The sequence below is a fragment of the Agelaius tricolor genome, unplaced genomic scaffold, assembly GCF_023055355.1.
Source record: "Agelaius tricolor isolate 1412-34295 unplaced genomic scaffold, bAgeTri1.0.p SCAF_4, whole genome shotgun sequence".
NCBI lineage: Eukaryota > Metazoa > Chordata > Aves > Passeriformes > Icteridae > Agelaius > Agelaius tricolor.
This window is the reverse complement of record NW_027269264.1, coordinates 52,541,534-52,685,712: the sequence shown is the minus strand read 5'-3', so window position 1 is coordinate 52,685,712 and position 144,179 is coordinate 52,541,534. Positions and strand designations below refer to the sequence as shown.

The window sequence follows — 144,179 nt, the reverse complement described above, 5'->3', positions numbered from 1 at the left end:
AGCCGATGATTTTAAGTGTTTGACACAACTTGTCTCTAAAGTCCCAAGCATGCAAATCCAAGCCTGAAGTATGCTGAGCACTGCTAAGGACCCTGTGGCCTTGTTTAATCATTGCACAGTGAATCTGGTAATAGCAGGTGTGCTATCTGCAGTAAAAAGTGAGGCCATGTACGCCACCTTCTATATTGAGGAGCAAGCATGGACCTTGAGCTCCCTGGCACCTTTATTCTCTGTAAAGTGCCTAGAAAAAGGGTCTGCAGTGAGCACTGTCCAGGAGCCTGTGCTTCCTTGTAAGAAATATTTACAAGGTCAGTCATCAAAACGTGTCTTGAACAATCTTTAATGTTCCTTCTTCCAGTGTTTTGTCTTGGATTAGTTTTGTTTTGGATTGGAAAGAAAAATAAGTAAGAAAAAGGAATCAAAGGAAATGCACATAAAAGCACATGCACGCATACATATACACACTGAGAAATTGTTATATAAAATGACCAAGGAAAATCAAGAAAAATAATTATTGCAGCTGATGAAGCAGAAACCCCATTATGGCTAGATGCTAGTTCACAGTGTAGGGTCCTGGAGGTTGAGAGCTAAATGTATTTTTCAGCATCTTTAGCACAATTTATTAAATTAAGTTTTAAAATGAACCACATTTCTACCCGCTCTATATTTTCCCTCCTCCTTGCTCTCTGCTTAGGACATTTAAGAGTCTGTTTATCACTCTTGTTTTGCTTCCTCTCATTTTCAGGCCTGATGCTGGAGTATGAAACTCTCTTGCATTTATGTTGGAAATTTTATTCATATAGATATCAATCCTTATACTTGGGTGCAAGGTGGGGAGAGAAAAACATCTGGAATATCTTTTGGTGTCTTCTGATGGAAGCCTGAGGTGCCTCAACCCAGAACCAAATCAAAGCTTGATGATGAAGTAATGTCTCCTGTTAAATCAATGGTACCATTGAAGCAGGAATGATTTCCACAAATCAAATATCTTTCTAAAGTGGAAATCTAAGGGGTAAAATGGTAAATGCACTTTAAATCTGTATGCATGTTGCTGGCATTCATCTTTTCCCAGAAGGAGTTTCCAGCACTGGAGCTGCTGAATATATAAGTTTCAGAGGCAGTCTGAAGTAAATCTGTTATGGCCTTTTCTCAGATGTAATCCTTTGACCATGCAGTGGGGTAATCCCCAAACCCTTTGGATACAGCTAGTGAGTCTGTACTGAAATTGTGCTGCAGGTATCTTTCAAAAAGAAAAAAAAAATATTCAAAATCTTGAAGCATATGGCACACATTTTTAGGATAATTTTTTACTTGAGTTTCATCTTTCTTCTTTTGAACTTATTGTAAGCTAAAACCCAGTTTTAATTCCCATGAGATCTTAGTCTCCTGTCTCCTGAATTTTAACTCAAGTAATTCTCTTTTTCATTCCTGCACATTGATACTGGCTCTGTTTGCAAAGACAGGTTCACTTTCACTGTCAGTCTCTAATTTGCATGGAAATAATTAAAAAACATCTTCATCTTTTAGGTGAAGAAAGAAATGGGAAGAAGTAAAGTGAAAACATCAAAAGTGGCAGTTGCAAAATGGAACATGGAAGCCATAACACCCATCACAGAGGTACTTGCTATGGATACACAGCACCACAGCACTGGAAGACATGCCTAATTCCTTGTCTTTTCTGGCAATTGTGCACAGTACTTCAAAATGACTCACAATATCAAAAAAAAGAAAACTCATTATGAAGAAAACAATGTCGGCCTTTGGATTTCTGAGAAGGAATTGCAAGAAAGGAAATGAGGAAAAAGGGCAAAGCCAGAAATGCATATCAATTCCTTTCTCTGTTTATAAAGTATGAGAATTAATTCAGGATGTAGTTACTGATGTGGGTTTTAACACAGTGTCTGTTCACGTATGCATAGTATGAGTAGCTCCAAGTATAACCTGGTTGAAGAGCAATTTAATTAATAACACTTAAACTATAAGCTTTCATTTATAGTAAGGCCCTCTGGGGCTTATTTCTTTGCATCACTGCTGGAATAAAAAGGAGACTTAAAACTTGTGTAAATTACTTTACATGTAAGGTATACAAAGTGACATGTACAGCAGTTTCACACAAATTCATTTCTGTGTGCATCTGTGGAGGGAAGGAGCTTTTGAGGGATGTCCCTATGAAGAACAGCTGTATGATTAACAGATTTTTAAGGATATGTTTTCTTGATTTAATTTTCCCCCCTTTGTATAAAGAAGAACATGGCAAGATTATCTTTCACAGTTATTAGTAAAGATATATTTATACAGATGCTTCTCTAAATTATGAATTCAATCATCATCCCACAGATAAATGGTGAGTCATAAAGGCACATGTTGATTTAATATCTGAGAATAAGATTTTTGAGTCAAAGGACTGTATCACATTAGAAGTGTTGGGCTAGAAATGGTTAGGCTTTGAAACTTAATACTATAGCAAATAAATCTGGCAATATGTTTTAAAATAGAGAAGAGAGGAAAAAAAATAAATTGCAGCCATGAAAGTATCATCAGAGTATTTTTTGACCAAATTGCTGCATATTTCAAAGGTATATTATCAAGGTAGTTTTCCTTTTGAGGGTAAAATGAATAACTTGGTTATCAGTCTAATAAAGAATGTTTTACTGCATGTGAACATATATGCTTTAGATAAAAATCAACAAACACCACCAATTTGAAAAGCTCTGAATTTGTTTTTAAAGGTTAAAAGGTGCAAGAACCACCAGGTTGCAATTAAAAATTTTAATTATAAAATATGTTTTAAGGTAAATCATATTAAAACAAAGAACAAAAGGTGGCTTTTTCCTCCCAGAGTGAAATGTACGCAATCTCTTTAGAGATGTGGCTTCCCACATTTAGGGCCAAGATTCAGAACAAGATGACAATACATTTGCATTTGAAATTTCCTTCATGCAAAGTTCTGAAAGCAAACACATCCATGAGGATAACATCCAAGCTGTGCAATTGGAAGTAGGACATGTAAACAACGCTGAAACTGTTAGCTGTGGCTGTCCCACACAAATACAAATGTAAGGAACTGTGCCATATGTAAAGACAGCACCATACCCATAAGGCTATCTCTTTTTCTAATCTCCCTCTTTAACTGAGATGCAGGCTAACTCCCGAACCACAACCCAGACTGTTTTCTTTACTGCCTCACCTCCAGATTTGTTAATCCATAGGTGCTTCACTAATCACCCTTTGAGTTCCTTGTATGCCCAGACGTAGATGCTAAATGGTGGGTGACATCCCCCTATGTGCAACTTCACTGCAGCGCAGCCTAAATTTACAGGCACAAGCCATCAAGAAATTCCTCAGTGAGAGTCAGGATTCAGCCCTGACCTAGAGGTGTTTTGCCCCCTCCTCTGAGTCACGGTCCTCTTACTGGAGTGTCTGGAGGCTGATCTGCACGGTGTGAAAGCAATGGAATTAGCATCCGCCTTTCAAGGACACAGAATGGCAAACGGAGGTTGTGGCAGGGCTTCAAAGAAACAGCTCTGATGGGAAAGGCTAATGCTCCATGTGCACTGAGTGAATCATGCTGTGAGGGAAAACCATCTCTTGCGTAGCCAGTGTGGTCAGGGAGGAGCCACAATAGATGGACCAAAAGCCTGTGATGGCTTTCAAAGGCAATTTCCTTTCATCATCTCCATTTCATATTTATGGAGCTCTAGGTACTTTGGATTAATGAGATACTAAGGATATCCATGAGGCGAGTTCTAAGCTAGCCACGTAAATTAGCTGGGTTGGGTTCTGCTGCAATAGAACAGGAGCCAAACAGCATCTGTTTTCTGCTTGGTTTTTCTCCCTCTCAAAGAAGAGCTCCTATCAAGAAGTGTCCAGTCTTGTAGATCTCATAGGGTGGAAAGTCACTATGTATGTGAAATTTTTCTGATTCTACCAAGTAATTCCTGGTCCACCCGTGGACTGGGGAGCTAAACTTAGCTGCTAATAGATGCATTTCAGTGATAGAAACTTGGGAAATTGTTTTGGGTTTTGGGGATTTTGTTTTCAACAGAAGTACTGAAAATATTTTGAAGACCTTTTTCTGAAATGGCACCAATTTTCAAGATTCAAGGGCTGCAGTGATTCTAGGCCCAATTTCTAAGGAATTAAACCTCTAAATATGTTGATGAAACTCCTGTAATCTCCAGGATACATTATGTTGTAGCATTTTATAATCTGTTGTGTGAAAAAGAATATTTGTGTAGTCATGATCATATTTTTAGGAAGCTTCTCACTTAAAAATCACATTTTTCAGTGGTCTTGCTCTATGAATAGTCATTTTTGAGTGAAAAAGACAGTAATATTTTCTCTTAAGACACAGCAGATTTATTTTTTAAAATTTCAGTAAATTTTCCTTTGCTTTTACATTTCCATTCGTAGCGAATTCATAGTGAAAGGCAATGACCATAGCTGCCTTTAAAATACGAAGAAAAGGTAATAGTTGATGAAGACTGAAAAATAAAGCAAAAAAATATCTGATTCCAAATAAACAGGATACCTGAAAACCAGCTATGAGAGGTTTATTGTCTGTTCAGTATGGAGAAATATCTCTTAGTCTTAGTTTTATTCAGAGTTTGGCTTACCTTGATTCAACATAATAAGTAAAACGACACATTTGCTTTTCAAGGAACATTAGAAATTGTTCTAGAAAGGTCTTATTAGTTCTGCTTTTTCAGCTCTCAACAGTGTGACATTATGAACAATGATAGGCTTCACAGACTTAGTAAAATGTGTTATTGTCCTTGCTGACAAGCCCTGGCAAGATGCTGTGTGTGTTTTTACAGAGCACAATGTCAAAACTTTCTTATACAAAGCTCGAGGACCTGTACAGAATGAGCTACAGCAGGCAGAGATTAGCAAATTCCCACCGTAGCTGTTTACAGATTTGCAACTTGTGTATTCACTTGTGGGGCGTCACGGTTGTATACTGAGCATCCATAAATCACAGAGCTCCCCGGCCTTGCTATGAAAATATGACAATTCTGCTCGGCACCTGCTCCACCCTCTATTTCTGTCACCTGCCAGAATGACAGCGGGCTATAAATGTCTCCATGTGCTGAAGTCTCAGCTCTGATTCCGTGGAATTAAATGACCTTGGCCAAGATGATATTTTTGATGTGGAGAGCTTATCCCATTCTTCATGCAAAAGAAGCAGGGCTCTTAACTTGAGTGACAGAAGTCAAATCTTCTTCAGGAGAAAAAAAAAAAAAAAACCAAAAAAAAACCCCCTAAAACAAACCAAACAAAAAGCATTGACTTTATTTTAATATTTCTTCTTCAATACGCTGAAGTTTTACCAGGTAATTGCCCGACACAAATATTTATGAATGTCAGACCACGGAGTTTTATAGCATTTGCTCAGAGAATAACATCATTTAATGAATTCTACCATGCACATGGGACTCGGGTCTTTAATGAATAGGTCACTGTGATTTCTAGAGATGGCTGTCACTTTGAGATATGAGAATCATTTCTCTTTAGTGAAGAGGAGCTTGGATATGTGCATATTTAGGGGTTCTTTTTTGCACAACTTTAGACCTCTCAAAAATGATGCAGAGCTGGGGCTAAGATTTAGGAGGTTTCAGGTGTTGTATCACTGAGATCCCCAAAGATAAGGAGAGTACACACACACAATTTAAAATAAAAGCAAAAATACCCCCAATTCCTCTGAAAAAACAGTTATTTCTGTTGCTCTAAGTTCTGAAGCATCAGTTATGTAGTAGTGGATTTTGTTTTGTTTTTTTTTGTCATGGCTCATGGATGATTACTCATTTCACAGGCTTCACCCTTTGCTAAAATTTAATGTATAAATACAACCAGGCTACCATATAATAAAACCATTTAAATGTAGTTAAATCTTTTGCCTCAGAGCATTCTTTAAAGTCCCGTATAGAAGAACTTGACCTTTATGTTCCAACAATAGATTCATACACAGAGAGTAAACCACAAATTACCGTCCAAAAATTAACCTTAAAAAAATCAACTTTATATCAAAAGTGAAAAGTGGTCTTACCTTCTTTGGCACAGACAAAAAATGAGTTTTGATAGTTTTGATACCAGAGAATATTGATATAATTCTCTTAACCAAGCAGTGGAGGAGGCAGAACCTTTCTCTCCATGCTCATCCATGACTCTCTCCTTGCAAAAAAGAAAAAGGACTTCTATTCCCATGTTAACCACCCTTTTTTAAATTATTATTATTATTTTACAGGAAAAAAAAAACACACTAAAAAGGATAACGTAATATATAAAAGCATTTCTCAAATCTAATTTAATAGGCTTCTTGAACTACTAAAAGTAGTGCTTTTATAGAACAGAGGAACAGATGTATTTTCTAAGAAAAGGAAGAGTTTCTTTGCGTACAATGGAAATGAAATTGGCATTATAATCTGCAGAATAGACTGTTTTAGTATTAAAAAAAAGATAAGCTTTATAACATATGGGGCATCACAGGATGAAGAAAAGAAATAAGCAATATCAAGGATTTTGAAGTTAGCATGAAAGCAAAATTCTGGCTTTTTTACCCACTTATTTTTAATTAAGATCTCCCTATTCCTGCTGAATTAAAGGTACTGCAATATAACTGCAACACAGACAAAACTTATATCTGTTGTCTAAAATTCAAATAGTTCAAGTTCAGCCTCTTGCAGGGTAAATTTGAAACAAGAGGTGATTTCACATTCAAGGACTTTATTCCAGAAACATCATCTCTATCCCTCACCAGAAGGGTCCTCGCAAAAATTCAGGTCTTCTCCAACCTAAATAATTCTCTGATTCTGTGATTCTGTGACTCTTACCATCTTTTATTCATTTTGAGGCTTTCATCTTTGCACTCTGCACACTTGCACCTATTTTAAGGTGATTGACCTGTGACAGAAAGTTCTATTGCCTGACCCTGCTGTATGATATTAAAATTGCAAATGCTTCTCTATGATTTTCCTTTCTAAAAGAAAAGCTTATCTAACATGTGCAAAATTTGTCTCAAGAACATCTACAGTGCTTTTACATTAATTTTCCAATTTCTAGCCTAGTTTGCCTTTTGATATTATTTGGAAAATTAATGGGAAGTTTTAATCAAGGGGTTTGTAGTTATGTAAAATATGTCTCAAGTTTGGAGCCAGCTAATTATATATATATTTTTTTAATGCAACAAGTTTATAGAATTTGACTATTATATCTTATTGTGATTTTATAACAATTTAGGTATTTGTATTAAACATGTTGCTTATTGTGAGGCTACTCCACTATTTCTTCAATTGTTATTTAATGGATCCTATATCAGTTTTAAGAACCTCTGATTTATGTACTTCAAATAGTTGTTTAGTCAGATAAATTGTCTTTGTAGCTTGTCCAGGTAAATCAAATAATGGGGGAAAAAACCCAAAAAATGAAACAAATCAAACAATACATAAAGTTATTGGAAAAAAAAAAAATTGAAATTGTGAAAAAAAAATCAGAAATTAATATTTATACTTTTGTAATTAAGTCCTCTTAATTTAGCGATCAGTGGAAAATGTGTGATGGCAACAAAACAGAAAATACTAACTTACCTGTGGATTTCTAGTAAGGAAATAACTGTGAAAAAGACCAATTACTTCAGTCCCAACATGCTTGCTTTACAGTTAACACAAACAGCAGAAAAACAGCAAGTTATTGCCAAACAGAGCTGGAACAGCCAACTTTGTCCTGAAATAATTTGTTCATTGCTGTTCGTTAGTCCCATGTAAATCTTGCAGTGACCTATAGCAGATTTTCTAATATTATGAGTCCTTTAATGGTCAACATGATCAGTAACACTGCTGAGGACTTGTGTTCCTGGGTGTCAATGTGCTTTATGGGTTTGACTACAATAAGGCCACATCCTTTCATTTCTACACAGGAAGGAGTAGATTGTAGCGAATTCCGTGGGTGACTCAGTGCACTAAATCACTCCCTTTCCCATGAAGAATACTATTCAGCTTCTGCCTCCTCTCAGGAAACAACTCACATTTTGTAGAAGAGCTTTTTATTCAAATAAACACCAAACTATAAACCGGCTTTCCAAAAAGGATGCTCTCTTAAAGTGGCAGTGACATCCTGTGCCTTAATCCACTCCCCTGACTCAAGCAATAAAGGGACAAATGAAATCAGTGACTGTTGAGAAATAACCATGTTCAGTTCAACTGGATACACACACACTCTTCACTTGAACAAATCTATCCTTTAGGAAAGTAGCCTTTAAAGTTACAGTGCCAGTCTGCCAATTGTAAAACAAAACAGCCAGAAAAAACCCAGAAAAAAACAAACAAACAAACAAAAAACTTTTAAAACATAAGACTAGAGAATAAATAATAGATAACATTGACAGTTGATCAGCTGATATACCAATGCTTGTCAGATGCATTTCTGTTCTCAAACCCCATGATAATATTCTATGGTAATGGCTCTAAATACTATTGGAAGCCACATTATTATAGCTACTGCTGTGGAATACTGCAGTGTTTGTTTATAATAAGAGTTAAGTCTAAACTTCCCTCAAGTGTGTTTATGTTTCCAAAAGCTGATCAATAGTTGCTTTACTTACTCTATTGAGTTTCAGCACATTAATTAATGTATCCCTCAGTTATCATAACAGACTTCATCACTGGATCAAAGAGAGGAGTTTGAAATTGGTTTTGTTAACAATGAAGTAATTTTTCCCTTTTTTCTTATGACCTTACCCAAGGAGGTCAGAAGTGTAACATCCAGATCAGAACAGTAGTTTTATAAATGCATATGGACCAGGCAAAAAGCTATCTTGATCTTTGCTTTACATTTCATATTAATAGATAAAATCAGAATCTTTTAAAATGGTCCAATCCAGGGAGAATAAAGTCTCTTGATTAAAATTAACTTCTCTAAATATTTTTATTAAAAAATTGCATGGTGTGCAGCTACTGTTTTAGTACTGACAACACTAAAAACATACATCAGTCAGAAATTTAATGCTTGTATGGTTTAGTTCAACACATTGATGATTCCTAACATTTCCATTTCCTGAATTATTGTTTTATGAATTAAAAACACTTTTTCTTGGCTACACAGATATAATGTGACAGCAGAAGTCACTACTACAGGTTTATGAACTGGGATATAGTTGTAAATCAATATTGAAAATCATGGCAGTTTGCCACATTAATTTGAGAGCCAGACAGGAGTTGCTGTTTCTTAAAGCAGTTCATGCCTTGATTTCAAGAAGAAAAAAAAAAAAAATTAAAAAAAAGAAAATCTGGTCTCTTTCATGAGCCGTATTGGCACTTGATTGTCTGGCAGTAGCTGATGTTGGGGATATTTAATTCAGACACATGTTGCCAGAGTCCCTATGGGGCAGCTGTAGCCAGAGGAGAATTGGAGGAATGCTGTTTATTTTACAGACCTCTCCTTTTAGCAGTGTGTTAGCATGTCCTTCTCCATCTTTTCACATGGGAACTGCCAGGGCTGGCTACAGAGAGTCAGAATTGCTGGAAAGAACCATCAGCTGCAATGAAATCAGAGGTTCCTGCTATAGGCAGGTGCTACCAGATTTTCATCCTGAATGCAATTGATCTGCTGATTGTTATCACAGGCAAATCAAATTATTGAAATGGAAACTATGGTAGAACCGCATCTCTGTAAACTTATTATGTTGAATGACTCCATACACAAACTTGAAAATCTAGGGTGTTCTGCAAGTTTCAGTTAACTGGATTTCCCTCTACCCATTTTTAGCATATTTAGGGTATAAAAATGCTAATTTTCACACTCCTGTGCATCATGTAGAGAAAATGAGAAGATGCAGTTCTCAGATGAAGCACCCAAACAGGCTATTACCTTTTAAGAAATCTTTGTAAAACCACTTCTAATTTTTCCTTTTGGTGTCTCTGTTTTTAACTGTCTTGCTAGGCAAAACAAACCAAAGCTAAACTTACAAATAAAGTTTATTTTTTAGTAAGTTTCTGTGTAAGTGAAAACCTCTGTTTCAAAAGATTCCTTTCAGATACCAAGACAGTACTCCAATCCACTGTTTCTCTTTTTCTTGTGGTATGCAGCCTCCATTAGGATGCCTCATCTACTCACAGAATCATTGAGTTTACCACCTATGATTCCTTACTCAAATATGACAGAAGTTTGCTGAATTTCCACTGCTCCTACTTTTCCTGTTGTGGATCTTCTGAAAAATCCCGATTACTACTATTAATACTAATTTGAATTAGTAGAAAAGCTTTTAAGAAAGTATTCAACTCCAATATAATTCCTGAAGGTCCAAGTTCCAGAACATCTACACTTTCCACTTTAGAAATGAGTTTGAAACACCAATTTCTATCAGACCACTGTCCAAAACAGACGAGAAACACTGCAAACAATGTTTTCTAAAATAGATTGCTGAAACATTCTTATAAAAAAGGCTCACATTTCCTTTTCAATGGCAAAATTGTCTGTAGGAGACAAGGTAAGTATCAAGGTTAAATTTGCTGTGTTCTCCTTTGTTCAACACTGACGTGGGCACATTGTCTGTACCTAATGAAAAGCTAGGAAAACAGCTGCCTTTGTGGTGTCCCTGTAAGTGAGGTTGCCATTTTTATCTAATCTGGATCGATCCAGGATCAAAGCCTTCCCTTACTGGAATCTGGAATTTGCCCCTCACTGGAACCTGGAATTTGCTTTGAGAGAAATAGACTTCCCTTTTGCCAAAATAATGCAATTTTTATATTATTTAAAAAAATATAATATAATGCAGCTCTACTGCATTTCAAAACCTTCACATATCAACATTCTAAAAAACCCCAAACAATAGAAGACAAAGCTCTGAATGTCTAATGTGTCATTATAATGAATGTCATTAACTACAAATTAAACAGCATGCAGTACATCCTGATTTTTCTCCTCTGAATCACAAGAACTGAAAAATTAACGATGGCTGTTTTGTTCCTCTTTTCCTTTGTGTTTCTTAGCGTTTTCTAACTGTTTTTCTCTTTGGTAAGTCACGGTTATTTCCGTAATACAAAAGATATTTAACTAAGGAGAGTCCACAGCTCTGAACAGAGCATACAGCTGAATGTCACTCAATAATAAAACAAGATTAACCTAAGGAGCTGCATTTATCTGTTTAGCCATGTGACTGAGAATTAGTTTATTCCCAAATGGAATGGGTACATGACAGTATTGCCATACTGACTTGAAAGCTTGGACAATGAAGGTTTAATTGCTTTCAGTGTTATAAAATGCAACTTATAAACAGAAATTAGTGTATTTTGAACATATGAAAAAAATAAACATTTACTTTAAAGGCCATTGCAATTTTTCTGCATATATGGACTTTTCTTAGCATACAGAAAAGACAATGAATCTGTATAAAGCTATCTTATTTTTCTCATTTTTGGGACTAAACTAAAGGAATATATTTCTACAAAAGGAAAATCATGATTTGAGACACAACTTGTCCAAATCCTGAACCCAGTATTTGCTACAAATCCAGGCTGCTGTTTCTACATGTAACTCTGTTGCCTTTGTTCTGTTGTGGTTAAATATATATATAAGAGCTATATTTACGTTTGATAAATTAATACCAAATAGTTTTCACAAGCAAACCTAAGCACACTGATTTTCTATTACTCTGCTCTTTTGCCATAACAACGTAAGAATAGCTGTAATGAGTCAAATGACAGATCAATTTAGTGCATTATCTCTCTCTGAAAATTGCATTACAGGATGCCCTGGGAAGAAGGCTGGTCCTAGGAACATCCCAGATATATTTGAGAAAGAGATGATGATTTGACCTACTCTCCCTTATCCACCTAACTTTTTTCCATAGCAAAAATAACTGTGATGCCATGGCATAGACAGGAAGCTTTGCTCCATCCCGCCAACTCCCAGGCAGAATAAAAACAGGACTAAGTATGCAATGCAATGCCATGTGCTGCATCCATCCCCAGTGAAGACAACTACTATGTAGTTTTGAATTGTTAGTTTGAGAAACAAACTTGTGTCTCTTCACTGTTTTCCTGTATCTTTCCTAGGATATGTTGGAGGGAAAAAAAAAAAAGAAAGAAAGAAAAAATAGAAAAATTTAAATAAAGGCTGAAAAAGGAAGGACTGCACAGCTGCATGATATGATGGCCTCACCACCATAGCATGGATATCATGATCACCTAGGTTTTGGGCTGAAGAATTGATGATGGGCTGCACAAATTCAGTAGCAATCATTACCCTGGACATGCGGCATCATGCCTTGAAGGCTTTAAATGAGTTAATTCTCTCCATGCTTCTATATTCAAACCATCAAGGAATAATGAAATAAATAATTGGAAAAAACAAACAAACAAACAAAAAACAAATCCTCTCTCCTTTTAAAGCATATGTTTCTGGAATCTGTGTTTGCCATCCAAGTCATGTCTCATGAATAAGTCATAGGGATACCATAAGATGTTTGCCACCCAGATTGTGCATTACACAGCTAGATCTTAAATTTCCTTGTCACCTCTGCAATTTTTGCTGTATAAACTTTCTTATATCTAGAGCTCAATTCTTTGTGTAAAGGTTTTTACAACCAGGTTAATTTATGTGTAGCTTAGTGGGATAGGTGGTACTACCAGTGAATTATTTGGAAAAAGGCTGCTTTAAAAGAAACCCTTCCAAAAATTCTGTCACATCTCCTCTTATTTATGAGACTATTCTCATAACTTTTAAATGGCTCATGTTAGACAGAATAAATTGCCCCTTACTCCAGCAAAAGTTTCCTGAAGATTCAGAGATTTTTTTTTTCTTGGTACTCTAACATGCTTCCAGCATGTGTTTAGGGAAATTATACCCTATCAGTGGAAAGCTCAGCTCTCTGTCCACAGACATCAAAACCACTGGTCACTGATTTCTAAAGATGCCTTTTAAACACCAGGGCAAAGCCAGTGCTAATGGCTCTAGGGGATGGTCCTGTTTGGGTGTATTGCCAGAAAGTCTTAAATACCAACACAAGCCATGACAGCGAGAAGAACAGACCTTTCATGTGCACCCTTCCAGGTCTGTCTGTCCTGGAAAGACTGGAAAAAACCCCCATACAGCTGGGAAAGCTCCAGGGAGCCCAGGTGGAGGAGAGCCATACAGACATCAGTGAGAAAGGCAGAAACATCATCCTTTTTCTTCTATTAGGGATTATTCAGCTCCTTTGTGTGGCTATTGACATTGTAGTACTCCCTGCTTTTTCTGCTTAAGGTTTGGTCTAAAGTTTGGCAAACTGCTATGGAGTTTAATGGCATAGGAATGAACTCCGCTCAAGAGAAGCCTTGGGGCCAGGAGTGGCAAGAGCCCCATGGCAACTTTGTGTGCATACAGAACCACAACTACAAGCACTTCCTCAGTCCCCTCAGTAACATTTTATGACATTTTTACCCCAAGTTGGCACCTCGGTTGTTAATTCTACTTTCTCATATAAAAGCATGCAAACAACAGATTTTTTTTTTCCTGAAATCCTCCCACACAGAGCATGCTTAGACTTTACACTCCTTTTAAAGTATTGTTCATCCAACTCACTTTGAACTTTAAAGCTTTTTACAGAGATAACAGGATCTACAGTGTGAGATCAAGCTTAGAAATCACAGCTTGAAATGCCCATCCAGGGGAAGTCATGCAGAAAATGAAACATATCTGGCAGAACAAGACTATGGTCGGAGTGACAACACAAAGTCAACGAAAAGGGCAATGAGGAGAACCCCAGACAGGAAAAGGCTCCCTGGTGTTACTGAGAAAAAAGAAGGTAAAAATGTGGAGAAAATGAAGAGTTAAAACTCACCTAGCAAGGCTGAGATTGAAGTGCGTAAAAAATTCCACCTCCCCCCTCTTCCCACAAAAGGTCATCCTGTGTGGAAACATTTTCTTGTCTCTGCGTCTCTGCTTTTACTTTGGGCTTTATCTGGGGAAATTTTGTCTAAGTGCAAGTGTGTCTTTTTCAAAATTTTCAGACTCAGCTAAGGAAAGAAGAAGGGAGGGAGGGAGCGAGGGATGAAGTGGTGGAAGGAAGGAAGTGAAGGAAGTGGAGGTGAGAAGGAGAAGGAGGAGAAGAAGGAGAAGGAGAAGGAGAAGGAGAAGGAGAAGAAGAAGGAGAAGGAGAAGGAGAAGGAGAAGGAGAAGGAGAAGGAGAAGGAGAAGGAGAAGGAGAAGGAGAAGGAGAAGGAGAAGGAGAAGGAGAAGGAGAAGGAGAAGGAGAAGGAGAAGGAGAAGGAAAAGGAGAAGGAGAAGGAAAGGGGAAGGAAAGGGGAAAGAAAGGGGAAGGGAAGGGGAAAGGGAAGGGGAAAGGGTAGGGAAGGGAAGTTCTGGGAAGTTCTGGGAAGTTCTGGGAAGGGAAGAGAAGGGAAGGGAAGGGAAGGGAAGGGAAGGGAAGGGAAGGGAAGGGAAGGGAAGGGAAGGGAAGGGAAGGGAAAGGAAGGGAAAGATTATGTTCATGGCTGGAGTTGTACATGAAACTGAGACTAGATCCAACTGGAATATAAGAATATAGCAGTTCCCCCTGTATGACTGAGAGGATTCAGGGAGCTCTAATAGGCAAGAAGGACAACTTTTCCCTCATTTAATTATTCTTTTGAAAGCACCAATCCCGACTAATGTTAGAACTAATTCTTGCTGTGCTTTTATGTAATGAACATCTTTGACCATAACTTATGTCGCGTTTCAAAGCAGTTTGGATGCCTTGTTGTTTGGATACCATTTATGCTTAATGAAAAAAAAAAAAAAGAAAATATTATAAGGTTTTTTGTTGTTGTTGTTTTTTAACTCACAGTTTTTCCCTCCATATTCACATCTAATACACAAAATAAACATAGGTAATGTGAAATGTAGGGAACTGAACTCCATTGATGCCAGCTAACTTTTAGCCTTTGATTATTATTTTTTTTTACAAATCATATTTTAGCAGTTTAATACCATTGTTAATAAATCCAATAAATCTATTAACCTATATACAATTAATCTAAAATCAATTAATCCAAACAGGATTTTTCTGCATTAATTGAGAGGGGGATACTAATGGTGGTTCTTTACTGAGCTCAAATAAATAATTTTCAGGCAACCTTTAAGTTACTGAAAGTGCAGAGAAGAAAAGATTAGATTTAAAAAAAGAACCTTTTTTTCCTTGAGGGAGATTTTCTGCCCTTAAGTGAGGAAATTGCACAGAATAGCACTGAGTCATTATAAAAGAGACCTTTCTGCACATCCAGCAGGACAGATAGAAACATATGGCTTTAGAGCACTGTGAAAGCAACTAAATATCTAAATTGTTCTTGTAAGTTACCAAGGAAAAAAAAGAGAAAAACCTGAGAATTATGTCTCAAAATAGAATTCTGATTTTTTATGCTATATAACATATAATTTCACAGCTTTCACTCTTTCTAAAATTGACTGAGTTCTTTTCCACATATATATATATGTAATAATTTTAAAATAGTATATTTGAGTATGTTTTTATCTTTATTGATATTGATTTATAAATGTGAAGCTGTGTGTAGATATAAAGACAAAAATGTGTTCTTTGTGAGTGTGGGAATGTGCATGTCTATACATATGTAGAGATTTGCATTTTTGGGGGTTTTTTAAAAGTTTCATACAAATATGGCAAAGGCATAGGCTTGCATGAAACTTTAAAAAATAATTAAAAAAAAAATCCCGCTTCCATTATTACTTTGTCTATTTCAGTCTTCCTGGCATATGTTCCTGTCGTCTGCCTGCATTGCCACTTATAAACACTAAGACAGAGAGACAGATTCTTAAAAAAACTCCAAAAACCTAGGACATCTCGTTTATTTCAGTTTAATTATTTCATTTAAAAAAATCATTAAAAATGACATTGTCCCCTAATTTTTGCTCTATGCAGCAGCTGCTATTGTCAAGCTGTTGTCTTTGTTACAGCATCTTTGTGAGAGAGAGCCTGCAAAATCCCCATGTTTGAGGATTTTCTTTGTTTATTTGTTTTTAAATATGACAGCTTTCTTTTAGTTTGAGACAGACTTTAATGGAAGCAACCTCTCCCTTCAACCCTTATTTCTCTTTTAAAAGTTCCACTCCTCCAGAAAAATGGAGCCAGACTCTCAGCTGGAGAACCTGCAATAGCTTTGTGCAATTTACACCAATTAAACCTGTGGGGTATGGAAATAATATCAACAGTCTCTGTATGGATTATATAGAATGCTGCTCTAAAAGAGCAAGGGATAGGATGGTAATAAACATATAAACAATACCTGATCTACTTTTTCTTCAGTTTAGACCTCTTTGGCATGTATTTTTGCAAGGATGTTTCCAAAACATAGGGAAAAGGATGGTTTCTAATTTTATTTTTTTTTTTAATCTCTTTTTCAAGATAGGGGCCGGAAAGTGAGAAAGGAAGATAATCCAGCTAAACCAGACAGCACAGGACTTTGTGCTGGAAAGTTCCCATTTTGTGTGTTCATACACCTGAGTTTTGTGGACAATACAGCAACAGCAGAAACCTAGTATCAATTTTCCATTATATGAATATTTATTGGTGATTATTCTATCTAATTTTTTCTGATAATGAACATAAGTGAATATCTGATTTTCAGATGTTAAAGTTTTATGGCGATTTTTGTGTTTGTCTGAGCACTGGTGCACAGGGTAGCACATTTTAGGGCTTCTACATTTGTGTGACCCCAAATCCAAATCCCATTGTCACATCTTCTGCTTACAAAAAAAAAAAAAATGGGCTGCACTTCTATGTGGAAAACAGAATCTTTGTACTTCTTTATATACTGGTCCAGATGAATGCATCACAAATATAAACAATTTGAATTTTTAATGTGGATGTGTTTTTTTTCCCACCTGAGATTTGAAAGGTCCCATGAAAAAATTACTCTTTGCATTGTAGATAGACAAGTCCAAGGATAGCAACACTCAATCTCATGAACTAGAACTATAATTAAATGAGATCAATCATCTATTTCACTCTAGATTCTTTCAACACCCTTTCTTCAGCCTGAATTCTGTAATTGATCTATGTTTCATTTCATGGTAAAATGTGAATAGTTCTGAGAAACCTATATAAATACCTTGCAAAAAACAAAGCACAAAAAAAATATTTTCTGAAAACACATCAGTTGCTGAAAATGGCTCTCTGCATGATCCCAAAGCCAGTTTATACTGACATAATTGGGTGGGAATACAAAAATAGTTAAAAAGATGGAAGGAGAAATTGAACTCTGATTGCATTTAATTTCTTAATTTACAAATTTTTGGTCTTAGGACATGCACTTCCATTGGTTGAAACTTTCTGGACTTCCTTTTTTATACCAACTAGATCTTCTTCAACTGGAAAACAAGAGAACTAATATTCTAATATTTATTTGTTGTATAAATTAACACCAGAGTGAATTTTTCAGTGGTACAATTCAGTGGTACAAAAAAAATAAGCTTTTATATATTGAATACAAGTAAATTTTAAATGTGTCCTTCATGAGATCCATCCAAAGTTTCTGCTAGAAGCTATGAAATCTGCTTACAGTGTTTTCGGAAGTTCAGTTTCCTTCTTTTTGTAGGAAAGAGAAACGTTTAACTGACTTTCATAACTTAATTTTCACTCCCAAATATGAGGTTAATTTTACCCTGGACATGAATTTATAAGTTCAAATCTTGCTGTACCCACAGTGATAGAAGCTAAGAACACTGTAATAAGCCAAACACATCTCTGCATGTGTTATCTGTGTATGGATATACATGCTTTTATCATATTTAACAAGATAGCTGAATGGGAAATCTATGTATCCCTTTATTTTTGATGCCTTGGGTCTCAACAAAAAGCTAATTCGTATCCATTATGTATACAGCAAATCAACTCCTATTTACAAGAACACATATATATTAATCATGTTGCATGATAGAGTGATTCCCAAGAATATAATCTTTTTATATATATAATCTGTAATGGGTAGCTCAGTTTACAGCTGATGTTTAATTAGGAACTTGCAGTTGCAATAAACTTTTTTTTTATTGCACTCAGCCAAGGTACAGTATAATGAAATGTAAGTGACCCAAACTAAATGGAAGCACTGAAGTAGATAATGTGGCAATATATCAAGTAAAATACACTGATTCTGCAGTCAGTTCATGCCCTAATGGCAGAAAAAGGGTTTGAAAGCCACTTTAACCATAAGTAGTGTGTTTATGTATTATTCACAGTAGAAAATAATTGCAAAATGTCAACATTTCATTTTCCTCTTAAGAATTTCTTTTGATTAGTGACCTAATTAACCATTAAAAAGGGAAAAAGAAGTATGTATTTTTTATTTTTAAACCGTGAATATGAGAAGCAGGAGTGTTGCTTACTAGAAAGTAATTTATGATCTCCAAATGTCAGAGTCAACATTAGTAGTCTTTAAGTGATCAGAAATAAAATAAATAAAACAGTCGACTGTCTTTATAGAGTGTTATTCTTCATTATGTATGCATGTACGTATGTATTTATTATTGTTGGTGACATTTCTTATTAACGTGAGATAAGAAATGCTAATATTTCAACAACTGTCTGATTAACTTTCTTTCTTTCTTTCTTTCTTTCTTTCTTTCTTTTCTTTCTTTCTTTCTTTCTTTCTTTCTTCCTTTCTTCCTTCCTTCCTTCCTTCCTTCCTTTCTTTCTTTCTTTCTTTCTTTCTTTCTTTCTTTCTTTCTTTCTTTCTTTCTTTCTTTCTTTCTTTCTTTCTTTCTTTCTTTCTTTCTTTCTTTCTTTCCTTTTTCTTCTGCATTTTCCTGAAAGTCTTCAAATTGCATGGAAGAAGTAGTGGAGAAAAAGCAGCCATCATCTGCCTATACCAGTGTCACCCATTCTCAGCTATCACAGACCCCACTCCCTGCTCCCTCTTTCACAGCGCTATTACAATATCCACAATGAACCAAGGCTGGATTTAGGACCTAGTTCTTTCACCAAATGATAAATGGGGACAAAGAATTACAGATGTTCACTAGTTTCTTTAATATGATTATCAGCTATCTGCAGGTGGCTCTCCTTAATTTAACATGTTAGTAGACATTTTTATTATTGTCATTATTCTTTACATGTTTGTGTAACAGTCCCTAAGAGGGTATGCTTTGGACTATGACTGCCCTTTTCTAGACTCCATGCAAATACAGAACACCCAAAGATATTCCCTGCTGTGGAGCATCCACAAAATGAGACCAAACTCACTGAGTAAGGAAAATGACAGTGACATTAGAGATTGTTCTGGGAAATATATCTGCATCTAGCTGCTGAATATGATGCCACATATATAAACCCTCACAACTACTTCTTAGAGATGTTTAAATTTCTTAAGAATTAATGAAATTGATTAATGACCAAAACCCCATCTCTGTGTATGAGCAGAATTATACTAAGTGTGAACAGGTCTGCATTGAAACTTGTGAGGATTCCCACTTCTCACGATTTGTGCCTGTTCTGAAAAGAAATCTTGTATCAAAACTATTAGCATAAACCTTCCTCAATGCACTCCTGACAGATTACATGTTCTTATTAGAAAATTTCCTGGCATATATGGTCCTGAGAGGCAGATCTCTGTTCTGTTAAACTACAGAGAATTATTTTATCCTGATGATCCGTTTTTCCTGAATACTTGTTTTTTTATACAGCTTTTAGATTGTTGTCTAAGTGACATTTTAAAAAATGTACTCTTGAGCAGAATATCCAAAACAGACTGAGTAGAGAAAATTTTTTTAAAGAGTTAATATTTAGAGTTTGGCTTAGTGGTGAACTCACCTGAGTCTCTGATGAATTTTCTCACTTCCAACACTCCCATTTTTTTGGTGACCATTTTTTGCTCAGCCTTAGTGAAATTATCTGGCTATCGAATTCAAGCTGGAGCTTTCACTGAATTTAATAGGTTTCATATCAAGAAGCAGTCTTGTTCAACATCACTTAAGAAGTCCATGGATCAACCAATACCTAAAATATTTTCTCCTGGTGATATTTTTTTCAGAGCTAGAAATGAAATTCCAGATACATGTTTATTCATTATTTAGTTCATATGAATCCACAGTTTGTGGGTTGTGGTCTTTTGAGAAGCTTACACTTGAGATTTCTGGTAGGCTTCACCATATGCCACATATGTAGTAAAAATAGCATCCCTTCTGCCATCATGAAAACATTGTTGTGTGGAGAAGTCAGTGCACTCTTGGCTTGTCCATGCATATAAGATAAAATAGAAATTTTTTATATTGTATATTTATATTTTATATCTATATTATATATCCAGAAACAAAATAAACACAATTTCATCTTATCATATTTGGGTTTTGATTAAAATGAAATAAACAGATAAAAAATAGTGAACAAAACCTCTAAAAGTAAACTTACTGGTTTGTCATGTCCCCATGATAAAGGAGGCACAGATGCCCAGAAAAATAAAATTAGTTTATTAAAAAACTGGAAAAACATTTCCACTTCATACTTTTTAACTCCTGGAGAGCTCAAAATAACCCTTCACAGGCCCTGCTCTGAACTATAGCAAAAACAAATATGCATATCTGCCCTGGGTCTGGCTGGGATAGACTTCATTTGCTGCCTATTCATATCATGGCTGAGCACCTGCCCACCCAGGGGAAGTAGTGGATGAATTCCTTGTTTTGCTTTGCTTGTATGCGCCGCTTTTTGCCCTACCTCTTAACTGTCTTCATCTCAACCCACAAGATTCCTGACTTTCACTCTTCCCATTCTCTGCCCCAAGCCCTTCACAGGGGGAGTGAGAGCAGCTGCGTGGCACTGAGTTGTCAGCTGGGGTTAAATCGTGACCACATCCATCCAAATTTTGCAACATACTGCACTAACAGGCCATTAGTGAAACAAACTGCTGAAGAGGTAAAGAATATCAGTTTAAACCTTAATCCTCAGGCCTATGTTTACGTGTAAACCTTGTTTTTGGTGCAGGGTGTGAAGGAGTAAATGGTGATTTGCTATGATTCATTTAATAAAACAAGCCAAGCTAACCTGAACATGTGTTTACATACACAGCTATTAAAGAATCAATAATCTAAACATGGTTTGTAGATGTTTGTACAACAGAAATCTTGGATTGTCAGATAACTTTAAATATTTCAACTGTTTGTTCTTCCTCCAAGGCAAATGGGGAGGAATCCAGGAGTGTAAAAGAATCTTACCTAAATTATGCAAATCTTATCAGTAGCTTCTATATAAAAAAAAACTATTGAATCACATAACCTTGCAATATAGGGAGGACCTTAGGTCACTTATTTCCTTAGATTGTTTAGGCCAATGAATTCTTATTCAAATAATGTACATGTTATTATTAAACGTCTGGTTTATATATAAGAATTTCTTAATGTTTTTAGATAAGTTTTCTTTCCTGAAGTGCCTCAGGGGAAAAGGAGAAATTCCTACAGAATCATAGAATCATTTAGTTGTAAAAGACCTTTAAGGTCATCAAGGCCCAACAGAAAACTAAAGCTTCCAAGCCCACCACCAAATTTTGTCCCTAAGCAGCACATCTGCACATTTCAGATACTTCCAGGATTGTGATTGCACCACTTTCCTGGACAGCCTGTTCCAATGCTAAACAAACATTTTGGTGAAAAAAAAATTCCTAAAATCCAATCTAAACCTTTCCTGGTACAACTTGAAGCTGTTTCCAGTCATCGTATCCCTTGCTATTTGGAAAAAGAGTCTGAATACCATCTTGCTGCAACCTCCTGTGTCAGGGAGATGTAGAGAACAAGAAGGAGCCCTCGAGCATCTTTTTGTCCAGGCTGAGACCCCCCCTGCTCCTTCAGCTGCTCCTCATCAGACTTGTGCTCTAGACCCTTCACAAGCTTCATTACTTTTCTTTGTAAATACTCCATCCCCTCAAAGTATCGAGTAGCAGAGATTGATACAGGTGATATTAAGAATAAAGAGACATTTTTTTTTTAGTTTAAAGATAAGCAGACATAAGGGCAATGCCATGTAAAATTTCTTCTAAAACATGCACACATCCATACCTATCTCTATATTTGCTACCCTAGAAAGACTTTCCTGTGCCATAATGCAGTGTCTCCTGAGTTGTAGGAGTGTCTTTATATGCCTAAAGAACCTTGGAAACTGAATCACTGAAATAGTATGCCTGGACATACTTGGGGAGGGAGGACAAAAAAGAAAAATAATTGTGCCTGATGCATTAGAGGTATCCGAAGAAAAATGTCAGCTGTTTATTCGATGAATGTAATTTAAGGACACATTTTGTCCTGCTCCAGCACAGGCATCCCACAGGGCTGCAGCCTCCACTTTGCATCCCCCTTCTCCAGCACAGGGTCCTCCATGGGCTGCAAGGAAATCTCTCTTCTCCTGTGGATCTCCGTGGGCTGCAAGGGCCCAGCTGCCTTACAGATTTTTTTTTTTTCCCCCCTTTTTTCCCCCTTTTTCTTTTCACCCAGAGGTGCTTCCAGCATGATGATTATGGGCTTGGCCTTGGACAATGTCTGATCCATCTTGGAGCTGACTGACATTGCCTGCATCAGACATGGGGGAAGTTTCTTGTAGCTCCTCACAAAATTCACCCCTCTAGTCCCACACCACTCCCTAAACCCTGACACACAAACCTCATACAGGCATAAACAGATGAAAAGATCTTAGGATATAAGCCAGATATAGGATAATATAAGGATATATTCCAGATCCATGGAGGGCATAACCAACTCACAGGATGTGGATCTAGCACAACAGAGGTGCTCTCAAATGAGAGTGTGAATTGCTCCTTATATTAAAAGCAAATTTCGGGTTTGTCTCCCCCCTTTCTGAAAAAAACAAAAACAACTTATTCTATGTATGTCAGGCATAAACCAACTTGGCAGTCTGGGGAGACTCCCAGGAAATAATAAGGGCAGAAAGACATGCGGCAACCTGAGTTTGGAAAGTAAAGACTGGAAGAAGGGTGATAGGAAATTATGGCTTAAAATAAAGAATTCTTAGATTATAGGGTGATATCCGGAGTGATAGAAGAGATTTAAACAGAACCTTTAAGTATCTTTTCAATGAAGTACAGTGTTTGACAGAAACCAGAATATTTCATGCAGGTTTCTTGATTTTTAGAAATCTTTTGCTGGGGAAAGTCTGTGAGGTTCAAGCTAGCTAGTTAGACCTGACAAGAGAAAGAGAGAGAATGAAAAAGAGAAAATAAGAGTGATGAAGACCTAGAAATACTTGCAAGATTTTTATTTTTTATTTAGAAAAACACAGAGACATCAGAAATTTATTGCAAATGAACACTGTTTTCCCTTATATAACTTTTAACTCACTTTGAAAGATCTCTCTTTGAGAGATCTTTGAAAAAAGATCTCTCTCACTTTATAGAAAAATTAAATTTTGCTCTCCCTTTTGTATATTTATTTTAGATAATTCATTGATGCAATGTTCAAGAGGGTCTCCGAATGCAAAACTGGCTTCTCTTTAGGTCTCTCATAGATTCATAGATCTAATGATCAGAGAAGATCATTCCAACCTTTGAGTCTGATCTCATGCAGAACACTACCATAGGTTTTTCTCAAATCAATTTCTGACACAAATCCAGAAGCGTTGCTTGAATGAGAGTGTTATCTTCAGAAACAAAACAAAACTGAGTTTTAAACACAACTCTAAAAATGTGCACTTTTTATTTTTCAAAACAGCTTTTTTCCAACGCATTTTTTTGTCCTAATAAAACAAAATATGTCTTCTTAATGTAGAACTATTTAATATGTTTCAACTGTGCAGTACTGAGATGGCTAATTCATCTCATCCAGAACTTTTGAAATGTATGGAACACAAAAGAGATCATTAGTAAAAGAACCATAAGTGGTTACTTCTCTAAAGCTCAGGTTCTTTACAGTTTTGTTACACTGAGAGATGCCTGTAGAGAACAAAGCTTTCCAAAATTTCCCTGCAACACTTTTAAGACAATGGGCCTCTACAGTAAACCTGAGCTGTCAGCCAGGAACCAGTGGACCGTTTCAAGTGCTTTGCTTCCATTCTGCCTCAGCTGCTCAAAAATGCACACTGCCGAGCAGTCCTGTGTGCTTCCAGCACACAAAGACAAAAAAAAAAAAAAAAAAAACAAACAAAACAAAACAAAAAAACCCAAAAAAGTTATATGCTTAGTCACGAGATGGGAGAAAAATATTATGCCCTGCTGATCGTTCCACTGGAACTGCTCAGAGCCTGTAATTTCAGTACTTAAATTTTACACAAAACTTATATACAAACTTTGGCCAGCCAGCAATGTTTCTAGACTAATTATTTGTCCTCAGTTTCTGAGGACTTACCTGGAAGGGGGAAATTCCAAAAGAAGACACCAGTCACTGAAACAAGTGTTACAGAGGCAAGTGCTGTGACTTCCCAACACATGCTTGACATGAGAAAGATCCTCAATTTGCTGTTTAACCACTCAGGTCTGATAGAAGCAACTGGGAAATTTTCATCCCAGAAAATTGGTCAGGATATTCAGAAGGCTGAAGAACTGGACAAGAATTTGCAGCAGTAGTCTTTAAGTAGAATAGAAATATGAAGAGGAACAAATGCCTATTTAATGCCCTGCTCAGACAGGTTAGTCAAGAAATAGTCTAAGCCCAGGCCTTTTGTAGTGCTATTTGCTAATGTTCAGGAATAAATAGTGACAGGGTTTCAGAAATGCATTTTCTTTGACCTTATGTAAAGCCAATTTGCTAAGCTGAGTAGTTCTTTTGGTATTTATTAGTGCCTCTTTTATTTCAATTTTATGCTGTGTAGAAAGCAAATGACAGTACAAGTGAGTCAGAGCTGTTCAGGTGGAAAAGCAATGAAGGAATGAAAAGAAGAAAAAGCCACCTCAGTAGAGGTATCATAAAAGACAGGATTTGGTTTTTCCTTCTCAGTCATTGTTTTTTCTGAAGGTCATAATTCCTGTGTCAACCTACAAGTCCTTTGACATATGAAGAGGGAGAGCAAGACAAAACTTTTATGAAGTTTCAAATAACAGACATTTCCTCTGATGGAGGACACTTTTGACTCAAAACAAGGACAAACTTTCAAGTCAGAGACAACTTCAGAGTTGAATAAGGTTGTTCAGGGTCATATCCAGTCACATTTCGAATATCTCTGAAGATGGAGATTCTATGGCTTATCTTGACAACCTCTTCCAGTGTTGAGGTAACTCCTTGATTTAAACATTTCCAGTGATGAAAAATCCAACATAACCCTTGACATGTCATTCCCACACATTGTTCATTACATTTCCTGCTAAACCTTAGTTTTATTTATAGTTCAAATTTCTCTACCTTCAACTTACACACACTCAATCTTATTTTTATTTTGTCTGCTAAACTCTTTTATTCAAATTCTTTTTCTTACATTTATAAGACATTTATTTATAACCTATGGTTGTGTCTTCCCTATTTATAAGCCAAATAGATCAGGTACCTTGAACATCTCATGACGAGGCATATTTAATCCATTTGTCATCTGTAAAGCTTTTCTCTGAAATCTATCTTGGTTTTGCACGTTGTTTAAAAGTTGGCCATGAAAAGTGGATATGCTATTCAAGCAAGAATTGTAACTATTTCAAATAAGGGTACACAATGGTTTTTAGCTTTTAAGTCAAGTGCTTCTTAATTTCAGTTTTAGAGGCCAAATACAATTCTTTTCAGAGGCTGAACCTGCTAGATGACAAATACCAACAAAAAGGGCTGATCAATTCCCTAGACTCATTCTATGTACATTGTACTTTTCAAGAACACATTTGACTTTTTATGCAGTAGGGGGTACTTGTCATTGCATTTTGCAATCTGGCTTTCAATATGATGGATCAAAAATTCATACAAGGTCACTATAACAACAACAACAATAATAAATTTCATCAATGTATAAATCAGGGACCTCTGCAGTGAAGTAGTGACATTCAGTACACAGAGAAGCGATTTCAGGAACATTCTCTAAATTTCATAAGCTTGTGATTAGAGCAAGGGACCCTGAGCAGTCCTTTGAGATTCCAGGGAAAGGACTGGCACAACAAACTGCAGTCAAGTCAGCGGTTACTCTTTTAATACAAAGGCACATAACTTTCTGAGCAAAGTTCACTGATGTTCACAGTCATTTCTGGGTGCTGATTTGTAATCTCAAACTGAATTAAGCACAACTGACAGGCTGATAGTTAACCCAGGGCTAGCAGAGACAAGATGCTAACGTGGTTCTGCAGCCAGTTCCTTTGGATCTGTGGCCTGATGACACAAGGATGTGCCAGTATTCCCCTGTGCCAGGCAAGCAAATATGCATAATTTCCAGGGTCTGGGCTATTTTCTTTGTTTTTTACTGTACCACATTCAAGATTGATTTAGTATTACCAAATAATCTTGTACTATAGAGCAGAGACACCTTCTAACCTGAATCTCATCTGAAAACTATCCACAATTACCTCTGAATTAAAATATTATTTGCAGAAAAAAGAAGGGATGCCCAATGGATTAAAATCTTTCTTTTGTCAGGAAACCCAGGTCCTGAAGGTATGTTTGAAAAGTGGACATGTATTTTCAGTTTTTTTTCTCAAGCCCCATCTGAGATATTTGAAGGGTCAAATTTTCTTTACTGCTGCCTGTGTCCACTTCTTATAAACTCCACCCCAAGCCTGGAGAGCCCAGCAGTGCAGAAAATTGAGCCTCAACCAGACTCTGAAGAGCTGACGTAATCAGGCCACCAGCTCCTTTTTAAACAAGGCTTAGCAATGACCCATAAAAGGAGATCCCTTGTCTTTGAAATACAGCCTCAGCAAATTCTCCATCAATTAAAATGCATTAAAAGAAAAATTTTGTTTAAAAAAAAAAGTGTGGCTTTATATTTTTTTTCCTTCCAGAATGACTGTAGCATACAGAGAAAACTTTTTCTAATTTGGAAAGCTTAACCCTGATTTCTTGCTTATACCCTTTCCTGAAACATATACATACTTGAATTTAATTGGGTTCCAGACAGTTCAATACAGCAGATAAATTTCTTCTTGCAAAGTATTGCTTGCTGACATTTTTTTTTTAGTAGCAAAGCAGTGAGAAAGTTTATGTACAGAAAGTTTAAGGGAATGTGACTGTTGGACACAATAAAAGCTCAGTTTAGTTCATACACTCTTTTACACAGGTTGCTATTTATTTGAAAAGCTTCTAGCATTCTGTAGACAAAAAGAAGGTCATAAAATCCCTTCCTTCTGAAAACCATCCAGTTTAAGATTTTCTGTATGAGAGAAGCAAAAATCTTCCACACCTCTACCTAATCTTCCCCAGAGGACAAATGTATTGTTATTTCAAACCTGTTAGTGGGGACTTTCAGTGCAGATGGGGAGTGCTGGGAGACAGTCAGCCTGGCTACACATAGCCTCTTTCCTCAGCCAAAATAAACACTCTTGACCCTGAGAACACCCCACAGTGGACAGAGTGTGAAAGGGGCCTGATATAATCCAATCTCTATTACTGAACAGTTCTTAGAGATGTATGTATTTTTGATTCTTGAGAACTACCAACATGTCTGGAATTGGAGTTTAGCATACGGCTACAAAAATCTGCAACAGCAGCTGCGTTAATAAATTGTTTTTTAAATCTTGACATATGTGTATAGATTTATTTTCTACTAAACAGTTCAACAGATTTCCATGAGCTAGTCCGTAATTCAGAATACTGGAGAGTAGTTCCATATAGTGTATTGTATATTCTATACGTAATGTCAAGAAATGAATCCAAATCACAGTCTTCCAGAGAAGCTATAGTTGAAATCCATATTTTTTTTTTTTTTTTGGAAGAGTCTATTTATGATCAGTTAGACTGATTTGCAGACACACTAAAGCAAAAATTTTGCGTATATCTTTATGTTGAACTAGAAACCTCTCTATAAAAAGTCCTCTCATTTTTGATGCTGCTAGCTCTTGGTAGCTCAGGCATAGCTTAATTCACTCCAGCAGAGTTACATTCTCTTATGCAAGCAGCAAATTTGGTCCACCAGCTGCAAGATCAGCTGTAATGTATCAGCATCCTTTATCTAAAAGATTTGTTGGCTGGATGTTTATGCTGGGAAAAAAATAATTAGAAAAGATGTCTATATGATTAATCTTTAGTTCATTTTATGAAATGAGGCAAATTATCAATCATTTTAATTTAAAAATAAACAAATATTGAGTATCTTTTCTTGTAAATGTGTTATTTTTCTGTGAGAATTGCTGAGCATGGAGTATTAAATATTATATTGAAGTTCCATAGTCTATCACTTTCAAAATAGATGATCTTAGTAGAAACAACTCTTAAAATATGTGAATCTATGAATTCATTATGCAATTTTGCATCAAAAGCATATACAGCTACCGTCACTTTTGATTTATCATCAGTGTTGGGGCTTTGTTCTTTCTGTTTGTTTAAAAGCTCATGGAATCATGAGAATCTCTGAAAAGTTCACCCTTCACAAACAAAATTTGCTCTGGACTAAAGATTAGCAAAGTGGGGCAAATCTATATTGCACAAGCTCAGGAACCACACACACCAAAACTGCTGCCCATAACTGTCCATTGCACAGGCTGGTTTCTAACAAGATTGTTGTAAAAGTGAATATTTCTCAGAAGGGGCAGAATTTTGAGTCCAGCACTCTGCCTACACATCTGTTCACATGAAGTGAATGAGACTTTATCACTGTTTTGCAGCATAAAAACCTTTTATCAAACTTGTTTGGCAGGTTATCAGGCAAGAGAGGAGGAAAGAAACCAGTAGAACAGAACTATTCATACTTCTTTAATGTAGAAAAACAAACAAACAAACAACCTGAAGAATGACAATTCTCTGACAGAATTTTTGGAATTATTCATAATTTTGGAAAGACACAATTTTTCAGGAGTAAACATAAATAACTTCACCAATGTCACAGTCTACATTGCTGTTTGTACACCACTTTTTTTTTTTTTTTTCCTTTTCTCCCCAAGGGTATTCTGCCTCGATTGTGTTACATACAGTTTTACAAAAAACCCTGTAAAACCTAACAAAGCATGATAAACTTGCTACAGGATTTTCAAAACCAATATATATTGCAAGGATGCAATTTTCTGCAAAGTTCTGTATAATGGCTTAACAATTCCACAGAAATATGTCCTTCTTTACCGCATTATGCTGTTTCTCAGAATATCTTTTATATAACTCTACTCTTGTCCTCCTTTTAAATCCTGTTGTGCCAGAACAAAATAAAAGAAGATTACATTTATATGCCACCTTACATCTGGATAAGTCAAAAATCATGTTAGGAGTTACCTAGCACCATGAATGTAACCCTATCTGGTGTGAAGGATGTGCAGGATCACCTTGTATGAAAGTGCGCTGATAAATACCCTGCCCATGCCAGTGAACAGAGGCAGCTTTAGATAAAGAAGATTATACTAACACTGCATTTGGCAAGATGTCCTTCAGGCTCTGTGGAAGCCAAAACAAGAAAGAATGAGTTACACCAAAAAAAAAACCACCATTCAGGAACTATTTGGGTGTGATGGATTCTGCCCTGGGGTAGGACAGAGAGAAGATTACTTGGTGCAATTGTTTGCTGCTTCAGTTTCATGCAGTAATTGAACATGGAATGAGACAGATATTTGCAAAATAGGATGGCCAGGACAGATTTGCAATGAAAAGTCTGTCCATACTACTGTTTAGCCAGGATAAAAGACAGGTTCCATGTGTGCTCCGGAATCGTCTGGCCTGGCTTTGATCCTGAAAAAAGAACTAGTCAGGCTGTGTCTATAACAGCATTTAACTTGATATGAAGACTGCAATGTTGAAATTCCTCTTTTTATCACTCCCGTGGACCCATCTCCAGTTTGGTGTCTCCAAGCAGTTCAGAGCACATGGATTAGATTTCTTTAGGGAGGAAAAAAAATAAAACAAAACAAAACAAAAACAACAATGAACACACACACAAAACCCCCAGCAAAGACAAAAAAACCCAAGAATATGCAGAATCTATACGCATCAACCTTAAATAACAGTAGTTCAATCCACAGGATACAACTGGTCCTGGAGTGATAGAATAGCTCATAATACATATGGCCATATGGCCACCACTCCAACTGTTTTTCCTCAGAGATATACTCCTATTGCACTACTTTTAATGCAAATAAAGCTTCTGGAAAGTTTCTGTATAGTCTAATGGCCATTTGATTCAAAGGAGTATAGAGCTGAAATGCAATAGATCCTCAGGCAGGATAATAGGCCTGTTCCTCTGGATTCAAAATTAGTGCAATGCAGTGATCAAGGACCTTGGAGGAAGCAGAATGTGACTACATAAATTGCATTTATTTCCTTGGCCTTGGCAGGAGCTGATCTGCCAGATATTTGTATTTCAACCTCCAAATAAGTGTTAAAGAAAAAAAGACTCATTATTAACGATGTAGCCTACTAGTCAGAGCTCAAAGTAATTGTACTCCTTTTAGAATAAGCATATTTTAATTACAGAAAATTGGAATTAATGTTATATATTTTTGCAAGGAGTTTTTATTAGACATGCTGCACAGCTTTTAAAGCAGCACAAAATAAATATTGCTATGCTACAGTATTTTTTCTAACTATGCAGAATCCTAATGAATCATTATATTTTGTGATAACCGATCAGTGGTTTACAATTATGACTTCTTTTTCCTATTTTTTTTAATTATGATTATTTTTTTTTACCATTAGTCTTTCAAAAATCTCAATGAACTACCTGTCACTGGTATTGAATAAATTATAGAAATTATCCAATATGAAACTGTATCATCAGTGGTTATCTGTGGTTATATCTTGGTCACACATTATTTAACAACCCTAAATCATTGCCTGCTGTGAATTTTAACAGATATTGAGTTTTTAAACTATTTGTTTCTCCCTTCCCTTCCCTTCCCTTCCCTTCCCTTCCCTTCCCTTCCCTTCCCTTCCCTTCCCTTCCCTTCCCTTCCCTTCCCTTCCCTTCCCTCTCCTCTTTTGGAACTTTCCAGAACTTCCCTTTCCAGAACTTCCTCTTTTCTTTTCTTTTTATTTTTCCTCCTCCTTTCTTCTGTCTACTTTTCTTTCTTTTTTACTTTTCTCTCTTTCTTTTTAAAATATTTTTCCCCTCCCTTTTTTTTTTTCTTTTTTCTTCATCAAACCCACCTGTGAGGCTCTGCTGGTTGCACTTTTTCTAGATAAAGCATTAACATTCAGTGTCTGTATCTGGAGTTGTCAATTTCAAAGGCAGGAGAGATTTTACAGGGCCAGCTCCCGCCTCTTGCTTCTTTTCTCTTGTTTTTCTGAAACTGTGATTCATAAGGGAGTTTCAGCTAATAAAGTTTATGATATTTTCAGCATTTTATTGCCCCAGCAGCAGGCCAGCATCTCCTTGTGTCATGAGCTGTACAAATCTCTTACAACCTGAGTACAAATTAACCGGCTTGTTCCCTGACCTTATTGGTGTTCTTAAGCTGGACAAGGAAAAACAAAATAAGTGAAAAAGTCCTGATTAGATCATTTCTGTCCACAAGATCGAAACTTTCACACGGGTTACATATAGTGTAGATTCAGGCTGACCCTGTCAGAGGAGTTCATGCCATAAACTAAGGGAATGTACAGACAACAGGAAAATAAAGTGAATATTGCCAGCAGGAACATTTGCCTAAGCCACAAAAAGTTGCGTGGCTCACCAATTTCAAGTTTTACTCAATGCCTTCAATATGAATGCTTGAGTTTAATGGCTCTTACCAGGCAGTGACTTGTGGATAGTCTTTGGCATTTTAGCAAAATAATTCTGCCATATTTTTGTGATCCCCCTCGTGATATTCGCAGCCCCAGCCCAAGATGAGAAAGCATTAAGCATGAGAATTAGTTCTGGCCAACTTTGCCATGCTGTAACTATTCAGTCAAAGAAATACTGAGAACTACCAAAAACAGTGTTGCACACATTGCCAGATATTTCTTTTTCTAACAAAATCAAACTGAGAATGCAAACAAAAGGCTTCACACTGGTTAGGTTTTCTGGGTTGTTGTTTTTTGCTGTTGGGTTTTTTTAAAGGTTTTCTTTTTACTTTTCTTTTTTTAAGTCCTCATGAAAGGGAGTGATAGCTGAGTCATACACAGTAGGCAGCTGAGTATTCTAAAGATAGGAAATGCAATTGTTCAAATATATATTAGTTACCTTTCTATCCCTGACAAAAAACCCCTGTAATTTTACATTAATATACATTATTAAATATAATACAGACATTTAACATCTGAAATGAAGCCACAAGCTTCCCAAAGCAGCTAAGCCTAAGTTCCTACTATATTTTCCAGGATGTTCAGATTCGTTCACAGTGGGGAAAAAAGGAAGAACAAAGAAATTGCAATTTTGTTCTATTGGGACCTACATTGAGAGTTTCAGCTTTTGAACTTTTACAGCTAAAACCAGGCATGTATATGAGAACTTTCATTTTTGTACAGCCTTGTGACAATAGATACGGGCTTACTTTGCTTTATGTTACTTGTCTAGAAAGCAGTAACATTCCCTAAGCCAGCTCATTGGCAACTCTCTATAGTCAGTGAAAAAACCAAAAAAACTCAGAATGGGGTTTTTCCCATCAGAATTCATGTGACTAAGGTAACATATATATCACTTTCTGGATGTAGCTTCTCTTTTCAACGAACACTACCCAGAGAATCTTAAAGAAAAAAACTAAAGCAGGTTTAAAGCTGAGGAAGAGAAATCCTACCCTTTCCAAGTGTATTTTAATGCTTAAAATTATGCAGCTTTTTCAAAATATTATTTATTCAATAATAAATTAATAAGTTCAGAAATCAGTGAAATACTAAAATAAAATATTTCCCTAGCTCTAATTCTTTCTTCATAATATTTATGCAGCAGAAGGAAAGCAGGGAGAACACAGAACAACCCACATGTTTTGACAGATGAAGTGTGTCCCTAATAGGAAAACTCCTACTAATGCACTACAGTTATTGTAGTAAAAGAAGATCCCCATGTCAGCATTACGGACTGGAATAAGTGATAAGTAATGCAGATACATGAAGTAAAAAAATGGATCCTGTCCCAGGGAATTAAAAAATTATCAACAGACATCCATTTAGACATTAAAAAGAAAGCTGAAGTTGACTTTGATTGACACAGAAGAAGTACTGTATGTGTATGATGGATGGATACCACCTCTGCAAGGATCAGATGGATGTAACACACCAGATGTAGCAAATAGACTGATACAGCTATTAGGAAGGACCAAGAGGTACAGATAGACAACTAATTAAAGTAGATGGAAAGCCAGATAGTCAAAAGAAGAATAAGGATGTGACAAACAGACAGGTAGCTTGAAGGGACTTGGGCATAACACTTCATATCACCGGTTTATCTTTATCTGTCAGGTAGTATCCCATCTTTAAAGAAAGGACAGCTATTCCCCTTTTGTTCAGTACAGCTCATCTAGATCATCTGTTAATACAAACCTTGAATCAAACCTTCATGCTCAGCTCTGACAAAATTACTGCAAGCATGACTTTGGCCCAGTTATGCAGAGTTCAAAATCAGAACAAAGCGTTTTGCACAAGCATGACACCAGGTGAGCCCAAGTGATGATGATGAGGAAGGACAAAAAAGACAGAACACGGCGAGCCCCCGTATTTGTTGTTCAATTAAGTATTCATTTCACAGTAATATTTTCTTCTTTAAATAATTCTGGGCATTTTTATACCTTTAAGCTCAATAGTTTTCTGCATTAACTTGATATGCATATCAAAATGTGCACTATTTCTTATATTGGTAGATAGGGCAGGTTTGCCATTAACATTTATGCATTTAAGTTTCATAGTCATGTGCTTGGAATACATTTCTCCTTCAAGATTTGTACGGCTTTCAGCTGTAATTTATTGCTGGGTATATTAGGTACACTGAGTCCTTCTGATTCACAGCTTTCTAATCGGCTATTTAGAGTTTACACCAAGCAGAAAATCAATGTATTCAATATGTAGTAGCTCACTCGTTAACTCTAGTCATTTGCTTAAAGAGTAATGTTGAGCTGATAATTGAAATATGGTCTAAATCATGCATTTTAATTTAAAATAAAAAAAATCCTTTAAATATTATTAATTTAATCCTTTTTTCCTCTCTCCTCTTTCCCCCTCTAAAGGACAAATTTATTTCAGTCCCTGCTTTGGGATCCTAAATCCATGCTGACTAGGATTTCAGAATAATAACATTTTTTATTTCATACAGCATCCTACAGAAATCTTGAAACACTTTGTAAATATTCTTTTTGAAAAATTGCCACTTCTGGGGTATGAATTATAGCATTTAGAAGCATACAGGATTATCTTGCAGCATTTCAGCCCCAGATATAAAGAATATTTGATCCAAGTGAAGAGTAGAGGTTATGTTTATAAAAGGCTGATTGTGCAAAAAGATTTGGTTAAGCTTCCAGGGGGTACAGAGTTATTTTATTTCTTGGTTGATTGGGATATTTTTGTTGGTTGTTTTGATTTAGGATTGCACTTTTTTTAGGGGAAGGGGAAGGGGGAAAGGGGAAGGGGAAAAGGGGAAAGGGAAGGGGAAGGGGAAGGGAAGGAGGGGAAGGGGAAGGGGAAGGGGAAGGGAAGGGAAGGGAAGGGAAAGGGAAGGGAAAGGGAAGGGAAGGGAAGGGAAGAGGAAGGAAGAAGTGGTGGAAGGAAAGGAAGTGGAGGAAGTGGAGGTGAGAAGGAGAAGGAGGAGAAAGGGAAGGAGAAGGAGAAGGAGGAAGGAGAAGGAGAAGGAAGGAGAAGGGAAGGAAAGGAAAGGAAAGGAAAGGAAAGGAAAGGAAAGGAAAAGGAAAGGAAAGGAAAGGAAAGGAAGAAAGGAAAGGAAAGGGAAAGGAAAGAAGGAAAGGAAAAGAAAGGAAAGGAAAGGAAAGGAAAGGAAAGAAAGAAGGAAAGGAAAGGAAAGGAAAGGAAAGGAAAGGAAAGGAAAGGAAAGGAAAGGAAAGGAAAGAAAGGAAAGGAAAGGAAAGGAAAGAGGGGAAAATATGTCCTTAAAGAGGAAACAATATTAAAACATCTAATTCAGACTGCTTCTGTTTTTCTTAGTTTTTTTAGTGTATAATATTACAGCCATATATGAGCTCTTGAGTCAGGAGTAGAGTCAACTGCAGGACTGGGTTCTGATGTGATACAAACTGGCACACATTCTTTGAAGTTGAATGAACAATACTGTTTTGCAGAAAATCAGCAGCTGAAATTGTTTTGTTCAGGCTTGTTGCCTCCAGTTATGCAGAAAAAACTGTTCATTTCAGATGCTAAAACCAGGGATTTGGGAACCAATTAAAAGGTAAAAGTCTAGTTACAGACAGTCAGATAAGGAAATTGGATTTATTTTTCGTATAAAATAAAAGGAAACAAATATGTAGAATCAGGTAGGCATTTGTATGGATCCACTATATTTTTATTTTTATTATCTAGCAACAATTTGCTCTTATCTCTGAAGGTACATGTGAGATTACACCTTGATTGTACAGTGGTTGCTGTATTACTGAACAGGAACATCTGCCAGTTCCCCTGGATTTCACTGTTACCCAACTGCTCCAGAGCATCTGACTATAACTGCTCAAAAAGATGCATCCCTTTTTATTTATTAATTTATTATATTTTGGTTTTGGAGACTTTTTTTTTTTAAGTTAATATATTTGTGTGATAAAGTTTTAAAAGGTCAACTAAACAAAAAATATGCATCTTTTATGAATTTGTATTCAATTTCTGAATAAAAAATGATGATAAGCATTCTCAGAAATTAAAGTGTTATAAAATAACATGATAAAAATAATATTATAGAAGCCCTTTTTTTTCTTTAAAAGGAATCTTTTTTCACTTCTCCTAGTATGTTTCTAACTGCAACAGAAATGTGCTAATATTTTCCCAGGTAGATACCACCTTAAGACTCCCCTTAGATATTACCTGTGCCTGAGGATTAGTTCCGATCGATATTTCACATTCTATAAATACACACTATTTTTAGATTTATTTTGCGAGCTTTCTGGCCTGTTATTTTCCCCCATTCTTACCTACTTTTTTCTCTGTGAAATGGCACACATCTCACAGAAATATTGCCGGGGGGAAAGACCGTTCCACTGCCTCCTCCTCCTCCTCTGTTCTCACTGCCTCCCAGACTCGCAGCCTCTTGCCTTCTCTTCTTGCAAAGAGCATCTGAACTCCAGAAACTGAGCTTTCCCTCGTGCAGCGGAGGTCCTGACACTCAATCTGCATATCTCTTATCTGTCCCTGCACAGAAGGAGGGAGGGAGAGATGTGAGAGACTATTTGTTGCAGTTCAAAGTCACGTTTCTTTTATGTGTTATTTTCTCCCCCCTCCTCTATTTTATTTTTTTTTTTCTTTCTAGTTCCCCCACCCCAAGATACATAGAGGTAGAAAGGACAAGTAGTTTTGATTAGCATTTAAAAATGTTGTCAATTTTTAATGAAAGTGTAACCTCCAACCATCAACTTTGCACAAACTGGAGACAAGGTTGCAAAATGAATGCTAATATCCTTGGCAGGCTTTGGCTGGATTGCCCTTCCGTGAACTTCCCTTGTTGGTTAATTTGTTATGTCAGCCCATATTAGCAGGTTTCGGAAGCCTAAACTGGCGAGAGTATCAGCCTTGAGGAGCCAGAGTACATAAGAGTTTGCTGTTACTGATATTATTATGTAGTTACACACAAAGCTTTGAGGTCTGGGTCCTTCAGCACTGTACATCCGGCAGACCTAAATCTTGCCAGATGGTGTTTCCCCAAAGGGGCTTATCATTCAAGTGTAAAATGAGAGACCAGAAGTGAGGCTGGCACAGGAGGAGGTGGAGGAGTATGCAGGTGAGATAATCGTACTGACATGAGTTAGTTACATAAAGAAGAGAGTGCCCTTTCCACGGGCACATGTGACTGGCTGCGTAAGCGCCTCAGATGTATTTCTAAAAAGCCATTGCTGTGTAGAGAGAAAGAAGAATTTGAAAGAGCTGGTGACATGGCTTTGTAGGTATTCATGAAGATGTTCCCTGAGCACAGAGGGAGGAAATTGTAAATACGGTGTGGGAAAATTCGAGCAGTGGAGCAGCAAAGGTTGTCAGTGCTGGCATTGGACTGAATATTCCATTATACATGGAATATTCATTTTTCTTTTATTGAGATCCATGTGAAAAATCACTGGGTAAATTGCCTTTTTTCTGTATGAATTACCTTTGTACTTGCCTGGAGTCTTTCTAATATAAAAATAGTCAGGCAGCTTCACAGAAAGTTCTATTTAAAATAAAGCAAACACAAATATTTTGCAATGTAGCACAAACTGCATCTTTCCTTTACCCTTGGAATTATGTCAATTGGTTACTTAATAGTGAGTGGGAGGAGTAAGAACAAATTTATTTAATAGAGAGTGAAAAAGAACAATTTATTCTATAAAATGAGCTATGAATAGGACTTCAGCTCTCTTGAAGATTATTCTGAACACAAAAATTATCAACTTAAATTCTACCTGACCACACATTTTGTCACACTGTTATCATTCTCAACTGTGTGATGTGTCTGTATGTGTCTATGTGCATTTGTATGTGTTTATACACAGAGTCTTTTTTCTGTAAATAAGTGACCCTAACTCTGCAGAAAATGCAGACAGTGGCTATTTCACTGTGCAGATCACTGCTGCTTGGAGAAGGAGCAGAGAATAATTCTGTATCTGACTGAAAGATGAAAGGCCCAATTCTGCAAACACAGAGGCCCATGAGGTAATATCCAGGACTCTGTTTCTTTTTCCTTGCCAAGAAAATGCTAGACCTGCACTAATTGAAAGCAGAGGTCAGTATAATACAGACCAGACATCAAATGAAAGTAAGAATATGGAACCATTTTGCAGTCTGAATACGCAGCCTGCAATGTTCTCTATGCAGTGTTTGAAGGACAGAGCTAGTCATACTACCCAACATGTGGCGTTTGTGTATAATCACATACACCTTGATTATGGATGCCCGTGTACCTGTCTGGATGAAACATGAATGCATGACAGACTTTCACACAGAAGAGAAAGGAAGGAAAAAAATTAAAATAAAGGTCATGAAATTTGATCATCTCCATATTTAAGGTTACTCTAAGCAGTCTGCAAATAACAAGGTACTTTAATACCCTGCTTGCACTTTAGTCTCATTTAATATAAACCTATGAAAGATTACTCCTGAAGTCATTATCTTTAACTGTTGAGAGCATAGATCATGCCTAAGTGACTGAAGTGCCAGGAGAACTCTCAATGGGGTACTGCTGAAGATCTGATATATGTCTTTTGGTATCCATCGGAGTCAAATGACATGCAGAAGAAGAGCAATGATAACTTTGAAGAATGGGTTGTGTTCCACAGGCAGCCGGGATCGAGAGCCTACGGCGAGCTCGGGACGGCTGAACGATGTCGTGCAGAACGCTGCTGATTTCAGAACAGTGTTAATGGAATGCTATAGGTGACTCCTTCTACCCATTAATCCTGTTTGCCTTGCAGATTGTCTCAGGGGTGGGGGGGTGAACTGCATCCTCATGCTTTGCACCGGGAGCAGAGAGACCAGAATGACTGCAAAGGGTTGCTCATTTTGTCACGGTCCTGTTTGAGCGGTAATTCCTGAGATAGCTGACACGTAGGAAAAAGAACCCAGCCAAATCAGTCTGAAGTCACTAAAATCTGGAGAGTAGAAAACTCACTAGCAACAGCACAGAAAATTCAGATTTGAATGACAGAAGCTAAAAAGCCAGTAAGTTTGAGAGTGAGAATGTAGAAAAAAGTGTGCTTACGAATGTGAAAATGTGGTCTAACAAAAGACAGAGATATTGACTGCATAACTGGAGCTCTGAGAAAGCCTGTACTTCATACACAGAAAAACATGGTATAATGGATTGTTCACCTGGGTCAAGGAGGAAGTTTGGTATCACTTTCAGGAGCACTTAGTGGACAACCCACATCTTTTACTGTGGTGAAGCAAATGACAGAAACATCCATTGGTGTCTATCTGAGCAGCCAGGGTAACACAACAGACTCAGAGGTGCCTGACAAGAACAGCTTCCTCCAGATTCTTTGAAAGATGTGAAACAAAACAAAATTAAATCGAGTATATGTATTATTCACAAGCTTGCTAAAGAATGAATTATTTTTTTGACCCCTTACTCCCTACTGTAATAACTGCAAAAAGTGTTGAAGACCTCAGGTTCTGAGTTCTGTGCTTGTTTCTCCTGAGGCTTGCAACATAATTGAAAATGGTCATGATACTCTGTTTATCAGTTTGATTATCCCCAAAATACTTATAATGATACTTAGATTCTTCAAGGAGTCTTGTGAATTGAAAAGTTCTTTGACGTCTGGAAATGTAATATCCTGTCTCAATCCAACATATCATCATTCAATTACAGTTATTTTGCTCCTTTACACTCCTATGCCAGCATTTTTCTTATTTCTGTGGGTTGTTTGGGGTTTTGGGTTTATTTTTTTGGTGGTTCTTTTTTTTTTTGGGGGCGGGGACGGATGTTTGTGGATGCTCTTTTTGTTTGACTGTTGCTTGGTTGGTTGTTTAAGTGAATGTATGAGTTGCTTGGTTGGTTGTTTAAGTGAATGTATGAGGTTCACTTATATTTCCACTAGTCATTCTTGGTTTGAGACTGTTGAAATATTTGATAAAATATTCTTTGAAGATATGGCTCTTTTTTTCACATTAATTGCACATAAAATTTCTCTCACTGTTATAAACTTTTGCATCTAACGATCAGTTGTACGTATTAAATGAGCAAACCTTCTTTGGAAGAGAAAACAATGGCCGGCAAAGCCTCACCCTCTCTTACACTGCCTGTTCTTAGCAAGTGTGATGAACAGAATCATGGAATACCAGATTGGAGGGGACTTGAAAGATCATTTTGGCCAGGCTTTCTTGGCAAAAGCATGATCTGGAGAAGGTGGTCCACCTCCCTGCCCAGCAGGATCCTAAAAGTACCTAATGTTGGGAAATCCACCACTTCCCTGAGGAAATTATTTCAAAGGCTGTTTGTTCTCATTGTGAGAAGCCTCCCTCTTGTGTCCAGCTGGTGTATTTCCCTGGGATCAGTTGCACTTATTGCCTCTTACATTTTCCATGCGACTCTTTGTAAAATGGAGTCTCCATCTGCTCTGTAGCTACCCTTTAAAGACTGGAACATGGTGATAAGGGCTCCCTTAAACTTTCTTTTCCCAGGTCTAAACAAACCTTGCTCTCCCAGATTTTCCTAAGGTGGAAGACAACCCAGCTCTGTGTCCATTTTTGCCGCCCTTCTCTGGACCTCTCCAGTCTGCCCAGGTGCTTTTTGTTTTGTGGAGGCTGAAACTGACCACAGTATTCCAGGGGCGGCCTGACAAGCACGGAATAGTGTGGGATAATGACTTCTTTGTCTCTGCTGGTGGTGCAGCTCAGCATCCTGACAGCTTTCCTTACTGCTGCAGCCCTCTGTTCCCTCTCACTTTTCTTGTTCACCAGGACCTGCATTCCCCTTGCCATAGAGCTGCTTCCCAGCCTGAGAGATCCCAGTTTGTGCTGCACTCAGGAATTATGTTTTCACAGGTGCAAGACCTTGACAAATTTCATAAGGCTCCTGTTAGCCACCTCTTCCAGCCTACCCAGGTCATCCTGCAGGGTGTCTCTCCCTCACACAGGGTTGGGTTCCCTACTCAGTGTGGTGTCATTGGCAAACTTAGACAGGGTACACTCAATCCTCATCTTCCACATCACTTGTGAGGCTGTTGAACAGTGTTTGTGCCCAGTATTGATCCCTGGGGGGCCCCAGTTGTGGCAAGTTGCCATTTTGAAAAGGAGATGTTTATCACCAGTCTCTGGTGTAACCTCTCTGCCACTTCCCCACCCACACAGACTCCTTGTGTTCACCAGCACACCAGTTTCTCCAGGAGGAATTTGTGGTAACCACATGGAGAGCCTTGGAGAAATCCCAGTATACAATGTCCACTGCTCACCCCACGTCAGATGAGCAGGTTATTTTGTCAGAGAAGACTATCAGGTCTGTCAAGCATAATTCTCAAGCATAATTCTCAACTTCTCTAGAATTACAAATTTACTAGCTGAGACACAGGATTAAGAACACAGAATCCCAGGGCATACTCTCCACTTAGTTATTTTCTTGCTGTGCATAGTCCAACAAATCACTTAATCTCTTTATACTTCATTTTAGCCATCTATAATTATTATCATTAAATAGGTATTAAAAATATCCAGAGATGCTGATCCTGGGTAAGAGTCCTGTTGTTTTAGGTAGTGTACAGAGATTTGGTGAGTGACTTCCTGAGGAGTTCACTGGTAAAAAAACATGCCAAAAATACCCAGGAGAGGGATGCTGTAATGCTTTTTAGCTGTTCCAAAATTTTTAAATACATCAGGTTCTCTATAGATGCAAAGCATTAATTTTCACACTAGAATGTATGTGCATAATGATACATCCAGCATATCACATTGTTCATAAAACAGACACGCATACATGCACGCATACTTCATCCTCCCCATGTTTTCTGAACATATTTCTACAATTGCATATAAATTTTCCCCTTGTTCTGTAATGATATGACAGTAAATGAATTACCATAAATAAGCCAGACACAGGGATTGGTGCATAAAGTTGTCCTAGCTTCATACAAGATCTGACCTTGGAACAAAGAATACTTTACATCCGTGATGATTCTATCTGCTGTTGATGAATCACAACTCCTGCTTATGTTTAATCACTGCTGACAGTAACAGCTGACAGCTAGTTAGGAAGGAAAAAGTCCTCAGCAACTAAATCCTTTTCTACAGAAGAAAATAAAACTCTTTATATGACTGGTTTTGCATACAGACAGAGTGATTCGAAGGATGATATGCAGATTTTTATATACTAAATAAATGCTTTGCCTGCCTACTCCCTTTAAATGGAGCTCCATTTTTTTGCTCATTTTCACATTTCATTATGATTTCAGTACTGTCTTTGGAGATTTTTGGTTAGCTATATCATCATTTTTGCTCAAGCAAAACAATTGAAATTTATTTCCAAAATTTAATTAAAGAATGCTATTTTACTTTTGTATTTGGAGAAAATGTGGAATTTGTAGGGATATTTTTATTTTCAGATCCAATTAACTATATTGTTGATGGGCAGTTTTCAGAGTTGATGAAAGGAAGCTGTTAATATCAAAGGCTATTTTGTGTCTGATTTTTTTTAATCATTATGTTCTTGTGCATCAATTTACTTCCATTACTGGCTCATGAAAATCAGTGGGATTAGAGGACTGTAGACTTTATTTTGTTTGAGCAACAACTAACAGTTGGCTCTGTATTGTGAGATTGCATCTCTCAGCTGGAGAATTAAATTTCTTCTGTCCCAGCTTTCCTTACATGTGCACTGTTTATGTGATGAGGGTAATTATGAACTTACTGGCCTTAGCATTTACAATGTGGGGAAAAGAAAAAAAATCTGCAGCATTTTTCATCACAACAGCATTTAATGAAAAAGCACAAAGCAAAGGATAGGTGGTGTATCTCTCAGTTAGTTCATTTCTAGCAGTGAGATGATGGAATTTGGGCTTTCCTGCAGAGTATGGGGTTGAATAATGAAGTAAATGTGTGGTTTAACTGTTTAATGCTACTGGTATAGTATGACTGTTCACCTGGTTTTTCTTTTCCTTGTATGCAAGACAGACTGCAACTCTAAAAAAACCACATTCAATGAAATAAAGTCCTGCAAGTAACAGACTATTATTCTTTTTCCCATCAATTTTTGGCCTTAAATACACTTCTGGCTAGGTTGAGCACCATGCTACCATGGCACATTTGAGGGGTCTTTAGAGCAGAGCTGCCACACATTCAGCTGGGTCAGTCTGCAAAGGGCTAGGTGTTTTCTGCATAGGTGGTCAGGCAAGTATAAATAGTTATTATTATGGCAGAGGAAATAATAAAGGAGTCCCATTTACACCAAAATTCAGCAATACAAGTGGTTTTGTAAAGAAATGACAAGGCTGTGCAGGTTCCCATGGACAGGAGAAGTCTAAGAGGAAACAAGTATTTTGGGGAATGCTTAGAAGACAAAGTGAAGCAGTAATACTGATTTCTGTGCTTAGCCCTGTGCAGTTGATTAAAAAAAAAAAGGCTTAAAATAAGTTCCTAGTAATGATTTAAAAATTACATTATTAACTCTCAAAGAAGAAGCATAGGAAGTTTTGTGATCATATCTCATAAACTGACATATGGAAAAGATTACAACAGGAGACATCTCTTTATTAAAGATGGTAAACTGCATCAATATTCTTAAAACTGTACGTTGCATAAAAAAGAAAAAAAACCTTAAAACACAGAAAATGAATATTTATTCATTGAAAGCTTGTGAATAATTTTTTATTGGATCAATTTGAGCTAAATCTATTTTCCAAAATAGACTTAAAATACGAAGTAGCTAGTGAAATTCAATGGCTTCTTCATGAGGACAAAGAAAATTGCTTAAAATTACCTGAAGTCTGCCAACTTGGAAACAATTCTATTTTCTATTAATAAGCATATCATCAGCAAGCTTGAGATGCATTTTTTTTGTAGGCTTATGGTGATAATTTTGTAGTCTGTCATATATCTGTTAAGCTACAAATGAAAAATATTGTACAGAATTGGAATCACTTTTGTCCAGCTTATTTCCAATTGGTTTTGTTGGGGTTTTTTTGGTTGTTTGGGTTTTGGTTTTTTTTTTTGGTGTTTGTTTTGTTGGGTTTTTTTGTTTTGTTTTGGTTTCGGTGGGTTTTTTTGTTGGTTGTTTTTGGGGGGTTCAGTTCTTTTTTATTTTTTGGGAAGGGGGGGCAGTTTGGAACCGTGTAAATATATTCAGAATCTGACAAACTTTTTTTCCAGATGTTTCAGAGGAGTATATCAAGAAGCCTGATTGACAAAGGGCACTTAAGTTGCTCTAGTTTGTGATAAGCTTTTCTTACCACCAAATATAAAAAGGAATCTCTTCAGAATGGGCGTGGTGTAATGCAGATACCATGAATGTATGTTTGTGTATGGGTGTAACAAATGATCTTCTTTGATATTAGACATGAAAAGAATATTTGAGGCTGTTACCAAGAAATCCAGACCACTGGGGGAAGTACCTGAGTTAATTGTGTGTTTAGCATAACAAGAGTAATAAAGTTAAGCTGACAAACATTGACTATTTGATTTCTTAAGTAAAATGCAAGGTGGAGAGGGGGGCTAAAAAATATATCTTTTTTTCCCCTCTATTACTTATTAGAACTTACCTCTATCTTCTGCCACATTTGGGGCCAGGTTATTAAATAACTTTATCATTGGCAGTGTTTATAAATCTGGACACTGAAATGTGAAACTGCTGATTTCTGATGAAGGTCAATTATACCTTACAATGAGAGTAATGCACTGAAGAAAACTGAATTCGTTGTATGTTAAATCTTATTATTCATAGGATATTTATCCAAATATAAATAGTAATCCATTTTGTACGCCTGCTTAGCTAAATAAAATGGAAGGAAGAGGCAGAAGGAAGGAAGTGGCGGAAGTGGCGGAAGTGGCGGAAGTGGCGGAAGTGGCGGAAGGAAGGAAGGAAGGAAGGAAGTGGCGGAAGGAAGGAAGGAAGGAAGGAAGGAAGGAAGGAAGGAAGGAAGGAAGGAAGGAAGGAAGGAAGGAAGTGGCGGAAGGAAGTGGCGGAAGGAAGGAAGGAAGGAAGTGGCGGAAGGAAGGAAGTGGCGGAAGGAAGTGGCGGAAGGAAGTGGCGGAAGGAAGTGGCGGAAGGAAGTGGCGGAAGGAAGTGGCGGAAGGAAGGAAGGAAGGAAGGAAGGAAGGAAGGAAGGAAGGAAGGAAGGAAGGAAGGAAGGAAGGAAGGAAGGAAGGGGCGGAAGTGGCGGAAGGAAGTGGCGGAAGTGGCGGAAGTGGCGGAAGGAAGTGGCGGAAGTGGCGGAAGTGGCGGAAGGAAGTGGCGGAAGGAAGGAAGGAAGGAAGGAAGGAAGGAAGGAAGGAAGGAAGGAAGGAAGGAAGGAAGGAAGGAAGGAAGGAAGTGGCGGAAGGAAGGAAGTGGCGGAAGGAAGGAAGTGGCGGAAGGAAGGAAGGAAGGAAGTGGCGGAAGGAAGGAAGGAAGGAAGGAAGGAAGGAAGGAAGGAAGGAAGGAAGGAAGGAAGGAAGGAAGGAAGGAAGGAAGGAAGGAAGGAAGGAAGTGGCGGAAGGAAGTGGCGGAAGGAAGTGGCGGAAGGAAGGAAGTGGCGGAAGTGGCGGAAGTGGCGGAAGTGGCGGAAGTGGCGGAAGTGGCGGAAGTGGCGGAAGTGGCGGAAGGAAGGAAGGAAGGAAGTGGCGGAAGGAAGGAAGTGGCGGAAGGAAGGAAGTGGCGGAAGGAAGGAAGGAAGGAAGTGGCGGAAGGAAGGAAGGAAGTGGCGGAAGGAAGGAAGGAAGTGGCGGAAGGAAGTGGCGGAAGGAAGGAAGGAAGGAAGGAAGGAAGGAAGGAAGGAAGGAAGGAAGGAAGGAAGGAAGGAAGGAAGGAAGGAAGGAGAGAAAAAGAAAGAGAGCAAAAGAAATAAAGAAAGAAAGAACAAATTATTCAATTATTCCTGTGAGACTTTAAAACAAGGCTAAGTCTCTCTGTGCTTTAGTACATTATTTCTCATAATTTTACCCAAAATGATATCCTGAAAAAATTATTCTTATTAATGTTCTTTTCATTTCTGCAGGGGGCATAAAAATAACTGATGAGTATGAGAATATAAACCGTATGGTTAGTGAGGCAGAGGTGATAATTAGAACATGCTGTACTACGCAGTAAACAAAGCTATTATGAATGATAGAGTTCTTTATAGAGTATTTAAAAGGGGGATGGAAATAATATACTTTCCCCTGACTAGCTTAAAAGCTCTGTCTGCAACTACCATGAAAAACAATAAAAAGAAAGAAGAAGGAGATTTGGAGTTAATCACTTAAAGCGTTGGTTTCCAGTTAAAAACAACTGCAAATATTATCAATACTGATTTGATTTCACACTAATTTATGTATAGCATATTATTTGCATCTCATTAGTCATAGGTTTGGACAGGATAAATCATGTTGCAATTGCAAATAGAAGGTTGTGGAAGAAAAATACTACAGATTTATTTTGCCAGTAGGATTGTCTGATTGCCATTTTAAAAGTTTTGTGTTTTCAATGTCAAAGATATACTTTCTAAAGGCAAGTCATGTTCATTGTATACAAGGGGTAAATCCAACCTGGAATTTAATCTTTCAAGGTTTTTTAAGGCCACAAACTTCTTCTCCCCTGATTGTGAAAGTTACATGGTTATTGGATATTGAGGTTACTACCATCAAAAGTTATCTCCAGTGTAACCACATTGAAATACCTTTGCATAGCTCTGATGCCTTTAGCAGTACACAATTATGAAATATCTCATATGAAATCCAAGAGCCCATTCTGAAGTAAAAATATATATCACAAAAAAGTAGGCATGGGACTCTACAACATCTCAAAATATGCCTTTGATTGTATCTTGACCAATATAAAACCAAATAAACCCCAAAACGAATAGAATACATATATAGAACATATATAGAATACAACCAACCAAACAGTAATATATCCTAAATTACATATACTTGTCTTACTAGTTTGAGATCTGGCCCACATTTTTTTTATTTTATTCCTATATTTTAAAAAGAAAAATTCTATATTCAAAAACATGAGTCAAGATGATTAAAGACCAATCAGCATGATCTTAAAAACACACTATTGTGCTGCACCATGTCTGCAAGAGAAAACTCTGAGCCTCTGGAGTCACGGTTTGAGAAAGGAGACATTGGTGCTCTCTACTTACCTATAGCTGAATCTTGCTGCTTCCTGCTTCGGCTGTAGATGCATGGATTCTACATCCCATATGAAGCTGAACATCTATTTATATGTTACTAAGCGGGATGCAGATGAGAAGTACAAAACCCCACACAAGGAATGCTTCTCTCCCATCATTTCCAGGAAGCTCTGGTTTTCAAGAAAACATAAAAAAATCCCACAAACCAAGATATCCCAGAAACTAAGATATCCCACAAACTTTAATTATGCACTACACACCCTGTAGTGCATAATTAAAATAAAAACCTTAAAATTTTCACTACAGGTATATTATGTCTGGCATCTTTATTAGTATTCAACTAAATGTTATAAACCATTGAAGAAGTACTTTGAGCAGTATTCCCAGAAGAATCATTCATTCCTAATATCTTCATTTTTTTCCACTGTGCTCCCATTTGCTATTTCCTTTAGCCTTTCTCCTTTTTTTCCTTTTGCATCTCTCAGGGTTTCTTTTGAGATTGTGAACTAAATAACCTTGTGTAACCAGACCCATGGCAGCAGTAAAATCAAGAGAACTAGTTAATACACATTTTTCTGACCAAAAGTGACCACTTGAAAGATAGAGGAAGAAGGAACTTGTATTTTTGAAATCCTGAGGGACTTTCCTTAGGGTTACAAGGGACTTCTATCCTTCACTCAAGATTTAGAGTCACAACCCACTCCTAAAAGCATATTCTTCATAAATGAAAGGTGAGTGAAGTAGACACATGGCCTTCAGGGAAGCTCTAATAAGATCAAAAGACTGGGAAACTCAAATTTACTTCCTTCCTGCTGCAAGGATTCAAGCCATCCTTATAAAATACAAGTAAGCCCAAACACCAGTTCTGTGGATTATTTTGAGGGGGAAAAACTCACTCAGAAACTTGGGTTTAAATACAGGAAAGAAAAAGATCTGTCTTCAGTCATCCCTTCATGATCTTAAGCCATTTTTTATAAAATAATAAATAAGGGCCATTTTTTATAAAATACTGATGGTTGCTGTATGAATGACCTTCATGGCTTTAAAAGAACGTTTCCATAAAATGCTCAGCCCACATATTCCTGAAAGAGTCTCAGAGTGTTCTTGAAACATATCCATAAGACAGATATGGACAGCAAGACAGCAAGCACTATGTGATGGGAAACAATGTTTTCTTTTACAGCACAGCAGTTTTATGGAGGAGAAGAATGGTTTGCCTCTTTGGCTCAAGGTCTTGAATTCATGTGCCTTCTTTTCTGGGAGATAATTCTAACTATTGTGTTATTGGGTACTCTTGGGTTTATATCCTTAGAGTCTCTTTCTTGAAGTTATTCCACTTTGCAAGATAAAATGAAATATTCATCAGGCCAGACAGAAAGAATGAATAAGCAAGATTCTTTTGTCTGTTGGGTTGGGTAGTCATGTGGGAGATGAACACATGGGTTCTGGTCCCTGGTCCAATAAATACTTAATACGTATCAATGTATAACTCTGGGAGCAAGTCCTTCACACAAGACAGGCAGAGACATGCATGTTTTGTGAATCTCAGGAGGATTTAAACATAAAATAGATATCTCACTCTGTCAAGACCAGAGTTCTTGGCATGCTCAGAGCAGAACTTTAGATACCAAGGGAACTTCTCTGTCAGAAATACTCATGAGTTTGCAGTGCAGCAGCTTTGAAAATCTGAACTTTAAAAATGAGAATCTGAGGGTTTTAGTGGACTTAATTCTAGGTGTTATAATTTTTCTGCTGTTTTTATTAAATTTATTTTCTCCTAAGACATAACAGTTCATGTTGGATTGAAGACTTGAACTTCCAGCTATTGAGCAAAACCATGGTAGAATACACAACCACCTTCCCTATTTTGGTGCCCAAAACATGTAACTGTAAGGAGGAACAATTACATCACTACATTATGACAAACAATTTCCCTGCTCCACCATCCAGGAAGTCCCCATTACAGCCAGACAGCCAGAAATGGAACCTGCCTACACAGCTGAATGTCCAGGGCTACAGCCATGCACCCATGAGATGATGGCCAATTGCCTCTCTATTTGCAGGAGATATTTAATGGTTTTGCTACCCAACATCACAGAAGGTCAGCAGGGAGATGGATGGTGATAAACTAACAAGCAAAATTGTTCTAACAAAGCATCTGTGAGCAACTGCTTGATCAAAATGACAGACATCAATCAGAATAATAACTTCAAATATGAGATTTTCAATTAGCGAGGGAACATAAATAAATGCGTCTGGAAAATAAGCATAAGGGATTTGGGAAGGAGACAGCACATACATAACAAAAGAAAGAGAGAGAGGCAGCAGGAAGAGAAACGGACTGATATACACAAAGATATGTGCACAGAAGCAGACTTGCAAACAGGTCTGCTGGGAGATGCACAAATAAACAGAAGTATTACAAATATTGTCTCTGGCTTGCACACAGGAAATTCTTGCTACAGCAAAGGTTTTAAACTGCACTTTGCGTTTAAAGGTAGAAATAATAAAAAAAAAAAACAACAAAAAAAAAAACAACAACAAAAAAAAACATCTTTTTCTATGTACTGCCTTGCCTTCCAAATTTTTCTGTGGCATGGAAGAGTTTGTAGGACATATTTGGTACTTGGTAAGGCTGCACCTTGAATATGGTCTTCAGTTTTGGGCCCCTCAACACAAGAAAGACACAGAGGTGCTGGAGCATATCAGAGAAGTATAATGAAACAGGCCGAGGCTCTGGAACACCAGTCTGGTGAAGAGTGACTGAGGAAGTTGGGAGGGGGTCTCAGCCTGGAGAAAAGGAGTCTCAGGGGGGACCTTCTGACTCTGCACAACTCCTGACAGGAGGGGGCAGCTGAGGGAGTTGGGCTCTGCTCCCACGGAACAGGGACAGGACAAGAGGACAGAACCTCAAGCTGTGCCACAGCAGGTGCAGGTTGGATTATAGCAGTTTTTTTTTCCACTGAGAGGGGTGGACAGGCTACCTACCCATGGATGTATTGGAATCTTCATCCTCAGAAGTATTCAAAAAACAAGTAAATGCAGCACTTGAGAGTATTGCTAAATGGTAAATTCATGATTCTGGGTTAATGGTTGGACTTGATCTTAGAGCTCTTTTGCTACCCTAATGATTCCCTGATTCCATATGCTTAGCAGAAGTATAATCACAGCAATGAGCATATTCAGAATGAGTGCCTCTTTTGTCATTTACTTACCTCTGAGGTTGTCATTTGCCTTAGTGCAAAATGCAACCTGATCAAAATGACAACATTTTGCTTCTGATTTGCACAGGATGACGGGCAAAGAGGTCTCAAGTTGCATAGCTCCAAGAAAACAAAAAGGATCACCTCCATCTCAGGAAAATCTTGATGTGAAGATTGTTGAAAACTGTATGTCAGGGAAGTTATGTAGTGTACAGATTTGGTCCTTGTACTCCCATCAGAACTAAGGCAGTTGGGCTGGATACTAAGATAGATGAAGTTTTGGTATAGTATGCCATGGTCACTCTAATTTCTGTGAAGAAACTCTGAACTAGTGTGTGGACCTCAAGGATGATGGTGAATAAAACACAGCCTCTTCAAAGCCTCTCTACTATGACTTTGTTTTGTATGGTGCCATTAAGTTTCCCAAAGATGAGTGTTCTTCTGAAATGTACTGATATATTTAGAGATGACTGTAAAAGAGGTGAAATTCAAAAGCCTGGAAAAGAATACAGGAGAAAATTAGGTTTATAATTCCTGCTGTAGAAACTCATCAGACAAAAACACCCAAAACAATCCCTCCCCAAAAAACTCACAGAAGGACTCATTTAACAAGCTTCCTTGTATGATTCAAGCCCTGATTGTTCATGTTCTATCAGTAGCATAATTAAATATCATTGTGGAGAGGTGGGTGGGAAGGGAAAGGATCACTGTTATCTATTGTCAGGTGATTCAGAGAGAGGTGAGATTTCTTTGTGAAAGTGATACTTATTTCAGAAACAATAACTTTGGTGTCCTGATTCAGACAAGGACACTCATTATTATCAATGTCTTAAGACAAAGATACATGAAACTTTTGACAGGTTAGGTAAAGAAGGAGTTCCTCTGTGTCTCATTCAGGGTTTGAATAGCCTTTAATTTACAAAAAAAAAATCTGATGGAGGTAAATTTAGAATACATATGTGCTACAGGTGACTCTATGCTCAGAATTTTATGTCATAAGCAACATTGAATGCAAGTGTATTAATTAAAGGTTTTGGAAAATTAAAATGCTTTATGTTACAGGCCATCTGCAAAGTGAAGCAGACTGGAAAGAGGTGGTGAAAATGAAAATATCTGCTCCTTGCATTTTATCTTATGTCTTCTAAACAATCATTTCTGGAGATTTAGCAGACTGAATAGAGACAAATCCAAATCAAAGAATAAGAGACCTTGGAGAGTTCAGAGGAGGTAAAGATATAAGGTCTGACAGCTGAGGAATACATCCAGGAAAAGAAAAAAAGAGAGAAAGAAAGAAAGAAAGAGTACTGTCAGCAGGACACTGCAAAAACATTTGAATAAAACCAGTAAGTCATTAAGAGCTGTTGATGAAGAAAGAGGATAGATTTAGATCTATGGGAAAGATGGGAGTTTTTGATAAATATTGGGAAGAAATTCTTTATTCTTAATTCTTCTCTCTGAGGGTGGTGAGGCCCTGGCAAAGGTTGCTCAGAGAAGCTCTGGCTGTCCCATCCCTGAAAGTGGTCAAGGCCATGTTGCATTGGCCTTGGAGTAACCTGGGATAGTGGAAGGTTTCCCTGCCCATAGAACAGAGTTGTAACCAAATGATCTTTAATGTCCCTTTCAACCCCCAAAAATTTCTATGATTTTATGTTGAATGCTGTTGAATGTCAGTTTGTATGAAATTAACTGATATTGGTAAATCATGTAGTGGACAGGTCCACATAAAGTCAGTGAAATTACCAGAAACCTGTGTGACCAGATAAGCAAACCCATGTTGTACCACAGAAATTCATAGGTTTCAGATGTATAACATGTCACTTAGCAATGCCCCACAGTCCTTACAAAGAAGTCAAAATGCAGCAGCTATAACCAGATTTATGTGGTTTGTTGTCATTGACTCATACAGTGTTGAGTGAATCTCCCATAATTTAAGAATTATTGATTTAATTTTGTCCTTGTTAATTCTTGTGGGTGCCCCTGACAGGTCAAATAAAATATTTGGTCCACCATTTTGACTTATCTAGTTCTATTTGTGATTATGGTTTTCTTTTTTCTGTGGTGGGGTGCTCACCCTGTTTTATGCTAATTATCTGTCAAAGTGTCTCACAGCTCCAGAATTTGGTTTCCCCTTGAGCAACTCTCAAGTTTATTAGTTTGACCTTATCAAGCTTCTTTTAAGGCAGCTCTCAACGTCAGTCCAAAGTTACAACTGCCCTTCATTCTTATTTTCACAGTTACAGCTCTTCCCCACTCCTCATTATTAACCCTGAATACTGAGTCTCTCACTTAAAGCATCTCTCAAAATCATAGGCATTTGTGGTACAGAAGGAAGTGAAAGGATGGAAATGTGTGGGAAAATCAGGGCTTCTCTCTCACACACTTTATTTTTGGTTTCCTTCTGTCTCTTACCTCAACCAGGCACACCAATAAATATTTCCCCCAAATATGGACTTGTGAATCTCAGAGGGAGAGCAATCAGTGGCCTGCACAATCACCCATCTTGTGCTTTTTTGTTTCAAATATTTTTTTAAAGCCTTTGTTTGTTTTAGCTGTAGCAACAGCTTTTCTTGCAGCAGAAACTGTGGATGAAGGTCAATTTCCTGAATCCCAGAACTCACCTCAGCTCTTTGATAGTATGTTATTTATATATGTGCTTAAAAATGTATACATGTAAGAGCTACAGCAGCATTGATGAAATGTGTTGTGCCCAAATGTTCATGCTACTTTGTCTTGCCCCTTTTTTCACCTTACCTGTGTTAGAAAAAGAAAATAAAATGAAATCATAATGTGCTTTAGTTGCACAAAACTTATTTCACTAACATCCTCTGCCTCAGGATAATGATCTGGATCTTCTGACTCATAACTCACACTGTGGAAATCTTCACTTTTGCACATATTGCTAGATATTTGCTAGACAAGCTTTCATCCTGCCCTTAGATTTTTTCACAGTCCTGCTGTACTGTGTTTTAAGGAGATCTTCTTCCTATCCCATAACACCTTCTTGCATAACACCATGCTTTTCTAAGTTAGGGTGATCATTTCAAATAAATGTTTGTTTTTTGTAACTTACTCTGAAAGCATCTCAGAAGTTCCCTTTCATTGTTTGTCTTCAGAAATCTAGGCATATAAATTAAAGAACCCATTTCTATATTCTCGAAGAAAGTTTCCCTGTTAGTCAGCTTTAGCCAAGCAATGCAGATCCATTCCTTTTCATCTCTCCTCATGACTCATTGCCTTCAACTCCTTGATGATTTTGTTTACTTTGCTCTGAAACCTATCAAATTTTGTACATCTTACATAGCTTTCTTTTTTTCTTTTTCTCTTTCTTTCTTTCTTTCTTTCTTTCTTTCTTTCTTTCTTTCTTTCTTTCTTTCTTTCTTTCTTTCTTTCCTCCATAACAATCTATAAAGTGGAAGGACAACAATTTTACCTTCTCATACACTACTTTCATGTCTATATTTTTGAACTGTTCTACCTTACTTCTCTGTCCCTACCATCAAATTGCTCCAATCTGCCTCAATGCCATTTCCCCTTCTGTTCAATCATATCCATCCCTACATTTTCCTTCAAAAGCAAAATAATAGGGTCACCTACGACCAATGATTCTGTGGCATTAAATTGTAGACAAATATCAGACAAAATGGGTCCCATATGTCTAGAAATCAGCAGGAGACAGCAGTGACCAAGAAGTTTTCTGCTTTCTTCCGGGCTTTAGCTTGATGGTCTACATTTATGATGATGGATACAAACTCCAGTGAGTTGGGATTTTCAAAGGCTAATCACCTGTCATATTTAGCAACTGAAGTATGGCAGAGTTTTCTAGACTGTGAATTCATTCATTAAAATAAAGGTGAAAGTTCAAGTTTTATGTGATAGCATTATAGCTCCTCCTTAATAAATGTATAATTAGATAACTATAGGAAGATTGTATATACAGAAGATAATAATCCATTTAATGTGTTGACTGTCTATACTTAATTATGATAATCTCAGTGTGCTGTTAAATAGACAAGCAGGACAAAAGCCTCCCTTAGAGAATTGTCAGTAGTATTTTAAGAGCTGATATAGTTTACCTATAATCCTCCACTAACTCATTAAAGTCCAGGCATTGGCCTTTTTTTTCTTTCTATTTTCTGTTCTAATTAGTCCTTATTTCCCTTTTTTAATTCACATACTGACAGCTTGTATTTCTTCAAGACAAAAAAATAACCATTATTATTGACATTAATGAGTGGTTTTCATACCTATCCAGGGCTGAAGAGTTCTCTGAATTTGATTTGGAGTGCTAAAATAATGGCTTGTGTCTCCATCTTCTTTGGTTCTATGAAAGCACCAAGAATAAAAAGTAAAATAACAAATAAAATTCAAAAAGAATAGTTAGCAACCCATAGGAGAGCCATTACAATCCATAAATGAGGGTTAAACACTTAATCTCTTTGTCTTTTTATGTATGAAGTGAAACGGATAGAACTCCCACACATTTTTTCCTCCAGCCACTTTGAATATTGTTCACTCTTGTTGTCAGCTTTGCCGGTGATAAAAGGTTTATTCCACATATTCCCAGGCGATGGTGGAGCAAAAAGTATACCTAATGTGGCTGTCCAATGCATTGACATTCATATTTAGTCTCTAAAGTCAAGTCATTTCGGAGGAAAGGGGAGTACAATTTGCTATGTAATGCACTGAGACAATCCTATATCTCTGACTGTGTTTCATGACAGATCTTATAAAAGATCGTAAATTACTATCTGTTGAAATATATGAATTTAATGGATTTCATTAATGCACACACCTGCACATAAAAGATTTTGCAAGCCAGAAGATATGATCAGTCAAACAGCTTTAATAGTTATTAATTATAGTTGCTCACTATTTATTCCTCACCAACATAGAAATGTTGAGGTATTTTAATACCTATGCTCTTGGATGGCATGCATAAAACAGGGAAACAGTCCTTTTCTCCTGTGCAATCAATTGGCCTGTTAACCAATGCTTTAAACTCTCTGTTAGGCATTTTCTGAGGCAGGAGCCTTATTTTTCTCCATATGCTTCAGAAAAACACAGACAGATTTCTGCACAAAGCTTTCTGCTCTTCTGCTTCTGCGTCATTTAGGCTGAATCCAAAAATCTTCAGTTTCGATTTAACTTTGCAAAAGATTTCAGTATTTGTTTTGGTATTCATTACAGGTCACAGAATCACATAATCCAATCCTAAGGCAGGTTGGCTGAGAGCTGGATCCACAGGATCATGTCCAGGTGGGTTTTGAGTATCTCCAGAGACAGCTCCACAACCTCCCCGGACAGCCTGATTTAGTACCTTATCACCCTTACAGTAAAGTTCTTCACACCCAGATGAGATTTTCTGTTTCATTTAGTTTCCAATGCCTCCTTTCCTGGAGTCTGGCCCCATCCTTTGTACAACCCCATTCAGATACTTACACAGACTCAGGAGGTTCCCTCTCAGCCATCTCTTCTGGAGGCTCCTCAGCCTTTCCTTGCAGAGCAATGCTGCACATCCTTCACCATCCTGTAGCTCTCTGTTAGACCCACTCTAATAAATCCTCGTCTTTGTTGAGCTGGGGCCTCATTTTTACACATGCACCCCAGGATGACCTTCTTGTCCCTCGGGGCACCCTGCTGGCTCATGGACAGCCTGTTGTCCACCAGAACACCCCCAGGTCCTTCTCCACAGAGCTGCTTTCCAGCAGGTCACCCCCAGCCTGTGCTGGTGCCCAGGGCTGTCCCTCCCCAGGTGCAGGACCTGCACTGGCCTTTGCAGAACTTCATTAAATTATTCTCCGTCCAGGTCCTGCTGTCCAAGTAACATGAGATGCTTCAAAAAATAAATCCATACTGTTTTTGCCTCATAAAATTATGCTCTAATCCTAAAACACTAAAATAAAAAAAAAAAAAAAAAGAAAACTTCAAAACTCAGGTGTTGAAATCAATAAAATAACCCAAGTAGGGCACAGTAGATTGGCTAAAAATTTACAAACCTACAGCATTACCACAACAGTGCCAAATTCAATTAAAAATGTATCAAAAGTGCTGGACCAAGAACCCTATCTGCCAAACAGGGATGTACTGTAAAACATCCCAGTGACTCTGGCTTCTGCAGCTTGGAATTAACACTATGAAGCAAATGAATAAACACGTGCAGCCAGCTGAGAAAGATTTTAAGTATGCTCCTACCTCATGTTCTGTGACTACCTGTAACAAAATGAAACACTGAGACGGTGTAGCTGCAGTACATTGGTTCTTGGAGGAAAGGCATCTACCCCTGAGTTCCAGCTTTGTTTTCTAAAGTGTAAAAGAGATTCTTTCCATGTAGTTGTGAGTTTTAAAGGGCTTTGAGATATATTGGCATAAAAAGAAAGACGCTGTTTATAATTGCAGAGTTTCTTAGCCCTACATTTTACTAAAATTTCCATATTGTACGTGAAAGTGCAAATATAAGGTAAAGAAAATTTAAGGTTGAAGTAAAAAACCCTTTACTTTGTTCAAAAGCCACAATTATGCAAGTGAATGTAGCAATGAAGCAATGCAACAAATGATATATTACATACATGCCTAGCAAAATTAGACATTAGATCAGAATATCAGTTACTCTTCTATTGTCCACCTCCATATTCTTATGTGACAGAATACATAAAATAACAACCTCCACCTCCCAAGAACATAAAACTACTATGTGTTATAAATGGTGCTAAATTGTGAAAGAAATCATTACTGAAATTGTTATCTCAATTGACATTTGTTATTTGTCTTGTGTCCTTTCATCCGAAATTGAATTATATATTTCTCAGTTTGCTTATGGTCCAATCTTTTGCTGGATTTCTTTGTATGGGCTTCTTTTTGCCCTGTATCTTTACTAAATGAATAGTAGTTGAATATATTGTTGTACATAGATATACTTTTCCACACAATCTACAACCTATTAGTTGTTATTATAGTTATAGGGTTTTTTTATTTTTTATTCTAACGTCTTAAAAAATGTCAATATATGCATTTAATTGCTGACCCACATGGCATGCAGTGAAGGCAATGGCCACACAATGTTGGCTTTCACCAAGCTTGAGCTTTTGACCTGTACTTTGGATGCTGAGCACCCACAACACTCCATTTCTCTACAAATTATTGCCCAGACCTCCTGAAATTAAGGAAGAAATAGACATTGCTGAACACAGTCAAAATGGGCATTTCCAAAATTAGAAATCACTTGGAAAATTCAAGCACCATTGTGCTGGCCAGCCTGAATTACTAACTTGTCAAAGGGCAAGGAGGTGGAAAGAAATGGGTTTCTTAACTTCAGGGATTGCACTCACGACACTTGACCATAGAGAATGTTAGCTGTGGACAGCAGCAATGGTGATAAAAGAAACACTTGATCCTTACTTATGATTAGGATCCCTAACCAAAAATAAATTATGTTTTTTAAGGTGTTGGTGATTTTTAGTTTTTTTTAAAGATTATTGAACTTTAAACAAGTACTTGCATGGCCTCTGTCAGGAAGCCTCTGAGTGTCTGGGCCTTTCAAAACTTTAAGAAGAGACAGACACAAAAACTTTAATAACACCAAGTCACAAAAAGTACCTGAGTAGATGGCTCAAAGGCCATTGTTAGAGCTAAAGTTAGCTATTCTGCAGCACTGCTATTCACTCTATGTCCTTGCTTCATAATGGTTGGTATAAAATGCTCCTTTCATTTGGAGTGAAGAGAATTTTTAACTCAGGAAAATACTGTTCCCTGATGGAAAAGACAGGGTTTGCCCTACATTATTATATGTTACAGTATGTTGTGTTCCATTACGTTATATCACATTACTCCATGTTAAATTTTAAGGTTTTTGTGCTGTGTTTTCTTTCTGAAACCTTGGTAGAATTTCGTGTTCTAGTACAAAAGAGATCTTGAGAAGTACTTGAAATGGAATTATGTTACAGTCAAATCAGATATATTTATAGTTAAGTATAGCCTTTCACACTTTCCTAAATGTCAGTCTGGATATGTGACATTATTTCCTGACAATAGGAATGATTCAGAAACAGATCTGTATATCTCATTAATACTGAGAGGTGGAAACATCACCTAAAAGTGCTCCTTATTTTTTCTATTTTGGAAATAAATTGATTGGGTCACTCTAGAGCAAGACTTTCCACTTTGTTATCACAGTGCAGGAAGAATTTTATTCATCAGACCGTGGAAGACTGTTACAAGGAGAAACCATGATGGTGAGGAGATCTGGCAGAATGGAAATATTCACATGATGTTCTAGCACAAACTACAAGATTGGGCTGTACAATGAAAATCTAATAGATATGCACAGTGAAATTGTTCTTCTTAAACATTCAACAATCAAACAGGTTATCAGTAAGGTTAAAAACATTCTCAGAAGAAATTATCTCATTGCAAAATCTGCTTTTGCTGCTTTGTCCACCTTACCACTTCCATTTTAAGTTGTCATTTGCAGCATATTTCTTCATTCTTCAGTAACAAATTTCAAAAAATCTACTCATCTTTTAAGCACAAAATTAGTCCAGTTCTTTTAAATGGAAGAAAATGTGCAGCTGATCCTCAGCTAGCATAAACTGACATAGTCTCATTAAATGTAATTAATCTACTCCAATTATCGTTATCTGAAGTTCAAGACCTCCAATTGAAATAATGTTTTCATTGATCTATTAAATGAAAAAGAAAAAACGTCTGTCTATATGTCCAGCTGTGTAGCTATCTGCAAAACACTCTGCTTACACAGACACATTTTTTTCATTAAATAGTTGGTCAAAGGCTGTTGCATTCTTAACAAATTTTTTATCCTCATGATTCCTGCCTATTTTTAGACAACACTGGAAACAAACATATCTTTTCATCATGGAGGTCTGGCAAAAGGGAGGAGGGTGTGAAGGGAAGATGAAAAGGGAACCCAAGTCAGTATTTTATGTTAGAGTCTCAGTAGGAATATACTTTACTTTCTGATCAGCTTGTTGGTAGTACAAGGTTAAGAGTGATGAAAAAGAAAAAGAGTGGGAAAAATTCTCCTTTACTCTTAAAGTATTTCTTTTCATTTAGCTTAATTAACGCAGGAGAAATTTTGTCATGGTTATTTGGAAACATTGCTGAAATTTCTGTTATTAATTTTCTTCTGGGGAAGAGGGAGGAGAAAGAGAATAGAGAAACAATGAACAAATCTATAATTCTTGTGTAGGCAGTGGCATATCCACATATTGCCACTGAACGGGTACAGCACTGTGCTAAGAATCAGCACAAAAATTCTACTTCATTAAAAATCCCATATACATCCTTAAATTAGTTAAGAAAGCACATCACTTAGAGTTTAGCTCCCCCCATTCCCCAGTATCCCTTAGTTACAGTGCTAATAAATACTTTAATAGATTAGCTAAGATTAGAGAAGAGTGACAGACAATACTGGCTGCAGTCTGAGGTTGCTTAGGAGTTTGGCTACATAAATTATGCATAATGTCAGAATTTTATACACATCACTGGAAATTTCCTTTTTTTCCACATTTAGACAAGAACCCGGGGATATCCAAAAAAGGTTTATGTTACTGTCACTAATTTCATTGGAGGAAATCAGTGCATTTCAGGAAAAAAGTCCACAGCTTGTGTTGGGAGGTGGCCCTGGCATGTAACCAGCTCTAGGTGTCAGAAGGACTGGACCAGATGACCTCCAGAGACACCTGCCAACCTCAACCTTTCAATGATCTGTGAAAACTCAACTCAAGACACCTTATTTGCGCTCTTGCAAGTTGTTATTTTTGTCTTGTGCTGAAACTTGGAAGGATAGTGGCCTTTCTGGAAAGACATTTTTGCTTTTATATATTTTACGTATTTATTTGCTGTACAGTAATCTGGTTTTCAGTGCATTCTGTCAGCAGGTGTGTTGGAAAAGTCCGTCTTTTTATTTGTAGAGTAATGAAGACAACCAGTCTTTAACAGTTTATTTTCAGTGGGAAAAAAGTTTATGACATTAGATTTCTATTTCATAATGCTCATATTTATGACAGGCAGTAAAATCATACAGTGAGTCTTAATGCAAGTGTTATTTAATGGCACCAGAGTTGCCAGGCATTGTGTACTGTGGTATCCACAAAGCTAACACTGCAACTCTCAGCATTTCTAGAAAACATAGTGAAAAGCCATTTGTGGGATTTTCTTCACTGTGTTTTGTAAGACAGTGCTGTTCATATATTTTTCCACAAATAGGTTAAAAAAACACTGGAAACTGTATCAACAGAATAAAAAATTCTACCTGAAGTGCAGCTGCATCCCTTCAGCTGAAGGGTGGCCAGGATATTTCTACCCAAATTAAAATAATAGAAAGTAAAGTCATTAGACCCTTCTCTGAACACATATAAAACGAGAGCAGAGAGCTTCAGTTTCAATTCCAACATAATGGATCCAAAAGGTTTTATGAAATACGTGTTTATATGCATTTATTTCAACATGAGATTCAAATTAAAAACAAGTCTTAAGCCCTAAAGCTGCACAAAATCCTGATTTCTACCAATTTCAATTGCAATTAGCTGCTCATATATTTATATGGTGCTCTTTAGAAGTATTTATGTGTTATATACTGACTGCTCCTCTAGCATTAAGAGAGGTTTGTCTGGTCCAGAAACCAGTGAAAGAAAAAATAAGTAGTGGTGTGCTCAAGAGTTTCGGAATCCTTATCGTAACATATGCCAGGAAATTCATGCAAATACTGCATTTCTATGCCCAGATCCGGTCACTGCATGTGTCAAATGGATAGTCAGTGAAGCACCTACCTGGATCAGATCATATTATACACTCTCCAAGGCTTGGACTATATATGTATATTTTGTCTTGCACAATACTGAGCAGATGGAACTTGATTGTCAAAAGCCCTCAGCAGCCAATATGCTGAGTGCTTTGTGAAGCCTTTCCTGTGGCTGAAAAGGGGAAAAAAGAGAGTAAAGAGTACTTTACTGCCTCAATTACAGTCCACTCTTAATGGGCTCCCATCTAGACAATGCACTGCCCAGTCTTTGAATGGGAAAAAAAAATAAAACAACAAAACAACACTTTTGTTTCTTTCTGGTTTATAAGATGTGTCAATAACCCAGTCAAGCATAATTTATTCTTATGGACAATTTGTATAAATGAAATATAAAAATAGACATAGAGGTCTATGTCAATGCATATGTATTTGTGTGTGCTTGTGTATGTACATATTCCATCTGTGTATATTTTTAAATATGCAAACAGAATCCTTTTTACTCTCTCAGTAGAAGTTAGCAACAGCTTCCCATAGCAACAACTCACGGATAAAGATTCTCACATCAAACCAAATTGTACATCGAGGACACTGCTCACTGTTATGCCAGCATTATAGGTCTGATTTAAATCCACAGAATTAAGGAGTTTCCCAGTGCAAGTCTAACCTCACCTCACCAGGCTGTGATACAGCTACACATATGGCAAATAACATCATGTTCTCTTTTTGACATATAGAAATGAGTTACAGAGTGAATGGCAGGTATTACGCCAAATTTCCTGACTTTTGTGGGTTTAAATCTTCCCCAAAATGTTAATATTATGGAAACTACTGTTTTGATATTTGAGGAGACACACAGTCCTTCTGGATGCAGCTGCATTCTGTTTCTCTTGGTTCGGGGGAATTTCTTCTCCTGAACAGTCAGCTCAATTGAACAGCATAAAATAGAAAGATATTTCCTTCTGGCAGAGGACAGGTGGAAATTTTATGCTCCAGGACTGTTCAATAATGATCTTTGGCTGTATTCATAAACACAGACACAGCAGCTAGCTATTAATGTAGAGATATGCAACATGGAAAATATAATTCATGACCCTCCACCCTTTCACACACACTCTTAATTAGCAGAAACTCTTCAACATTGTCAGCACTGCATAGCACATGGTTTCTACCTCAACTTTTTTTTTTTCAGCCCCTAAAAAGAAATGAACTTAAAACCATGTTTCATTATCTGACACAAGCAGACGCAAGGCAGCACAATTTTCAACGCTGAAGCTCATAGCCAGTCCAGGAGAAGATACCCACAATTTCACTTCTGTGATATTTGTTTTTTGATTTGCTTTTTTCAATCTCACAGTTCAAACTTTTGCAGTAAGATTACATTCCTATCTTGATGCCATCTTTGTTATTTTTGAGGGGATTTTGGGTTTTTTTTCAGTGTTAATTTCCAGTGTTTTTTCATTTTTGGGGGTTTTTTTATCCTTTTATTGTTATTGTTTCTATTTGTTGTTGTTGCTTTTAGAAGCTTATGAATAATTTAGAACTGTGAAGTGCATTGATGGTTGAGTTCTTTGTTGAGACTGGCATATTAGAAAGGATGCATACAAGTGAGGTAAAATAACCTTCCCTCCTTTCAAAATCTTTCAGAAATACATAAAATATTTTCTCAGGAACAGTAAAGAAATGCATTCAAGAGCAAACAAACCCACAGGATTTTTATTTTCTTTAATAAAAAAAGTTAAATAATTGACCTTTGACTACTTCATTTTAGTTTGCATAAAAAATAAAAGTTTGAATTGTATGAATCATATTAAAAAACAATATTGAGATGTCCCTCATAATGCTCTCTATTTCTTATAAAGTAAAAATCATAAAGTTATTTGAAGAAGAAAGTTTAAGGAGACTATAGATTTCACATATGTATTTTAATGTGTGTACACGAATTGTTTCCTGCTGCAATCACTCCCCTGGCTTTAACTCTTTCCAAACAATAATCTACCCTCCAAAAAAATCTTGAAAATTACTTTCTTAAATATATAAAAAAAGAAAAAAGTAAAAACCCAAAAATTACCTATTGGACAATGATAATATATTTATTTTTGAGTATTTTATTTTTACTTACAATTATGTTACAATGTATAATAAGTATATGAATTAATTTCTTTCTTTTTCATTCAAATTTAGTATCTCTAATAAATAAAAAATGGAATTAAGGTTTTTGAAATTCAGAATTTAGCTTGATCTTAACTTCACCAACGTTTTAGTCACTCAGATTCAGGAAATGGAGACTGCAAGCCTTACAGTATTCATCTTTTTCCATCACAGTTTGAATTACAAACTTTGTGTTTTAATCTCTGAAATCAGTGTCTCAGTTTACTCCTGCATGGGATATTTATGGATTTGGATTTTTAAGACTACTTCAAACCTGATTGCCTTGTCCAAGTCAAATGGTCCTTCTGTGCTCCTGTTCTTGTCCCTGACTGAAGCAGGGCTTTGGTGCTTTTCCTACACCTGAACTTCCTCTCTAAAGCAGTGAAATTTGCTCCAGACTGAATCCTGAGAGCAAAGCCAGGTCCTGCAAAGAGTTGTCCATGGAATATAATGTGAACCAAATTGACCTGTCCATCTGACACAGATGATGCATTGCATGGCCTTGGGTGAATCATTTTCTACGTTTGGTCTTTCTCTCCCGTAAAGCAGGAATAATGATACTTCCACACTTCCATTGTAAAGACATAATATAAAAACAGGTAAACAGGTCACATACAGGTTCAGTTGTTTCAGTGTCTCGTCTCTCTCAGTGGCAGTACCAGGCCTGGATAGATGAGAAGAGCAAGACGACCAACAATAATATCTCCCTTTGCTATCCCTCCTCAGGTTCAGACAGCAGGGAAGACAAAATCCCTACAATTTCCAGAGCCAAATTTTGAACCTATATTATTTTGCCTAACATTTTTAATGGGCTTTTCCTTGGTTCTGGAAATAACTTTACCTGAAAGCAATTTAATTAATTTGTAATTTTGGCTATGTTTTGTGGTAATAAGTCCCACAGCTGGGTTACCTGTTCTGATAGAGCCTGACTAAGTAAGCAAACCAAAACAATTGCTTTTTTCTTGCCTTAACCTTCATGCCTAATAGATAAAAGGAGTGAGAACAACTGAATAAATGATAAATATTAGCAAAGCCTTATATTGAGCTAAAATATCAGTCTATACCTTTGCTAATATAAATTTTTAGTAATATAACTGGCATATGAAAAATATATATGAGCTACACAATTCAAAGAATATATTTATATAAGAATTTAGGACGGGGAAATTAAAAGATCTTTTTATTTTCTCCACGTATCATTAACAACATTATATTGCAAATTCAAGAGTTTTCCTTCACACCAAGAAAACTACCCAATCAGAAGTTAATTTTAAACTTGAAGAAGTCCTTTTTCTTGCCAAGACCGTGCAGTGGTCAAAACTCTTGTCTATGAATTCGCTTTGGAGGGGCGTAGAAATATCATAGGATGAACCCTAATTGCAGACTTTAGCACTGATTCTCAGGACAGCTGATTCTTTCTTTGCAGACTGTTTAGAGCAGTGGACCTCTGTTTCGGTGACATCCGCATCAATTGAAGACACAAGGCAATAAAAGTTATTAAAGTTAAAAAAGAAAAAAATATCTTTCTTTATATTTAAACAGGCTTAAGATGGGATCGGGACCAGGCTGATGGCTTTAGCCTGAGTCTTGCAGTGTAATGCACATCAGAAGTTTCTTGCACATCATACCTAGGAAATGAGGGATAGCTCAGAGGGCAAGGTGTTATTCAGCAGCTTCTCTTATTTTTGTTGCAAAGGGTGTGAACTGGTTTTGGAAATTGGCTCTGAGTGACCCTTACATCTTCCCAGTTTTGCTTTGTGTGTCTCTCTCTTGAAACCATCCAAATTAACTCTGGGGCCTCAGGAGCAACTTTTTGGATGTGTCCCTCTGGTTCAATACCATTCTTTATTTCTTGTTCCTTTCCCACATCCTCCCTCCCCATGTTCCAAGGGAAGATCTGCTCACAAAGAAAATAGGTGATAAGGTATTTAGCCTATGTGACGTATTATCTCATTTTTCAAAAGACAATTTTTAAGAAAAATAACTGAAATTATTTCACACTCTCAACTTATTCACACAACAATTCAGTTAGGCCTCTCTCTTCCTCATAAAGACCCCTAATATTTCCGTCTATTGGGGTTTTTGTTATTGTCTATGTAATTTACTATGCAAGAGCCAGACTGCATGTAGTTATGCCTAACTTTCCTAGCACCTCACACCTTCATGCCCTTGCTCCACCTAGGGGGTCATTCAGTAGAGACTAGAGGCTGTGGTCACTTCCCACACCCACAAAGGGATGTGTCCTCCCTCTCTTTCATGTCAAGCATTTAGATGTCTAAACATAACCATATCAGACTATTCTTCATGTGGGATATTCGTTTAACCATAGGAGAGGGCTGAGAAAGGGAAGATGATGAGGTTGGGCTTGATGGTCATTGTGGGTCCCTTCCAGCTGAGGTTATTCTACGGCTCTAGTCAGTGATTTGCCCTGTGAAGGTGTCAATAGAATCTCCACTTTCCTCTTTCATTGCATTCATCCAGTTTGGTAAGTCTCACATTCCTAACTTCTGAGGAAATTAGATGGCTTAGAAGCTGCAAACCTGTGGTTTTTCATGGATGTGTGGGGCACACAGAAGAGTGGGGTCCTCACTTCTAGCCCTTCTAGGCAGTGCTGTCACCCCAGCAGGAACATGTGGTTATTACATGGACAGAAGCCACTCCTGATCTGCTTTCAGGAAGACTCCTAATGCTCTTACTCATTTTTTGTACTTATTCTCAAGTCAAAAAAAGAAAAAAACCAAAACAAAAAACCAAAAAAAAAACCAAAAACAACCCTCTCCCCCCCACAAACTAGTGAGTAACCTCAAGATATGCCCCAGTTCTTCGTAAAATTTCTTATCTTTTTAGGTTTTAATTTCCACTGCAAGATAGAAAGCCTGCTTAAAGCTTTATATGCATATGGTCATTTAGGTTTAACTCAACAATTCCATGACAACACTGCTTATGGAGCACAGGCAATATTTTTTCTGTATGGACCTCAACAAGGCAAGGTAGGAATGTCCTGCATTAGCCAGAGATGATTGGATTTTGTTGGTGGTGGTGGTGGTGATGGTGTTTTTTGTTTTGGTTTGGGTTTTTTTTGTTATCTTTTGTTTGTTTGCTCACAAGCAGCCTAAGTAGCAACTGTTTAGCATTCCTCTTCCTTACCAGTAAAACAAACAATAAACCTGGTCTTCCAGCCACTGGAAATTGACTCTTCAAAGGATTTTTAAGCATCTTGACATCTGGCTGGTCTGATAGCATGAAATAAGTAGTGTGAGAAACAACCACAGCCTGTAATTTCATTTCAAATCCTGACCTTTCCAACAGTCACCTACTGCAGTCATAAAGAAAAAAAAAAGATAATTGATATTAGTAATTGAGGTGGTAATTAGGTCTATTATTTCATTATTTTTAAATTATTATTGTTTAAATGTATTTCTTTTCCAAAAATCAATCAAATTGGAGTCATAAGTTGGTTTATTAAGGGAAATCTTTCATGAAATGGAGAAGTTATATATTTTGTTGCAGAGCCAATAGAATAAGTATTTTCATCTAATTAAAATCTTTGATTTCATTTAAAATAACTTTTTACTAAACACACTTATTTAGATTTAAAAAAAAACAAACCAAGAAGCAAATTATATCCAAATGATCTTCCTCCTGACCCATTTCAAGCCTCAATTTTGCTTCTCTCATGCCTTTAACTAATCTCAGGTGGAATCTATAAACATTTACACAGTTAGAAAAAAAAAAAAAACTATAAAGTTAAGTACTGCTTCAGGATTTTTAACCTCATTCAGCACACAAAAGTATTGGACTAAACTTAGGATAAGAACCACAACATATACATGAACAGAGGTAAAGCTCTGAACCTTTGAAATTTCCCCTTTGATGTTTAATTTTATCTAAAATAGGGGATATAGTATGCCCTGTGTTGAGGAAAATAGGAACTTTTGTCAGAGGAAACCAGAAATAATCCACAGATTTTTCACTAATGAATCTGATGCCTGCTCTAAAAAGTTAATGAAAAGTCTCTCCATTGAATTCCACAGGCTTTGGAGCAAACCCCAGATAAGCTGTTCAGTGAGAGCAAGTAAAATAAATTGGGAAAAGGTTCTTTGCTTTACGAAGTCATTTTAAGGGAGGTAATGGAACAGCTGTTGCACAGATAAAACACACATGTCCCTTCAGAAATGCAGTTGGGCAGAGCCTTGCTGCACAGCACGACTCGTGGGCATCTCCCAGCAGCTTCTCTGGCTGAACAGACCACTAGCCCGAGCGCTAACCTCGCAACGACTCCCCAAATCCCTCCGGCCCCTTAAAGGGAGAAACAGCTTCATTAGTTCCTCACATAAACAGCCAGAACATAAACACAACATGCTCCATTGAAATGGTCAAATTAAGCAAGTGGAGAACCTTTCTTGTATTGTGTCGGCTTTAGTGGTTTCATTTTGGGTTTTGTTTTCGGAGTTGTTTTTTTTTTTCCTTCCTGATTTTGGTTTGCATGCTTTCATTTTCAGGGTATGTATGTGGACAGAACTAACTTTATTTCATGTAGCTTACTGAAGCTGTGTTTTAAGAACATTTTTCTTTCTCCTGCCTGAATTTTAAAATGAGCATCTGGAAACTAAAATTGGTGCATCAGAGAGCACATACAAATTATCAGTGGTCTTTGAAGTGTTGCGGTGAGACACCCCTTTTCTGTGTTATCTGCTTGAAAAATTTCTCCCTCTCCATTGATTTCACTGAGTAAAACACAGTGAAAAGTAGACTATAACATTTAGCTGCTTTCTAGAACTTTAGAGTTTGTCACCCACGTGTTTGTAAGTATTTCAGGTGAAACATAATGACCACAGCACGATCCTTCTCAGATCTAGTTCTGCTCTGAATCTTTGGCAACATTCTCTTTTCTTGCTGGTTGCATAAGAGGTTCTTTTTGACATGTTTATGTGTGTGTGTACAGAAACAGGGTGATAAAAACTGTAAGAAAAGGGAGATGCTGTTGTTGATGTCCATATATCTATGCTTAGCTAATTTTTTTAATGTAATCTTTCCTTCCTCTTTTATTTTTTTTCCATATTCCTTATTAATTCCTGCTAAGTCTTTACTGTATTTTTTTGTCCTTTCCACTCGGGACCATGAATTTACAAACAAAACTACTGAAGGACAGTTTATTCTTTTTAAACTGCAAATTCTTCTACTTTTTAAACTGTAAGTTCTTCTACTTTGAGCTTCACAGCTTTATTCATACTTGTCAGAATTATCTTAACACCTTTTTTTAAACCAAAATGCATTCTCTTTGTAAATTCTCTTGTCCCACTCACTCATACTCCATTAAAAAATACTTCTGTTTCTTTGTTTTTTATGTTTCTTTTTTCTCTCTTTAATCTTTGATAAGTAAACTTTTTGGAAATCTGCTTTCTAATTATTATAAAAAGAAGAGGTTTTCTGTTTTAAAAATTTTTTTTTAAGATTTTCCCTTATTGAAGAATTTAAGTTAAAGAAAGGATAGAAATGCAAAATAAACACATTGATTGATGTGAGTTAATTATCATTTTAATTTAGTCATTATATTCCTTGTTTCCTATTTAAGGGGGAAAAGTCAAGGTGTAGAATATTTGTAAGAAAGGAAAGGGAATATTTCTGACAGTCATAATAATAGTAATAATTACAATAACAATAACAAAACCAACAACAATAACAGTATTAAATGCCTTAAAATATTTAACAACTATTTATTGAAAATTCTTAAAAGGTTAAACATTTAACCTGAAAATAAAATGTGTTATCTAACACAATGCAGTTACGCTATGAGGATTTATCTTTATATAACATCTAACTTAAAAAATAATTACAGAGCACATCCTATTAAAAAGTTATATTCATTCTTATCCAAAGTCTATCAATAAATTAAGCTGAATATATATTATGGTCCATTAACTGAAAAAGAATGAGCTTTACTGTTTCTGTTCATGTCATAAAAACATCTTTCTTTCAATGCATTGAAAAGTTCTGTGTAGAACTAAAATAATTCTTGCACTGAAACATGATGTGAGCAAAAGGTAGGAAATCAAAGTATGCCTGACATTACCTTAGTGTGATCCTTGCCTGTTTACTACAGGACACAGCTTTCTCTGAGGAGCTCATCTGAAACAGGAGGGAGTGACCTTGTTGTCACCCTTGATGGGGTGGCTGCATCAGTGGGCAAGGGCAGGGAGAGAGCTGCAATCCTTATGGAATGTTGTGATGCTTTTGGGACACAGAGCACCACAACCTCCCCGTCTCTTAACTAGAAAGACAAGGGTTTGATGGATGGAGAGTTGGTTGGACGAGCAGCTGGTTGGATAGTCATGTTCACAGAGAAGTTCCCAATGTCTGGATGGAGGTCTATGAAAAGAGGTGATCTTTTGGGCTGTCAGGATCCGCAGTGTTTAATGTCTTCATTAGTGTCCTAGACAAAGGATTTGAGAGCACACTCAGTAAGTTTGCAGATGAACCAAATCTGAGCAGTGCTGTTGACACACCTGAGGGTTAGGATGTGATCCAGGGGCACCTGCACAAGCTGGAAAACTTGCCCATGGGGATCTCATGGGGATCTCATGAGGTTTATCAAGACCAAACACAAGGCGCTGCGCTGGAGTCAGTGCATGAATCCAGGCTGGGCATGAACAGCAGCCCTGCCCAGAAGGGCTTGGGGGTGCTGTGGGTGAGAGGCTGCACATGGCCCAGCCATGGCACTCACAGCCCAGAGAGCCAAACGTGTCCTGGGCTGCATCCAGAGCCCCGTGGGCAGCAGGGCAGGGAGGGGATTCTGCCCCTCTGCTCTGCTCTGCTCTGCTGAGACCCACCTGGAGCACTGCATCCAGCCCTGGGCTCCCAGCACAGGAGGGACAGGGACCTGCTGGAGCCAGCCCAGAGGAGGCCACTGAAATGATTGGAGGGCTGGAGCACCACTCCTGTGAGGAAAGGCTAAGACAGTTGCCATTGTTCAGTCTGGAGAAGAGAAGGCTTTGGGGAAACCTTCCAACTGCCCTTCAGTACTGAAAGGAGGCTTATAAGCAGAAAGGGGACAAATTTTTATTATGGCCTATTGCATTGGGGCAAGGGTTAAAGATCTTAAAATAAAAGAGGGTAAATTCAGATGAGATATAAGAAGATTTTAATGGTGAGGATGGTGAGTTGCTGGAACAGATTACCCAGAAAGATGATGGATACCCCATCTTTGGAAACATTCAGGGTTGCTCTGAATGCCCTGGTCTAGCTGAAGCAGGTCTGGCTTACTGCAGGGAAGGCTGGAAAGGATGACCTTTAAAGATCCTGCCAGCCCAAACTTTTCTATGATTCAATGCTTCTATAACGGGCAGTCTGAGAAAACACAACCATTCATATGGGTGAAAAAGGTAAAAGCTTTTCACAGGTGAAAAGTGACCTGTTGGCAAAGAGAGATATGGCACACTTATGGGCGCAGTTCTCCTGGCTTGTATCAAGATTTCTGACTGTCTTCTTCTGAGCCATGTTCTGATGTTCTCATAGAAATATTAATTTATTGAAATTTTAAGAGTGTGGTCAAACACCTGAAAGAAGAGGATGGTTGCCGTAGGTACCTGTCTAAAATTGTGTTTCTGTTATTATTGCTAGAGGGAACTCTATGATTAACCTGAGAAAAGGAAGCTAATTAAGGGCCTCATGCAACTGTCAAAATTTAGCTACAAATCAGTCTTGGCCTTTTTCAAACCATGTCAGTAAATCACGATTAAGCAAATGTGCACTTTTAGGAGATTTGGTGCAAACATGCATGCTGTTCATCGAGTCTGGTTTTGTCTCCATAGTAATTTTCTGGGGTATGAAATCTCTGTATAGTTGTAATCTGTTATATAGAGACATGGGTGAGATTATATATAGTGATTTCCCTTTACTTCATTTTTGCCTTTGCAAATAAGGTGTTCTTAATGTGTATTGCAGAAGGTCTTCCATCCCTGTTGTGATTGATGGCTAGCAAACTGCTGGGGACAATTCCATTTGGTGGGTAAAAAACACCATCTCGTTTATCTTTATATCATATCTGCTGCAAATTAAACTAAAAACATAGAGTTTGCACACTAAAATTGTTACACTGCAGAGCAATGTGCCTATAAAACAGCATGTTAACAAGCACGACATGATAAATGAAATGCAATAAACTTCTGTAATTTCAGATTCTCCCAGAGGCAGATGACGAGGCTATCACCTGTTGAGCTTTGCTTGGTGACAGCATAGCAGAATCTGCAAGGAAGTGCTGGCTGGGCTGGCTTTGCAGGAGTGAGTGGCTACTTGTGCACACTCGGTTAACTTCACACACGCGGCATCTGAGATAAGATTCCTCGTTCAAGCAAACAAATGCAGAGGCAGAGGAACTCTGCTTGCTGGATTACCGGTGTTCCTGAACTGGAATATCCTGTTTTCTTCGGTAGATGGCAGCAGCACTGATGCATTATAAAAGCTGTATTCCAACAGCCTTTTGTAAAATAAAGCTGTTTTTTCCTCCTTTTTTCCTCCACATGCCATTACCATTAAAAATGATCGCAGCACCTGAGCCCCTACCAGTCAGATATTGAATATTATCCCCAGCTTCAGTAGTAAAGTGATTCACATGTGTACAACTCTGCCTAAAAACAAAAAAAGAAACCAAACCACAACTAAAAAAATGAATCAGAAACTCAAGAAAAGTGAACAAAAAATCCCCAACTATCTTACTGATCAAAGTTATTTTATTTTTATGTGCTAGTAAACATTTATTAGCATTAACTCTCTAGACATACATGCAGATATATTTTCCCTCATAAGGTGTCCCATGGCACTACCCACTAGGTTTTTCACCAACCTTATGACTCTCTTCAGGAAGATATCAGTAAAGTACAGGTTTGGGAACAGGAAAAAAAGCAAAGAATGTCTCAAGGATTTATTTGTCATTCATAAAATGTGTCTATTTCCTACGATACAACTGAACACTATTTCAGTTCAAATGTGCATGTTTTGGCTGAGTATTTAAAGAATCAAAAATATTAAAATAGTCCCTGTAGGGTTTCTGAGTTTTATTTTTTAGGGAGGGGGAGACAAAAAGAGAAGTGTAAGGACACTGAGAAGGGAAGGTGGGAGAAACCTGGTTTCAAATTCCTGTACCTGTCTCAGCCTGGCAAAAGGTATCTGCTTCCCTTTCTGTGAGTGCTCTAGCCCCGGGGCTATGAGAATACAGTTGTGTATTCAATCTGGCCCAGTAAATATTTTATTACTTTTACACAGAGGTTGAATGCAGGGACTGCATCATTCACCTTAGATGCAGGTGAAAAGCAAAGGGGGGGGGGGGGGGGGGTCCCCACTCAAAAATCTTGAAAATTAGAGCCTTCAATATATAACTTCTGTATTCCCTAAAAATATCCTGAGGCACTCAGAGTTTTGAGAATGTAAAATTTCTGCCCTCTACACTCATCACAAGAAATAGGAGAGTTGATCTCTAACCCAAAAATTTCATGTTTCTCAGGGGAAAGCAAAGACAAAAATGAACAAGAAAAAGCATTTACAAATTTGATGGACAAATTACATGTTTTACTACTATTATTATTATTGTCATTATTATTGAAAATGCTCTCTGCTACTATTTACTTATGTGTCAGACCTGTGAGACGAAGAATTTCCTGGGTGTGAAAAAACAACTATTATTCTATTATAACAAAGCTCAAATATGTATGATGAGAGAAGGTAAATAGTTCAGAGGTTTAAATGCTGTGGGATACCTTGAATACTACTGAAATGTTCCTGAAATTTTTACTTGAGTTTTTTACCTCTGCAATTATTTTACCAATTCTTGGGTACTGCAAGTGCTTTTGTCTTTCTTTGATATACTTCACACGACTGGTTTGTACCTAAACTCATCTTCCACAGCCTACAGTAACAAAAACTTTTAACAAAATTTGCATTAGGATTGAATCATCATAACTGCTGGCTTAATTATTAAAAAAAAATGGAGTTACCTTGGTGACAGCTTATAAATAAATGCTCCTTTCAAGCAACTATAGGTAAGGACAGAAGAAAAAAAATCATCTTAACATCTCATATTGATTGTTGGGTCAATGCTGTTCTTGAAACTGTAAAATATGAATGAGCAGCCTTTGAACAGAGTAAGATACTAGATGCCTTTGATCAAATCTGGAATGCATTTCTGCACTGCTACCCACTAAAAAGAACAAATAGAGGATAACCCTCAGATGATCAACCCTGGATCTACAAGGCCTTCTTCTGTGTAGCTCAAAAAATAAATATAGATTGACCAAATGACAGGTTTCAGAAGATAGGGTTTGTTTGTGAGACATTCAAATAAAAGTAAACAATAGAAAAGGAAAAGTTTTATTTAGTTAATTCCAAAGGGACTGATTTACAAGAATGGCATTAAATTAATCACAGAAATTTGTAGACTGAACATCATCCTACATATAATTAATTACAGAGAGGTCTGTCCAACTAGTGAAAAATTCTATAAGAAGGAACAGAAGAAATCACATTGTTTTCAGAAATCTGGATGTGGTAGGATGTTGATGAATACAAGAAGCTTATAGGGGTATGGTGGATAGAGGAAATACCCAAAGAAAATTGAATTTTCAGTTTTAGATAATATTAAAAATACATAAACAAAGAAAACAGAAATGAAATGGTAGCTGTAGCACCTCAGAGAAATTTGTATGTCCTGGGACTTCACTTTACCTTTTACGTTTTTAACTATGTATATTCACTATTGTGTTCGTTTAACTCTTCTCATTCTGTGACACCATGAAGACAGAATGGAATACAACCAACCAACCGTGACCCAATGAAAATGGCATTATTGATGTGGCCAGTTCATGAAGATGCATAGAAGCATAAATCTTGTGAATTATAGCCTGTGCTCTACGTTTCTCAAATAACATCTTTTTTTCAAGTTGATTTCCTCAGAGGGACTTGAAAGTATTTTGGAGATTTGTGATAATTGTTTAGTGTGGGGTTTTGTTTATTTGTTTGTTTGTTTGGCTGGTTGGTTGGTTGGTTGGTTGGTTGGGATTTTTTAAATAAAAGCTTTAATCTGCGTTTTATACAGCTCTGTTTCTTCTGTCTTATGCTTAACTTTCCTTTGTTCTTCTGGGTTCTGCAGTCCACAGAACTCTCCCAGAGAAGAAGTTCTGGAAAGGAGGAGAAAGCTGACAATGTCTCTTCCATGTCCCAGATCTTCCACTGGAAGGAGTATGTTGTTGATGACCATTGTTTCCTTGACTCTGATCTTCTTGGATCCACTTGGTGCAAACATATTTTTATACATTTTCTCACACATAGTCAACTTTTTTTCCATTTATGTCCAGCTAAAATTTGAATGTTGTACAATAACATTCCCAGCCCATTAGTACAAAGAATATAATTTTCTGCTCAGTGACTACAGAGATTTCTTAGACTTCTATGTCATATTGCATGCTCAAACCTAAACTAAAACAGCCTGGGTAATAGCCACTTGACCAAAATACAAAAAACATCAGAGTTAAAACAACTTATGAGCTCCTCAAGTCAGCAGAAGACTGGATGAGACCTGAGATCCTGCCCTGCCAGGTCCTTACAGTGTCTGTGGCTTCTCCTGAACTAAAAATGGGATGCAATATTTTCCTCACTAATTTCCCTTCAACACCAAGTCTGTACAGTTAAATAGAATCAGTTAATGTATACACAAACAGTGTACGAATTTCTCTGAGATGTCAGAATTTAAATGTTTCTCACACAATTAGCAAAGACAGCATTCCAGAAAGTGAAAAGTTAAGAAAAGTGAAGCGTGTGAGAACATCCTTAGGATGGACATATTGCTGCTAGACTTCAGAATTATTCAGGTCCAGTACTATTTTCTCTCTGTTCCTTACATTACTAAATCTTTTTTTTGGAGGAAGTCCACACAAACTCAGTAATTTATATTTAGCCAACTTACTCTCCCTTGAGACATATGAAAGGTGTGGGCAGTGATATCTTCTGTCATTTCAGAAATGAAGATCAATTCAATCCCTTTAGAACAAACATGAGTCACTTCAGTTTAACACATATTACTATTTGAAACTCCAAAAAATACGATAGAATTAATGTTCACTATATTTTTTCTCATCTGATTGTAAAATTCACAGCAGGAGAATGGTAAAGGAACAGTAGTTGTTGTTTTGAAATCTTTTCCAAAAAGAAATTTGTGCCCAATCTCTACAATGTGTTAAATTAAGAGGTCAGGTAACAGTGTGTCTTTAAGTCAGTTTGAGTCTGTTCCAGTTTTTCCTCAAAGGAGGAAGCCTGGGTTCCTAACTCTGGCATCAGGAATAATTTAAAGCTATCTCACCTCCTGTGATTACTTTGAAAGATCGTTGATTTTAAAGACAGATTTTAATGAAAAAAAAAAAATTAATGATTCTGGACAAGGAAAGAAACTTTATCTGCCCATTATGTTGAAGAGAAATATAACCTGCAGTAAAGTTCTAAAACACACTTTTGCATTTCTGTGCTCCAAGAAATTTGCATTCTCCTCCTGGCAAGGCAAGAAACCAGACAGATTGATAGGAAAACAGGTTTGCTGGCTAATTGTTAAAGATGTTTCTTTGATTTGTGCAGAGCAGCATGAAGACAGCACAAGATAAATAATGCAACAATACAGGAGAAGGAAAGTGCAAGAAACTGACTTTGGAGCTCACACAGGATCATTCTCAATAGGTATTCATGCTACATTTTAATTTTCTTAAAACAGTTTTATCATTGGAAGAAAAGGGGAAACAAGGAGAAAGCAACTGACAAACCCATAATCAGACCTAAATTACAGAATTACAGAAGAGTCTTTTTATTTTTTCCCATCTGAAAACAATGATATCTTTTGATAAAAACAGCATGCCAGGAGAGATCACATCTTCAGACTGAGCTAGACAACTGGGCTCCTTCTGTAGCCAGCTATGGAGGATTGGTGCCTCTGGAGGACAATTAAACTCATTTCATGATGGGTGTTTAAGAGGAAGTTCTACAGAAAGCGATTTGTCTTAGCTATATTTCTCCATTAACTATGGATAGACTAAGGGAATAGCTTAAATTGGACACTTAACTTTGAGACAGCTAAAAGTGGGGGTGAGTCCCAGCTCCTGTCACCATGCAATATAAGCCCTCATCACTCACATTGATTATGTTCATCTGCACACAAGGATTTCTGGGTGACTGTGTTGCCCTCTGTTGTATCATCCTTCCCCCAAAACTTATGTATTTCAAGGACCTGGCCTGCTGAACTCACTAGAACTTTTCAATTAATTGCATTATTGAAGAATTCACAGATTTTACAGAGTTTTGGATAAAGGGTATTCTGGTCCAACCCCAGTGCCAGAAATAAAATTTTGCCTTACAAGTCACAGCTTTTTATCAGGTGTTCTTGGTATTCTTTTTTTCTCTCTTTAGTCAAAATCAATGTTAAAAAGCCTTTGCTCAGAGTATTCAAAAATAAAATATTCAGTGTGAGTGCAGAATTCAGGTTCCCTATTAAGAAAAGAGGGACATAAGAAAATACTTGAAAGATAGTGCAGGTAACAGAGGGCTGTGAAATGCTTAGACTGCAAAATTCTAAACTATTTTTCTTGGCATGTCTAACCAAAATCTTAGCCAACAGAGAACATGTACTGATAAAGTCAATGACAAAGTTTGAAATGGAGGCAACTGAAAACACAGAAACAATTACTGCCCAACCGTCTTTGTTTAAGCTGTCATTTACTTATGAGCATTTGGATCTTATTATTTCTGCCAAATTTGTATTTTACTGAAGCTGAGAAAACAAGAAAAAACAAATCTCTGTTCTTGAATTTGAGGCAGCTGGGCTCTAGTGAAGGTGACTGAGTTCCCAAGCAAGTAAGAATGGGTGTTCACGCAGAAACTGCTTTCATTGTTAGGCTGTTAGGAGTCATGCATTCATTTCCTGATGTGAGAAGGGAAATAAGCTTTGTATAATTAGTTAGGGATGTGGATCTATGATTGTGCAGCAATGCTGAATTGGAAATTAATTTCTTGCCATGCAAATCAATTTGTTCACTGGAATGATCTCCAAATTTTTACTAGACTCAAAGCCATTTGAGACTTAGATTTCCTCAAGGAGTGCTTAAGCAACTATTCTACTGAATGTGTAGAGGATGAAACACTCAAAAAATTGTGCAACAATTTAGGTTGAAAGTGACCTCTGGAGGTCATCTCTCGCAATACCTGCTTGGAGGTGTTGAGGAGAATCAACTTCAAAGTTAGAGCTTAGGCAGATTTTTAATATAAATTCATATTTTTCGCCCTAATTTTCCTACTGCTGTAGGAAAACAGCCCGAAATATCCACTAAGACGAGTTAAACTATTTCTACTGCTCTCCACTATCTCCCAAGCCAGTCCTGTCACCATAAAGGTGCTCTAGACCATTAGGCACAACTTTGCTGTTGTAAATCCAGGCTGGTCAGTTCACATTCTTATAACTCATATACCTGGACAAGGCTCAAAGAAGATTTTCTTCATAGTCTTCCTGGTGTTACACTAAAAATATCCTTGTGGTCAAAATGGATAGCATTGACTAAGTGCTGATAAGAATTTATTGTTATTTTAGCTCAAGCCTTGTCTTATCAAAATACAACGGTTGTTCTTATTCCAATGAGATTGACTGATATGCTTCCATTTCATAACACATTTAACACTGACAACACAACCTTTACAGTTTCTTGCCCATCCCTTGGTTTACACTCAAATATTCTTGTAAAATCAACCATTTTACTGAATAATGTGAGTTTATGGGGTTGCCAATTAATAATGTTCTAAATGAAATAGTAAACCATAATGATGACTTTGATTTAATTTTGTGTTTTCTTCTGGAAGCTTTTGTGAGTTTTCTAAGTTGCCTTCCTTTCTTTTTATTCACTGGTTACTACAAAATTTAAATCACCTTAAACTGACTCTTAGCTGAAGTTATTCATTAACTTACCTCAGCACCAATTAGCATAAAGAATTAATGTTTGTTACTTAGTGATTTCAGTGGTTGTCAGAACTTCACCTTGTGAAGTATTAAAACAGCTGGGCTAAAACAATTTAGTCAGTAACCACTTACCAAAAGGCTTTTTAAAATAGGCAAATCGAGCTGAGATCGTGTCTAGTCAATACAATCTGAAATAGTCCTGAAACCCTGGGTGCCCAGGTCAGCATGAAGCCTGTTACTTCCTACTAGTCACAGCAGAAATTTTATGTTGGGCTATATAGACAGCTCAGAACATAACTGGGGTGGAAAGTTGTAAGTCTTGACGTATTTAAAGTTAAACACACCAATCTTCACATGTGTGCATAAGAAAGATCTAGTTTTCTCCAGTAAAATTATTTCCTTCTTTATAAAGAATATTCATTAATACAGGAGCTAGGACTTGGCTAGGCCCTATTCCCATGTTAGGTTATGGAAATACTAAATAATCTTTTCATATTTGCTTTATTTTCCTAATGAACATAAACTAGAGGAAAATAATTGAACCTAAGGGATGGAGAGAGAAATATTTCTGTCCTTGTTTTGTTGTCAGGGCCTTTAAATCCCAATATCTAAGACATTTTCTCTAATTGCATAGAATATCTACTAGAGCCAATAAATAAATTGAAGTTTCTCAAGTGCTACCTCAGTAACTTAATTACAAAACTGTTTTTGTCTGGGTATCTCAAAACTGATGAAAAAAAGTCTAAAGAAATCAAAATTTTTGAAGGTTTGAATGTATTACAAATGGTTTTTTCCTCTCTTCATGCCTATTTTGAGGATTTTTATTGTTTCTAATTAATTCTATTCATATAATTCAACCAATATCATTTTTCTACTCCCTTTTGCTGACGCTGTGGCTGTTGTTCTACTGACATGCATCTATTTCTCCTTCTGCTGGTTAGATCCGTCATTCTAAGTACTCTTCTCCTGGCCTTTGGAAGATTCCCTGTTTTCAGTAATAGAAAGTTGTTCTGTGGTTAAAAAGGATGTCTGAGACTTCTCACATCATGCCATCAGTGTGGTGAATGCAAGCACCAATAACCAGCTTGTTGAACTCAAAAGCCAACCAAAGCCAGTCTTGCTGAGTGGAGTGTGAAGGGTAGTTGACAGAATATAATTCTAAAAGAAAAATATGAAAGTTTTTTTGCCATTTCACATAGCACAATGCTAAATCTGGGGTGTTTTTTAGGAAACATCCAAAGATCGGTAAACTCATTTTTGAGTGAGTATCTAGTGTTAAGTACATTAAAGCCATCCTTATTAGAGACAACAAATTGTCCTGACTAATTCTACTGCTAGCCTGAAAAAGATAATTCTTTCTAAGAATTCTTTGGATAAAGGAACATAGTAAAAACTCTGGCTTATTTTTTCTTCATTTGTGTCATGCATATTCTCAGAAACTTAACTGAAGTAAGTAGTTATATGTTCAAACTTAAGATGCTTTTTGAATTTGATATAAACATTTTCTTTTCACAACATTGTGAAGAAAATCTCATGAGCATATAATTTATTGGTACTATGGCAGCTCATTAAGTCTGTCTAGAAAATTTTTCATTAAAAAAATAAAAAGATTGTTTCGGAATTATTTTTTGTTCTGATACAACTTTGATTTGTTTGATTTCTTAGTATCCAGGAAGAAAAACAACATTGGGATCAATGACCTATAACTGTTTTTTTCACCTCCCTCCTGACATCTCAGCTATTATCTAGGTCACTGTGATTCTCTGAGACCTGAATTTAACCTTTGACTTGGGAAAGCTTCACTACTTTTGTCAAAATAGTTACTTTCAGAACAAAACCACAGTTTTGATAAATATTCAGAGATATATGCAAAATTTCTGAACAGCTATGTAGCTGCCGAACTCTGTGATATGCAAAGCTGTACCTCTTATCTGGATGAATCTTTGCAGGTTGCATTTATCCTTTCATTGAGGTTAGGATCTGGGTCTGAGAGGATTCTTCTGATGAGAACACATCTCAAATAGCTAATTTGTGATAGCCACAGCCGACTCTGAAGCCATGGTCAGAAAGATGACACAGGGTTTATGGTCCTGGAAAGGTTTTTGCTCCTATTTAATGGTGCATGAAAACTCTGGTCCATGAAAATTCTGGTGCACAAAAACTCTGGTGTTTCCATGCACGAAGCAAGACAACATGGTAGGTGTGCACTCAATATTAGGAAGAAATTCTTCTCTGTGAGGGTCATCAGGCCCTGGCACAGGTTACCAGAAAAATTGTGGCTGTCACGTCCCTGGAAGTGTCCAAGGCCAGGTTGGATGGTACTTGAAGCAATGTGGTCTGGTGGAATGTGTTTCTGACAATGGCAGGAAGTTGAAAATAAATGTTCTTTAAGATGTCTTACAACACAAGTGATTCCATGACTCTATGTACCTCTGAAAACAACCATATATATCTTCACACTTCTCTTAAAATCTAGTTGACAAATCTTAATTTCCAATGGAGAAAAAAGTACCACAGAAGGAGTTAATTTTATTGTTCCTATAATCCCCTTGCTTCCTCCAAAAAAACTCCAATATACTAATGATCACATGTGCCAGAAATCACTCAAGAATTTCTGAGTAGGTTTAGTTTGGGTTCATTAAAAGAGTCAAGTGGGATCAGTTTTCCAGGCTGGTTACCACATCCATAATGCTACTCAAGCTACAGAAAACTGCATCAGTTCTTCTTAAAAAAGAAAAAAAAAAAAAAGAAAAAAGACAGAAAAAAGAAAAAAAAAGAAAACAAATTAAAGAAATCTTATATTCCTCTAATGAGACATGTTGTCTTCATTAGCATTTCTTTGAGGTATTATACAAAAAACCAAACTGAACAAGCCCATTCTGCACAAAATAACTACTTTGGTCTGCAATCAAGTATCTTGCGTTAGGTCTTTGTATTGCTCACCATCTCCCTATTAGTTTTAGCTGACTTCACACTGTGTGTATAGTTAAATGGCAGTGTCAAATGAAATGCTGTGGCATTTTGTCTGCACACGACACTAGAAATAACGATATGCTAATATTAACGTGGGCATGAAATTCATCACACAGCTTAACCAGGGTCTTTTTCAAGGTAGCCTTTCTACAACCCACATAGCTGTCTTTCAAGTGCTTCCTTGCTTCATAATAATACAGCTAAGTGTATAACTTTTTAATTGTATCATTGGTTCTTATATTAAAAAATAATAATTAAAAAGAGGAATTTAAAAAAAAAAAGTAAAAAAAGTAGGCATGTTAAAATTTCTCATCTCTTCCTTAAAAAGATACAAAATTTCTATACATAATACATAGGGATGACTGTAGAAGGCTGGATATCCAGCTCTAGAAAGGAAGGATATTTGAAAAGGGAGCTAAAACTGGTCCATGGAATTACTATGAAATAAACCCAAAATTAGGATATCTTCTTCTGAATTCTTATTATACACAGATCGGCTTATTACCTGAGTCATTAAAAAATATTAATTCATTGTTTCTCCTTAAAATATCAACAACAACAACAACCCAACTAATCATAACTCATATAATCCCCAGGAAAAGACCAGAAAGTTGTATCACCTAGAACGATGGACATTGAGAGCATCTTGCAAAGGGACTGTCTTCACAACACAGTCCTTAAATAAATTCAGTAAAAGGCTTGATCTTTTCAATGAAATTATTATAGCAGTTTTGTAGATAGTGAAATCAAAGCAGAGGTAAACAAGGTGAAATTAAGTGAAATATGCTAAGTCACAGGCAGAGCTCTCCCACAGTAACAAGCCTTTTAACTTCAAATCATCTGACTCAGGTTTTATCCTTTGTTCATGCAACTTTGATCTCCAGATGTAAAATCATGCAACAAATGAAGGAATAACCGAGGCACAGAACCAAACAATGCATTTTTATTTAAAGCTTTTGCCATCACTTTTGCCTCCCTTGAGGAGAGAAATACTCACAAATTTTAAAATTATTTAAAATTATTGTGAAGGGTGAAATGAAACAACAGAATTCAAACACTGGTGAATACCCAACTGGCACTTCAATAGATCTAATATTACTACCTGAGCACAAAAGAACCTCAGGGACTCCATTGTGTTTTCACTTTTGTCAGTAAATCTAGAGTAACTTCACTACAAATGTTTTAGTCAATAGTTATTCCTGATTTACACTTATGAAGCTAAGAGAAAATGGGACTTTAATTGATCAGCAAAACCTGTCTCATTGTAGATTTTTCTCCAGCAGTCATCTTACTCTAGTAATTTCAAGAAAAATAAATAGTAAGATTCAAACACCACAGTAAGCCGTTAAGGAAATTATATATCAAATAAGCCCCAAAAAGCCTGGAGAATTGCAAACAGAAGTGTTGCCTTACAGGTCTCATTCCTTATGTAGATTTAAATAATTCAATTGTTGAATAAATCTTCTATATTTTATTTATTCAAGCATTTTCAACTTTCATTTCCCAGCAGCCATGCCAAGAGTCATAAGAAAGAAAGGATTTTTTTGATCATTGACAACAGCAATGTGAAAACAAGTTGCATAGCAAAGTTTCTGCATTGTATAGTAAAGGGATAGATAATGGTATGCTGCTTAAAACTATCCTCAGCAAGAGTGGAACTGGCAAAAAAAAAATAGTTTCTTCCCTAGGCTTAAATAATTCATTGGTTGAATCACTGAATACATCTCAGATTTTGTCATGCATTCACAGCTTCCCTGTGATACTTTTGCTGACAATAAAATTTAAAACCAAATCAAACAAAAACATACCTAGACTTCCCTTAAAGAGGCAAGAGTTTGATAAGAAATCCTTTGTAGTTTCAGAAAACTTACATCATATTGAAGATGATTGCTGTCTTCATAGCAGTAACTTTTATGGTAGTTGAAATAGTTTTTTATTATGTATTTTAAACAATTTTTCATTCTTTTATCTGGAGTTCTTCGATCAAATAGGAGCTACAGGGAATTCAGAAAAGCTTTTTTCACTTCCCATGTTCTCCTTCTGAAATCAAAGTGATGGGGTTATCTTGTTGTCAGATTCTATTGTGTGACAAAAGTAGGCATGATACTGACAAGGGTTGAATTGACCCTCATTCCCTTTAAAGCTTTGTGCACAGTTGCCTCTGTGGTTTGATTGAAGAAACACAGCAAATCAAGCTTGTTGCATTTTCATTTTCTGAGGCAATAATTGCCTTGATAATTGCATGCACGGATTTGCCATCCCATTGCCATAGAATCTGAACACTTAGAGCTCTTTCTAAGATTCATTGATTATGCATAGGTAAATGAAGACATGATATTCTGCAAATGCAGTCTGCTCTGGGGCAGAAATTAGGTAATAAAGAAGAGAAACACAAAGAATCTTTTAACAGCCTTCTCAGCAGACATTGTGTTAGTTGCCAGGTTTGTTTAGAAATGATGTACAGGCTGGGAGAACATACTCGCATGTGACAATCCCACAGTCACAAAATTTTGTCTGTTCACTAGTCTCACAGCTGTTTGGCCTGCCTTGTCCACCCAACATTCAGCAAAATTCATCAAGAAGACTTTTTGAGCCAAGCTGCCAACCTGATATGGCAGAGGCACAGAGTGGGTCAGGTTGGAAGAATCACAGAGGATCATCTGGCCCAAATTTCCTGCTCAGATTGGATCACCCCAGAGTGTGTAGTCCAGGGCCGTGTCCAGGTGGTTCTGTGATATCTCCAGTGAGAATTGCTATCTAGTAAGCAATTAAAAGAAACCTTTACCCTGAGTCCCTTAATCCCCTGGAGTATTGGAATGGCAAGATAGACTTCACTTCCTGGGAAATGGGAAGAGGCTGTTGGGAGGTAAAGAAATAACGGTAGCTGTTTCCTGGAAACATCAAAGTTTTAGCTGAGTTCATTCACATTAACTGACTCTGTGTTATAAGGAAAATGTTCTTTCTTTATTGTCCCATAATTAAAAATAAAATAAATGCTTTATACCTTATTGTTGGGCAGAAATCCTTTCACCGAAGGGATAGGTGGGCATTAATGGGAAAAAAGGTGAGGCAAGACAAGTGCTCTTCATCCCAGTACCCCACCAATATATTGCTGTAAGCATAAGCATAAAAGCCCTGGCACCCTGAGTTCGCATAAGGTTGTACAGCACAGACACATCTAAAAATTTCAGAGCGCTAAAGTCTTTTGTCCTTCCACCTCTCAGTTGATTTAAAATCAGACCAGGGCTAGGAATGGTCCTGTTTGTTCATTACTGTTATCTGAACTGCCACAGATCCATCATATGGCTGGGCATGGTGTGAGGGTTGTGCCTCTACAAACTTTTAAAACAGTACTAAAATTCATTTCTTCTAATGTTAGCTCTCCAAAGCTTTTGTTCTCATTTCAGGATTAATTAATGAATTTTACACTCCCAAGATTTGGAATTTCAATTAGAAAATAATAAAAAAATGATACTTAAAAGAGAAATTTGTGAAAAAAGAGGAAAATAAGAATAATTAAAAAGTAAACCAAAGTTACACTTCTTCTTTACCATAACTTAATATTTTTATGTTTAATTAAATACAAAATTTGTTGGTTTTCCTCAGTAGCCTTCTGAAGGACAGATTTTCATATGAGACACTATTATTAACATTTATTTGAATCAAAAAATAAGCTTTGACAGTGTCTGAAAACATTTGATTTCCTTCATCATTCTACACTGTAATTCATCATCACAGCAAACACTGGAACATATATTCCTGGTTAACTCATATAAAAGTCTACTGATGGAAACAATATTTCTTAAAGTAGAGCTTAGCAGTTGGAAAAAATATCCAAACAACCTGGTAGTGGAGAAGAGCTGTGGGAATCACAGGTAAGCTAAAAAGATTTCAAAGTTCACTGGGACATTGTCTGGAAAAACTAAGTAATGAGGACTTTTGCAAAAGGAAAATTTGGTGACAAAAAAAAAAGATACAGAAACAGAAGCATAAGTGAAGTTTCTTTTTTTTTTCCAGAAAATATGTCCTGAAATAACTTTAGAGATGAAAAATAGCAGAGCTTGCACACATGCATGCATAGAAGGATATATTCAAGGAGGCTTTGTCTGCCTATTGAAGCTTTATTTTTGACTTTACATGTTTGAAGTTTCCATTCAGGAATGTTCTGTCTCTACATTTTTTTTCTTCTATTTTTTTTTTTTCCTCTCTCAAGAGTTTGCAAAAGAAAAGGGGAAAAGAAGCTCTGCTGTGCTCATACATTTTTTCCCTATTTCTTCAGTTAACTCGGAGTAGGAGGTGGAGTTTTCTCTTCCTTTCATTAGTTGCTTTGAGATGCACATCTTTTGTTCTTCGAACTCTCTTATTTGAAATTCTTTTCTTTATGTCAGCAGGGAGCAAGGGTTGATGAGCTCCAGCCTCAGCTACAGCCTTGGGGCAAAGAGTCTTCTTTTTGAATAATAGTCTTACGGATTTGTTGTATTTTTTTTTTCCCTGAAATGTATCTTGGATATGTTGATTTGTAAAAGGCTCTTCTGAGGCTTGCACTCGTCCTCTCTTCTGTATAGTTTTCTGACTTTTTATTTTTCTCTCACTGTGTTATAAGTTTACCTAATGTTTATACTTTTTTATTCTAAAATCCCCATCATGGTGTTTTTTTTTTCCTATTATGTCTTTGATAGATATATATTTCCAGTCTGTGTTTTACTTTTCTTAAAATGATGTAAGATCAGAGTAAACATTTGCCACCTGTCGTCCTAGATATTTAGTGAGAACAAGTATTGAATATCATGGTGCATTCAGTTTTCTTACATAAAGGATTTTTACTGGGACATTACATGCCACATTTCATTGTTTAAACCAGCACTTAGAAAGATGAATACCATGTAGGTCTGGGAATTTTGTTTAGAGACAAGAGGTAAAATTTTCTGCAATGTTTTTGATTTATTCCTAGTTTTCATGTTTCCTTCTCTATAACCAAGTGCTTAAAGCACTTACATAAGAATCATCTTTCCTGAGACTGAATGAGTCCTTCTGTTACCCAAGGACAGCCCTATCCCCTAAATATACGTAAATTTGTGACTCCTGTTGAGGTATTCCTGGCTCCACACTGGCTCATCAATATTCATAGGGAGAGAGCATGAAAAAGAAAACATAATTTGGAAGCCTAATGCCTCTGATACTCTACTGAGAGAAAGGTGGTCTGTGTTCTAATCCTTGTTTTCCTTATTTATCTCTTAAATTACCAGTCAAAAGGGAAATCTGTGGTTTTCTTATTTCATGCTGGTACTGCCTTTTCACTGTAGTATAACATTTCAGACTTCACAGGCAGCATATTCATTCCACACAGTCCCATGAAGTTCTTTGTGCCTGAGAGCCTGCACTAAACAGTGTCTGACATTCCTTTCTTGTGAAAATCAGGGCCCTTCTCTTGATTGGGAAAATTATCCCTTTCAAAAATGCTGCATTCAATCCCAGTTAATCACACAGTTTGGTTTACTTACTTGAATTTGCTTCATTTTGCTTTGGTCAGTAGAATTGTTTGGAACTTGACATTAGCCATTCTGGGAAGCGTGTGTGACATTTTGCTATAAGAGGCTGTTTTTTTACTACACATATCGATTCTTAAATGTTCCCCAACCAGTGTTAAAGATGCTGAAAGCACCCATAGTCACCGTTTGATTAATTTGTACATGTTTCTCTTTTCATTTTAATGTATGTTCCCCATCCCTTGGGAAATGTCTGTGGCATATTCCTCATGACCTCTTAGTCTTTAACACAGATCTTTGGAATAAATACATTCAAAGCCTTTTACCCTAATGTAAATGGACACATCCTGCTCCCTCTCTCTTGTGGCCTGGGGGTAGGGGGACACAAGCTCTGTACACTTCTATGTGTCCAATTCATTCCGTTACAAGGGAAAGCAATATCTTCATAACACAGCTGTAATCATAATCTTCCCAGCTGTAGCAGAAGTGAGTCTCCAGATTTTGTTAATGATGCAATTCAGGGTTCAAGACAATTAAATTGCTGCTGGTGGCTTTATATTTTATTTCTTATTATTACTATTATTTTACTATTTTTACTATTATTGTTTTATGTTTCTGCTTCTCTGTAAAGTCTTGTCCCCATCATCCCAAATAAAGAAACTTATGTGCACTACAAAAATATTTTACTCAGAAGAAAGTGTTGAAAGGGTTTCAGTGTACAGTATGCCATCAAATATGTTCATAACACTTTTGAAAGTCTGAGGAAAATCAGTAGCACAGACAAAATAGACATGACCATTCTATATGAGAAAATGCCGAGACTGAAATATTTTACAGAAATATGTCATTCAAAAGACCTTTAGCCAGGGACAAGACATTATTGTGCATTCAGGTTTTTTTCATAATCTTAAATTGCCTAATTCTGTAAAAGGAAAAATAATCTATTTTAAATCACCTTTTGAACTTCTTCTCTATTACAATAATGGTGATTAGTATAATATTTATAACATCATACATTGATTATTATAGGTACTCAGTGTAAAATGTTGTACCTATTTTTGGCTATACTTCTGTGATGCTTCTGAGTACAATTCACTCCTCAATGTGAAATCCAACATTTTGATCCTTTCGTCTTTAAATGATTTGGTAGTGTTGACAGAAAACATTTCAGATATCAACTTCTCTTTCTTCTTTGTGTCTTGATTTGAAATCTAAATCCGTGTTAAAACACCAGAAGTTCCTGTAAAATAGACCTTATTTTCTGAATATCACAAAGGTAGAACAGTTCACAAGAATTTTAATGGACACTCTCCTGCTGGAAATTGTTAGAACAAAATCTGATATCTCTATTAAAAATATACTGCATCTTAGCTCCTGGGTGGAATTTATGGCTTGTGTGCCATGGAAGAGAAATTCTCAAGCTGGAAAACTCAAAGGGTTTAGGAGGTGTTATAGGGGGGTGTAGGTTTTTTTTTTTTTTTTTTTATTTTCAGGTTTTTTGGTTTTTATTTATATAGTGGAGTGTGTTCATAGTAATGTCAACACAAACCACCTGATCTTTCCTCTAGTTTCTTTGACTTAGGTTGCAGATGCCAATGGAAAGATTTTGACATACACTGAAAGTATGAAGCTATTTGTCCCTCACTATATATTCACTTTCCAGTCATCTGTGAGGTTGGGACTTCCTGAACCACAGATTGTGTACACCGTGTTGTTAACAACATCTTGGGTCAGATTCTCCTTGTTCACATGGGCAGGAATTTTTAAAAGGCAGCTTGCAAGCTGTTCCAGCTAACAATTTGTCTTGTAGCTACAGTCATGCTTGGTCCTTATGAGGCTCTCATAATTAATTTATGAACATCTACTTTATTCTATGTTAAATAGATTCTTCCTCATTACTGAGGTGTAGTTGGCAACTTCTAATCATGCATTTAGATCATCTGGTGTAAATATAGCCATCTGGAAGCTAAGCATCCAGTTTCAAATAGTCATCTAGGTTCTTTCTTAAAGAGACATTAAACTGTTCCCAAGGACAATTTAGTCTGCTGCAAAATAAATGATTGGTTGTTGGAATGAATTTCTCAGCAGATATGGCTCCTTTGGGTTGAATAGTGAGTCCAGATGAAATAGCTTAGATGCCTTGCTTTCATATGGCTGTCTCTGAGATGGCTCTCACCTGTGCTAATGAGGACAGCTTCTGTTGTGCAACACTTTTCTGTCCTCACTTCACTAATGTGACCTTGGTGACCCAAGTCCACCAGCACCCTGCCTTCCTGCTAAGGTGGTAGCAAATAGAGACTACAGAAATGCTAGCAGATGAAATTAGAAGTGAACCACTTTCTGGTCCAGCCCAGCTTGGACTCTAAAGATATTAATTTATCTCTCAAAACCAATCAGCTGCCTCCACACTACCTACTAGCCCAAAATCATATTAACCCCAGACTGTGTCAGGAGGAAATTTGACAGAGCAGTAGATGGACTAGGCTCAATCTCACCTGATTATTTAATAGTGTGGGTGATTGCAGGATGGATTTTTTTTGCTAGTACCATGGCCTGATTAGTCACAGGATCACAGAATCATTTATGTTGGAATAGACCTCTAAGATCATTGAGTCCAACCTTTGTGTGAAATCTCCATGCCAATTAGACCACAGCAATAATTGCAACATCCAGTCATTTCTTGAACACCTCCAAGGATCTTGACTCCACCACCTTCCTTGGCAGCCCATTCCAATGCCTGACAACAATTCTGCGACTAAATTCTTCCTGATGTCTAACATGAACCTACCCTGGCATAGCCTGATGTTAAGTCTTCTATCCTGTCACTTTTTGCCTGGAAAATAGCCTGACTTTACCTCCTCTCAGGGATTTGTAGAGAGCAAAGTGTCCACTGAGCCTCCTTTACCCCAAGCTGAGTCCCCCCAGCTTTCTAATCTGCTCCCAATATTACTTATTCTATGGACCTTTCTCCACTCTGCTGCCCTTCTCTGGGCATGCTCCAGAAGAATATTTTCTGGAGGTTTACCCCACTTGCCCCTTGTCATTTGCCTTAAACTCCCCAGTTATTTTGCAAGATTTAATTTTTATTAAACCCCTGTTTAATAAAAATTTTTGGTGAGTGTATTGTCTAATCCTATACTAAATGTTGAAACGCTATTCAACACTTCTAATGGAAATAAGATTTTACAGTGAGGCTAATAAATAAATAATTAATCGGACAAAAAAATAAGTAAAAAAAAAAGGAAGCAAAAAGAAGCAATTTTCACACTGGCTCATTAGAGACTGATACAATTGAGTTGGTTTTGGGTTTGATTATTTGGGGTTTTTTTCCCCCTTCTGTTTAGGTCATTTACCTGAACTACCACATGAAAAAAAAAAATAAATTGTTATTTATACTTAGTTTTCAGGAGTATCTGGAATTACAGGATTTTAACTAATTTGTTTGTAGGATAGAAGCTGCACCTAGTAAGAGGTTGATTTGTGTTTTTACAGGTTAAAATGGGTTCAAGATATCACTAAAGATGTGTTGAGATTCTTTTTTTTGAGAATGGAGTCCTTACATGTCTCAGTAAAAGATTTAATTTTTCTTTTACAGATTCTGTGATCCTACCCCTAAATTCTTCCTCAAGGCAAAATTGTTGCACTCATGGCTTGTTGCTTTGTACTTTTTTTTATTTTTCCTTATAACTCATCATTTATGAAACAACAGACAACTCTCCCAAGGATATCTGAAAGAAAGAGGACTCATGGGTCAGAAGCACACTCTTGACTTTCCACAATAGAGTTCGTTAGGAAACCTGAGTAATTTGGTTAGATGGCCCAGAAGAGGGAATATTCAAGCTTTAAATAAATACACAATAAAAATAGCACACTGTTACTATAGGGTTACTGGACTGTAGCAGTAAATGAACTGAATAAAATTTTATGGCTTCTTAACATGCTGAGGTTTTTCAGTGTCGTCCATCTTGTAGCCTAACAACATTTCCCAGCCTGCTATCAGCGAAACTAATAGTGCGAATGGAAATTTTATGAAAAATGGGAAATCTACGTTGGTTTTATATTGTGTCAGTAGAATGAATAAAGACCATATTTTGGCATTAATAGCTAATGGTAGAAAGTGTGGAGGGAGGGAGAAAGAAAGAATGGCTACATTTTCAGCTTTTGAATTGATGCTTTTTAAAGAGTTGGCTGTAATTATGATACTTGAATGTGATTATCATTAAGCTGATAAATTATTTAGTAAGAAGGTGAACAACGTGAAGAGATCATTGATGTATTCAAGCGTCTTAGTTGTATTCCATAAGTCTCCTTGTGACTCCCAGACTGCTGTATTAATCACATGGATACCACAGATATGTTCTGTTATTATCTTTCACTGCAAGGTCAAGGTTTTGTACTAACATGTCGTATGGGAAGGCTAGGTGGGGGAGAAGAAACCTCAAAATTATTAATCATACTGCAGAGCTATGATAACAATGGCTCTTTGCTGACTTAAAATGGATTCCTTAATGCCCCTCAAGCCAAGATGTCATAATGACCTCGCTATCAGATCCCCTTAGACAGCACAGATAACATGTAAATTGGATTCACAGGATGCAGCAGGTACAGCAGCAACAGAGCGGCACTCACTCGAGTTCTGCTTCTGAGCAGCCACCAAAAACAGCAGCACAAGTGTGGGAATGTGCTTCCAAAAGAGAGCTCTGGATGGACTTTGCTTTACGTGTAAGGGAATAAAATAAAAGGGAAAAAAAAAAAAAACAAACAAAACAAACAACTTATTGAGTAATAAAGAGCAAATAATGAGGGTAGGTTTTTTAGGTTTTTGGGCTTTCTTTGTTTGGTTGGTTGGTGTTTGTTTTTGGTTTTTTTGGGGTTTGGTTTTTTTTTTTTTTTTGGTTGTTGTTTTTTGTTTTTTTAAGAAAACCAGAGCTCAATTCCCTTTTCAGGTAGTTACAACCTCCTGAGTGAGCAGCACAAGTACACTCTTTGATAATATATCAACATGCTACTAAGTTAGCAACATAGCCATAGCTGCTAAAACACTATCTACGAGAATATAACCACAAGTTTCATTTAAATCAGCTGCCTAAATACTCTCAGGAGCTTTCTTTTAATAAGTTTTTCCTAAATGTTTTATTCCTTGAATTAATATTGGCTGTTTATTTAATAAAATATTTTGGCAAATAGTTGGAATAAATCAGATAATTTCTTTTAAAAGAAAAGAAATACCACTAAACATTAATAAAATGACCAATGTCTTAAGATCCCAAGAGTCGAGTCTTAAGTAGATTTTATATATTTATATATATGGCATCAACTTTAAAAGTTGATAAATTGGGATAGTGATGATTTACATCATGGCAGAGTCAGAAAATTGGTATTTTCTCAACTTTATTATACTACTTAAAAGGAACTCTAGGGGCTTTTATCAGACCTTTATTAGTTTGCATGGTAATCTAGTAGTCATATCAATTAGCCAAGTAATCTAAGTAGTCATATCAATTTCCTTGAAGGAAAAGATAGAAATAAAGAGAAATAGAGACAGAGGGAGAGTATGAAGAAAAGAAATATCTTGCAAGAGAAAGAGGAAGAGAGAGGGAGAAGGAAAAAGAAATGCAAAAACATAAAGTAAATAATTCCAGGGCATGATAATTCCATGTATCAAGCACTGATTTGTGTGTTCCAAGTGTTTCTCTCACCAGTACCTGTGAAGGAAATATGCATACCTACCTATTAGTAACCATATTATGAAATAAATTTAAATAAATCCTGTCTTTACTGACTTACCGTTGAACTCATCCTTCATCAAATGGTCTCAGTCATGACTAGTTGTGAAAATTTTACCCTGTTCAGAAAATATCTCAGTAGTTAATAAACATTTTTGAAAAAAAACACTATTTTACTGAAAGAGATTCAATAGATTTTTTTTTTTTAATAAAACTTCCTCAAGATCAATTTGATCTTCAAATATTTTCCATAGTCTAGCAAAATGTATTTTATGCCTTGTTCACTGCAATATTTTGAAATCTAAATGACAAAGCTTGGGAGTTTTTTCCCCATTATTTTGCTAAATCTCTTAAACTTGAAAAATGCGGAGAAATATTGTGAAATATTTTAATATTTCTTTCCTTCACTAAGGCTGGAAATGTTACTCATACTAAATCCTTTATATTATTTCTTTTTCTCCATTTCCCCTAGAAAATCAGTTCAATATTTTCCCTTTTATTGCTCTTTTTTTTTTTTTCCTTTTTTGACTTTTTAGATATTGGCAATGTAATATAAACAAAAACAATGCAAAATTTAGGGTAAATTTAAAAGATTTTATATTGTTCTCATGACTTTCATGCAGCATAACAGACACATAGTCCTTGTTTTGGCCCAGGGAAAAAGAATGACTTAGTTTTGAAGAAAACAAAAGCAATACTATTTTCCATATCACCAAAGCTTATGCATAAAAGGTTAAAATATCATATGCAGTGTATGTCAGGGAGTTGCTAGGAAAGATACAAGCAGAGTAAAATAATTTATTCTGCTGAATTTCAATATTTGTGATTATTTTCTTACACCATTCTTATGCAGCCAGATTGAAAGGGGTTATTTTTTTATTTATCATTAGAGAAATGATGTCTGCTTGAGCTTAATTAATTAGCTGCAGTTATTTATAAAACACACAATGTGCCTGTTTCTTTGTCTATACATGCCTGGTCTGTTTCTTTGTCTATATAAGCACAACTAAAACATAGTTTAGAAATTCTTGATCCTGCTTTAGGTCAGGCAGAGGGGCTTTATGATACCCTCTGGAGTGATTTATGACAATCTATGAATCTTTTTCTTGACTCTTTTTAGGATTAGGGACCCAGGAGATGTAACTTAACACAAATCAGGTTTTTGCCTTTCTCCAGCACTTCCCATTTTGATGGTGGCCTTTTAATAGCACCTCAGTTTTGTGAGGTTGGCTGAATGAAACACACATCTCAGAAATGGAAAGCATTTCTGGCACAGTAGTGAAGAGAATAGGAGAAAAAAATAAATATAGTAAGGGGTTAAATTTGTGAAGGGAAAAACAGTCTTTGTGTCATGCCAGCAGCTGTGAACAAAATTAATTTGCCTCTCAAATATAGCCCCTAGGGAAGATCCCAGGAGTGTTATGTGAAATAGAAGGTTGTAAATGTCCCAGAGACCTTATGCAATTTTAGGGCTTGTTCGAAATCAAAAGTGAAAACTAAATAGTGCCAAAAAGAGAATGAAACAATAAAATAAAAATGTTTGAACTCCCATTGTTGATTGTGTTTAGGAGGCAAAAATCAGGCATAACTGAGTATTCATCCTCCCGCTTCAATTTTGATCTCAACTCTCCTTTGAGTTTTCCTCCATTCTCCACTGTCCTGTTAAACTCAGTTTGGTTTTTTGCCTTTTTTTTTCTCCCACCTTTTCTACTTCAGATGCTATCTCCTCATTTCTGTTCCTTCACTCTGCTTAATTCACCAAAGCAGTTGTGCCTGCTTGATCTGATTGACTTTAACAGGCTTTCTCAAGAGCTGTAAGTAAAGTCTGTGGTCTCTGTCCCCTTATTCCTCTCTCAGCCGTGTACTTTCTTATTAACTTTTAAACACTCCAAATCTCCAGGGCAGTGAACCTCCCTAACTCCTTCTGACATAGATGGGAGTTGAAGACAACTGACATTTCATAGGAGCTGCTCAGCATTTCACCATATTGATACATAAATGCCTGATGGGTCAGATCCAAAGTCTCCTGAAGTCAATGGAAAAATCTCTCATTGACTCAAGCGGGCTTTGGATCAAATCCTATTTGTTTATCTGCCCTTCTGCGTTAACCTTCTATGTTTCTCATCTTTCCCTATCAATACCCCTTGCTAGAGGCAATCTTGGCAGGACTAAAAACATGGTGAAAATTAATAAGGTAACCACATTATTCAACACATTAAAAAAAAAAGAAAGAGAGAAAAGGAAAAAAAACTTCACTTGAGTTTACTTCAAATGAGCAAAAGTCTGAGACCAGAGTAGCATTTAGATTATTGGATTTGGTGCACTGTGTTTTTAGCTTCTTTGGCCTCTTACTGAGAAATTAATTTGTGAAATTTCATGTAACTGCAGAGATTCAAAATAATCCAAAAGAGAACTAGAAAATGTTCAGAGGTAGAAAGAAGCAGGAAATGGTGGAAAAAAACTCAAGCAACACTCCTTGTTTGATTACATTATTTTAATTTTAGATTCTTTCTTTCCTTTTATAAAACACATAACTCAGTGTGCAGATTCTCTGCAGTTTATAAAGAAAACATGAGATATGCTGATGCATAAAATATTGGGCCCAGCATCACAGTATGTGCAAAATTCCATACAAAATTCAGATGTGCAGTGAAATAGGAATTCCTTATTTCTCGTCTAGATTAAAATGGGTGCATAATTTATCTGGTGCAAAATATATGCAATGCTCTTTCTTAATAATTTATATTAAAAAAGATGTTTTGGCATTTGGTGTCAAGGACAACTCTTGCAGAAGGCTGACAGGAAAACTCATGTTAAACCCAGCATTTCCTTTAAGTAAAAGACATCTTTTTTGTTATCCCCTGCCCTCATTTTAGTTTAATGGATACAACATAAACATTATCAACATTATAAAAATTAAATGGTTAAATTAATATTATCTAATAATTCATAGATTTCAAGATAGTTTCTTGTCATGGCATGGAAATGTATAATATTTGCTTAATATTTGAGCTGTGTTATATATGGATAAAAAATGGAAACAGAATCTAGTAACTAAGAAGCTTTCTCATGATTTAAGTATTTAAATACATAAATGAACAAATAGACAATGGGGACAATAGCAGTCCACTCAAAGGTCACACAGAGGCTTAGATAACACAGTGGGAAGTAAATATTTATTAACATTGTAAAGGATAAGATTACTTTTTTATTCAATTTGAGCATAGGGAAGACTAACTGAGTGGGTTGGACTCAGTGCCTAACTCAGGGAATTTGTGTCTAAGCCCTAAACTCTTTACCTATTAAAGCATCCTGCACACCCCTCATGATCCTATCCATTGATGCAGACTCCATAAACAGTGGGTGGAGGGTGGAGGGGACAGTTTGGAATGGGATCCAATGTTTATGAAATCTTCAGGCAGAGAAAGCAAAGCAAAATATTTTTCTATATGGGGACCAGAGGAGAATAGATGGAGCTGGAGATGGTTTGAGAAATCAAACTGGTTACAATTACAGCAGAAATACCAGTCAGGTTTGGATACAGGCACAGTCTGATGGAAGGACAAGGCAGGTTACAACATCATCCCTGTAATATATCAGCCAATCTAAGCCTCTACAAGCTACTGCTGATGGGCACCTGAAGTGTTCTTGGTCTTCTGTGGGAAATATATTCTTATTGATTAGTAAATTTTATGGTGGGTTGGTCTTGGCTGACCACCAGGTGCTCACCAAACCCATCAAGCCTCTCTAACAATTCCACTTACCAGATGGATAGGGCAGAGAAAATAAGAGGGAGACCAACTTGAATGTTGAGAAAAGGCAGCCTGCTAAAGAAAAAGAAATTTTGTGCATGAAAAACCAAAGGAAAAAAAATAGGTTTTTTCTCTACTTTCTATCTGTCAATGATGCGCAGCCGCTTCCCAGGAAGCAGAGCTCCAGCACTTCACTTCATGAAGATATATTTCACAAAATTTCTCTTTGGGATAGGTAAACTGAAACCACCACACAGAGAAAACATGACAGAGACACCAAAACCCAACCTGCTTTATTCCTGTGTGGAAGTATGCATTGGCTGATATGTCCTCTAAATATCTTCTGGTTTTGGTGAAATCTTACAAAAAGAAAAATCAAATCCTGTGTAACAGAACTTCTGATAAGTTGCTGACAAAAGCAAGGACTTCACGGACTTTTCAGAGGCTTTCCATCTTTGTGGAGCTCTTAGATGGCAAAGCTTTTCACATTACAAAACCTTTTTCTCTGGATTCATAGCATTTGGTGGGAGGGGGTGAGTAGGACACAGAAAAGTGTGACTAAAATCTCATTTCTTATTTTTTACCTGATACAACACATTTCAGAGGAAGTAGAATTTCACTACCTATGTTTAAACTATTTTCAATTATATATATAGACCTCAAACTTCTATCTACTGAGCTGTTTACCAAATAAATAAATATACATTTCCTTGCTGGAAGTTTCAGAGTTTCCACACTTGAAAGTGATCTTTGCCCCTGTCCTTTTTTTACATCTGTATGAATTTAGAGCATAACATACAACAGCATATGTGACAGGGTTGAAGAGAACAAATATAATTTCTCCTTTGGGATATATTTTTCCCTTTACATTTTTAGGCTATATGAGATTGTTATAAATGCATATATTCCATCAAAAATGACAAGGAAAAGGAAGGAAGGAAGGGGCAGAAGGAAGGAAGTGGCAGAAGGAAGGAAGGAAGGAAGGAAGGAAGGAAGGAAGGAAGGAAGGAAGGAAGGAAGGAGAATAAGTAGTGAAGAAATATTGAAACTGTGTGGTTGAAATAAAAACATATGGTGAAATTTATTGTTAGATAATATAGTAATATAAGCACAGAAATTTGATTGCAAAGGGTAAAGCCTTACACCTGTATTTCTTAAACACAGGTGATAATTTATCACCATTTGCCTAACAACCTTACTTATGGATCATACTCAGAGAGTTTTCACAAAAGTTTTTTCAAACTTCATGGCAGTACATTTCCAGATCAATGAGTTTCATAAATGACAGGAGATCTTTTCCTTTCGACAAAAATAATATCTCATGAGAATATTTTTCCAAAAATTGTCTGTTCACCTTTTTTGATATAAGGCTTAAAATTTCAGATGAAAAGTTATCTCTCTCTCTGGCCTGGAAGATTTGCTTCACTGTCTCAAGTAATTGGTTGTTCTGGACAATATTCTGACTTGTGGTGTCATATATTCACAGTAGAATAATTTCTCAACCTTGAAGTCCATCAGCATCAGAAACTGTTGTGCTGAAGATCAGTATTCAGTGCACCATTTCTAAACCATCACCCAGTATGCCTTCTGCTCTGAATCATCAGAACAGTTAAAACTAAAATTGCCTTCCCTCTCCCACTCTTCAAATCAGAGTAAGAGGTTTGGTGATCAGTGATTATGGGCAGCTTCCTGCCGTAGAGATATTATCAACATCCCTGCACACTGAAAATGATAGCTTGGAGCCTTGTGCATAATTTTGCTCAGCTGGTGCTTAAGGTTTTGGTGCATAAATAGTGAGTTTGCTTCTATGCTAATGTATAGGAAAATACTTATTAGCAGTTCAAGCAGATATACATACTGTGTCCTGAAGCTCTGCATGTCTTTTCCAACCTTCACAATTCTATGTATCTATGTTGGTTTTGGTTTTTTATTGTAGTTTTTTTTTTTGTTTGTTTGTTTTGTTTTGTTTTGTTTTTTTCTGTTGTTCCTCATTACTTTCCTTTTGAATATTTCACTGACATATAGTGTGATAACCTCATGTGAAGAGGTGCAGCATCTGAGTGCAAAGTGGATCTCTGTATCATACTTCCCCAACCCAGGAGGGTGAGCATGGGTAGGGTTACACCTGTAGATGTGGTTGTTGGTTGGCTGTAGAACCTTTCTGGAAACAGGCTGAAAAAGACTGCTATTGGGACTTCTGTCACAATGCTTTTAGGCTGGCTGGCAGAACCAGAAACAACACAATACAGGACTTAAATTACAATATATTTGCACATTAATAGTGATGACTTATTATTACTGACTTTCTTAAGTTTGCTCAATACCCCCTTGTAATACTAGATGTTCTTATTTTTTTCTCACTCTTTAGAAAAGGCCTTTTTTTTTTTTTTTTTTTTCAGAAACAGAGCATTGCTTTAAGGAACAAGCATTGCCTTCACAAGAGACTCCAAAATACTTGCATGTAGCCTTTTATTTTGCTTCTCAGTAAAAATTAAATATATTAAATAAGAATGCACTGAACTATTTTCCAACAGAATTTCATTTTAATGGACATGTAATCCATGCTTTTATTTTTATTAAAATAACAATGTTGTTCCTCTGCTTAATACATTGTGCTGATAAATTCAAACTGCACAGAGTCCATACTGGCACGTAAAAGATCTTTACACCCACATTTGGCCCATTTTCATAGATTTTTTAACGTTGAATTTTACTGGTAGAGAGTGGCAGAAATTTGCTATTGCAAAAATGGAGGCAGTTATGCAATGAATTGCAACATTATAACAAAATCAAAGTTAAATTTTTTGATAAATCTGGTCTCAGAGTATGGGACTGGAGTCTAAACAAACAATGTTTTAGTAGTTAGGGGTAATGTGTAAAAAACACATTGCATCACAGGATTTTCAGAAGCTCTATGCTATATGTATGTATATATGCCAAAAAGATTTAAAATTTTCACACTTCCTTAAAACACAATCAGTTTAGTGTGGAAACAAAGTGAATTGACAGCAGCAAAATGTTCTATAAAAACTTATGTATAATCTAAAATACTAATCTTACCCATATTGTAACAATTATCCCTAGATTTCAAGGAACACAGAGATGGCAATGCCAGTAGTCCTACTTTAAAAATAAGAAAAATGAGGCACATTAAAATAAAGTAATTTGCTCCAGCACAACTAACAGAGTTCTGCTGGAGGTAGGGGAAAAAATTATAAAATTAAGACTACACTGATTTTTCCATTATTTGACTGTGATGTTTAGACACAAAGTTTGACTAAGAGAAGAAATATGAAATGGCAAGTACCATACTGAGATACATGAACACAAAAGTGGCCTGTGAGATCCCTGAATTATTCCTCTGGTTTTCATGATAAGGGTTTAGCTCGAGCATCATACCCAGTTCTGGGTGCTGTACTTCAGAGACAGAAGTGGAAAGTGCACACAGGAAGGTAAACTGTGACCACAAGTCCCGAAACAACCAATGGGAAAAGATCAAAATATTTGGGGTCGTTTTATGAAAGTAAAGAAGACTAACAAAGAAATTGATAATATCCTCAGGCTGCATTCAAGGAAAATTTTTCCAGAACTTCCAGAGGCTGAAGCAACCATGGGATAGTTTGGTTGGAAATGTACAGAAATAGCCAGAGCCAGAGGGCCTCAACAATATATTTCTGGAATGACATTGGTAGATTGTAACACAAGATATGATAGAGTGGTTGACTTGGTTACATGTCTGAGCCTTAATTCTGTACACATTTTAACGCTTCCTGCAAAATTTTCTGTCATATTGAAGCATTTCTGCATACCTCCCATAAGTTAAGCTAAGGCCATACTAAGTGGCTTGAAACTGTGAAAAAATAGCACCTATCTTTTCTTTTTTTTTGCTGCTTGTAGGGTTTGTTTCTGCTTTTTTTTGTTTTGTTTTTTTTTTTTGCATTACAGTGCTGTATTTGACTTAGTGAGGTTTCATCTGCTGCTATTTTACAGGGTGTCCGTGAAACTCAGTGTCTGAAATGGATGAGGATTTTGGCCTACAGATTTCACCTATGGATGTTGTCTTTCATGAGGACATTTCCTAGACAGAACGAATGGTAATCTTTTATTCCTGACAGAAATTGTTGTCTGTTAGCTTTTTCGTCAATCACTGGTGATTTTCCGAATGAAATGCAAATAATTGAAAAGCCCCTCCCTTTTTTTTTTTTTCCCTAGCCAGCACCTCTAGCATTTGTTTCTAATAACTTGTTTCAATTTTTTTGAGTACTCCTAATGGTTTTGTTCGTCTATCATCTCCATTCTTCCATGTAGTTATTTTACCACACACCATACTTTAATGAATAAAAAAATTATTAAACCAAGTATTGCGATGAATTTTGCCTCTTTAAAATCACAGTAGAGACTCAGCCTGTCTTGCTGTGGTTTCTTTTTCAGGAAATGAAAATTTTTCTCTGGCTTGAGCCATTATTGTAGAACACAATTTCTGTTTTATTTTTATTTAAGGTTTTCTCCTATTTTCTTTGCTTGATCATGACTATGAATTAATCCAAGTTGAAACTTTGTAATTGCAACATAAACTACCTTTTCCCTTTACTTCATTTTTTTTCAAAACAAATTGCATACCCACCCCACTAGATTAGCCTTAAATTGTCAATAAAGGATATTAAAAGAAAAAAAAGAAAAAGAAGGAAAAATTGAGTCTTATCAAACGCACATACAAGTAAACACATAGATCTTAAATTTACATTTTCTTGGCATTTTTTCTGTCTTCAACTTTTTATTTTACCCAAATTCAGGAAAAGCAAAACTGTGGCTTTAAATGTTTGTGTGCTTTTTTGGATGTAAAAATTCAGAATTGAAAATTAAAATATGTGAGGAAAGACCTCTCAGGAACTATTTTCTGTTTAAATTTTTACTACAGTAGATAAATAAATACCCAGATAAAATAATACAAACCAATTACCTTCAAAGCTACCCAACAGAATCTAAAATCTCAAAGATATTTTTAATGTATTGTATACATATTTGTTTTCTTGGTAAACAAAAGACTTCTTACCCCAACTTTCATGTTCTGCCTCTCTCATCCATAAAGATTTTCTGTTTTTACATCATATTATTACAAAAGTTTATTAATATTGAATATTGTACAAAATGTAATTATGCAATGTAGCACTGTATTATGTATGTATATGTAATTATATAATATAATAGATATATAATATACATAATTATATATTATATATTATATATTATTATATTATATACAATATAGTGTACGTATATATAATTATGTAATATATTACATAATTACATATACATACAAAATGCATGTATTGATGCAACAATATTGCAATAATCTGGTTGCATCAATAACAATCCAGTCTCTTTCCTGACCTGGCTTCCTGCTGTTTCCTTGGGTCCTGTGACTGCTGACTGAGTGAAGAGACTGCACTCCTCGTGCCTGCACTCCTCTTCTCCTCATGAAGATGCTGAAGACCCCAGTGGGTTCCCCCCTCAGTCTCCTCCAGGCTGAACAGATCAAGTGTCCTCAAACTCTCCCCACACAACTTCCCCTCCAGACCCCTCAGTATCCTCATTGCCCTTCTTTAGACACTTTATAACTTCCTAATGTCTTTTTAATGTTGTGGCATCCAAACTGCTCACAGGACTTGAAGTGAGGGACAATCCCCTCCCAGGACCAGTTGGTAACACTCTTCAGGCATCTCATTCCACCACTTCCCTGCACAGTCTGCTCCTATGCTTGGCCACCCTTACACAGAAGAAGTTTTTCCTAATATTTCTCCTGAAGCCTAACCTCCCTTGACACAATTTGAGGCTGTTTTATGTTGTCGCTGTTTTTGGCCTGGGAGAGGAGATCAGTTCCTCTTGCTGCAGCCTTCTGTCACACAGCAGAGAACAGTAAGTAGGTCCTTTCTCAGCCTCCTTTTCTCTGACGCTTCACAAAGTTTCAGTGACCCTTCAGGAAGAATGCTACACCCAGTGAAACTGATGTGAGAAGTCTTCGTTTGACCATTGATCAATTTAGAACCTGCACAATTTAAAAAGTAAAAAGCCAGAAGACCTCCCCATCAAATATTTTTTTGCTAAATGCAGAATAGTTTATGTTCTACACTGCTTATATATTCCTCAATACTAAATTACTGCTACCTGCTTATGATCCTTCTGTCCAATTTCACTTCAAGTGCCTCAAAAATCATCTCCAAGTTCTAAGAATTGTGATTATATCAGTGAGTCATCTAAATTCTTTTTTTTAAAGTCCCATTAAAAGAAAAGAAAAGAAAAGGCAAACTACTACCTAATTGTACGTTTACATGGTAACAATAGATTTTTCTATTTCTTTGTGCTCCCAAGGTTTGATTAATCTCATCTAATACTAACCACACAACATTATATATCTAATCTATGCTTGGAGTCTAGACTGCCTTTGTTCTCTATGGAAAACAAAAGCACCTCTAAAGAATGATTTAGCTGGATGTAGACAGATCTCTGAAATGATTATTGAGAAGAATTTCTCCTTCCTGTAGATGGCTAAAGTTGAGTAAGATCAGTACAAATCTCAGTCTTGCTGTAACTTTACATAAGTTCAGTTTTCCACAGTGAAATGGTCATCCTTCCATCCACCTGAACAAAACCCCTTAAATTAAATAATCTTGATTATCTTCTGACTCACAAAATTGTCATAGAAGTACTTTCATGGATTTGAATGAGATTCGCTACATTTTATTATTCACAAATTTTAGAAAGAGGGAGATAGAATACAAGGGAAAAAAAAAGAGAGTGATAAGATTTCCTGGTAATGAAAATGAATGGTGCTCAATTGTAGGTGATGTATCTGTGTTGATTTACATCCCTGTAGCAGGTTTCTCTGCCTAAGTGGAGGTAAAACAGCTCAAACTTTACACTATTTGCAAATTATCAGTGATGGATGCAGAACGGAAGGTCACATTGCTTTTGGTGCTGGAGAAGGCTTAGGACAGCCTGACTCACCAATCCCAAATTTAAGCATTCTGAGGATGTGAAGAAAATACTTCCTGACAGAAACTGGCACTGGTGAGGATGTGTCAGACAAAGTTTCTGATAAAGGAACCCACAAGTGATTTTACTGATAACTTATCTTTAGCTGAGCTAAAGGCTGCTGAGCTGACACAGCCAGCCTAGAAATACATGATTGACAGTCAGTCACTATATAACATAAAAGTCTTGTCCTGTTTTTTAACAACAGGCATTTCTAACACACTCTGGGACTGTACATGGAGATTCCTCACTTGAGTGAAAATGCTTCTTAAGATTACTCCTTGAGGCTAAGCAAAGAAACCTACCCATAGTTGTTACTATGAGTAACATCAATCTCTACTTAAGAATAATTTATTTTCCTAGCTTTAATACTATTGCTCCACTATTGCTTCAAAACAGTGCACTGGACTATTAGCTATGACTATACATACTGTGCAGGAAAAAAATCTGATTAAAGTCTTGTAATCATTGTCATTATCATTGCTAATAAAACTAATCATTTATTTTGTTATCATGAATATATTTGGGTTGCCATCTTTAATCCCAGGCAAAAAAGTGGCACAAAGATTGAATTACACCTAAATGATTCTTTAAACATAAATTGTAGGCTGTCTCTGGGGATGAGATGGGATCCAGCCATAACTAGACACCTCTCTGAAAAGGATTTTAGAAAGCAAGGATGTCTTTTCTGCAGCTTGAGACTCAACAGGAGGGCTTCCCTGACAAATGCTGCCCAAAGCTTCCATTCTGCCTGCAAATATCACCCAACATTCATCCAGTACATGGATGTGGATGGAAAGGATAACAACTAGCTGATTCTCTAAGTATATTTTTTTTTTCAAGAAAAGCAGGTTTGTTAAGAAAGATTTCTCTGGGATTTTATCAATCAATTTTTACAAGATTTCTATGAAATAGATAAGGCCTGAAACAATATGTTCAGGGCCTTGTCGAACAATCTAATGTGTCTGTAATTCACACTAGGAGGAATGTTCCGGGTATTAAATTATCCACACACTGTGGTTGAACAATTCAATACTCAATCTGCTAAGAGCCAAAAGAAACAAAAAATCGCATAAGGAATTATTTTCTGAAAAAAAAAAAATTTTCTTTCTAATTTCTGATGTGTGGTGGCAGTTCGTCTTACATCATGTCACATTTATACAGAGCAACAAACGTGTTTTATAAGTGGAAAGGGTAATGTAGAGGAAAATGAAAAAAAAAAAAAGATGAGTTCAGAGGAATACTTTTCCTCAAACAGATCCTTATGCTATCTGTTTGGACCATGAGCAGTTAATCCAAATTTAACAGGCAGATGGAGACAGAGCAGATGAGTAAGTGGATCCTCTATATTTGAGGAGCTGGCAGGCGCTGTGGTTCACCAGCCACCTGAGTTATGTTTCAAATAGGTTAGCACGTCTATAATTTACAAAGAGGAAATGTAGCTAGCAGAATGAATGAGCTGAGCATCTGGTTTACATCACTAACTGGATGTGTTTCTCCAGGTAGTCTGAAAAGAGGAAGTTGATAGAAAAGAAAAAAAAAGAACCACATAAACCAACCTTGGTTAAATAGGGATCTTCTTGAGAATATTTATTGACAACATCCCTGACAATGAAGACCTTAAAGTGTACAGCTCAGCCTGAAGTTCATGACTGCTTGCATATACAATCCAATTTTTTTTTTTGGGAATTGTAAATCAACTTCAAGGAAAGTAAAAAAAAAAATAAAAATGGTTACACTTAGCTCTAGAGATGTTAAAATCATGGAGCACACCTCGATGATCAAAATTTTCTGCAAATGAAGGCATAAATACTTTCAGCTGGATATCCAACATTCATGAAAAGTCAAAGGGATTATACTTATTTCAAAAAGATTAGTCCAGAACTTTTGGGAAAATAAATATTATATGTTAACAGAAGTTAGTGACTTATTTTTATATAAAGTACTCTTCAAAACATTTTGCAGGCTATATCTCAACAATGTATTAGGACAATGTTCTGCTATGGAATATAGTAGTTTTTAGATGGGCATCAAACTAGACACCTAATTGCCTGTGCTGAATAAAGATCAGAGAAATTGCCCAGATCATTTAAAATTAGGGTGCTGTCCAGCTGAAACTCTTTGTGCTAGTCAGCCTCTTGTTCAGCATTTTGTGGAGTTTCATGTAAGAATATCTAAGAATGAAAATTGCTATTTGCATGAAAATTTCTTGCTATGGTGCATAATGTTCAGGAAAGCTATCTCTAGGATAAGCAAGTTTTCAAAATGGAAGGGCTATAAATGGAGAAGGAAAACTGGATGTAGGTGAGTGATGCTGAGAACCGGGCCAGTTCTGCAAGTATCTCAAGGAGAATTCATAAAATATATAACATTATTGGACAGAGATGCTGCTGAATGAAGCTTTTTAGAAGTTCAGCTCTTTGATTTAATAGTTTTGGGAAGTTTTTTGTTGGTTTCACTCCATAAGTACTCAAAAAAGTGTCTATGTAAAAAAATCGATCTATTTTTCAAAACTAAACAGAAGAGTGACACAGCCAAAATGGAGGTGTTATTGTGTGTCCTATGTTTCATTCATGCACCTTCCTTCTCAAGTCTTTCCCCATATGAACATCAACTTTTAGTTAGAGTTTTTATATTATTCCCTTAGAATCACAGATTCGTACAGTCTTATGAAGTCGTTCATTCCGGAGGGGAGCTGTGCAAGTCACCTGCTCTAATATCAACCTCAGAGCCTTGTTCAAGGTTAGATGAAGCACCTTAAGGCTTGACCCTGTCAGATTTTCAATGTTTCAAAGCATAGATAGTCCACAAATTCTCTGGACTTTTTGTTTCATTGTTTGAAAATGGTAGGGAAAAAAAAAACAAAACAAAACAAAACAGGATAAAAAGCCAGCAACAACAAAAACCAAAAAAGAATAAAGTTTTTTTCTGTTGCAGCTTGATCTTCTGACTGTACTGCTGCAAATAGAGGCCCACATGCAGTGAGCTTTCTCTGCAAGGACACACTGCTGACCTGTTCATCTCATCCACCAGGATACCAACTATTTCCTTTTGAAATGCTGTTTCCTACTGAATTGGAAGCCAGACTGTACTGCTACATACTTAATTCTCTCCTGTTCCAGTGGGCACTGAAATATTACTGTCACAAAGATAACAATTTTTACATCAACTTGATAATTCAAAATTTATTATAATATAGAGTTGTTTCACTCCTTAAGGTTTGTTTTATGTTTTCATTGTGCTTTTTGGTGGAGGATTTTTTTTTTATTTTCTAATCACTGTAAACAGCAGAAAAATGTGGATGATGATTCACCAACAGGAAAGATTAATATATGTCTCTGGACAAAGGATTTGTGTTACTTTAAACATGTAAAGTTTGGTGTTTGCTTTGAACTAATCACCAGATAGTTTTTCTCATGGAAAATAGACATCTGAAAACGAGTGAAATAAAGCCAATACATGGGAAGACACTGAATTGTTAGAGTATCTGCTTTGCTTAAGGAATGCATCCATTAAGAATAAAATCAATTGACTAGAGAAGATAAATTTAAGTGTGATTAAAAAAAATAGAGTAAAACAGATATAAAAAAGGTAAACAAATGGAAACAAAAGAAAAGAAAACCCTTTACAAAGTCAAAAGCTTTTGTTAGCTCCTAGTCTCATTGAACAGAATGCTGAATGTATAAACTAAAAACATTGAAGAATAATCATATCATCTATGAGATCTTCCTCTTCTTGCTTTTTGTTGTTGTTGCTGTTTTCATTGTGTGGTTAAGTAATTAAACGAACCTTTCATGGCTTTTGTATTCTAAGCCAGGATGTGAAATTCTCTCCATTTGTGGACTCGGTGACCTCCACATTCTGAACAATGCCTGAAGTGAGTTTTGCGTGGTAACTGCTGCAGTTTTCCCTTCTCAATGGGCTCTTTGCAGCACCTAAATCCCAGATGAATTGCCAGCTTGATCAGTTTTTTCCTACCCTCTCTTGATAAATGTTTCCCCTTTTCCACTTGGCTGGCAGAAAGATGACCATTAAACATTCATTTGTTTAAGCTAACAGACTGTGGTCATCTGCTCCCCGGGGAAGGCAGGAATCCAAACAGGTCTAAAATGGCATCGTTTAAGAACACAATCAATTCATTATCTTTTTCATAAAGTCCGCATGTGCACACATTAATCATAATGGAGTGGCACTGGGCAGAAAGTTCTTACCTAAGCAAGTTCAGTGCTGCAGCATCTCTTTATCATTTAACTTCCTCTTGCATTTAGGCTTTTATTGTCTGCTCATTCAGCTGTTGTTTTATGAGTGCTGGTGTATCCTTTGTGTGCTCCAGCTGAACAATCTCCAGTGAACCCTCGAGCACTCCCCTCTGCTCTGGGTGCAGTGTACAGCTGTGCACAGGAATAAAGTATCACTCCAATCTTTTATGAAAATAAAACAAAATGGATGATGTTGCCTATCCTTTTGGACCTCAGATCTTAGGGACAGGTGCCAACTTCTCTTTCCTGTGATCATACCAGTTACTGTGACCGTGTTCACAGGGGTCCGAGGATGAGGGAAGAGACGAGGATCTGACTCCCTGTTTCAGAAGGCTTGATTTATTATTTTATGATATATATTATATTGAAACTATATTAAAAGAATAGAAGAAAGGATTTCATCAGAAGGCCAGCTAAGAATAGCAAAAGAAAGAATGAATAACAAAGGCTTGTGTCTCAGACTCTGTCTGAGCCAGCTGACTGTGATTGGCCATTAATTAGAAAGAACCACATGATACCAATCACACATCCACCTGTTGCATTCCACAGCAGCAGATAACCATTGTTTACATTTTGTTCCTGAGGCTTCTCAGCTTCACAGGAGGAAAAAAATCCTAAGGCAAGGATTTTTCAAAAGATGTCTGTGGTAAGTTACCTTAGGGAAGGGCAAGGACCTGTGTCCAGGTACAATTAGGTCACATGTCAGGAAAAATGTTTTTCACCCACAGAGTATTTGGGCACTGGAACAGGTTCCCCCTGAAGTGTGCATGGCACCAAGACTGCTGGAGTCCAAAAGGCTTTTGGACAATGCTCTCAGGCACAGGCTGTGACTCTTGGGGTATTCCTGTGTAGGGCTGTAGCCGGGTTTTATGAGATGTTGTGGGCAGTGAATGCCATCTGAATGACATCAAAGCAGTACATGCCATCTGCTTTTACATCAGCAAAGCTTTTCACACTATCTCCCATAACACCCCAGGAAATCTGGATTAGATAAATGGACAGAGAGGTGGATCCAGGACTGGCTGAAAGGAAAAGCTCAGAGGGTTGTGATCAATGGAGCAGAATCCAGATTGAGGCCTGTGGTCAGCGTCATTCCCCTGGGATTAATACTGTGTCCAGTCTTATTGAGCTTGTTTGTCAACAGCCTGCATGAAGGCGTAGAATATATACTCTCAGTAACTTTGCTGATGATTTCCTGCTTTAAAAGCATACAAAAAAGTATTTTATCCACAGATCTTTGTTTGATATTTGGGTTTTGTAAGATTAAAACAAAAATAAAAACAGAACCACAAAAAAAAAACCAAAAAAAACCCCCAATAACAACAAAAAAAAACCCCAAAAACAAAAAAAAAAAAAAAAAAAAAAAAAAAACAAAAAAAGGTCTACTTAGTCTCTTTCAAATATCTGAGATTTAATTGCTGAATCACTAAATCCCTCAAGAGTCACCTGTAGCTTTGTCATTTTTAAAATATATGAAGATAGAGGTTTCTTAAGTAAAGAACACAGTAGAAAAATAATTAATTCATTGGTGTCCCATCTGTTTACTCCAAAGTTAATTACTAAAAGTAGGATTCATATCACCGAATCTTAAAATATCTAATGTCAGTGAGACTTCTTACTTTAGGCTGGGATAAAATTCCCCCAGGGAGAAACCAATCTTTGTCCTCTGTAGACATAAGAGAGATGGCTTCCTTGCCAAACACAACTTTTATGTGAAATTTCTCAAAAGTAGGTCTTCAATAAAAAAAGATTATCTTTTTACTGTAAGCAGGTATCTCAGCATGGATGCCACACTGTGTGAAGCTTGGACATTGCTGTTCTAACCTTGATGTAGGTATTCAAAGTCAGCCCTAGGAAGGGAGTTTAACATTGACCTCACTTGGTCAAAGCAATGAGAGAAGCATCTATATTTTTTTCCAATGTGTTTTGAAACACCTCTTTCAAAATATTGCAAAACTCTTGGGGGGCAGTAAAGATTTATTCTCACTTTTTTTTTTTTCCATAGAATCTGCTTTAAAAATAATTATATTTGTCTGTACCTCCTTGGTAAAATCAAAATAAGTCAATATATACAAGGTAAATAGTTGTTATTGTCATGACAGAGAGGATTTTTTATAATTCCTTTATGAGACCTGATACATATAGCCAGTAATAATTATCTTGGAAATATAATACGAGGATACATTTAGATTACATTGTATTAGTGGATCAGAATATCTGAAGAAATGTTAATTAACTATTAAATCTAATACTTTGGATGTAAAGCAGTAATTAACAGCCTGTTTCTTTTGCTACCCTCCTTTCTTTACTCATTGACATTTTGTGACTCTTTTAATCATGTTTTTAAAGCAACCTGTTCTGTCAGTGCTCTTGAGGATAATACATTCTGGCAGATGGCTGGGATTAAAAAAAAAACAAAAACCACCAAAACCAACAGAAACTGTTAAAGTGGCTTTTTCTGTCTGTATTTTCAGTGTGTGTCATGGAACATCATGGAAAATGACATGAGTGATAGGAACCTGATGTGATTCAGATGATTTTCAAAGGGAAAATGGTTCACATTCTCTGAAGATTTCTTCTGCTCTCCAGCAGCCCACAATATCTTTGAAAATAGCACATATTTTCACAAAGTGACAGGAAAGGTGCCAGAAGTGGAGGGGTTAAAATCTAAAACTTCTATAACTGTTCATAGAAAATATAACAAAAGAAAACAAACCCCATTAAAATTTCCCCATCAGAATGGTGTCATTTCATAAAGAAAGTTTCTAGAAAAAAAACTTTTTTAATTTGAAGTTTTATCTGTTGGGCTGTTTTTGGCTGGGGTGGAATTAATTTTGTTCCCAGTGGCTGTGTTTTGGATTTGTGCTGAGCACAGGGGTGATAATACGGAAGTTTGTTTTTTTTCTTATTGATGAGCAGGGTTTGCACACAGCCAAGTCCTTTGCTGCTTCTCCTACTGCCAGGCTGGGAGAGGCTGGGAGTGCTTGGGGGTTTGGGAGGAGACACAGCCAGGACAGGTGACCCCAACTGACCAAAGGGATGTTCCAGACCGTGTGACATCGTGCTCCGTGTGTAAAGAAGAAGGAGGTAGGGAGACATTTGGAGTGATGGCATTTATCCTCCCAAGTAACCGTTTTGTGTGATGGAACCCTGGCTGAGCACTTGCCTGCCCACCAAGCAGTGAATTAATTCCTTGTTTTGTTTTGCTTGTGCGCGCAGTTTTTGCTTTCCCAGTTAAACTGTCTTTATCTCAACCCATGAATTTTCTCACTTTTACCCTTCAGATTCCCTCCCCAGTCCCACTGCTATGGGAGTGAGTGAGTGGCTGGGGGTTAAACCATGGCATCTCTTTTAATAAAATTTTGTTTAGAACAGATTTTTGCTTTTCAGCACCAAAGACTAGAAAATGAATTATGAATTTCCAACACACTTTTGGGGGGGAGTATTTTTGAAGTATAGTTTGGTTTCTAGGTTTATGTTTTAATGAAGAACAACTTCTTTAAACATTTTCCCAAAACTTTTACTTTCAAAGTATTTCTACACTTTTCAGATCAAGTTTGAGAAAAAAAAGGAAAAAGACAGCAAGCAAAAGTTATTTCTATATGTATTCTAGTACAGAAAGTGTGACATTTTTTCTTTTCATATAATAATTTTCTTTTAGGTCACAAAGTATCTTCTAATAAAAATATAAACGTGTATATAGATACACATATGTGCATTCACTCTGTTCTAGCACATCAAACTCCTGGTTGACATACCAGCTATAATTACTGTGCCAAAAAAGTATGATTTTTAACAACTTTCATGGTTCTTGAACAGGACAATATGGTGTTTATGTACTGATTGTATTTTTGTTCTACACTTAGCAAAACTGGAGTCAAGTTATAACTGGTAAAGAAAAACAAAACCTTAATTACAGGCACACAATCAGAAAACTTCCTGATTTCTGACTTACAGTCTAAGTTCCTAAATCATTATGATTCCTTCTTTAAAGTGCATTTTGTTAGAAAAATGATACATTTGGTGCATGTGCATATGTATATATACATATGGATATATACATATATATATATACATAAGTTTCATTTAAAAAAACCCTTTATTAATTTTTGATAATACTTTTTATTTGTTTTTTATGGATACTAAATATACTGAATAAGATACTCTTTTCAAAAATATGTTTAGGAACATATCAGATAGCTACTTTTACTGTTTTGGGAGTGAAAGAAAGCATTTCAGCAATTTCTCTGAAAGCTCCTGTTGAACTCCGTCATTGAAATAAGACACCTAGCTGAGCAAAGTGTGATGTGAAAACCAGAGACAGAGGGACAGAAGGTGACATGAATGAAGAATTTTGTGAAAGAAAAGCCACCCTGGAACAGGTCAGAAAGTGCTAGTAGGAAATTGCTTTGAAGGAAGAATTATAGCCAAGAAACTCTTCAAAACAATGTATGAACACTGACACCAGTGAGTCATGTTCAGCATTTCCTGCCTTCTGGCTTATTTTTAACTTCTGTCTGGAAAAACTTGATCACAGGTACTTCCAGGGTTATATCTTGTGGGAAGTTTGAGAACAGCAGCTCTGTTCCTTCATAGATGTGATAGTTATGGATAGTGCTAGCTAGTGTGTAGGATAGATTTGTGATTAAACAGGCAGCCATGTCCCAGTTCTGATGTTCTTCCCATCAGCACAGAAATGAGCTTTGGCAAAACAAGCATCCCAGACCTCTCCTTTGAATTTAACCCTCCTCAAAGGCTCATATTTTGTAGTAATGGTATCCATTACACAATGAAACAATCATTTTGTTGCTAAGCATAAACAAGGTTGGTTTAATTCCACAATTCGCTTATCTAATGCTGCAGCTACTTTAAGTAATTTCTAAATGTTCATTCACTTTTTTTTTTAACCCTTGCAGCTGAGAATTTGAACTACAGAACAGTGTGCAAAAACAAAATTAAGAAAAATATGTTATTAACATCAAAAACATGAAGGGAATCTTTGCATGGAAAGAGAAGAGAAAGAGAAGAATGGGAGAGAACATGTGCGAGGAGCATCCCTGCAGGCAGGCAGGGCAGTGCAGGAGGGGCAGGAGCTGCTGCAGGCTCTGGAGCTCAGATTCCCCTGCAGCCCCTGGAGCAGCCCAGGCTGAGGCAGCTGTGCCCCTGCAGCCCAGGGAGGGCACGGGGGAGCAGAGATCCACCTGCAGCCCCTGGGGGAGCCCGGCCTGGAGCAGGGGATGCCCAAAGGAGGCTGGGACCCCATGGGAAGCCTCTGCTGGAGCAGGATCCTGGCAGCACCTGCGGAGAGCGGAGCCCAGGCTGGAGCAGGTTTGCTGGCAGGACTTGTGACCCCATGTGGGACCCACACTGCTGTGTGATCAGCCTGTTCCTGAAGGATCAATCCTGTGGAAAGGGATCTGTGTTGGATGAGTTGGTGAAAAGATGTAGCCCAAGGACAGGACTCGTGCTGGAGATGTTCATGGAGAGGTGACTCCCTTCATCATGAGGGGAAGGAGGTAGAGCGCACAAAAAAGGAAGGGTTGAGGGCAAGGTTTCTAAAATTTGTTTTTGGTCTCATAATTGTGCTCTGATTATCTTAGGAATAAACTCAATATCCCCAAGCTGAGTCAGTTTTGCCTGTAAGAGTATTTGGTGACTGATATCTCTCTGTTTTTATCTCAACTCATGAAATTTTTGTAATATTTTCTCTCCCCTGTCTACTTGTGGAGGGGAATGATAAAATGGTCTTGGGTGCCCGGCACCCAGCCTGGGTCAAAGCCCTGGATACCTATATTTTAGTTAGTTAATATAAAGTCAAATTAATTCAGCTTTATGGGAACACCACAGTGGGGTATATGATATCATGAATCAGATCTAATATTCAAAGGAATATTTTACTTGCTAAAAGAATCATTTGAAGAGTGCTCCAATAAAAAAAGAGATACACAAAAACTAGTAACATCTCTGTTTGTAAATGAATCACATAAGTAAAAAACCCAATGAGGAGAAAGAACATAAAAATGATACGTAAATATAATTTTGCTGCAATTTTAACCATACACTATTGATTAAACAATAAAATATTTTCAGATTAATGTATTTATCATGCTTCATGTTTGAGAGAGATCTTTTCTCTATAGGGATATATTTTTCTCTTAAAAATGCACATTTCTTCAGAGATATGTTTTTGGAACTTAGGTTCACAATTGATCATTCTGGTCATACTAACTCTATTTCTGGTCTAGCATGGAAAGAATGACACTACTATACTTAACAGAAGAAAGCTCTTTCTGGCAACAACCTTCAGGGCTCCTACATGTGTTAAACTGTCCTACTCCTACACTCAAAGAAGAAAAGAAATCAATAAATTTGCTGGACTGGTTGTTATGCAATCTGGTGTCCGGACATCATACACCAATCATGCTGAGAACTCATCGCTCAGCTGACAGCTCTCGGGGCTGTCAGGGCCATCCATCCCCCTGATGAGCTCATATCAACCACGCATTTCCTGACAAATGCAGTTTCCCAACAAGGCCCACTGAAGTCCTCAGCAAAAATGGGCGCACAAAGGGATTTTTCTTGGGTATTTTTGTCAGAACAATGGATGAAACGTCTTTCCTTCCCTCTTGTTTCTGTGTATCTTTCTTTAAAAAAAATCTCCGTAAATCTAACCAAGTATATTAATGAAAAAATCAAATTCCTGTTGTTCTGTTTTGTTTTTTTTTTTTAATGAAGAGGAACTGCTTCACACTTGAAAGAAATATGTAAAAAGTAGATCATAAAACATTTCATGTATGTGAAGTCTCTGTGAAATACATCACAAGTCTAAAACTCAGTTTTAAACGTGCTTACTATATGATCAATAGTAATAGTGATGTATCAGTGATAACTGAGGTATTTTTCTGAGGTATCTCTTACAGTCACTGATAATAATCTGTGAATGATTTTACAGATAAAAATATAGAGACTCCTGAAAATAAGGGGGAGCAGGGTGGGTGGGGGAGGAACAAAAATAAATGTCTCTGCAGAGGTAACTTGGAAAATCTTCCCCCAGAAGGCACTCCCCAGTAACATTTACCTACTGCACGTAAGTGTAGTAGGGAAAATTTTCAAGGGAAAATCTGCACTTCACACACTGAGTTCCTCTTTGCCTTTAGATCATCAGATTAGAAAGGTCTGAGGTTTGGAGGGCTTGGTGGTTTTTATTTGTTTTGTTATTGCTATTGTTATTTTCCCCCTCCACTTTGTTTTCTTTCTGTTATTATTTAGGATTTGAGTACCTTGATATTATTAAACAGGGACTACCAAATGTGGTAGCAACTGAAGGTGTCACTCATCACAGAACTTCATCACTTACATAAATATATTTACATAATGACTAGTACTGGTACGAATGTATTGATAAAAGAGTCATACAGGATTTAACAAAATGTTTTGCGCAAAGTTCCAAAATTCCCCAAAGGAAAGCCCTGAAAGGAACTTTGAAATAGCTTTGTTAAAATAATGACTCTAAACACTTTATTTTATTTTTAATAAAAGGAAGATAAGAGCCATTCAACCCATTTCCACGTATTCTAGGCTTTGATCAGCTATGTAAGACAAGGAATGACTTTACTGTTAATGTTTTTTTCTTTGCTAAGAACTGTTTGAGAAACTATATATACCTGACCTTGTTTCTAAATTCTAGCTGGGGGAAAATAGTATTTTGGCTTCTTTATTGTTTGGCTCAAACACTTAAAGATCTGTATTTTAAAATTAAATACGTGCAAAGCCTCATTATTACCTCCAGTTTCCCTAAGAAATTAGAAATGAACTTTTAAAATAATTTTTCTTCTTTTATGCACAGTAATTCCTCATGTGTTAAGATCAGCTCTTCCCTACAGCTATAACCTAATCGGCATGCAGAGTTCTGATTATGAAATACAAGCAATTTGAGGAAAATCTTAATGTAATTTGCATTAGCAATTCTAGTTACTGGCTAAAGACTCTAAGATGGTTCTTAAAAAAAAAAAAAGAAATAGCATTTCTCTCTGCTGTGCAGTTGAGTTGTACTTTTATTCTGCTTGTGGAGCATGCAGAAACACTGCAAATTTCAGAGGGTATTTAAACCCAGAGGAAGACAGTAAAATAAAAACTGTGGATGGGGGAAGATCTTGTGTGTAAAAATGCACTGATTTAGCCAAGTCAATATCAAGTGTACGCATACTTGGGATATAATTGGGAACAATTTAACTGTCCCAGTAATAAAGATGTTGATAAACTTCAAATGATTTCATACTCGATGATGATTCCAAAATCTCTACTAATACTGAAAGCTCTTAGCTTTGATATGGTGACTACTCCATGTATAACAAAAAAACCCTGTGCAAAACTACACAAAAAAACACCAAAAAAACCCCAAAAAACCAAACCACCCCCACCCTAAAAAAGCTCCTTTTTTTTGGCATTTCCTTTTATACTCCTTTATGCATTCCCTCTCCCAGATTTAAATTTCTATGAATCCTTTGCTGCAATGGCAAATCTGCTTCAAGTAAGACTGATTAAAATGAAATTACTCAGGCTTCTGACCCATGACAAATTTCATGAGCTGCAATTTTTCTAGTGGTTCAGCTGTGAGTACAATCTGATTGGCTGTAATTTAGCTTTATAGTGCCTTCTCCCTCCTGTCCCCATTAAAAATAGGAAAGTACAGTGGCACTTAGATTAAAACAAAAAATAGAAGGTATGGAAAAAAGAGCAGAGAGATCTAGAGGGGATGGGAGGAAGGAACTGGTGGAAGGGGCGGAAGGAAGTGGCAGAAGTGGCGGAAGTGGCGGAAGGAAGTGGCGGAAGGAAGGAAGTGGCGGAAGGAAGGAAGTGGCGGAAGGAAGTGGCGGAAGGAAGGAAGTGGCGGAAGGAAGTGGCGGAAGGAAGGAAGGAAGGAAGTGGCGGAAGGAAGGAAGGAAGTGGCGGAAGGAAGGAAGGAAGTGGCGGAAGGAAGTGGCGGAAGGAAGTGGCGGAAGGAAGTGGCGGAAGGAAGTGGCGGAAGGAAGGAAGTGGCGGAAGGAAGTGGCGGAAGGAAGTGGCGGAAGGAAGGAAGTGGCGGAAGGAAGGAAGGAAGGAAGTGGCGGAAGGAAGGAAGGAAGGAAGGAAGGAAGGAAGTGGCGGAAGGAAGGAAGGAAGGAAGGAAGGAAGGAAGGAAGGAAGGAAGGAAGGAAGGAAGGAAGGAAGGAAGTGGCGGAAGTGGCGGAAGGAAGTGGCGGAAGGAAGTGGCGGAAGGAAGGAAGGAAGGAAGGAAGGAAGGAAGGAAGGAAGGAAGGAAGGAAGGAAGGAAGGAAGTGGCGGAAGTGGCGGAAGGAAGTGGCGGAAGGAAGTGGCGGAAGGAAGGAAGGAAGGAAGGAAGGAAGGAAGGAAGGAAGGAAGGAAGGAAGGAAGTGGCTGGAAGGAAGGAAGGAAGTGGCGGAAGGAAGGAAGTGGCGGAAGGAAGGAAGTGGCGGAAAGAAGGAAGTGGCGGAAGGAAGTGGCGGAAGGAAGTGGCTGAAAGGAAGGAAGGAAGGAAGTGGCGGAAGGAAGGAAGTGGCAGAAGGAAGGAAGTGGCGGAAGGAAGTGGCGGAAGGAAGTGGCGGAAGGAAGGAAGTGGCGGAAGGAAGGAAGTGGCGGAAGGAAGGAAGTGGCGGAAGGAAGTGGCGGAAGGAAGGAAGGAAGGAAGGAAGGAAGGAAGGAAGGAAGGAAGGAAGGAAGGAAGGAAGTGGCGGAAGGAAGGAAGGAAGTGGCGGAAGGAAGGAAGGAAGTGGCGGAAGGAAGTGGCGGAAGGAAGTGGCGGAAGGAAGTGGCGGAAGGAAGGAAGGAAGGAAGGAAGGAAGGAAGGAAGGAAGGAAGGAAGGAAGGAAGGAAGGAAGGAAGGAAGAGAGAGGAAGGGGAAGGCAACAAGGAAAGGAAAGGAAAGGAAAGGAAAGGAAAGGAAAGGAAAGGAAAGGAAAGGAAAGGAAAGGAAAGGAAAGGAAAGGAAAGGAAAGGAAAGGAAAGGAAAGGAAAGGAAAGGAAAGGAAAGGAAAGGAAAGAAAGAAGGAAAGGAAAGGAAAGGAAAGGAAAGGAAAGAGGAAAGAGGAAGGAAAGGAAAAGGAAAGGAAAGGAAGGAAAGGAAAGGAAAGGAAAGGAAGGAAAGGAAGGAAAAGGAAGGAAAGGAAAGGAAAGGAAAGGAAGAAGGAAAGGAAAGGAAAGGAAAGGAAAGGAAAGGAAAGGAAAGGGAAGGGAAGGGAAAGGGAAGGGAAGGGAAAGGGAAAGGGAAAGGGAAAGAAAAGAAAAGAAAAGAAAAAAAGAAAAAAGAAAAGAAAAGGAAAAGAAAAGAAAAGAAAAAAAAAGAAAAGAAAAGAAAAGAAAAGAAAAGAAAAGAAAAGAAAAGAAAAGAAAAGAAAAGAAAAGAAAAGAAAAGAAAAGAAAAGAAAAGAAAAGAAAAGAAAAGAAAAGAAAAATAAGAAAAATGTTTAGGAGTTTTTTTTGGGTTGTTTGTTTTTTGGTTTTTTTTTTTTTTTTTTTTGTTTTCTCAAATATACTTTAAAACTTTTTAATTGGGAAAGGTAGAAAGAAATACGTAAGAAAATTTCCTGTGTGAAACAAATTATTTCCTGGACTTAGGTTTTCACCCACAGGATGTGAGCACAGTCAAAACAGTGTTTAAGGCGGCTTCTTTCTACCCAGACATACTGTTTTGATTTGATTTATTTTGTTTTGGTATGTTTAGTTTTGTTTTGTTTTTCCTGGGAAAAAAAAAATCTTCTTAGTGCTCCTTTGAGTAAGTTTTGGCTTCTGGAACCTTTGCCAGAGGTTTACAGAGGCTTGTGGCTTTGCACCTTTCATAATTTAGTTCTTATGGACAATAAAAATGTAAGTGATTAATTCAGCATAATATAGATTTGCAATACACTGTTTTACAGAAGAAAAAAGAGGTGGACAAATACTTGACCAACTAATTTCTGTTTTTTTATAAAAACATAGATGAGATAGAGCCTGTGGGGCACATGCTTGCCACAATATCTATCAAACTGGTTGCCTCAATAACATATGTTTGATCTAATTACTCTTTGTCTATCCTAATCACACGAGATTCTGCTGCGTGTACAGTTTCATTACCAAATCCCTTTGCAGAGGGTACCTGGATTCAGGAGAACTCCAAGTGTTGCCTATCCTGCACAAAACTGCCTTAGTGCTATGTGAAACTCTATCCAACTGTTATGAGAGGAGCACTTTGTGTCTTTCTCATATCAGCCTCCTGATAATGCATGTCCTAGGAAGCTGATCATCTTCTCACTCTCATCTGGAAAGTGGAGAGATAGTGAGAACAATGTCTAATTTTACACGTTCATAGTGCATAGATGTTCACAGCTATGATAGCTCTTGCATAAGGAACAAATAATCGTTTGTGGTTTAGATATATTGTCATATATTTGAATATTGACTGCAAAAGTGTGTCCTAGAGTTAACAGCTCAGACGCAGAATTCAGTCAGATGAATACCATCCTACTTCCCCAGAGATTGAGAAAATCTGATTTGCTAATGCTCCCTGTCCAGTTTGATGCAACCATATGTTAACCAAACCAAAGCAAAATAAACCACATCCAAACCAAAATGAAACAAAGCTGAGCTACATTAAAACAACAATCTTCACAGAAGTGTGTACTTCTTTGCTGTAAAAAGAAAGAAATGTGTCTGTTCTCCACAAATGTTCTCCTTCAGACACACTCCAACCAGCCCACACAGCATTTAAAATTATCATTCCTTCCTAGACTCTGATGCCTTGCAGCTCTATTGATACAGTACAGAGTGGTATCAACGTCAGCATCTATAGAATATCCTGAAGTCTACCAGGAGATGAAATATAAGTAGATGGGGTTTTTAGCCCTCTAAATTGGAAAGGAATGGAAGTTATTGGTATGAAGCTCCCCATAGAAAAAACCCTGAACAGTTAGTTCATTTTAGTGTCTAAATGCCACTTTGAATGTTTAATATGTATTAAACCAACAATTTAATAAGAGAGAGATTATGAAAAAATGCCAAAAAATAGAACAATTATTGCAAATTTAAATATCCACAAGTTTCATCTCATAATTATGTGCACAAAAATTGTATTTAGCTGTTTTCAATATTGATACTTTTCCATTTCTAGGGACTTATTCATATTTCAAAACTAGATAACTATAGGAACTGAATAGGAGAACAACCATATAACATTTCCACAAGTACACAGTATTTAAATACACAATATATTATTTATAGAGGAAGGCTTGGAAACCTATATATTAAATAAGAAAAGGACAAAAGTTAGGGTTTTTAACAAATACCATTGCTACACTTCCATGGATGAAATAGCTGGTTTTTTTCAGAATTTAAAAAAATGAGCTGCTCCAGTTCTATTAAACTGATATGTGTTTATATCATCTTTTAATCAGTCATCTGTGTACCTTCTCATAAGTGTCTAAATACACTTTGCAGGAGAGCATGTTGGTAATAAGGAACCCCAAGTTGTTAAATTAATTTTTATAAATCTACTCTATGCTGCTACGGGAAAAAGAAAAGCTGATAATTTTGACATGTGAAAATGATTATAATAATTGGTGCAATATGTTGGAGAGATAGGAAACCACATAGGATCATATAGAAAATGTCTTTGAAGACAGGGTCTGATAAGACTTTCTTCTAGCCTGACAAAATGTTCTGTGCATATCTAGATAATTATCACTATAATTATCTAAGCACAGATCACAGATCATAACACTTCTCTCAAATCCTCTATATTTGGAAAGCTGGGAAAAAAGAGTTTATCAATGGACAAGTTTAAAGAGCACAATGGATGGATACTCCTTTTTCTAGGATGCATAAAGTTATAGACCAGGATAAAGCGGTTTAAAAGACTTGAAAATAAGATGTCACAGCAACACACAGTTTTGTGAAAATAATAAATAACACTCTTACATATTATGTAGTAATTGCTTCCATAAAGGATGGGATTTTCCAGACCTATTGCATAAATATGATATGAAGGTTGACTTATTGCAAAGAGATCCATTTATTGAACTGAAGCTTTCTTATCAATGAATTCTGTATAATAACTCTGTTTCTTTTCTCTTTCTTTCTCTTTCTCTTTCTTTCTTTCTTTCTTTCTTTCTTTCTTTCTTTCTTTCTTTCTTTCTTTCTTTTCTTTCTTTTTCTTTCTTTTTCTTTCTTTCTTTTTCTCTTTCTCTCTTCCTTCCTTCCACCACTTCCTCCCTTCCTTCTTCCCTTCCTTCCTTCCCTCCCTCCCTCTTTTTCCCTCTGTCTTCTTTCCTCTAAATTAATACAAAGTTCTACTGTCTTCAAAATACAAACAAAAAAGCAATCTAAAAAGATTACTCTGGCTGATTCTTTTCCTGCCAAACAGATAGGATGAAGTAAAATAATTTTTTAATGTTTTTGTCATGTTGAATATTGTTTATGATAAAAACAGCAGGGAACAAAATAAATCACTACTAGGAAGCTAAGACAGGATTATGGTTCAAGGTAAAAAAATATCACTTATGTATAAATACTGCTATTCATTTAAGGGATTTAATTTTATTTTAAATGGATATGTAAATATGGAACAGGAGTTTCGGTGATTTAAACTGAGCTTGCCTCTCCCTGAGACACTATTGAACATTGAAACATGAATGAATATACCTTAAAGAACTATAAACTCTTACCCCTTATTCTGAGACCTATACCTTTTGACCCCTGAAGAGGTGGTTCTCACAAATGCTCCTGCAACAGCTCAGCCTGAGCATAATAGGAACTTACTGAATTCTTTGGTGTGGGTTTTTTTTTGAGAATGCCAAGGTTTTTCAAATTGCTTTTTCTACATGTTTGCAATATTTCCCAGCTGTAGGTAACATCTGAATACTAAGGCAATATTCTTAAAAAAGCGGTTTTCAGACTTCAGTGTGGAAACCTCAGCATTCTATGAACTATAATTAAGGAAGCCTCCACATGTAAACTCTCTTCAGGCTTTGCAGGGGTCATAATGTCCAATGAAAAATTATGTAGAGAACAGAGAACCTAAAATTCATTTTCTTTTTCCAAAGGGGTTACAGATGCCCACATTAAAAATATTCTGATATCGAAGATCAAGGACCCATAAATTGCTTCTCTTTAATGCTTGCACTGCAGAGACAATTAAATATCCCATTAAAACCATGTCTTTCTGACATCAGATGTTATGGGGATAACAATATCTCAACTTAACAAATTTTCCTGTTTTTTTGTCCTAAATCTTATAATTTAACACAGTGGTATTAGAAATGTAATACATGGCAAAGTGAGGTAATAAACCACACCATCTGCTTTCTTTTATGGTGTATTCTCTCGTGTATTAATAAAAATCCACTAGATTTGATGCTAAGGATAGGTACACAAGCAGCAGGAAGTGTCCAATCTCAAAAAGATCAACAAGGACACCTGCAAGAACACGAGTTCACGTGGAATGTTCACCCTCAGTTCTTCTCAAAAAAAAACTTTGAAAACAAACCCAAGCTAGGAATTCCAGAAACACATAAGGAATATTAATACCTCCCTATGGTCCTTGTGCCTGTTTGAGATTAGTAAATTAGTGCATTCCGAAAGTGAGAGGTTCTGCCTGCCAGGCATTTCCCCAAACTCCACACATGACAGTAGAGACAGGCAGCCTGTTATGTCAATCTGCTTCCACACTCTCCTTGTTAGGTGATGTACTGACCCAGACAAGTTCTGGGACCAGACTGAGTGGGATTTCAAAGACCTAGGACAAAAGAATCACAGAATTATTGATGTCTCTGATCCACACAAACATCATCTTTCTCAGACAGTCAAAGGTCAGTGAAAATCTCTCAGACCTCATAAAAGAAGTTCTACAGGCTAATTTACCCCCTTCCTGAGTAAGTAAGTTTCCCTTCTCTCCCAGCCTGTATATCAGCAGGGAAGAAAAAAGTTTTGAAGATAAAAGCCTTTGTACAGCAAGTGGAGAGGAAAGACGAGAAATGTCTGGTGAAAAGCAATATGTATCAAGTATACACCAAAAAAAAAAAAAATCCTACTCCAGAACATTTCCTCTAATTCATTAAAATAATTGCAAATACAGTTATTCCAAATAAAAATATTTACAGTAATTTCCAGTTCTTTAAATCCATTATTTAATGACAAAAAGTAAAAAAACTATTTTACCAATTCTCACGTTTTTGTAACTAAGTGTTTTCTTTTTATTAGGCCATTTTTCAAATTCCAGTCAAGCATTGTGCTTTATTGAAAGATAAAAAACAAACAGCAACCATTTTTTCTAGAATTAATTTTGTCAATACCGTCTGTTCTTTTATTATGCAATATAAGAACAATTAAACCATTTTTTAAAAGAAAGCAACTTTGAGGAAAACGATTCTCAGTTGTTGTTTCTTTCTTTAAAAAAGACCTAATAAGGAAATGCAGTTTTATTACATTTGTTATTGATGCTATAAAACTGTACTCCAATGTCTGCAAAATACAATTTAATTGATCATGCTGTGAAAATGCATTAATATGAGTTATTGAATTTTTCATGTGTATTTGAAATTATGTAAACATATGAAACTCTTCTATGGCACAGTGTAAATCTTTGAATTTCAGTTTAATCATTTTAATTTAAACATGTTTATGAAATAGGGCCACAAAGAAAATTTTGACCCAAATTCCTTAAGCATCTGGAAAAGCTTGGCTATGAACTAAATATGACTAGGAAGAAAATACTGCATGATATGATCTCAGACTTCATTCATCAGTGAGATAATGGATTACTGTAATTAATCTTAATTCTTCTAATCATTGGTGGGAGGAAGGAAAAAAAAGGAAAAAAAAAGAAAAAAAAAGACAAAGAAAAAAATAAAAGAAAAACAGAAAAAGAAAAAAAAGAAAAAGAAAAAGAAAAAGAAAAAGAAAAAGAAAAAGAAAAAGAAAAAGAAAAAGAAAAAGAAAAAGAAAAAGAAAAAAAAAGAAAAAGAAAAAGAAAAAGGAAAAAAGAAAAATAGAAGGAAATGGGAAAAGAAAGGGAAAGGAAAAGGAAAGGAAAAGGAAGAGAGGAAAGGAAAGAAGAAAAAGAAAAGAAGAGAAAAAGAGAAAAGAAAAGAAAAGAAAAGAAAAGAAAAGAAAAGAAAAGAAAAGAAAAGAAAAGAAAAGAAAAGAAAAGAAAAGAGAAAAAATATTTTATAACAATAACAAGGGAAAGACTCAAACTCAGTGAAATAATTATGAGTTGCTAAAGGTCCTGATGGACCTATAGGTGAACTAAGACAAAACAACTATATAGTAAATTAAATATCAAAAATAAAATATTTTTACAGGAAATATATACTTTATTAAAAGTAAATATAGTTCAAAAATATCGATTTTTAATTTTTTTATGATTGTTATTGTTTGCTAAGTTTTCTATTTTCTTGATTGCTCTGAAATATTAAATAATCCCTAAGTTTTTTTATTTACTTTCCCTCCCCTCACTCCCTTTATTCTCTTTTGTTTTCCTCACAGTAGCTTTTTAGTTATAAAACAAATTATGAAAATATAGACCAGGCTTAAGTCTGTCATCTTAACCTCCCACCCCCTTTATTTTTCCTCTCTTCTTTTATGTTCCAAATTCTACACAGGATGTTTTTAGTCAGCTAATATAGTTATTTGAGAACACTGAGAAATCAAAATTCATTTGAGTCTTTTGCTATAAACCTTTCTCTCTTTTTTTCTTTTTTTTTCTTTTAATTAATTGATTCATTGTCTCATAGAATGCTCCCAGTCATCAGCTTGCAATTAACATTTTCAGTCTTGGCTCTTACTTGATATTAGGTCTTTCATTTGATCATTAAACCAGTGAGTGAAAGCACATATGACATACTGTGATAGTTTACTGATTAAGGTGAATATTTTCTAATATTTGGTTATTGCAATGAAGTACAGTTTACTTTTTAGTAGGAGTTTGACATTTTTAGAAATGTTTAATAAAAACATATACTAGAAATGTTTAATAAAAACATATACTAACAAAAAAAGAAGAAATTATCTATCTAAAAATGGGCTGAAATAAATAGATATAGTAAAATATCTGAATATTTGTTTCAGAGTAAGGAGGAAGGATAATTCTAATTATCTATAAAAATTTGTTGTTCCGATATTTCAAAGATATTCAAATATATGAATTTTATATTTTTAATGATAAATTCTCCAATTACTTTTGCCTTTTTTTCAATATTTCTGTTTTTCACAATTCTTAAAATTCAAGGTAAGCTTAGCCTATAGGTGTCTGATGAAAAATACAAACTGGAGCTGAGAAAGAGGAAGGGAAAGAAATTTTGGGTAGTGTTGTATGGACTTGGCTCCCAGCCTGTGTCTTTCAGTCCATTACTATTATTGCTGGCAGGGGACAGATGCTTTGGGCAGCTTCATCCTCAGATTCCTCTTCTCAGGACACACAAATCCAACCACCCTGTACCAGTCCCTCACAAAATTTTGCAGTCATGGGGATTCTCCTTTTCCTACATCACCTGTTGTATATAACAGACGTTACATCCAGCCTGGCCTTGATGAACTCCAGGGGTGATGGGGCATCCACAGGTTCTCTGGGCACCTTTCTCCTGTGCCTCACCACTGTCATGCCACAGAGTCTCTTCCTAACAGCCCATCTAAACCTGCTCTCTTTCAGCTTAAAGCCATTCCCACTGATCTTACTCCTGTAAAATGTCTCTGCAAAAGTACTTTTCCTTGTGTTGAAAAGACACATTCAGGTCTCCTCAGAGCTTTCTCCAGGCTCAACAATCCCAATTCTCTGTCTTCTCTTATCTACCTGTTCCTGCCCTGATGTGCAGCACAGTTTGATTTTGGTGTTTCTCAACTTCCTCTTTTTGAATGTTGTGAGATATTAATTATTTCACATTTAAAAAAGCAGCCACATAAGGATATATTAAAAACAAAATTAACCTAATCTAAACAAAAGCTTTAAGTTGTGGAACCAGAGCATTATTGCTGCCTTGTAAAGTAATTTTTTAAATCTTTATTCTTATCCCAGTGTTCACTGCGCCTTGGACCAGACATCACAGACACTTTCCTCCCACTTTCTTTTCTCTCCAGTGGCAGACTGCGTGACCCTGGGGTTCAAAGCACAGTTTGGGATATGTGTTCTCATCCTTTCCCACTCTGATACAATTAACTCCCTGAGCTACACGCGCTGCTTGAACAAGTGAATAAATCCTGAAGTTATATTCTGAATGGACCATGGTGTTTTCAGTTGGCTCTGTGAAACCAAATGATCAATACTTTCTTCCTTGCAGTGCCTTTTTTATCAGAGTTTGCAGCCTCCCACCAAGGTTCATAACCTTGGCGGTCATCTTTCATCCTGAACTCTCTTTGATTATAATTTTACATCACACAAATTTCATTCTATCATCTCCAAAACATAGCAAGGCTGTGACCAAAGCTGTCTCAGGATGATGCCAAGTCAATAATTCATACCTTTATTACATCTCTGCTGGGTAGCTGTAATTCAACCTAGTTGTTGTAATTGTAGTACGCTAGCACCTGTAGATTGGTGTGCCTGAAGCAGTTTTGTGTCCAATGATTGTTCCATGCCTTTTACAATCTTATCTACTTGTCTAATGCATCTGTAATATATAGAAAATGCCTACCACACCTTACAGAGACAAAGAATTTATGCTGCTTAAGATTTTAAATCCTTCCTCATGAAATACCACAGCTGAAAGATAATTCTTTTAGACTATCAATTATGCTCAGGTTTATATTCCCTTTTCCTCCCCTCCTTCTTTCCTTTCCTCCTCTCTTCCTTTATTACTCTTTTTCTCCTTCACCTTCCTTTTTACCTTTCACTTCCCTTCCCCATTTTCCATCTGCTTGCAAATACACAGAGTATTTTTGATTTCATCTGTTGTATTTTAAATTTTGAGTTACTGCACAGGGGACACAGAAAAATATTTTCTTGAGGGCCATTAGAATCAGTGGCCTGGGCTCAAAAACTGTAATGTGAGCAAATAAAAGACTATGTGAAAGAATAAAGAGACAATGCCCATTTTGGCATTCATTTGCAACAATTTCTTCTTGTTTTTTGAAGAAGTTACCCATGGAAAAATTACTGATGGAATAGCCACAAAAAAACCCAGTTCCATCCATTTTCTTACCCTTTAGACTGTGGAATTACATAGTGAGAAAAAAACCCAAAAAAAGCAGTTATATTTAGAAAGCACAAAACAAAGCTTTTTTCTTGCTGGGTGGTTCCCAGTATGTACTGTTGCCTGGCATTATTACATTCAAGATACAAAAATTCATATTTGCCTTTTTAGAACTTCACGAGGCTTTTCAAGGATCTTTTCTGCAACCTGTAGAGATCCCTGTGAGTCACAGTAGTTCTCTCCAATTTTATGTCATCCAGAAACTTGTTGAGAGAAAATTCTTGTCCATCATCCTGTAATACACAGGGACAAAGACGGTCTGCGTAATTTCTGATAATATGAGTCCAAAATAGCATGCCATATATACTTTATATACTTTGTACTATGAATTTGTTACATCTCAAAAAAGTCTACTTTATTTCTTAAATCTGAACTTATGTTCCTAAATTCATAAAGCTGCGTGGCTTTCTTAAGGTAAAACTTTGCCCCCTTGTTCCTAAAAGTTTTTCCTTGTTTTTTTTCAAGAAGCTGAAGAAGCATGCACTAAAAGTACGCATACAAACAAAACTATCAGACAAGCAAAAAAACTACATTATTTTTGTAGCAAAGATCTTAATTTTAAATAATTTCATGTGTTTTACTGTGCATATCTGGAGATTTTAAATGTTGTTATTTAGAAAATAATGATCATCCTTATTGTAACCAAGTATAAAATTAGTGCTCCCACTTTTAACTTAATGAAAGAGAGTGGTTTGCCATAGAAAACTCATGGTATTGTACAGACCTAAAAGAGTTGGTGTTTCCTCCAGAAGCAGATAAAATGCTGACCTTTCTTTTTAGCCATAATAATAGATCAGAGGAAACCAGACACCTTGTGAATACACCCACAGTATATCAGCATCACACAGTTTACATTTTGAAGCATATTTATCATAACTGAGTCAAACAGGGCAAAATTCTCAAACCAAGTTATAATTTACAATCCAGCATTTGCAACCCTGGCAACTCAGTAATTATTTGGCTTCTGCTTGTGTGAGTGCGCATGTGTGTTTATTATTTTATTTATTTATGTGAAATGTGTGTACACAAGTTTTATTTTGGAAGCTTATGTTATAAAAGCTCTGCATGTGATTTATTAAAAACAAACGATGTAGCAAAAAGAAGATTATATTCCCCTCATAATGGGATAGGGTGCTTGCAAAACCCTGGAAATAGAATGCTAACTAGTAGCTCTTTGAGAGTTGCCAGCTGAAGAGCTGTTGAATATAAGCTGGTTTTGCTGCTCTTTTAGCTTTTGAGACTACTTCTCCTATTTTTATTTGTATTTTTTAACTTCTGGATGTTGTTTTCTCCCCTCATCTCCTTAGGCTCCATTCTCTGGACCTCTGTCAATACAGAAAAAACAGATGAGAGGAACAGATCTAATAGGACAAGTGTGATGCAGCCAAGGTATCAAATTTCTGCTTTCTAGTGGACAGATGCAGATTTAAACAAATTTGTGTCCCCAGGGTGATTTGTCATGCATCTGGAAAGGGTGGAAAGGGTGTCCAGGAAGGAGATATTTGGAACTGGGTTGGAACATAACAGCTTGGCATACTAAGGGATTTGAACAGGTTCAACCACTTCAGTTCTGCACTCACAGAGGAGCAGATTGTGCTGAAAAACTCTGATGGAGATGAGGTAAAAGGATGTCATCAGAATATTGGTCAGGTGAATGTCTTTCAGGAACTACGTAACTTCTAGTTTTGCACCTCTCCTTAACACATGAAGACTTAGGGGGAGCTTTCCTGCTGTATTCAAGTCTCTCAGTCTTTCTTCTGACTCAGCCAAAAATAAGGCCACATCATGCAATAGTCAGCATTATAACTAACACAGTGAATCTCACTGGTTGCAATGGTATTTTTCTCAGAGGAGATTTCTCATCCCCTCATTATCAGAACCTACCTGTTACAAGCACCTTTAGGACAAGAGTGATGGGTATCAGAAGGCATGGTGATTCTCAGTGATGTCTGTAAGTGAGGCCCTTGGATCCACAAGAAACCTGTCCATGCTGAGACAGATATCTGTGTACTCTGGACTGACTGTCCACACAGTGTTTTGTTCACAAGCATCAGAAATCTTTAGAGTGCTGACACCAAGGGCAGATGGGAACACCAGCTACAAAAGAGAGGTCTGTCACTGAAATACATCCCCTTTCTTGAGGTATTTTTTCTTAATTTGGCGCTCATGTCAGGATTGAGATAAACTCTAACCAATATTAATCTGTACAGCCATCTTACATTTCTGCTATATTAATGCTCTCTGTGTGTGTAGCTGAGGATAATTTAGGGTGGGGCTTTTTTGGTTTGGTTTTGGTTTTTTTTGGTTATGTTTTTGGGTGGTTTTTATTTTTTTTTAATGGCAGAAGTTAATATCATATCACTTTTTCAATTCCTTCTTTATTCTTCGTTTAAGAATGCATACTTCCTCTTCTGCTCCTAAGAATTATTTTTTAATACAGGGCAGGAGACTTATGGACATCAAGAAAGTAAAGACCAAGTTGATGGGGCTCTCAGTAACCTGGTTTAGTGGAAGGTGCCCCTGTTCACAGCAGAGGGGTTGGAGCTATATAATCTTTAAGGTCCCTTCCCATCCAAGCCATTTTATGTTTCTAGAAAAAGAGTAAAAATTCTCCCCATGTTAAATTCAAAATAAGCTCAAGGGTAATACAAACAAGCTACTGTAACACAGAGAAAAAAGTCAAAAAGTATGAGAATAAGAAAAGTGAGATTGATATGTCTTGTCAACTGAAAGATGGAAACTCAAATGAAGGCAGTAAAGACTGTGAAATAACCTTTATTTTGTACATACACACTTGACCACCCTAATGAGAAACTACCATATGACTGAAATGCCTCATTTTGCATGATAATTTACACTTTTATTTTAAATAAAATTCATCCCTGCAACAAAGAACAAAATTAAAAGTAAAAAGGAAGAATGCAAATATAAATCAGTGTAACTTTCTTTTGCCTTGCATTACATAATTGTAAAAAAAGAATGAAAATTATTTCCCTTCACAGGACATGCAGAATCTTAATTTAACTGAGGTCTTTGAGTGGAAGTAGCAGGAAAAAAAATATTATTATTATGATTGTTATTATTATCATTACAGCTATCATAATAGCAGCCATCAGTATCAAATTCATGACAAAAAAAGAGCCAGCCGATCATTTTCATAGCTGTGTTTACTAGGATGAGGAGTAAACAGGACAAATAAATCTCACCATCTGTTTAATGCTAGGCTTTTGTTTAGAATTCTAGTGGTAACAATGAATTACTGTACTTCCAGAATTCTGTACTTCCAGAGTATTCTTTGTAAAGGATTAACTAGCAAACCATATATATTAATTAGATGTGTGCAATACCATTCCACTCATCACACATTGAAAACATCTTTAAAAATTGCTATTAGAATATCATTGATAAATTAATCTCTGTTTTTTCTCTGATTATTTTACTCTGGGGTGGGGGGGGAGAAAAAAGAAATATAAACATGTTTCCCTCTTCAGAGATATGAATAAAAGAATTTAAGTTTAAAGTTAACAGAATTAAAGTTTAAAGTGCAACAGAATTTAAGTTTAAAGTTCAACCAGCATAGAACTATATTTCCGAGTTTATTCATCTCACCAAAGGGTCATCTTCTTACAATAATATGTGATGAATAACAATAATATAATAATACTATAATGACTGTTTTCAAAATACACTAAGATAAATATCTCAGATTTTTTTTTTTTTTTAATATAACTACGTTTAAATCCCTTATGAACTTTGCCAAGTCACCTTAAGGTCTTAAATTGTTCAGGGGATTTTTTTGGCCTAATGCTTTCTGTCATGCTTAATCAAACAATCAATTTTAACAGAAGCTGATTGTCCAAATAAGTTTAGCTTAAATTCCAGGTATTGGATGACATCTCCAGGTTATCAGAAATAACAAATTGCCAAGGCTGGTTTTAACTAGATGATAGAAGCTGACCTGACATGAGTGTACTCTGAAGTGTGGTGCACCCTGGGGGCATGGGGTGGGGAGCAGGATCTGTGGAAGACTATAAAGGATACTGAACAGAGATTCTGTGAAATGGATAGTGACATCTACCCTCAGCTCCACCAGTATAAAAAAGGACCTTTGATATAGCCAATGGAAGTACACTGGTGTAAGATCTAAATAGATGAGAACAGAATTAAACACTTACCATGGAGGATTCGCAAGAATCTTGAGGTTGTTCTTACACTTTTTTCTTATCTGTATAGAATAGTATTAAACTTCTTGGATTAGTACCAGTAAATCTGAGTTATGATCCCATTTAGAATTATGTGTATGTATCTCCTTAAATAGAAAATATATAGGCACATTGTATCTTCTATCTGTCTCTGTTTTATCAGGATTTCACATAAATATATGGATGTTGTCAGTAACATCAGAACATTAAAAAAATCACTAACTTTCAGTCTGGATACTTCCCCATAGCCAGGAGATCTCAGCTACTACTGCATTAAACAGGACCAGTTTAATGTACCATAAGGAAACATTTTGAGCTGGGAAGCCTGTATGGTACTGTACAGTACCATAAGTAAACATTTTGAGCTGTCCTCTGACTATGTCAGATCCCAGCAGAAAATTACAACCCAACACAAGCAGATATGGGCTGAATCAAGAGAAAGCACTGCTTGCCAGCATTTGCAATTTCCTTTTAAAACCACTTTTGTACAGAAATTTAATACTCATAACAGGATTGGAACAGAGTTAGAACTCGAGTCCTTCACTGAGATCAAGGTCTAGTTTTCCTGGTCATATGGTTTCACTTTGTCTGGAGCCCAAGTCCCTGATATACTGTAATCCATAGGTGTCTCCTACTTGTCTGCAGAAAATCAGTTTTATGTCTGCTGGATCCTTGCACTGCTTTTGGCTCTTGTCCCTCATGCAAAGTTTTAGAATAATGGGACTGTGTCTCAGGAAACTTAAACCTTGACCAGATTTCAGAAAAAAAAAAATCCCAAACTTAAATACTCTCTGTGAAATACAAAGTGGAAAAACAGTTTTCTCAATGTAAATAAGATATTTTTGTGCTGTGAAACATAACCTTGTTGTTATGGATTCTAAGATGATTATTTCTTCAATTCTGCTCTTTGAATTCTATTGTGTCTTTTATTTAAAGTCATCATTTATTAACTTTTCCTTTTTTCATTTTTTTGTTTTGCTTTGTTAGGGATTTTTTTTTCCAAAAAGCAAGCAAACTAATGAACAACCAAAAAGCTAAAGAAAGTACTACAAAAAGAATATAAATTAGGCAAATGAAAGTTTGCTAAGGACAGCAGGGGACATTTAACTAATTTTGAAGTACCTTGGTTCTCGTTAATAGATTCATCTTCATGTTCCTATGGGAAAAATTACCTTCAGCTATTTTATTAATAAATTAAATGGAATTAAATGAAACAAATAAGCTTAATTTTAAGGAAAATAAAACCCAATTCATAGTTTAAATAAATAAATACATCCAAGGAAGTCTCTGCTTTTAATGAGGTGTTATATATACCGGAATCATATACCAGAAATGCTCTCCAACAAAAGTAGGCTTCCCAATACTCTTCAAACTTCATCTAAATTTAAATCAAAGGACATCATAGAAAATCATAGAAGATAAACAACTAGGAGTATCTTTATGAAAAATAAGCAAAAGATAAAGTAACAAATAAAATAGGCTATACAAAACTAAGTTTGAAGGTTCTTTCTCTTTTCCTTTTCTTTCTTCCTTTTTTTTTTTGAGTGAAATGCTACATTTGATTCTAAAGTATGAGTTAGTTGTCATATACTTGCAAAAAGAGTTCAGGCCACGGACAGCAATATCCTTGGAGTTGCTTTTCCTTCAACCCAAAAACTCAGTGACAAGAACAGCTTCAATTTGTTTGTTCCTTTGACAGCATTTGAGCAATACAGCTCATCCCTTAAAAGAATGGTTCAATATTTTTATCTCCTGGAAAGGTGAAGGAAGATTCCTCTAACTCTTCTATTGTCGTTTTTGTTTGTTTGTTTATTTTTGTACAAGCAACTAAAATTCAGGTGTCCCACAGAACCACAAATTTTAAAATTCCTCTCTCTCATCCATATTTAAAAAATGCCAAATCTGGCCAGCTCCAAGAGGAAGAAGTACTGAGGAAAATTTTTTTCTAAAAATCTTGCTGTCAGCATGGTTAACAACAGGAGTCACAATATCAAAGATATTTACACTGTAATTTAAGATGATCTAGTCCAACTGTTAACTCAACCTTGCCAACCCCTCCCCTAAACCATATTCCCAAGTGTCACAACTACAAGTCTTAAACCCTTCCAGGAATGGTGACTCCCTCATTCCCCTGGGCAGCTTGTTCTAATGTCTCACAACATTTTCTGGGTTTTTTTTCTAATGTCCAAATAAACCTTCCCTGGCATACCTTGAGGCTGTTTCCTCCCATTCTGTCACTTGTGATATGGGAGCAGAGTCTGACTCACACCTGGCTCCATTCTCCTTTCAGGGAGTTGCCGAGTGAGAAGGTCCCCCCAAGCCTCCTTTTCTCCAGGCAGAGCCCTCCCAGCTGCCTCAGCCTGTGCTCCAGACCCTTCCCCAGCTCTGTTTCCTTCTCTGGACACACTCCAGCCCCCTCAGTGTCCTTCTTGCTGTGAGCAAACAAAGCTGAGCACACATTCCACGTGTGGCCTCAGCCGTGCCCCCAGCCCAGGGGACGGGCCCTGCCCTGCTCCTGCCGGCCCCTCCATGGCTGACACAGGCCCGGGGCCTTTGGCCTCCTTGGCCCCCTGGGCACACCCAGCTCCTGTCCAGCCACTGGAAACCAGCACCTCCAGGGCCTTTCCCACTCAGCAGCTTTCCAGCCACTGTCCCAGCCTGGAGCTGCAGGGGGTTGTTGTGACCCAGGGACAGGACCCAGCACTTGGCCTGGTTGAACCTCACACAATTGGCCCCGGCCCATGGATCCAGCCCGTGCAGATCCCTCTGCAGAGCCCCCCTGCCCTCCAGCAGATCAGCACTCACATCCAGCTTGGCCTTGTCTCAAACTGACAGAAAGGGCTCTCAATCCCCTCATCCAGATAATTTATATAAGTATTAAAGAAGGCTAAAGCCAGTATTAATCCCTGAGGAACACCACTGGTGACTGGACACCAGCTGGATGCAGCTCCATTCACCACTGACTCATCCACTCTGCTGAATTAAGACTTTAATACGTAGAAATTGTTTGCTACTTCACTGGGCAGCAACCTATTTAGTTCTAAATTATACTAACATATATAGATGAAACTATATATATAGCCACATATATAGTGGCTTTCATCCTTAGTATTAAGTGGTATGTAGAGTCATAGAATGAATACAGCAATAATTTCTGTTCCAGTTGGACCTCCACTTCAGCGTTTACAGATTTTTATTTAATTATCAATATGAAACAGTTTTGATATAAACTTTGTTTACCTGACAATTTAAGAAGACTTTCAAAAGACTCAAAGTAGATGTTAAATTCACTTTGAACATTAAAATAATATAAAAATAATATCTTGAGTCAGCAGGCCTATCACTATTTTGTATATTTTGGATTGTTGGGTTTTTCTTTTAGTTGATAAGAAGTTTGATCAAAAAGAAATTAAGTTTGAGAGGAGGCTAAAAAAAAAAGGTGGATTGTAATAATTAAAATAAACTTTAAAAATGTCATTGTCTTTATGCAGGAGGCATGTTGAATTGTATTAGTATAACAAAGATAGAAAAAACCAAGGAAATGCAATGGCATAATATGCCATCTCAGTTCTTCTCTTACCTGTGGGCCTTTTCTCTGTCTTTCATTACATTTTCTGTCCATTTTTTTTTTAAGTCCTTAAACATCCCTTCAGCTAGTCCTCTAAATTGAATAGAATTTTTCTTTTTTGTTTCAAATTTTGACCAGAAATTCTTATCAACAAGTATGACCAACATTCCTCACCTCTATCATAACACTTTTGTCACCTTTCCATTGAAAAACAAGCATCCAAACCCACTAATCTCTTTTCATATTAAAAACAAACAAACAAAAAATAAACACAAAAACACAACAAAAAAACCCCAAACCAAACCAAACCAACCAACCAACCAAACAGCAATAAAGTCTTTGTCTGCTCTTAGATTTGGTGTAATTACTCTACCAACTTTCTCACACCACTGCTGACATTCTTCATCTATTCATTGAGTCTGTATATTTCTGTTTGTGAGAACTAGGCAAGAAGTGACAGTTCACATCTTCTGATTATGATGCCTAAAGCTCATACTTCACTCCTCCACTTCTTTCTGTTTTTTTCTCCACCTCTTCCTTCCCCTATTTCTCTCTCCCCTTCATTTCTCTTCTTCAGAGACAAAACCTTTTACATTATTCAGGTCTCCATTACATGCTACATTTTTGTTTTGTTTGTACGTGGGACTTTGAAGATCTGTAGTTCTTTTCAACATTCAAGGTCATTGGACCCCTTACTCATATGCAGTGCTATGCCACTTGAATTAGTATTACCCTTCAAAGAACAATATTTCACAGCGACAGCAGTCACTGTGTAATGAGCTTTGTTAAAGCTGTTAATGCCAAAATGCCTTTTTGTCTTCACATGCTTTCTGTCTCTGCAACCAAAAGAAATGTTTGATTGGAAAATTGCCATGTCGCCAGCAATGAATTTTGCATTTCCTTATAAAAACAAGATTTAAACACAGTTTTGGAGATCTTTTGTTGCTAATGTTGTTATGATTTCTCCTCCTAATGAGCAGAACAAGGAGTCTGATTGTGATAGCTGCCATGTTGTGGAGTAAATGGGAAAAAATATTAATATCTAAAATTTTAAGCTCAAAAATGTGATGAAGTTTCAGAATACTTAAAAAGAAGAGAATCCATATTACTGAAATGTTTAAAGTGGTGTTCCAAATGATGTAATTTTTTTCCCCACATAAACCCCAACAAAGATTTTCTAGTAGTATTTCTGCATGCAATCATAATGCAATATTAACTTACACACTGTAAATAGATGAAATTGTGATAGAATATTATTCCAGTTATTGAAAAAGACATATTTACAAGCAATGAATCTCCCTCCCCACCCCTCCCCTTCCCTCCCTTCCCCTCCCCTCCCCTCCCTTCTATCCTCCCTCTTCCCTTTTCTCCCTTACTTCTTATCCTGAAGCAGTAGGATTTAAATCAAAGTTAACTCAGTAATTATGTATTTGAATTCCTTTCAGACTCCTAGGTAAATACCATCTGGTCCTGATGATTTGTTACTTTTTATCGATATGTCTAAAATCTCCTCTGCTGACACTTCATTTTGAGACTGACATTCAAACACAGAGAAACAACCAAATTTCCCATCTTCACGGGGAACATGGATATGAAGAATTCATTTTTCTTTTCTGCTATGACATTATCTTCCTTGTATGATTCTTTTACATCTTGGTCATTTGTAAATCCCATAAACTCTCTGGCAAGTTTCTTGCTTTTGATGGATATGAAAAACTTTTTATTATTACTTCTTTTATTTTAGAAACTTCAGCAGCTTGTTTTTCACACTAATCTTTTCATCCCATTTTTATTAAGTTTTAACATTCGACTTGTCCGCAGTGAAGCCTTTTTGCTATTTTCATTGAGTGCACATGCCTTCCACTTTTGAAAGATATTGATTTATTTCTAAACTAAACTGGAGGGGGTTACTTCGCTTTGAAGGATGACACAAATGAAAAAATATGGGGAAAACAGGAAAAAAAAAGAAAAGAAGGGCTGTTTACTTCAAGGAATGGATATCAGAGGATAAAAAAAATAAGGAAGTAAGAAATAAAGGAGATTAATCATATAGTTAAATTTACACTATATCTAATGTCAGGTTATGAAGCAATTTTTTTTTTGTTCCACCTCAGTATTTGCAGCAGCTGCTCCTTAGAGAAAGGACACTGTACATGCTTCTTCTCTCAGCCACAACACTGTTTCCTGAAACATTCCTGATGGCAGCTTGAGCAGCCCGCCTTTACATGGCAGCACTAAGGTGTGTCTTGGATACTTTACAGAATTTGTACTTTATAGTCTGTTTGCATTATTTTAATATTTTTCAATAGCTCAGAGGTCCTAAAAAGGTACAGCCCGACCATCCAGTCATCAAAACTAAATTTCACAACAGTCTGTAGCCTGCAATTCAAAGCTGTCAGTTTTTAAGTCCATTTGGAAAGGACTGATTTTTTAAGCCTTGTACAGCCATTCCCTGCTAATTGAGAGGAAACAGGTCTGGAAGTAAAAATGAATAAATGATTAGAGGGTATCCCTAAAGATTGAATAGAAACCTGATAATTTTATATGTTGAATTCAATTTAGAGATACAGCTTTTTAATACTGACAGCTATTGTCTGTTTATTTAACATTTGGATGGTGGTTGGTTTGGGGCTTTTTTTTTTTTTTGGTGTTAAAGTCTTATTTTCCATGGCAATATTTAAAACAGTGTCATAAAGCTTGTCAGTACATGCTAGCTTTATTTTAGAACTTATTTATGCTGCAAATCAAACTAGAAGTAAAAGCATAAACAACAGTTGCATATAAAAGTCAAGACTTTTTCTGACATAAGGTTCTAAAGGCGGGCACCAAAATGGCATAACTAAGTTCAAAATCATGTTTCTGCAGGGTTAAGCATCCATGGCTCCTTATTATATCCAACCCAAACTGGGAATGCCAAGCGATTCCTCAGAAAATCCATTCTCTTTCTGTTAATATTTGCTAAGAGTTTGAGGTTCTGACTGTACAACTTCTTTTTTGAAACATTAAGGACAGATGCTAACACAACCATTTGGTATGCCAAAATGCATATCAATTTTTACAGCAATTCTATTTAAATAATAATAATAAAAAAATCCTCTATTTATCTCTGATAATGAATATCATTAATTTGATGTCCTTACTTTACTAATCCTTTAAGTCCCCACAAGAAATTTGCCTCATTTTTCTAATGGGAATATTGCACAGCAAGGTGTTTACATTGCTCCTGTAAACCTCACTAAAAACCATACATTCCTGCTTTTGCTGAACTATTTTCTGGACCTGGAATATAATGTTCTCCCTGTATAATTGGATGTGTGTCTGGGAATGTGAGTGGGAAATAGGAGACCTGCTTGAGCAGTGGAGGATGCACTGTCCTTGAAAGCACCTGTCCTTGATCACAATTACATTCTTTCCATAGGGAAAAAAGTTTGGGCCTGGAACTTTTGGGGCAGTTAACATACCCTGCCAATACAACCTATTTCAATTGTAAACTTCTGGTGGTAAAAACAGACTACTATCCACACTTATATAAATGCAATCATAATGGATGCTTTGAGGCATTTTAGTAATAAAAACTTAGGTAATAAGATGAGGAAATTCCTTTTTCTGAGGAAATAAAAGATATCTCATTAATATTTTTGCAATGAATCAGACTGAAAAAAAATCCATGGAATGTAATATTAAAAAATATTTATTTAAAATGAAACATTTCTTTAATCAATTTTTGACTGAGCTTTTTTGTACTAAATCTGAAATACAGTTTCATGTTGTTTACCTTTGCCTACTGAAATCTGACCCTTCCAGGTAACTGACACTGATTCTGCTCAATTCCATGTAAATCCTCTAACAGATTATGTTTCTGTATTGCACCAAATGATATGCAGTTGCTGAAAAATTGTGTCACTTGAAGCTTCAATTCATTATGAACAGCATATCTCATCCACTCATAAGAGAGTATAGGATAATCAGAGTTATGCTTTCCAGGATGCTGTGAAGCACAAAAAAAGAGAATCTTTAAGCAAAAAAAAAAATCCAAATCAGCAGGAGAAGTGTAAAATGTAACATTCAACTGCCTGGTACTCCACATTCCAGTTACTCTATGGTTTGCCCAAACTTCTGCTGAAGCCTTCATATTTCTAATGGCAGCTCTTCAAAGAGATGAAGAAAATTCCTACATATTTTCATAGAAAACATGTCTTGTGTTCAACCACAAACTAAATAAACCATACACAGAACATGAAATTTGAAAGAATGTTCTGGTAGCTGATTAGTTCTTGATCTTTATTTACACAGTTGTATTTAAATAAGTCTAAGTGGTGACACAATATGAACAGTCTGGTTATATCAACAACTGATATTACTACCCATAAGAAGATGAAAGCAGTTTCAAGTTTGGAAGATGGATTAGAAAAAAAAAAAATTCTGTATAAATCTCTAATTTACTGCCAAGCCTAAGTGAATTGCCCACACAGGTATGGGGCAGAACTGCTGTACATTCCAGGACTCCTTATTCCCAGGTTTGTGCCTGAATAACACAACAACTCTTTCTCCTATTCCTGGCATTGACTGTTGCTCCTGTAATTGCCTTCACTGTTATGAGTCTTTTTTTTTCCTTTCCCTATAAAAGAAATTACAGCTTGTCTCTGTAGAAGATAAAACCTGAGTAACTGCTGTACCAAAGAAGTGCAGCAGGTTTTGCAATAATGTGAAGAAGGGAAGATATGCGACTTGTGGGCAATTAAATACATTCAACACACAGACCTATAGGAGAGCCACTTATTTTTAACTCCTTTTAGTTATTTTTCTCTAGAAAAGGGGCTTTAGCCCCCCAGCTTCTCTCTGAAGAAACTTTGAGACCAGCCATAACAGGACTCATGTTGTTAAGCCTGCTGGGTAGCGCCAGAACAAAACGTGATGACAGAGTCACCCACAGAGAGAGCTGTCTTATTTATCTCCATGCTGGCAAACTGACGCACTCCTAGCAGTAGTAGTTTTCCCTGTAATGATTTGTATTATTATTTATAACAAATTACATGTCAAGGGCACAATGGCAGATTGGTGTATCCCATTAATTTTTTGTATGAGGGGTGGAGGGAATAAAAGGCTATTACTGTTACTAGAAATACATTGACAATTTATTTTACCTGTGAACTGAGAAGTTCTTTGCATTAAAACTTTTATGAGACAGGTAGAACAGGAGAGAGACAAACTCAGACAGACTTGAGAAATGGAAGGAGAAAAAAGGGGAAGTGGGATGTTGAGACTTGAAGAAGAATCAGATTTGGGTATAAGTTTAAATGGTATCTTTAATTGAAGCATATTTACTAAGACAAAGTTTTCTAGTTTTTTCTATTAGAAACACTACTAAATGCAAATTTTCCAAGAGATCTGCTGATGAATATTTAGTTCAAGATAGTCTACTGATGACAGTAGTAGATGGCATCTATTTTTTAAGAGGATGATGTAACATTGTCTGCAAGGAGATGTTGTAGGTTGCTGGTTTCAAGCTTTATGCAAGAGTTAGTGAGATTCATGGAAGGACTTTATCCTAAACAAAGAGAAGGGGAGGCAGAGGCAGTTCAGAGCAAGGTTTAAGCATCACAATGAGTTTAATAAGCAACTGAGTGCAAGAGAAGAAAAATGTGAAAACATTTGTGAAAGAAGTAGGGGGAGGAAGAATGAAAGCTTGAACTCTGTGGCCTGTGTTCACACAAGATGATTGTAATTGTCCTTTTTGGCCTTAAAAATCCATGAATCCATGAATGAATGAATGAATCTATGATTCTGGGACAAAAGCTGAGAGAGGGTTCAAAGATTGCAGGTCCAAAGTCAAACTCATCAGTGAAGACTTATGAAAAGACATGATTGATGACAAACCTTGTCCTTAGATTGTACGTGAGGCTAGTGCTTTTTAAAAGTGACACTTGTCACTTTTCCATCTCAGCAGGAGGAGAAGAAAAACATATATATAATCTTTGTCAACATCAATTTTTCTTTCAGGTTTATTGCAATCATAAACTGTACTGCACAATGAAAAAATACAGTGTCACCTTGGGTCCATCAAACTTGACACTAAAAGGTTAAATGGATTTCTTAGCTTAGCTGGATCCAAAGAGGAAGAGTACCCACAGAATACACTGCACAGATTAATACTGTCCTTTCTTCTCTTTTTCTTGCAATTGCAGACAAAGTTTACAGACAAAAAATGGACATTGCCTTCAGCTCAGCAGCCCAAAGGTAACTGTATCAATAAGTTCCAAAGATTTGATGGTTCTTTCAGTGCGTGATTTGCAGTGCTAAGCATTATGGCTCCGAAGAGATGCACAGATTGGAAGTTTGTACATATGAGGTGGCAAGCTACTCAGCTATATTATTTGCACCAAATTGGGTGGAGTTGTCCTCACTGAGCCTTCTTTTAACCTGCTAGACTAAGCATTTCCTTTTTCCTCTTCATTTTCAAACCCAGTCTTATTACATCTCTTTCTCTTTTTCTCCTTTATCACTCCCTTGGCTGTGCTGCTACACTTGACTGTTCTTTTAAAAATCTGCAACTGCACAGATTTAAGACAGGAACAGTGAGACAAGAATGGAATGGGTTGTTTATGTCTATATTGGAACTGGTGAGAAACTTTACAAATTTTTTTGTTTGCTTTTCTTCATAAAGTAAAAGAAAAAAACAAAAACAAACAAAAACATCTAAAATAAAAAAGAGAGAAAAGAAAAAAAAAAGCTGGAATGCTTCTGTCATTAAGACATAGAATATCTTGCATTCTGCCGTTCCTGCTAATTTCTGGGAGGAAAGCAGTCAGATTTTTCTGGCTTGAAGAAAGTAGACACTGGGAAAATTTCTCTTGAATGAAATGCCATGAATTATTATTATTATTATTATTATTATTATTATTATTATTATTATTTTTAAAATACTACTTTTATTCAATGATTAAATAGCCAGAGTGTTCAGTTGCTTGTTTAAAATATTTTAGAGGGAAAACACTAATAGAACCTTGTAAGTATGTAGCTGGGGAGTTTGCATTCATTTAACCTCGTACTCCATAGAAAGAAAAATGGGGGGACAAAAAAGCCCCTCTGCAATTAGGATGTTGGTTCCCATGGCATTTGTGAGCTCCAGTCCGAGGTCTGTACTGGGATCTATATGCACCTCCAATCACCTTTTGAAAGGTCAGGTATGCTATGAAAACTAAACACCTAAAGTGCATATGCCACTCCACTCCTGCAAACAACTGCTTATGAATCTGAAAGGTGGTTGGAACAAAGGCTTGCAGGATTTGCTTGCTCTCTCAGAGCTGGGCCACATGTGAAGAAGCAGTCAAAAGCAAAAATTACCTCTGCTTCTGTATAGGGAACATGAAAATTAAGCACTGAAAACATGGCAAATTCCCTGCCTTTACCAGGCCCTAATAGAAAGAATTTTTCTGAAGTGTCTCCTTTCCTTTGTTCTACAGTAAAGGCACAGCTGATTTACTGATGTTAGAGAAAAAGTGAATAAAAATTTATACCAGATATTCTCTAAGTAATGAATCCAGAGGATAAGAGATGCTAAAACACACAGCACTAAAATGAAGTTTCACGGCAAAATTAGCTAGATGTTAATGCTCATCTCAAACCTTGTACTACAGAATTAAAAAAAAAACTAACAGGAGAATCAAAAAAAAGCCACTGAGATGCCAGTGCTTGTTGTCATTCTTATTCAAAAGAGGTTTTAAAGCTGAGTTTGTGTTTTTGGCATTAAAACATTGAATTTTGTCCTTTTATTTTAAAGGCTATGTATATTTAAAAACCAGCAACATTCTTCTATCCTGCAAAGTATGGGAAATTTTTGGCACCTGTGAAAAACCTAGGAGCAACTTCATCCAGATATTCCTCTTCCAGAAGTCTAAAATTTCACCAAGTGCCTTACCTTAGTCATCCTCTTACTCCTGGGCTTTTAGGTCAGAGGAGAATACTGTCTTAAAGAAAACAGTTTGAATAAATTCTACCTAACTGGAATAATTCCTACCACAAGGCAAGAATTTGTAATTTTTCTTACAGTTGCTTAGTTTTTCTTAACTATTTGGCTTTTACAAATGGTTCTGCTTGTTCAACTCTTAAAAAAAATCCCTTAATTCATTTTCTGGGAACCCCCTCTGGAGTCTGTGAAAGATGGGGAGACTGGAGGACTAATAGCCCAGGACCTGACCTGCAGCAGGCACTGTTCATCAAAGGACTGCAGGAATTTGTCCCACAACTCAGCGGGTGGGTGGTGTTGGCTGGCACCAGCAGCAGGGGAGGGGTGGTAACTACACCTAGGCAGAGAGCATGTCGAGGTGCATTTATGCTAATGTGTGTGCTCCTGTGTGCAGTCGTGAAGTTCTGGTAGCAACTGAAGTGTGATTTCACTTCCACTATTTGCAATGTTGATTTTTGCAGTGTTGTTTCTCTGTACTAAGCAACATGAAAAACTTAAGCTGCAGAGGTTTATTTAGCAAGACGGCGAGACTGAAAGTGAACAAGGAGCTTCACGATTTTGACATATAATTCTTCAGATATGATCAAAGAACTCGATTTACTGGAAGTTCTACTAAGTGTCAGGAAAAACAATTTAAAGAATTGAAGCTGTCGACAGGATGACACTTTCATTTTGAGGCAACTTTCAAGGTTTTGAAACTTGTTCTTTTTCCACTTAGGAAAAAGTGTTGGAACATATATTTTCCTAATGAACGAGTTGGAGTTTTGTTTCATGTCAAAAGGAACTTAAGCACCCATCACTCTCTTTCAAAAGAAAAAAAAAAGAGGATGGTTTAATTCTAAAAATAAAATTTATCATGAACAAAACTTTATTGCAACCAATGCACTTTTATGTAATTCTCCTGTTTTAACAAAATAGCATAGTAGGGTACAATTTAGCTTAAATATGTATATTCTGACCAGCACCACTTAACATCTCTGCTCTTAAGAATACCAAAAAAATCTTCATTTGTTGTAGGAGCAGCATTACAGGGAATGACTAGACCACCATCTGAGGGAAGAAGTTATACAGACGAAGTGAATGTTTTAGTGTCTCAGATTAGTTGGCATCCCTTGGGGAGACTCTGTTCTGCAAATACAGAGTCACAATTCTTGTCACAAGTGTGTGCTGGAGCTTGTAATAGGTTTCTTCTGAACCTTTCACACTTCTGCTTTCCACAGAAGGTTCATTTACCTTTTCAAAGCAGAACAGAGCTGTTTTTAGATTGTCTTGATTCCAATAGATGCTGAAGTCCCTTGAGTCTAAATTGGGATGCCTTTGTCTAAGCAAATTTTTATCTGACTGGTTAGCAGAGAAAGGGAGAAAATGGCAGCAACTCTAAAAAGCTTCATGCCCTGTGTTTTGTAGTGCATTGACTATTCCTTTCAGGAATTTTTGCATGACTTGTCTTTCTCCTGTCCATTTCCTTATTTAAAATTTTGAACACTCTAAGTGGTTAACTGAAATCCAAGCACTTTCTTAGTTTGGCAGTTAGCAACTTTGTGTGCCTAAATATGCAAGGTTTACTATAACCACTCCAACTGCCCCTCTGTAATTTTCTCCCCCAAAGAACAACATGCCCATGGTTTGCTTCCCCAGTTCCTAAGTTTACAGCTGCAATCCTGGCCTATCCTACAACATCCCACACATACTTGTGTTTCTCCTGAGTCTGCATCTGATCCCCACATCCTCAAATTCCATTCAACACTGCCTCATTCAAATGCCAAGTTCCCAGTAGGACATGCCTGGTTTACAATTCCATGTAAATGGGGGAACATCCATTAAGTTAGTTTACCAAAATCTTTCTTGCCTCAGTTGACACATGTGGAGTCCATTTCTTGTCAGATTGAAACTTAAACGGGCTGCTGACATGGTGAAAAAATTCTAGAATACTGCAATGCAATGCAATGCAATTCAAGGCAATGATTTCAAATACCACATGTTAGGGCTGTAAGGCATGTGTGTTTTGTGACTATTTCCAGTCAAACTTGAATTCAGGATTGGGTGACGATGTGGGATTCCTGGGAATGTGGAGTAATTTGTAACCCAGGGAGG

General features: G+C 36.6%; 1 long non-coding RNA gene across 1 annotated transcript; it reads left to right on the top strand.

Annotated features, from left to right (window-relative positions):
- Positions 1-34,618: 34,618 nt before the first annotated feature.
- LOC139589531 (uncharacterized) lies at positions 34,619-117,595 on the top strand. Its single transcript, XR_011679039.1, has 2 exons — positions 34,619-34,655; positions 117,351-117,595. It is a non-coding gene; the product is annotated as an uncharacterized lncRNA (long non-coding RNA).
- The last annotated feature ends 26,584 nt before the right edge of the window (positions 117,596-144,179 follow it).